Source organism: Phacochoerus africanus, chromosome 6, assembly GCF_016906955.1.
Source record: "Phacochoerus africanus isolate WHEZ1 chromosome 6, ROS_Pafr_v1, whole genome shotgun sequence".
NCBI lineage: Eukaryota > Metazoa > Chordata > Mammalia > Artiodactyla > Suidae > Phacochoerus > Phacochoerus africanus.
This window is the reverse complement of record NC_062549.1, coordinates 95,443,255-95,553,996: the sequence shown is the minus strand read 5'-3', so window position 1 is coordinate 95,553,996 and position 110,742 is coordinate 95,443,255. Positions and strand designations below refer to the sequence as shown.

Below are 110,742 nucleotides of genomic sequence, written 5' to 3'. Positions count from 1 at the left end.
GGCTAGGGGTCAAATTAGAGCTATAGCTGCTGGCCTACACCACAGCCACAGCTATGCCGGATCCTAAGCCACTGAGCAAGGCCAGGGATTCGAACCTGCGTCCTCGTGGATGCTAGTCAGATTCGTTTCCCCTGAGCCACAGGAACTCCGACACGGTATTTATCAGTTAACTTCACTGTCTTGTGTGGGAGCAGTTCATGGAGCCCCAGGACAATTATAACAGTAACATCAAACATCACAGGTCACCATAACAAATATTATAATAACAAATTTGAAGTACTGTGAGAATGACCAAAATGTGACACAGAGGAGGAGAGAGAATGCTATTGGAAGAAATGGTCTCTATAGGCTTACTCGCTGCGGGGTTGCCATAAACCTTCAATTTGTAAAAATCGAAGTATCTGTGAACTGCATTAAAGTGAAAAGCAATACTTCGAAGTATGGCTGTCAAGGTGCAGCAATCCAGAGCCACTCCAAGAGTTCTTTTGTGACACAGCGGGTTAAGGAGCTAGGGTTGTTACTGCAGTGGCTTGGGTGGCTGCTGTGGCGCAGGTTCAAACCCTGGCCCAGGAATTTCCACATGGGATGTGCATGGCAAAAAAAAAAAAAAAAAAAGCCATTCCAGAATTAGCCCTGGGTTGCTTTCTGGGCTACCCCTTACTCTGTGTCTGACCTAGTGTCCTTATCTGAAAAAACAAGGCTCTCACCTGGTTCACTGAGTTGTGGGGGATTAAAGTGACACAATGTAGCATGAAAAGCGTGTGTTTAGGTGCACACCTGGTGTGTAGCAAGAGCCTTTCATTACTTACATCTCGGCCTTTCACAGGGTCAGAATCCAACACTCAACAAACCAAATCCTGGGCTCCTGTAAACATGTGTTCAACCTGAATTCTGGAAACCATTACTCAATTGCTCTGGCCATGTGGGGGAGGAGAAAATTTCTCAAGGCAAACTTCCTTTTCTGTTAACACAGATGGGAAAAAATAAACACTTGTACCACCTGGTGGCAATTAATATAAATGTTCAGTGGAAATTAGGACTTTGATAGCAAAAGACTCAACACTATAGCCTTCTTCTAGAACCTCAGATGAATTTGCGTATTTTTTTTTTTAATTGTACGATTTGTTTTTGTTTGTCTCTTTAGGGCTGCACCTGCGGCATATGGAAGTTCCCAGGCTAGGGGTTGAAGCAGAGCTGTAGCCACCGGCCTATGCCACAGCCACAGCAACACAGGATCGGAGCCGCGTCTGCAACCTACACAGCTCATTGCAACACCAAGATCCTTAACCCGCTGAGCGAGGCCAGGGATCAAACCGGTGTCCTCATGGATGCTAGTCAGGTTCCTTAACCACTGAGCCACGATGGGAACTCCTATTTGCACATTACTAAGTAGTTGCTTCCAATGGGGTTCTCAGCCCTGGCTAGGTATCAAAATCACGTGGTAGAGGTTTTTAAAATATAGATTGAAAGGAGTTCCCTCTGGCAGAGTGGGTTAAGGATCTGGCATTGTCATTGCAGCAGCTTAGGTTGCTGCTATGGTGCAAGTTTGATCCCTGGCTTGGGAATTTCTGCATGCGTGGGGTGTGGCAAAAAAAAAAAAAAATTTCAAGCTTCACAACAGACTACAGCAGCGATAAATCCCATGGATGGACTGGGGGCAACTGTATGAGTAACAAACAAGGATAAAAACAAAAGTAAAGCCCCAACTCTGATGCCTGGTCAGGGACAAGGACAAATGTAACAACGGCCCACTCAGGAAGAAGATGGCCTGGGAAATGGAAGAGCAAACTTCAAATGTTTTATTTGGGAAGGAGGGCTCTAGAGGTGAACTGAAGGGAAAAAAAAAATATAAGGTCACGTCTGCTAGTTATGCTCAATTGCGGTTTGTTGACACAATTCACCAACTGATTGCGAATGAAACTTTTGACCCTTGCTGCTATAGCAGAAAAGTGTTTTTTATGAAGAAGTGCAATTTTCAAAACGAATTGACTCAAGCAGAAATACTGGGGTTTTTTTTGGAATAATGTTTATTTAAAGTTACATTTCAGAGTAAACCAACTTCAGGAAGGCGTGCAGCTTATATTGGCTACTGCAGTACATCCAGAAATGCTATAAAATCTTTCTGAATATATAAATTACTAGAGCACGACAGATAGATACCTGTATTACATACAATCTTCCAATATCTTCAGAAGCTAAAACTATGTATTGGTTGATATTTAAAATGTTAAGGCCCCCTGACAAAATAACTGAATGGTTAAGAGCTTGACAAAATGAGATGCCTGTCTCAACGATCTGTTGCTACCATCTTCATTAAAAAACAACTTCAGATTCTAAATGTCAAGATTCAGCCATAGTCCAGGGGCCTTGTGACGATGGTTGCATTGCGTTTCAAATCACCCTTTCCGCAGGAAAGGGCAGATTTCAAGATGGCAACTGCTGTGTCATCATTCCCGACCCCCTCCCCCCACAGGACGGTATCAAAAATCCTTTAGAAAACCCGGCCCTAAACGTGCTTTGTTTTTCCACTGTCATTTTCTTTATCTCCATTAGATGGCAGTAGCACACCATCATTTTCTTTCTATAGCCCTTAAGGAGGATAAATTCAGTTCCATTGCAGGCCAAGTCCAAGTTAATGGGGTACAAAAATTAGAGACAACAATAGAGAAGAGGGATGTGTAAGACCTAAATAGTGCTGGTTGTAGAAAAGAAGAGACAGCTGGCGAGTAAGAGACATCTGTGAAAGAAGTATCAAAGAAATTCTGCTACATGTTAAAAGGATGAGAGAAGGGAAGTATCCCCCCTAGACTGAAGGGAAAATGAGCCATTAACCTTTGACTAAAAAAGGACATTTTAATAGACTAGAACGGCTACTCTCATTTAAAAAGCAACCGAAAAATGTCTCAAATGCTCAGGTCTTCTGAATTAAGATTTACTCACTAACAATGGCCATTAACAGAGTCACGACATAGTGAAATGACCCAATTAATCAATTAGGACTAGTTTCCGCCTGTCTCCCAAACTTGTGGCTGTCCCTGTGGATGCTCTGTCCCCCTCCCTGCTCCTGTGGCAGAGGCCAATCAATGCGTAACACTTCAGGAAAGCATGCAGACTGGAAACAGCAAAGAATAAAGGCTCTTTTCATATATGCTTCTTAAGAAAGCACTCTGCATAACTAAAAGGGACACTTCCTGTCCCCAGTAGAGAGTAGGCACGTGAGTATTTCCCTTTTTGTACACATATTAACATTTCTCCATTGTTTTATTCATACTTATTTAACTACACAAACGCCAAACCCATCTGGAGAGAAATGGCAACGGGAGCAAAGTAGATAGAAGTGTCCCTTTACCCTCTGTTCTGAGGGGTCCACTAAAGAATCTCACCTTGTAACTGAGAACTGAGCCTTTTGAAAAAAGGAGGTGCGATAAAGGGGAAGGAACATGTGTCAGAAGCTCTGTGGGTGCTGAAGTTCAAGGCAGATGAGTGCAGTTTTGCTGGAGGACATTATCCTTTCCAGAAGGAATCAGAAAATATTCTGGGAGATGGAACGAACTCCCAAGAACGGAGACAACAGGAAAACACTTGTATCGTGACAAAATGACACAAAGCACAAGCATTCAGAGACGTGTCAGAGGGGAGACGTGTCAGAAGGCTTCAGATCAGCTGGCCCTGGAGGCTTAACAAGGAAGCCATTAGGGACACCCTGCTGGGCCGAATGGTTTTTAGAACATACTGTACTTTGTGCCATCACCCAGCTGTGAATTCCCTGGATTTGTCAGCTAGTGTCACAACCTTAAGAAGAAAATAGTAGCTTACACCCCGCCCCCCACAACTAAGTTACTGTATCCCTTCTTATTATAACCTCCAGTACAACTGTGAAGCAACCGGACTATATATAAACTCCACATCTCCACTTTTAATTACGTAAAGAAAACATCAGGATGGTCACAGAAAAACAGTATAGAGAAAGTACAATACTAAGCGTATGATAGAAGCTCAATAAATACTTAATGCATCAGGCCTGCTTTCAAAATGTCATGTCATTATTACATTCATCACAGTTGCTGGGTGTGGGCCAAAATCATTGAGTGCACAAAGAAAAATTTTACAAAGCATTTAGTGTTTATTAAAATTAGGATAACTATTGTATTTCCTCTGTAGAATAAGTTTAAGTAAAAAATAAAGTTTCATCTTTAGAATGTTGAACTAAAGATAAGTCTAACACAATGTATATGGAAGATAATAAATATTGAATTGCAATTATGGATGCTAAAAATTCAAAAAAAATTTTGTGCTAAAGATATAGTACATACAATACATTTAAAAAGTTTTATCGGGGAGCTCACTTCATGGCTCAGCAGTTAATGAACCTGACAAGGATCCATGAAGATGCAGGTTGCATCCCTGGCCTCGCTCAGGGGGTTAAGGATCCGGCGTTGCCATGAACTGTGGTGCAGGTCACAGACCTGGCTTGGATCCCTTATTGCTGTGGCCATGGTTCCGATTCACCTCCTAGCCTGAGGACTTCCATAGGTCGCAGGTGCCACCCAAAAGAAAAAAAAAGGCAAAAGTTTTATCAGTCCTTTTTTTTTTTTTTTTTGGACCAAGCCATGCCTGTAGCATGTGGAAGTTCTTGGGCCAGGGAGCAAACCCACGTCACAGCAGTGACCCAACCCAATGCAGTGACAATGTGGGACCGTTAACCCACTCTGCCACAAGAGAACTCCAGGACATTCATTACAAAAACCGTTGCGATCCAGTGAGAAAAAGTTTCTTTCAAATTTTTAAAATCAAAATCATGACCCTTTGGCTATGATCTTAATAAAGAAGCAAATATGTACTAATCTCTAATTATAACAGTAAATGATGACTGATAAATAGAAGGATATGTTTCCCTAAAAATTAACCCAAATCAACATTTTTTTTTTGTGCATTTAATATTAGTTACCAAAGTTAACTTTTTGGTGATGACAGGCAGCACATTTGTATCTAGACCAGTTTTAAGAACCAAATTACAAAGCCCAGAATACAGAAACATCTGCGCAGTTGTAATTATAGAGACCCTCACTGTAGCTTCTCACAGTACGCCATTCCCGCGGGTTTTTTTCACAGTAAGTACATTGGCGATATAAGTTCACGGTTAAGTCATAAAGATAACAATGCTATGAATATTATTTTAATATCTTTAAGCAACAGTAGTTAAAGAAGTCTTCAGTCTTTTGAAATATTTTTATGCAGTGCAAACTGGTCTGCTTTTGTACAGCATGAGAGAAACCTTGCGGGCTTTAGAGAATCAGTTCCCACAATCAGATCCCAGGGTTTTATAGAGAGTTTTTGTTTTTTTTAAGTTACTCTAAAAATACAAAGCAAATCCAATTTTAGGGATTAAAAATTAAAAATGGTTCCAATAACAACTAAAATGCACAAAAGAGGAAACAAAAGATTTGAGAAGTTCTGTAGAAGCATCCAATATAAAAATAAATGTGTAAATTTGTTTTGCAGACTTTCAGATTCGCTAAAAATCAAAAATGAAATCTTTGTTGTGTATTTTATCCTGTGATTCAGAAGAACAGTAACGCTGCCAATGCTAAATTATATTGGTGATTCTTAAATCGGGGCTATCTTCCTTCCTATTTATGCTTACATTACTCATTGGCTGAGAAATGATGAAAAAGTCCTCAGAGACTGAGAAAACACAAACTTTCTTAGAAGGCTGGCTGACAAAATAATCCTTTGGCCAGACCCTAACACTGTGAATTTTCATGCACTCCAGAGCTTAGCTAGGACCCTCGAGAGAAAAAGACAGCTTTCTCCAAAATGCCTACCACTTATTTTCCACTGTTCATGCTTTTCCCCGAGAAGGGCTCCTGTATTACCTGTTCTTTGAGCCCACATGATCATTGTTTTGTCTTATGTCAAAGCCAAGTGTATTTGTGTTGATTTGTTTGGAGACCAGGCATTCCAGGGAACAGCTGGCACATTCTTGGACAACCTTCCTATCTCTGGACTCTGGACTTACCTTTCCTGAGGGTCATGTCCCAAACAGAACACCCTACTCCAGAGAGTGGAGGCAACTGGTCCATGCTGGTTTCTTATTGTGGAACGACTGAGCAAGGAGAAAAGGGACCGGTCAGGAACCAAGTGTCACAGAATGGATTCAAGGTCAAAGATTTTTGGACTTCTAAATGAAGAGTCCCGCTTCCTCCCAAATACTGTGGTGCAGTTCAGCCCTGTCTCCTGAGATGCCGGTTGGGTGCGGATGCCCTCCGAGGTGCAAGAGGCCCCACCGGGGCTTTTGGTGGCTGAACCTTAGTGCAGCTTGCTGTGCACAGGGTAGAGTAAGGTCATGTGTTCTGCCCCCTTGAAAGGCAACTTCTCGTTGGAATAATAGTGTACCACTTCCGGGATGCTGTCGAAGACAGCGCTTGTCTGATTCAGGGTGTATTTGTTGTCTTTGGTCTGAGCCACGATGATGTGGACACAGCCTTGACTCGTCCTGGAACAAGACCAAAATCAAGGAGAAGATGTGAATGGGGGAACAGAGGGTCCCTTCCACTGAAAACAATCCTAGCCTGATTCACGGGCCAAAAGGTTCCCATCTATCCCCGGAACTGTTACGCACAAACAGGAAGGTATCCAGCGCCCCACTGGACGCTCCGAAGCTTCGCAGCCCTCAGCTAAATGGGTATCATCTGTGGGTTGTGGATCCTTGAGACACACAAGTTATCAGGCACTCAACCAAAGAAGAAAAAAAAAGCCCAGTCCCTTCTGCCTGCCCCCCCGCCCCACAACTGGCAAACTAGTGCTTAAGTCCCAGGATGAAACCACGACAGGGAGGTTTAAACTCACCCTGTGTGAAGGCTAAAAGGACATGTGTAAGATTTCCTCCTTTCCTCCCCAAAGAACACATTAAGAATAATAATAATAATAAAACTGTTTCCACCCCCCCCCCCCCAGTCTGGAAGGACTGTTCCTGGTTGTGTATAATGACAGCTGGCACCGAAGGCTCAAAGATCTAATCCACCCGTACCAGTTTCAGGAACACAGCAAAGCTATTCCTGGTATTGTGTATCTGGTGGCCTATCCCGTTTTCTGAGCCATGTTGCTCCCCTCCCCAACCTCTTTTCCCCTCCAGTCTGATTGTTTCAGCTGCAGGGGCTCAGCTTCCTCAGGAAGGAAATGCTGTTAGCGCGCTTGACAATGATCCTCCAATATAGCAGCACTGAACTTGCAGAGCAATGAGAATTTCCATGACACCAGCGCCACCAGGCCTGCCAGGCCAAAACGAATGTTCTGGGTGCAATGGGGCAGAGGAGTCATGGCAAGGCAGTGTCTCCTTCTTCGCCCGGAAGAAATGGGTACCAAAATTGCAGTTGGCATGTTGACAGTCAAGGGATCTGATCTATCCGAGTCCCAAACACTGGGGAATAAAAGAAGGACTGAACCACCCTGTTGGAAATTCTTTTTAAAAAAAATTTTCCAATTTGGTTTTTAAAAATTATAATTGATGTACAATGTTTCTTCAATTTCTGTTGTACAGCAAAGTGACCCAGTCACATATATATATGTACATGCTTTTTTTTTTTCATACTATCTTCCGTCATGTTCCAACCCAAGAGATGGGGACATAGTTTCCTGTGCTGCACAGTAGGACACTATATATCCAGAATCATATCCAGAAATTCTTCTTTTTATCAGGACTTATTGAAGTAGGTCTTCTCTTTTTTTTTTAATTTTTAAATTCTTTTTCTTATTTCTCAAGTATAGTTGATTTACAGTGTTGTGCCAATTTCTGCTGTACATCTGAGAGGACCTACTTTAGACCAGGTAATGTAAGGCAGAAACTGATTAATGGACAATGGTAATGAAATAGGACTCTTTTTATCCTAAGAGATATTGGTACATTCACCAAATATCAATTCTGCATTCTCATCAGTGCATGTCACATTCTGTCATTCAAGCAAAGGCATTTTATTTTCTGGCAATAAGTGCCCTCGTGAATCGGAGGTCCTGCCGTGGCTCAGTGGAATCGAATCTGACTAGCATCCATGAGGACACAGGCTCCATCCCTGGCCTCACTTAGTGGGTTAAGGATCCGGTGTTGCCGTGAGCTGTGGTGCAGGTCACAGATGTGGCTCGGATCTGATGTAGCTGTGGCTGTGGTGCAGGCTGGCAGCTACAGCTCTGATTCGACCCTTAGCCTGGGACCCTCCATATGCCTGGGTGTGGCCCTAAAAAGACAAAAAAAAAAAAAAAAGGCCCTGGTGAATCACCTTCAAAGTGTATCTTTTTTGCCTAGTCATCTCCCTATGATAGGAAAGCCTGCACTCCACTCCCACAACCAGTCAGGGGGAGCCCAGGAGGCTCCAGTACTTACTTTAGTGCAATGGAGTACCTACTGGTCCCTGACTCGCTGTTCCGAACCAAGTACCCAGCTTCTTTGCAGGGTTGTAGTCGACTCTCAGCCTCAGCACGGGTGATGGCACCATGATACCAACTAAAAAATGGGGTGGGGAGAGAACCAGGAGCATCAGGCTAGGCCTCCTTCCACAAAGCATTATCTGAAATGAACTTCTGGTGCAAGCTCAACGGCCTGGATTAGATGCTGCTTCCTATTCAGATCAGACAAAATGAGATGTGGGTAATCCCAGATCGCAAAACCTATCAGTCATCCAAGAGGGAGTTAACGGGGCTGGTGTCGTTCAAGTTTTCGCTCTATTCAGGGGAATGGAATTTGAAATCAGGTTCTTGGGATGCAGGGCACTTTCCACTCTGCACAAATGCAGGCTTTGCAAATGGGTTTTCATTCATGAGCCCCACCCAGACACGTATTCAGGAACCATGTAAACTGGGGCCAGTGTGTGTTACATGTGTCTGTGGGAGAGACTCACGGCTGCTTCTCCAGTGGCAGGGCTGGGTCCACTCTTTCCCCCTCACTGTGGTCAGAGAGGCTTGGCTTCAAGATCTTCTGGGTCCAGCTCTTCTGTCGGTGGTGCTGCCTCACGGACTCCTCCTTGATGGAAGGTCGCTCAGAGCCTTCAAACTGAACTGGAAGGAAGGCTCCATTTACCATCAGAGGCCACTGAGGAACGACCCATGTTCACTTCAATGCCTCATCTTGGGAAAGAAACTTTTTGCCCTCTTTCATTTGAGCTAAAATATACGTACGGCAAAGGAACCTGGGCGAGCTGAGCTCCTACTGTCTTTGATTGGCCAGCATCCACGTGCAGCCACTTTTTCTGCACGATATTCATTAGCGTAAAATGATTTTAGACTATGAGAGGAAACCATTTTAGCATATGTCAGCATATACTTAAAAAAAAAAACCCAACTCTTTGTTTTGGTATGTTGAGAAAAAAAAACTAAACATAATTATAGATAACGACTCTGTGCAAGAGTGTGTATCATTCTATGAAACTAAATGAAGGTTTTCACCGTGAAACAATAAAGAGACAGCTCAGAAACAAACTACTAACAGCGCCTTAAAGATGCTATGGCAACTATGCTGGATAGAAGAGAGAGATAAAATGAGTGGTATCTAGCACAATAGCCAGTGCCAAGAGAGATGTGTGGAAAACAATCTAAAACAAAACAAAAACAGACTCACATGTTTGCTATCAAATCTATTACCTTCTCTGGTCACCCTTTTACACTGACTGCTTTTAATCAAAAACTGGCTGTGGGTGGAGGCCAGCGGCTACAGTTCCGATTGGACCCCTAGCCTGAGAACCTCCATATGCAGCAGGTGCAGCCCTAAAAAGACAAAGAAATAAAATAAAATAAAAAACCAAACCCACAACACAGGTTTACTGTTGGAGGCAAAAGACATTCCTAACTTTTCAAATCAAATGCAAAAGAAATCAGGTGGTGAGCCAAGCAGAAGAACCATGTCCTTGGAGAAGCAGGAGGGAGAAATACACACACACACATTTGTCTTTTTGTCTTTTCTAGGGCTGCACCAAGGCGTATGGAGGTTCCCAGGCTAGGGGTCTAATCGGAGCTGTAGCCACTGGCCTACACCAGAGCCATAGCAACTCAGGATCTGAGCTGTGTCTGTGACCTACAACACAGCTCACAATGCCGGATCCTTAACCCACTGAGCGAGGCCAGGGATCAAACCTGCAACCTCATGATTCCTAGTCGGATTCATTAACCACTGAGCCATGACGGGAACTCCAGAAATATATTTAATATCCGTTGGCAATTTACTTATCAACTTCCTCTTAAGCTATTAAAATTAAAAATTCACACTAGCTTCCGCAAGCTTTCCAACCACCGCTGCCTGTCATGCATTTGATCCACTACTGCTATTTTATAAATAGGAATTTTAACAGGTTTGAGGAGTAGCACCAAGTAAGAGAAAAAGCTGCTCTCAATTTGATAGCTTTGGTGGTGATTAGATAGGGCTTTTCAGTAGTCACTGAAGGCATTTCTAAAACTGTCAGCACACTGAGAAGATAGGAATGATGCTCAGGAGACAAGCTACATGCAATACTAAGGGCTCTTCTTCAGTCCTCTCTTCCAACCCTGGCCAAATTCCCTCCATCAAATTCCTTGGGAAAAGACCTGCCCTCGAGGAACAGAAAGGAAAGTGCCTTGGCGACAAAGCCCTGGAGGGCGGGGTTTCCGGACCAACCTCACCTGACAGCGCCCGCACGATCTGCTCCTTCTTCCACTCCCAGGGCTGCTCGTACTCAGCCGCGGGCCTCTCGTCGTCCTGGGGCAGCCGGCTGTGGCCGTCCGGGGGCCGCGCCTTCCGCTCGGGGGCCTCGGCGCGCGGGCCGCCCTCGGCCGCAGGCTCGTAGGGCGTGTCGTACAGCTGCGGCGGTTTCCCGGCGAGCTCCTTGGAGCCCCGTCTCTTGGCCAGAGCCTCGGGCTTCAGGCCGTTCTCCCCGGGCTCGCAGGGGCTGTCGAGCAGCTGAAGAGCCTTCACCAGCGGGTCTTTGGAACCTCGTCGTCTGATTTCTGAAAAACACACACCGTACCCCACACCTTTGAAGAAAAGGTGCCATGGAAGCCCGGGGAAGAACCGATTCTCTCTTCACCGACCCTCCCCCCATCTGTCTGCTGGCCTGGTTGTCTCTGATGGGGCTGATGACCTCGGAGAGCTGGAGGAAGAAGCCTACAACCTCTTCCCGCTGGGGCCTGAGCCAGAGCATGGGATCACCCGGGAAGGCAGGCCCGCCTCTGGTGGCAGGAGCCAACTGAGAGAAGAGAAGAGGTCTCAGGGCAACCCCCCTCCACAGCTCCTGGAGCCCCTGTCTGGTCTATGAGTTTGGTTCACCTTCAGAGTGTTTACCTCTTGTTAGGAAGCTGAGATCAAAGTTTTTTTTTGTTTGTTTTTTGTCTTTTTGCCATTTCTTGGGCTGCTCTCGCAGCATATGGAGGTTCCCAGGCTAGGGGTCGAGTCGGAGCTGTAGCTGCTGGCCTACACCACAGCCACAGCAACTCGGGATCCGAGCTACATCTGCAGCCTACACCACAGCTCACGGCAACGCCGGATCCTTAACCCACTGAGCAAGGCCAGGGATCGAACCCGCAACCTCATGGTTCCTAGTCGGATTCGTTAACCACTGCGCCATGACTGGAACTCCCAAAGTATTTTAATAAAAATCCACTGAGTGTTTATACTGTATTCAAGCAATGGGCCACGTACACTGAGGGCAGTGTGACTTTTAGGTGGTTCCAAAGTAGTGACACGTCCACAAATAATACTTAACAGACGAATGACTGCAGAATAGATAAAAGTAAACAGGGAGTTATGGGGAAAAACAAAGATAATAACTCAAGAGCTAACATTTAGCATGGCGTACTACGCGGTACGCAGTTTTTTCAGTGTATTATGATTTTCACAACTGCACTGTGAAACGGGCACTGTTAGTTCCCCCTATCACAGAAGAGAAAACGGAAGCACAAAGAGTTTAAGGAAATTGCCCAAACCAGTAAGTGCAAAGCCTGGATTCAAAAGCAGGACGTTGGGCTCTAGAAGCCATACTCTTAACCACGGCACTTGGATGGACTCCAAGTGGACGAGAAATGGAAGATGCATGGACTTTGATAGAGAAGGTCATTTCCAGTGGCGGAAGCTGCGTGCGTGAAGATAGGGAGGTGGGAACCAGAAAGGGCCGGTTCCCATCAGGGGTAACTGGGAGCAAAGTTCAAAGGACAGAAGGCCAGGAGTGCAGACAGGTAGTGGAAGAAGCAGCTGGAAAATAGGCAGGACAGGAACCAAAGTGCAGAAGTTTTCAAAGCCAGAATTTAAAAGCTTAGATGGCTCTGTATGTGGTGGAGAACCACTACGAGCTTTTTTTTTTTTTTTTTTTGTCTTTTTAGGGCCGCACAGGTGGCACATGGAGGTTCCCAGGCTAGGGGTCATTTTGGAGCTGTAGCCTACGCCACAGCCACAGCAACGCCAGATCTGAGCCGCATCTGCAACCTATACCACAGCTCACGGCAATGCCGGATTCTTAACCCACTGAGTGAGGCCAGGGATCAAACCTGCGTCCTCATGGATGCTAGTCGGGTTCATTAACCACCGAGCCACGACGGAAACTTTTTTTTTTTCCTTTCGTTCCAAAGAGGAACAATTTTTGTTTTGCTGGAAGATAACCCAACACAGCATACAGGATAGAATACAGATATGGTTTGAGCTGAGGTATAGAAATGGATACAAAAAACCTGATGCAAATCAACCAACCACCAGATAACCAGCCAGCCAGCCAGCCTCAGTGGGAAGGAAGCAGCAGCGTCTGGGCACTGACCAGTTTGGGGCCCATACCCCCTGGCAGGTAGAGTCAGAGATGATTAGAGTCTGGACAACCATAGCTGGAGATCCAGGCCAACAGAAGCATCACGTCGTGTTTCCTCTAAACACCCATGAGGAAGCCTTCCATCTGTCCACTTGGTCACAGTGAAGGAGGACCTTTCTAAATGCAAACATCTCATCACTTAATAGTCCATAAGATCTCCACTGTCCACTTACAAAGTGCAAACTGCTCAGGGTGGCCTTCTGTGACCACACCACTGCCTCCCTCTCCAATTTCTTCTCTCAACATTGCCCTATCTCTGGCCCCCTGAAATCCAATTCTTTGTTCCAACCAGATGGAACTTCTGAAGTTCCCAGTGTACTGCACTGACTTATGCCCTCCAGTGTCCCAGTGATCTTCCGATTCCTTGACGTCTAGTCTAGCAACTCCTCTTTCCAGCCTACATTCTCCTCCAATGCCCCACTTTCCCCGAGATGCCACCACTTTCACCTTGCATTTCTCTCATTGAAGGGATTTATTTGCTGATGTGCTTGTGTTTCCAGTTTGGTGAAGACTGCCAGGGCAGGGACCACTAGTCTTGTTTGACTTTGTAGGATACACAGCTGTGCTAAAGAATGGATGGATGGGAGTTCCCGTCGTGGCTCAGTGGTTAACAAATCTGACTAGGAACCATGAGGTTGCAGGTTCGATCCCTGGCCTTGCTCAGTGGGTTAAGGATCTGGCGTTGCCCTGAGCTGTGGTGCGGGTCGCAGATGAGGCTCGGATCCCATGTGGCTGTGGCTGTGGCTGTGGCGTAGGCTTGGCAGCTACAGCTCTGATTCGACCCCTAGCCTGGGAACCTCCATATGCCGTGGGTGTGGCCCTAGAAAAAGGCAAAAAAAAAAAAAAGAATGGATGGATGGATGGGAGAAGAAAGGGAGGGAAAGGAGCTCTAGAGCTTCTCCAGGCAGGTGACAATGTGGATCTGAGCTCTGTGAGGAGACGAAGGTCAAGGTACACATCAAGGAGTGATGGATCACGGCTGGTGTTGTCAGAATGAAAGCCATCACCAGAGAAAAGGAGGCCAACTGAAAAGGAAAGGATGTGAGGCAAACTCTGGGACTTCTTTGCCAAAGAGCAGACAGGAGAAGAGGTGTCACCAAAAAAGACTGAGAAGGGGCGGTCAGGTAAGGGGGCAGAGGATTCGAGGATGTACAGTGCCGTAGAAGCAAGGGAAAGAAAACTCTACGGGTGACTTAAAACGGGTGACTGTGACACTCCACAGAGGAGAATCACTGACTCCATAAGACTTCTGTAACAAGGACCACCAACGAAACATTCTAGGGAATGTTATTAAAGTGAGGACATTCAAATCGAAGGGGCAACATTTATTTATAGTGTGTGGCTGTAATTTTGCTGGGCAGGGGCCCCTCACTGCAGCTGCCTCCAGTCCTCTGAAACTGCAGGTCTGGTGCATTAGAATCCCCTGGGGGAGCTTTGACACATACTCGGGCCTGGGTCCCATCACCACAGGTCCCGATTTAGCAGAGCTGGGACACGGCCCCAGAGTCAGAGGCGTGCGGAAGCTCTCTGAGGTGATTCCAATAAGAAGGGGAGCCTGAAGAAGCACCCCCACACTGCCTGGGTCCCCACAGTCCCCACCTCAGGGCCTCCTGCTCCCCAGGGCTTTTGCTGTCATTGTTGGCCCCAGCCCAAGAAGGGTCCACCTAGTATCTGAAACCTCCACGTCCGAATGGGAGAGCCACAAGGACCGTCCCCACCCCAGGGCCAGGAAGGTGCCTGGGGTTGTTTGAGGTCCCCCGCATCTCCGGTCCAAGCCTCTTGACTTTTCAATCGACAGCTTTTTTCCTTCACTGCTTATTCTAGATGGAGTTATGGAAAACAAGAAACAAAAACACACTCTGCTCCTGGTTCAATTAAGATAAGGCTGGGATTTTTGAAAATAACTTTTCTACAGAAATAAGACAAGGGACAGAGAAACCACAAAGGAATTCAAAGGATCAATTTAGAAAGTTTCTGATCCAAACTCAAGGTCCCCCTCAGTTTAGACTGGCACAGGCTGGAGAAACCTTTCCCTATGTTCTCACCTCAATTCTGTCTCAGTTGAACTGAAAAAGAGTTGACTCCAATCTTAAGATAGAAGGAGTCCTGCTCATGGTAAATTTCGATAAATCTGAGTTAAAATGGTGTAGAGTGAGTAGAATCTCGAATTTTTATTGCACATGTATTTGGGTTTTTGCTTCGGGGGTCAGGCCCTTGCATTCCTCCTGTTTTTGATAATTTATGCACACCTAGAGCTCTGGGAAAAACACTGGAAGCCGGCAATTGAGAATGTTCCCGCCCAGGATAGCCCTGGGATGGGGTGAAATCTGCAAAGTAGGAGCACCTTTTTAAAGGCTGTTTAATTAGGGGAAAAAAGGGCTTGAGCGCAGGGCCTGTCCACCCCTTCAAGGGGAGTTAACCTTCCAGTCCATTCCAGCACCTGGCTGCCCCCAACCTGAGGCGCCATAGAAACAGAAACAATCGTGGGGCTGCAAGGCGACCCTTCCTGCAGGGAGAATAGCCCCTGACGTGCGGAGCTGGCCTGGAGAGGAAACGAGCCTGAGAAGGAGGAAATGGCGAGAGGAAGCTACGCCCTGGCTCTGCCGATAGAGGCCATTTACCACGGCGGACAACAGAATGCAGCCACCGGGCCGCAGATAAACACCCATCTGCACCAAGGGCTGAAACGAAGCCTGACCTGCACTGGTTCACATCTGCAAACACGAGACGTAACATGGGCTGAAATGTGCCCTTTCTCAATTCCCACCTTGAGCTGTACCGAGTGATGCCACTGGTATTTGAACACACAGGCAGAAGACCAAGACTTGCTTAGACGGAATTAATTCTAGTTAGCAACTATGGCCTTGTACTTGTCCAGAATTCTCTTTGAAAATGGAATTCTCTCTCCAGAGTGTCAAAAGAATGGTGATACTTTTTGCGGATGCATGTACTAGGCATATTATCTGTACCTGCAGCTCAGTGACGCTTCACCGTAATGCAGCAAGAGACATGTTGGCCCACTTTCATAAGTGAATAAACTGAGGCCGCGCAGTAGTCAGCAGGGCAGCCATTTACTACTGCCTTCAGAGCCCATGCTTTCTCTATTACACTTTTTTTTTTTTTAAAGGGCCATACCCACAGCATATGGAGGTTCCCAGGCTAGGGGTCGAGTTGGAGCTAGAGCTGCAAGCCTATGTCAAAGCCACGGGATCCAAGCCACGTCTGCAACCTACACCACAGCTCATGGCAACACCAGATCCTTAACCCTCTGAGCAAGGCCAGGGATTGAATCCGCATCCTCGTGATTGCTGGTTTGGTTCGTTAACCACTGAGCCACGATCATATCTTTCTTTATGCCTCAGAGCTTTCATAGAGAAGGTTAATTATTTCTCTAATGCACTTAATCCATTTCATGTTTTCAATACATCAAACTTAGGGCCTCTCAAGGCTCTATTTTCCTCTTAGGATCAGAAATAGCATTGTTAGGTAACTTTTTTACTCACATTTTTTATCGGTGATAAGGCTTTTGATTTAAAATTAGTTTTGTCCTAGCAAACAAATCTACATACCTGAACAAAAGCAGATATAATTCAGAAGTCCTTGAAACTTAAGTTTAACAAGCAAAGTAAATCAGTCAAAAAGTCTTCTTTCTACATTTTTTCCATGATGGATGTTTCAGTTTTTTACAATGGAGACTGAAAAAATTAGGTTCTCCTTTAGAGTTGACTAATTACACCAACCAACAAAACCTATGGGAGGCAAAAATAAAAACCTATTTATTTTAATTTTTTTTGGCTGTGCCAGCGGCGTATGGAAGTGCCTGGGCTAGGGATCAAAACTGTGCCACAGCACTGACCCTGCCGGCTGTGCCACAAGAGAACTCCAAAATTAAAAATTTTAAAACAGTCCATGATTAGAGCTCAGTCACTAAAACCTAAGGGTGCTGGATGACTGATAGTCCCACTCTCCAGATGCCTAATTTGGACAAGTTATTGAAGCTTTCTGAAGCCGGGTTTCCACCACTGGTAAAACAGAGACTTCTAATACCCACTGCATAGGGTAGTGGCATTAAGTGAGGTCATCTGGCAACTTGGCGCCTTATAGATGCTCAACTTGTGTGATGCCAGCTGTAGAAGGAATTGTCATGCTGCATGCTGGCTCGTCTTAGGGAACTTCTGAAGACCTTCCTAATGCTAAAGTTTTAATTTCATGGCTAAAACTCATCATACTAAATTAAACAGAATGCTTCTGCTAATTACTTAGCTAAAGTAGGCTGCGAATTTAGCAGAACAACAGGTGTAAACTAATATAGCCTTATATTCAGAGTCATATCTTCATTTTTTTTTCTTTTTCTTTTTAGGGCTGCGCACGTGGCATATGGAAGTTCTCAGACTAGGGGTTCAGTCAGAGCTGGAGCTGCAGCTGCTGGCTTACGCCACAGCCACGTGGCATCTGAGCCGAGTCCCTGACTTACACCACAGCTCATAGCAATGCTGGATCCATGACCCACTGAGTGAGGCCAGGGATCAAACCTGCATCCTCATGGATACTAGTTGGATTTATTTCTGCTATGCCACAATGGGAACTCCCCAGAGTCATATCTTATGAACAATCCTTTTGCATAAATCTAAGTGAGAATTTATTCATAAACTTATAAATCTTTAGCTTTTAAAAGTTAAGAGCAAAGTTTTGGGCAGTGGGAAATCCAGGGAGCCTGGGTCCCACCCTTACTTGACCATAGGAAAATAAACACCTCTTAATTTCCACTCCTTCCTCTGTTCCATGAAGCGGACGGTGATTCTTATTTTCTACTTCTTGGCACTTTTCAGTGACATATTTTCTGCTCTGTTGGTGTTAGGTCTGTTTGGCCCTTGGGCTGTGAGGTCCATGCGGACAGGGGTCGGGGTGCATCATTTCCTGGATGCCCAGAGCCCAGCCTCGGGCCAGGTGCGTGGTCACAAAATTCCTAAGAAATGTTTGTCGGCTGTTACAAAATAACATCCTGAACAGTGTTCTAACTACCCAAGATGCTGTTGAAATCAGGCTTGTTACTCCTACTTCACAGGTTTCAAAGAGGCCTTACAGAAGCTGGGTGAATGGCATTCCTTAGTGCCCTCTCTGTCACCTGCAGAAACCCTGAAACCAACAATCCCTAACATTTCCGAAGAAATATGAGACTTTTCTGAACCTAGACTTGACAACCAAGTATAGGGAGCAAACCGAACAAAGAAAGTAATTGGTTAAAAAAAAAAAAAAAAAAAGCCCACCCAGCAGCAAATCTTTTATTTCCAGCTTCCGATAAACTTGTTTCCTGTTATTCTGTCCAGCTGTGCAACCTATGCGTAGAGTGAGAGGTATATTCTATGCATTGATTGAGAAGGTGCTTTGTGATATATATTTTAAATGAACAACCTTCTAAAGTTGACCAATAAAATATTTCTTAAAAGAGCAAAGGGAAAACTAGTCATTTTTAAAAGCTTGTATTTAAAAATTTTAATATGTTTTAATTTATTCTTCAATTGAATATACTAGCTTTGTGTTCCGAAGTCAATTTACTCACATAAACTGTTTAAAACAGAGCCTGGAACTTAACAAGTGCTCAAATATTAAATGCTAGCTACTGCTATTATTAATCATGTTGAACAGTTTTTTTTTTTTAAACCCGCCCACGGCATATGAAGTTCCCATACCACAGATGAGATCCAAACCCCAGCTGTGACCTACGCTGCCGCTGCGGCAATGCTAGATCCTTTAACCCACTGTGCCAAGCTGGGAATCGAATCTGCGTCCTGGTGCTGCAGAGATGCCAATCCCCATTGCACCACAGTGCGAACTCCTCATGTAGGGCATTTTAGACTTTTTTTTTTAAATTTATGAATTTTGTTTATTTATTTATTTGGGAAAAGCAATGTTACATACAGACTTTTGACTTTTTTTTCCCCTTGTATGGCTGCACCTGCGGCATATAGGAAGTTCCTGGGCTGGAGGAACACTGGCAACACTGGATCCGAGCTGAATTCGCGGATCGAACCCACATCCTTAGAGAGACAGCGTTGAGTTCTTAACGCTGAGCCACAAGGGGAACTTCACAAGCTTTCGATTTTTATTGTAATTTAATTAATTAATTTCCTGCTCTTTTTGTCTTTTTTAGGGCTGTACCTGAGGCATATGGAGGTTCCCAGACTAGGGGTCCAACTGGAGCTGCAGCTGCCGGCCTACGCCACAGCCACAATGACGCAGGATTTGAGCTGCGTCTTCGGCCTACACCACAGCTCATGGCAATGCCAGATCCTTAATCCACTGAGTGAGGCCAAGGATTGAACCCACGTCCTCATGGATGCTAGTCGGGTTCACTAACTGCTGAGCCACGACGGGAACTCCTCCACAAGCTTTTGACTTTTAAATACAACCCTCCTGTGAGTCTTTAGTAGAAAGATGTCTTACTTATGTATAAAGTGTAAAAGGCTTTTGCATACATCATTTCTAGTGTGTCCTGAGGCAGCTTGGTGTGGGAAGCAGCCCACCCAGTCTGAAGAGGGAAGGTCTGGGTTCTAATTTCTAATCCTTATCTTTTCTTTTTCCTTTTTGGTTGTGCCTGTGGCATGCAGGGGTTCCCAGGCCAGGGTTCAAACCTGCCCTACAGCAGTGAAAATGCCAGATCCTTAACCCACTGCACCACCAGGGAACTCCTCTGCTCTGTATTTCCTCCAGAGGAAAGTTGGAATCTCTTTGATCTTATTTTTTTATCCAGTAACAAGGGGGTAGTATTGGAACCCCCTAGTTTGCAGGCTTTTGTGGGGATGAAATGGGGGAAAAAACAGAGATTCAGTTTTAAAAACAGCACTTTCTCTGTTATCATTGTGGCTCCCCACAAAAAAAGAGCAAAACAAAAAAAATCCAACAACAACCAAACAAAAAAACACCTGGGATAATATAGATGATCTACTTACTCCAATTAAAGAGAAAGAAATAAAAACCAAAGGAGAAAGAAAGTTAATCATAACAAAGCATTAATTTTTTTCTTAAGAAAATCTTGTTCCTGAGTTTTACGTAAAAGAACATCTTTCCCCCCATTCCTTTCAAGCCTCTGATATTTTTTTAAAATTCTGACTAAGTTCATTTTCACTTCCTTTCATTCACAGATTTCATTAGAGGTCACCGTCCGGTGACCTTCAGGGTCACAGCCTGGCCAGGGTACACCCTCCCCAAATGCCATGCCTTATCTCTGTAAGCAGAGAGCAGGAAACAGAGCAGTGCTTTCCTGCTGCAGCTCGGCCTCATTCTGCAGCCTGTCTTGACCCTTCCAGGGTCCCGCGGTTCCCCTCCTGCTCAGCTCTTCTGAGACTATGCTTAGGGAGCCTGAGCTTGACAGCTTTTCAATCTGTCTTTAAACAGAAGAGACAAAGTCTTTAATGTGTGACCAATTATTCCTTTCCCAGGCATGAAACCCATGGCATTCAAACTAGGCTCCCTTGAGTCAGCACTTAGGAACTGCAGTTTTTTCATTATGGATTAAAGAGGAGAATAAATAATGTACTTTAAAATTTCACAAATACATCTAAATAATTCGTTTACATTATTTCAAAGTATTTTTTTACACCAACTTAAGAGAATCATGAATAAAAGGGAAAAGTCTTGATACCAAAAAAAAAAAGACCCACCAGAGCGACTGCGCAACTCACAAACTGGAATTATTATGACCTAAAAAGTTACCAGATTAGTCGGCTTGGGTTTTAGGAGGTTTGTCTTAAATAACGTGGCTCATGCCAGTGATTAGTAGTCAGTCCTTCGTATTTTGCTCCAACATTGTAGAGTTGGTTGAGGACTCAATCTTCCACTATAATATAGGGGATCACGTCACGCCTGCATCATTGAACAACTTAAAATCCTTTAAGCATGTGTCAGTCTCTTGGTACAGACTTATGACTCCCATTAGGGATGTCAAAGCTTTGAAAGTGGCCAAGAAGTGTTTTGAGATCGTCTTACAATTGGAGATCGCATTCTGAGCAGATGTGAAAACTCACAAGGCTCTTTTCACCTCACTCTCTCTCCCTAAGCAATAACACATTTGATGGTTAAAATTGCAGGGGTGGATGTCCATGCAAACTCATTTTGCTTAGAATTAGAAAAACTTTAAAGACCCTTGCAAATTCTAACACTGAAGGACAAAAACAAACAAACAAACAAACAATACCCCATAAAGGATGTTAACTAGAGATTCTGACTTTAGTTTGAGGTCTAATTTCTGTTTCTTCCAGTCAGCAGGATCTGGTAAAGTCCCTTCATCCCTCTTCCCCAGGTACATGTGGGAGATTGTTTTTCTACTACACTCCAAGGGAGTGTGAGATTTCAGTCTGTATAAAGCAGCTCCTGCTTACAAACCTGTTATCATTTGTTGTGCATCATAGGGTTCCATGTAACCGTCATTCTCTCCTACTCTCTCTGCATCCCTTTGACCTTTTGTCCGTTTAGCATCATAAGGGTCAGCATAGTCTTCTAAAATGATGACCTGCCAAAGAATCAGACAGGGGAGTTGCTAAGGATTATCATATGCCAGAGTGACAATGGTCTTAAAAAAGGCTACCGAAAATCTGCAGACCCCAAAAGAAGTCAAAATTTCCAACCAGTTCCAAAGAGCTTTTTTTTTTTTAAATTACTCAATGAATTTATTACATTTATAGTTGTACAAGGATCATCACAATCCAATTTTATAGGATTTCCATCCCACAACCCCAGCGCCCAAAGAGCTTTCATACTTGATCACATCCTTATTCACCCAGTTGGACAAACATCTGGTTTACTGTGGTAGTATAAATGACTGGCAATAATCCATCTAAACTTTTCTGCTAATCCCCAAGGCTCTTTCTACCTTCCTCCCTCTCTTCCCAAGCAATAAGGCATTTGATGGTTAAAGTGTGGCAGGGGTGGACGTTTATGGCTTTAGATCATAAAAACATGAACGGGTCTACCATCTTTTCCATGATTTTGTTTTTTTTTAAATGCCATCTAGTTGAGCAATATAGTCATAGTAAGTCAGCCCATCACCCATTGACAGTGAACATCCACCAGCACTGGCCAGGCATTGAGAGGGAATCAAAATAAGACCAAGACCTGCTTCTTGTCCTCGAGGAATCTGTAACTGCTCTAAAGAGACAGCCTTCATAATAAGAAGCCTAAGAAATAGGTCAGAACTAAACAGCATTGTGGGAGTTCTAGGCTCAATAATACATGGACAGACTGATTCTCAAAAACTATGATCAGAGAGTTTTGATCAGTGTGTCAGAAAGCATCCATCCCGGAGTTCCCGTTGTGGCTCGGTGGTAAGGAACCCAACTAGTATCCACGAGGACTTGGGCTTGATTCCTGGCCACGCTCAGTGGGTTAAGGATCAGGCGTTGCCCTGAGCTGTGGTGTAGGTCCAGACGTGGCTCAGATCCCGAGTTGCTGGGGCTGTGACATAGGCTGGCAGCTGCAGCTCCAGTTCGACCCCTAGCCTAGGAACTTCCATATGCCAGATTCAGTCCTAAAAGGACCAAAGGAAAAAAAAGAAAGCATCCATCCTTCCAAAAAATAGAAGGGTGCCTGGGAAGGTGGTGTGAGTGTAATATTTCTGTGCTGCAGCAGCTGGGTGGTGATGTGGGAAGTTAGGGAGCCTGAGCTTGACAGGCATTCCTCAGGGAGAAAGAGTTTCATGGGAAAACAAAAGATATACTCATTTTTACAAAGCACAGCACTTGCCCTCTCATCAGTGTGGCTCCCCACATAAACAGATGGGATAGTATAGACAAATGACTTATTCCAGTTAAAGAGAAAGAGAAGAATAAAAACCAAAGGTAAATCAAAATTAAGGGAGGAAGCCCCAGCTCTGATTACATGCTCCAAAGAGTTCACAGAGAAGTACCACTGGAGCTGGCCGAAAGATCCAGAGGAGTGAGGAGGAGGGGGATGGCCTGGGTGAGAGTCTCCCTGGGAGAAGATGGCCTGGGAAACCTCCCACATCGAGAAGAGACCAACGGACCATGAAAATCACCAGGCAATCACTGTGGAGGGCTGTGATGACCACTCCCTCCCTCCCTCCATGCTCCCTGCCTGCCCAAGAGGACTGCATTCCCAAGGTACAGCCAGGGACATGGAGCATGATACTCAGCACTTGGCTGCAAGGTGCTTGCGATCTAGTCAAACACACAGACCACTGACATGTCTAGATGAGCTGGCCATCTTTCTATGGTTCTCCCTGCAGTGCCTGGCATGGGGGTGGGCATGCTGTAAATATTCGTGGAAAGAATAAGTGGAGGAGGAGTTCCCATCGTGGCGCAGTGATTAACAAATCCGACTAGGGACCATGAGGTTGTGGGTTCGATCCCTGGCCTTGCTCAGTGGGTTAAGAATCTGGCGTTGCCATGAGCTGTGGTGTAGGTCAAGGACGTGGCTCGGATCCCGAGTTGCTGTGGCTCTGGCATAGGCCGGAGGCTACAGCTCCAATTGGACCCCTAGCCTAGGAACCTCCATATGCCGCAGGAAGGGGCCCTAGAAAAGGTAAAAAGACAAACAACAACAAAAAAAAGAGTAAGTGGAGGAATATACAGAGGTGCCAGTGCAGGCACACTGGTATGTCCTATCGGCTCCTGATTTGATATGGGTGGGCAGCATGTTTGAAGCCTGGGCAAGGGAAAATTAAAGTTCTCATGACAGGGAAGTGATCATCTGGGTTGGGGTCTGAAAGCTGGGCGTGAGTGCTTCTTGCTCTCCTTTTCACACAGAAGGGTGGATTTAAAAACAAACAGGGAGTTCCCCAGTGGTCTAGTGTTAGGACTAGGCACTTTCACAGTTGCAGCCCAGATTCAATCCCTGGTCTGGGGACTGAGGTCCCACATCAAGCCCCTGCATGGTGCTTAAAAAACCAACCAACCAAAACCCCAACTATCTCTGTAAGAATGGAATGGGTCTCTTTACATGTTCACACTCCTTTTCTTAACTGTCTTGCATAGGACAGACAGCACCCAGAAAACCTCCAGTGTGTAAGAAGCAGGAAACACCTCTCCTGATCCGTAATTTCCTTAAGGGCATTTCCTTGTCCTATTCTGTATCCTCCACAGCGCTCAGAGCCCTCTGCTCCTTATCCTGTATGGCTGCTGCATAGCAAATGTTCATGGGATGAATGAAAGGGCTATAATCTTGGGGTTCGAGGGAAACACAGAGAAACCCTTTACTGGGTGGAAGTGCAAAGAATGACGGAACATCCGAACTAGCAGAGAATGGGCACAGGGGCCAACTCACTCTGTGGAGCTTTGCAATCCATACTTAGCTCAGAGGTTACCATTCCTCATGCTCAAGCAGGATCAAAGTTAAAAACAAGTCTAGCTTTGCATTTCCCCTGGATTTCAAAGTTAAAATAAACTACATCTCCAGGGCGGTCAAATTTAACAAAGCACCTAATGTCTTAATTATTCTTCAAAACTGACAACAAAATTAAACGGAAATGACATTCCTGCCAAGTTCCCCACTGCTCGAACGAGGATTCTTCAGGATTTAAAAAAAAAAAAAATCGAATGATTTTTAAATGGTCATTTAGGAGTCGTCAAATGCTAGAGGAGGGTAAATACATCCTCACCTTCTCTGGGGTATAAAGAACCCTAGAGTTTAGTGGGTTCACGATGCTCCCTTCTCACTGTTTGGCTTCGGTAGGGGAGAAGTGGTCCAAAGGAGGCTGTGTTCTTACCGTGTCTTGCTGCTTAATAATCTTGCCCTTGTCCAGTTCGGGGCCCAGGGAGGAAGGGGAAGAGGACGCGGAGGAAGAGCTGCTGCTGCTACTGCTGCTGCTACTGCTGCTGCTGGGGTAGTTGGTCTTCCCATTCTTCTCCTGAGTGTCCACCTTGATGAGCCTGTTGATGTAGGTGCTGCAGCCTGTGCTCTTGGCAGCGCCCCGATGGGGCTCCTCCTCCGCGGCCCGGGAGTTCTTGCGCCCCTTGCCCGCGGCGGCCTGAATGAGACCCTGCAGGCTGTCCCGAGACAGCCGGCTGTCCTTGGGGGGACCGACCCCCGCCCGGCCGCTCCCCAGCTCGGCTGCCGAGTTCTTGCGGCCCTTGCCCGGGGCTGGCCCCGCGCCGCCCGCCTCCGAGTTCTTGCGCAGTTTGCCGCCTGCCCCGCCGCCGGGCTTGGCCCGCTCCGACACGGTCTTCAGGTTCAGGGGGAACTCCTTGAACCACTTGGCCGCCATGACGGGGGCCCGGCCGGCGCGGCTCAGGAGCGTCGTGGCCGCGGAACAGGCGAGCGAGGAGGCCCAGCCTAGGCACAGAGAGGCGCCAGGGGCCGGGGGCCACTGCATTCCCCGGGGCTGGGGCGCTGGAGGCCGCGGCGAGGCCCCGCGACGGCTGCTCCGCTCGTCCTCCGCCGGCCGTTGCCCACGCCCCGTAGGGTGGGGCCCCTACGGCCCGCGGTTGGGGGCTCGCGGCGCCGAGCCGGCGAGCGCAGGCCGCCGCTCCGGACACGGACGGCGACAGGCACGACGCACCGGGGCCCCGCCCGGGCTCGTCTTCAGGGGCTGCACGGCTGGGGGCTCCGCGGCTCTCCGGAGGCGGCGGGCGCCGGGGGCTTCCCCTGCTTTTTCCTCCTTAAGTGGGAGAGGCCCGGGCCCACGGAAGCCCCGGGACTGCCCTGCCCACACTCCGGGAGACCAGAGGGGATGGAGCGGAGGTGGCGGGAGTGTCCCCGGCGCCGCGACGGACAGTGGGCAGCCGGCGGCCGCCCACCCGCGCCCCTCCCCTTCGAGGCTGGCGCCTCCCCGCCCGCCACCTCCCGCCCAGATCCGGGGGCGCCGGGGTCAGCGCCTCTGCAGAGGCCGGTCCGGGGATGCGTATTCGGGAGAAGGTAGCAGCAGCTCTACGTGCTGACCCGTTGCTCCCGCGTGCTTAGACCCCTCAAGTTTTTGAGCAAGCAGCTCACCATCTGCAGGGAGCGGGTCTCTGCCGGACGCTGCCTTCAAACGCAGCCCGAGGGCGCGCCACGTGCATCTCTGCGACCCTGGATGGGAAACCTTCCAGTCCTCAAAGAGCTAGGCGCGCGCCACGGTCAGTCACTCCACTCTCTCTGCAAGCATATTTTGGGGGGGGGGGGAGGCGGTGTCTCTGTGTGTGTGTGTGTGTGTGTGTGTGTGTGTGTCGGGGGTTGGGGGAAGGGTGGCTACTAAAAGCTGGCAGAGACACCGCAGGCGCTGCTCTGGAGGCCAGGCAGCTGGAGTCCCCGAGAGCACCGCCAGCGCAGCGCCGGGAGCATCCCGGTCTTCCCGCCCGGCCCGGGCTGTAGCCGTCCGGGGATTGGCTGCGTAGGAGCGGCCCCGCCCCGCGCCCCGCGAGTCTCGGAGGGGCGGAGCGCTTAGGGAGAAGGCGCGAAGGCTCGGCGTTGCGGCTGCGGGCTGGACGCGCGTCTGGCGGGCGAAAGGTAAGGCTGTTGGTTCTCGGCGCAGCGTGGCGGGGTGGGGGGCACCCGAGCGTCGGGAGGCGTTTGTGTAAACTGCACTCCTCGTTTCCACTGCGGGGTGGTGGGGCGCGCGCTGTTAACGTCTGGGGCTTGTCGCGTACTCTCCCCAGGTGCGTCTGCAGAATTATTTTAGTGGGGACGGTGGTTGGAAGCGGCTAGCAGAGACTGAATCTGCAGATGGCGAGCATTTTGTGCAAAACTGGGGGGCACTTTAGGTTTAAAGATTCCTCTGCCATCTTCCTCCCCTTCGAAGCAATTTCAGAACTTTTTGGTTTAAAAAACTAAACGTGCTGTTGAGGCTAACGCCGCCATACGTTTTAAATCCAATCCAATACATGGGGAGTGAGTGACCCTAGCTGCTCATTGGCTTCATTTGTGTGGGCATTGGTTCTTGAGGCAGAATAAAAAAAGAAAAGCTTGCTCACACTAGCCATTCTTGAAAATGTGTCTTGACTTTAAAAAAACCCCACAGCTTTATTGAGATAAAATTGGCATACTATAAAATTCACCTGTTTTAGGCGTGGTATTTAGTATATTTACAGTGCAACCCTCACCACAATCTAGTTTTAGAACATTTCCATATTTAAAACATTTGAGGAGCCAAAAAGAAACCTTGTTAGCCATCAGGCCTCATTCCCCTGCCTTCCCCTTCCCTTGGCAGCCACTAATCTACTGTCTCTCTACAGATTTGTCTATTCTGAGCTTTTCATGTACACGGAAGCCTACAATATGTGGCCCTTTGTGTCAGGCTTCTTTCCTATAGCATCATGTTTTTGAGAGTCATCCTCATTGTAACATTTAGTTCTTTTATATTGCTAAATAATACTCTCTTCTGTGAGTATGAAACATTTTGCCTATCCAGTCATCTATCAATTGATGGTCATTTGAGTTGGGTTTTTTTTTTTTTATATATTATGAACAATGTTGCTGTGAACATCTGTGAACAAGTCTTTGTGTGGACATGGGTTTTAATTTATCTTAATTTATCAGGGGTGGAATTGCTGGCTCTTGTGGAATTCTCTGTTTAACTTTTTTGAGAAGTTGCCAGACTGTGTGCCCAACTGAACCACTTTACATTCCCACTGGCAATATAAGAGTACCCGTTTCTCCACATCCTCAACACTTAATGTCTTTTAAATTACAGCCCTCCTGGTGGATGTGACAGTATCTTTATGACTTTGATTTGCATTTCCTTAATGGTTAAAGATGTTGAGCATCTTTTCATGTGTTTATTGGACATTTATTTATCTTTGGAGAAATGTCTATCAGATGGTTTATCCACTTTTTAATTGCTTTACTTGTCTTCTTACTGAGTTGTAAGAGTTCTTAATATATTATTTGTATTTTAAAAAATACAAACAAATAAAAAATAAAATAACAAATACAAACAAGGGAGTTCCTGTTGTGGCTCAGCAGGTTAAAGATCCAATGTCTGTGAGGATGAGGGTTTGATCCCTGGCCTCCTTCAGCGGACTAAAGATCTGGGGTTTCTGTAAGCTGCAGGTCGGTTGCAGATATGGCTCAGATCCTGCGTTGCCAGTGGCTGTAGTGTAGACCTCAGCTGCAGCTCTGATTTGACCCCGGACCCAGGAATTTCCATATGCTGCAGGTGCGGCCATGGAAAGGGAAAAAATAAAAGAACCCACCGATAAAATACTTTTCGAGACCAAACAATGGAGTGGAAGCTCAAGACTTTGGCGTCATCATACAGTCTGGATTTAAACAACAACAATAACAACAACAACAGGGTTTTCCATTTATGAGCATAAATTAAGTGGTCTTAGACTCTAGACTCCATCTGTACCGTGGGGTAATAATGCCAAGTTCTGAGAGTTTCCATAAGGATTAAATGAGATAATGTGCATAAGCTGTTGAGTTAGCAGAGCACCTGGCAGGCCCTTACTGGCATCTTTGATTTATTCTGGGCCCTTCCTTGGGAGGTGTTGGTGCCTGCTCGGCTCTTAAAGCCCATATGCTTTTCCAGGTATTACCGGGAAATTGGGAATAACACCCACAGACTGATTCTGTCCATGAAATGGTTTTTATTCATAAATTCCTCAGTCTTTTAATTATCTTCACCACTTTTAGTTCTGTTGAAATTTAATTGCAGCTAAAGCTTCTACAGCTGGGAACAATTTCGAGGCGTTAACGACTTTTAAAATTTAATGTTTTGATTTGTTTTGTCTAAAGTAAAACAACAGCAACAAATAAAACCCTTTGACTTTGAGGAGTTCCCTGGTGGTTCCTCAGGTTAAGGATCTGAATCCCATGTTGTCATTGCAATGGCTTGGGTTATTGCTGTGGCTCGGGTTAGTTTCCTGGCAGGCAAAAAATAAATAAAATGACTCTGACAGCCTTCTTTTCCTGCAGGAAAAGAACCAAGGCTTTGGAGTCATAGACCTGAATTACCTCAGTATCTTTTTTTTTTTTGTCTTTTTGCCTTTTCTAGGGCTGCTCCCGCAGCATATGGAGGTTCCCAGGCTAGGGGTCTAATCGGAGCCATAGCCACCGGCCTACACCAGAGCCACAGCAACTCAGGATCCAAGCCGTGTCTGCAGCCTACACCACAGCTTACAGCAACGCTGGATCCTTAACCCACTGAGCAAGGCCGGGGATCGCAAACCTGCAACCTTATGGTTCTCAGTCGGATTCGTTAACCACTGCGCCACGACGGGAACTCCTATCTCAGTATCTTTTATAACCTTAATGAGATCATCAAATGCCCTTGAACTTTGATTTTCCCATCTGTGAAATGGAGCAGTAACACTCCACAGGGTCATAGAAAAGTGCCAGTGAAATCTATACAGATAAACACAGTGGTTGCCACTTACTGCATTCTTAATTGGCGGCAAGTGCTTTAAGTGCTGTATCTCACATCACCCTCGTGATCTATGGCACAGGAGTTTTGATTCCCATTTAACAGGGAAAACGTGCCCAACGTCTCTGGCGCACTCAGGATTGCACCCAACTCTAGAAGGCCCCGTTCCGTCCACAGCCACTGTGAAGAGGCAGCCATGGTTTTAAAGTTGCTCAGGGAAAGGACAAAAGCAAACAAACAAACTGGGAGTTCCCTTTGTGGCTCAGTGGTTAACAAATCCGACTAGGAACCATGAGGTTGTGGGTTCGATCCCTGCCCTTGCTCAGTGGGTTAACGATCCGGCGTTGCTGTGAGCTGTGGTGTAGGTTGCAGATGTGGCTCGGATCCCGAGTTACTCTGGCTCTGGCGTAGGCCGGTGGCTACAGCTCTGATTCGACCCCTAGCCTGGGAACCTCCATATGCCGTGGGAGCCACCCTAGAAAAGGCAAAAAGACAAAAAAAAAAAAAAAGTTGCTCAGGGTACCCCTATTGGTTTTCAGTTTGGTGCCGTAACAAATTACTACTTGTTCAGAGGCTTAAACAGCACACTATAACTCTGTAGGTCACAAGCCAGACACACATCTCGCTGGGCTAAAGTCAAGGTGTCATGGGTCTGTGTTCCTCAGGAGGCTCCGGGGGGGGGGGGCGGGGGGGAGAATCTGTTTTCTTGCATTTTCTAGCCTCTGGAGGCTGCCTGATGCAAGTGGTTGGGTTCTCAAATTGCGTTGCCTTTTTTTTTTTTTTTTTTTTTTTTAGGGCCGCACCCACAGCACATGGAGGTTCCCAGGCTAGGGGTCTAAGCAGAGCTACAGTTGCCAGCCTCCACCACAGCCACAGCAATGAGGGACCTGAGCCTGGTCTGAGACCTACACCACAGCTCACTGCAATGCCGGATCCTTAACCCACTGAGCTGGGGATTGAACCCGCAACCTCATGGTTCCTAGTCGGATTCGTTTCCCCTGCACCACAACGGGAACTCCATGCATTGCTTTATTTAATCGTTCTTCTTTAGTCACATCTCTGTCTCTCTGCCTCCCTCTTCCACTTTTAAGGACTCTCGTGATTACCTTAGGCCCATATGGATCGTCTATTTTAAGGTCAGCTGATTAGCAACCTTAATTTCCCTTTGCCATATAACCAAATATATTCATAGGTGTGATTTTGTGATTTATGATAAATAGACATTTCATCTTCATCTGATTTCTGGCACAGAGCTCCTAAAACCCTTGGAATTTTCTAAGTGGTGAGAGAAGTAAAGTTCTCTTTTGTTATGTGAATAAGGTAACCTTTGGAAAGCCCCAGGTAACCTAAGGATGGGGGCTGGGTGATTAAAGGGTTGAATTTGCAGCGTGATTTCCCCCCCCCCCCATCTCTGAGGGGAGAAGAAGGACTGGAGGTTGAATCTGTCACCAGTGGTCAGTGATTTAATCAATCATGCCTTTGCAGAAAAGCCTCCAGAAAACCCCCAAAGTGCGAATTCTGAGAGCTTCTGGGTGCGTGAACACACTAAAGATTTGGGGACAGTGGTGCACCTGGAGCACGTGGAAGCTTTGAGCCTTCTTCCATCTGGCTGCTCCCTGGTTAGATCCTTTTAAAATAAATGGCAAAATCTAGTAAGGAAAATCTTTCTTTGAGATGCGAGCCACCCCAGCATAGTTGTTGGAACCCAAGGTGGTGGTCGTGGGAACTTCTAGTCTATAGCCTGGAGGTGACAGCCTTGGCGGGCTGCTGGCAGCTGAAGCGGGTGGGGGCAGTCCAATGGAACTGAATCCTTAACCTCTGGAATCTCAGAAGTTCAGAATTGAGTTGAGTTGTGGGGTACCCAGCTAGTGTCCAAAGCATTGCTTGGTAGTGGAAAAACTGTTCCTCTTCATTGAAATTGGTGACTAGAACCCTTGTTAGGTTCTGGGGGTCAAGGTATGGACCACTTTGGGGGCATTATTCTGCCTGCCACAGTACCTATTCAGTAATACGATGGTAAATGAGCCTGGCATTCCACTAACTGTGGCTGGTTGGCTTTGCAGGAGATCCTGTTGGAAAGAAACTGCAGCATGTAAGTTGCTTCCTTTTGCTGATAAACAAGCCTCCTTTCACCCGCAGGCTTCTCTTCCTCCTGCCTCACCATGCCCAGAATTTGAGTCTACATTCCCCCCCCTCCGAAAAAAAAGAGTCAACCCCAGCATTTCTTGCCTAACCCTAAGTTTGCTTTAACAACGAGCACTTAAAATGGTCCACTGAAGGGCTTCCTGGCTTGGAACCCGAGTCTGGAAGGAGGAGGGGAACCCTCTGTCAGGAAGGGGGTGTGGAGGCTTGTGCAGGGCTCTGCTTCTTGTGCCCCAACTCCTTTTGTTGGAGTTTGGCCTTGGGAGCTACAGTGCTAAGACCTGTGTTTGACAGGTCCTGGAACAGCAGTCACTTCCGACCCTCTGCTCAACTATTTGAGAAGAATGGAGTGATGGAGGAGCAGAAAGCGCCAAGTGAGTTAGCCTGGGGTGGGGTGGGGCCGGGGGGGGGGGTTGGTCGGTGCTGGGAACCCTCAGTCCATAACCTGGATCCCAGTTAATCTACTTAGTTTCCATTTAAGCATGAAACATGGGATCCATATAATTCTGCCCTCGCTCCAGGCAGCCATCACGCTTCCTGTCACATGGCGGATGCGTCCCCCTGCCAGGCACAGGGCAGACCCTCAGTCAGTGTCACATTGGCTGTTGCTAAGCCCATACTTCTCTTTAATCTCTTCCTCCCTGCGTTTCACCCTACACCAGCTCCAAAGTGATCTCTAGCTGTGTGGATGTCACCTCTCTACTGAAACACTTCCACTACTTGTCACCTCCCAGTGGGCTCTGCTGAGACCGCAGGGGGCCATGGTCAGCGATTTCAGCATTCAGCCTGGCCTGTCTTGCCTCCCCTCTGCCCACTCACCTGCAGGCAGCGAGCTATCCCCCAACTCCACGCAGACTCCCCAGCAGGCCAGGCCTTTTTGCAGCTCTGTGCCTCTGCGTGTGCGGTGCCCTCTGCCTGGATTCCCCTTCTTCCCCCCCCTTGGCTGAACGTTAGCTCTGAAATTCTGCCCGCTTTGGCCCTGGAAAACTCTGAAATACCCCCCCCCCGGCCCCGAAAGCGCTGGATTCCTGGTGTACTGATGACTTGCTGTCCTCCCAGCCACTCGAAGGCAGTGACATCCATGGCCAGCCCTAAACAAGGACCACGTGTTAACCCACGAGACTGCTGACCAACTGAGTGCCCTGTGACCTTTCGTTCACAGAGCAGGAATGTTTGTAGGGCAGTGTGTGTGGATGTTTTAATATTAGGAAAACTTGTCACTTAGCACATGTTCTAACTCCTCTGTATTCTCTAACCCCACACCTGCTTTTTCTTTCTGGTCTTTTTTTGGGGACTTTTTAGGCACTTGCGGCATATGGAGGGTCCCAGGCTAGGGGTCGAATCAGAATTGCAGCTGCCGGCCTGCACCACAGCCACGCCAGATCCTAGCTGCATCTGCGACCCACAGCTCATGGCAACACCGAATCTTTAACCCACTGATACTAGTCAGATTCGTTTCTGCTGAGCCATGCTGGCAATGCCTCACACCTGCTTTTTCTAAATGCTCTTTTTCTTCTTAGGATTCAGGAAGAGAGAGACGGAGGTGTATGTCGGCAATCTCCCACTGGACATCTCTGAGGTAGGCTGCCGTCTTGGTGAACGCTTGCTCTGTGAATTCTGTGCTGGTACCAGTTTTAAAAGATCTCTTACAGCTGAGAATGTGTAAGCGGTCACTAGTTGGTGATGAGGCTGACCACCTCATCACAGTTTGCCTTGGATTTTCGCAGTTGAAGGGCTGAAAGTCCTGCATCCAACCTTCCGTGTAAAGATGGATGGGTGTCACCCTGCTTATGGATCTGGATGGAGGGGCCGCAGTGAGGCAGCTTTCCTTCCAGAAGGGGGCTTTGTGACAGTTCCATGGCCGATCTTTTGGTTCTAGGGAGCAGTGGGGGCTCAGCTGAAAAGCCACACTCATTTCACTTTGCGATGAACCAGTTCCATCAGCTGGCTGTGTATTTGGAGAGTAGAATGTAAACAACCGCATTTTTGACTCCAGAAATCATTCCTCTTTGGGGAGGCCTAATCACTAAATTGGAAGTGATTATGGAACTCCATAGGTGCTGAAAATCCCTCATAGTGCATTTAAAGTATAGATGAAAAGAGAACAAAATGTAAGTCTAATGATTTGAAGTACCCCTGGCTTTTTTTTTTTTGAGCATTTTAAATTTTGTGCATTATGCAAAATAATGTATCTGAGGCGCTCTCAGCCCGTTCAAGGTAAATAAGTTAGTCCTAGCCCCCAAGCTCAGTCTTAGATGAGGATGAGAGAAACTAACTTGTGGAACCCCCAGTGCATGTCAGACATTTTTCCGAAATGTTCTGGTCTCGTGCCCCCCTTGCCATCCAGCTAAACTCAATCTTCTCTGCCCAAGTTGTGCCTTACTTCTTTTACGCCACTTAACTATATTTTAATTAACAGGTATGCCCCAGGAAATAGGCTAAATGCTTTGTTAGTGTGGTTTTCTTTCTTTCTTTCTTTTTTTTTTTTTGCCATTTCTTGGGCCGCTCCCACGGCATATGGAGATTCCCAGGCTAGGGGTCCAATCGGAGCTGTAGCCACTGGCCTATGCCAGAGCCACAGCAACGCAGGGTCCGAGCCGCGTCTGCAACCTACACCACAGCTCACGGCAACGCCGGATCGTTAACCCACTGAGCAAGGGCAGGGACCGAACCCGCAACCTCATGGTTCCTAGTCGGATTCATTAACCACTGCGCCACGACGGGAACTCCTGGTTTTATTTATTTCTTATAGTAACTCTGGGTGGGGGGTAGTGTCTTCATCTTGGAGATGAGGCTGCCAAGGCTCGAAGAGGTACCCCTTAGCCAGCTATACAGACCTAGTGACTGGCCAGCCAAGAGTTGAATCCATATCCAGTTGCCGCCCAGACCAGACCACATAATTGATGAGACATGTGAGTAATTCACTATAAAAAAAAGAGGGACCTCTTATGTTTTTATCTGAAAAAGAGAGAAGGAAATTATATTGGAGCACCCAGAGGGAAGTACTTCATTTTGACTCAATGCGTTAACTCACATGGAGTCAAATGAGTGGGTTGGAGGATTCTTGGCATGGGATGGAAAAGATTCTCCTTCCCCTCTTTGTCAGGCTGGTCCAACCCTATACTTGACAGTGCAGTGGGGGCAGGAGCCCTGCAGGCAGGTCTGCAGTGGTCTGGGGGAGGTGAGGCACTGACTGGCTCAGCCACCTATCCCCACAGACCCTGTTTCACAGCCCAGCACCTGGTGCTTGCTTGACCGAGCTTTCCCCTGGCATGGTAGGGGGGGGCCTTTGATCCTTGTCCTCTTCACAGAAAAACAGCAGCCTCTCCAGCTTACAAACTGAGACTACCCTCATTAGAGAGGAAAGACTTGAACTAAAGAAGTCAGATTTTGGAGTTCCCATCGTGGCTCAGTGGAAACAGATCTGAATAGGAACCATGAGGTTGCAGGTTCAATCCCTGGCCTCGCTCAGTGGGTTAAGGATCCGGCATTGCTGTGAGCTGTGTGGCTCGGATCCCATGTTGCTATGGCTGTGGTGTAGGCTGGTGGCTGTAGCTCTGACTAGACCCCTGGCCTGGGAACCTCCATATGCTGCCAGTGCAGCCCTAAAATGCAAAAAAAAAAAAAAAGAAAAAAGAAAAGGTCAGATTTTAATAAGAAATTTCTGGTTATAACATTAATGCCTTGTTAGGAACTGTGAAGTTAGTGTCTAAGACTTTACCCTACTTGCCAACCAACAACTTGCTAATTTAGCCTGCAGCGGTTTCATTGCTGTTGGTAAAAGATGAATGTCTTGGATCAGCCATGAAAGATGATTTATTATACATAGCCATCACAGTAACAGTATTTTTTATTAACATTTTGTACTGAGCTATAAATTATGTACCATAAAATTCACTATTTTAAAGCATGAAGTTCAGTCATTTTTTGTATATTCACAAGGTTGTGTAGCCATCACCACTAATTCCAGAACATTTTCATCATCCCCAAATAAATCTCATACGCATTAGCAGTTCCTCCTCCTCTTCTCTTCCACCAGCCCCTGGCAACCACTAATCTACTTTCTATCTGTGTGGATTTGCCCATTCTAGATATCTCAAATGAATGAAATCATACAACACGTGACATTTTGTGTTTTCTTTCACTTAGTGTAATGTTGTCTGGGTTCATACATGTTATAGTACTTGTCAGTATTTCCTTCCTTTTTATGGCTAAAATATCTGTGGATATGCCACAGTTCATTCATCATGGGGCATTTGGGTTGTTTGCACTTTTTGGCTACTATGAACATTGCTGCTCTGAGCATTGGTATACAGGTTTTGGTGTAAACATGTTTCAGTTGTCTTGGGTATATACCTAGGAATGAAAGTATGGGGTCACATGGTAACTCTCTGCCAAATTGTTTTTCAAAATAGCTGTGCTGTTTTATATCCACAACAGCAATGTATGAGGATTCCAATTTCTCCACTTCCTCGTGCAAACTTGTTATTGTCTTTTTGATTATAGCCATCCAGTGGATGTGAAGTGATACCTCATTGTGGTTTTATTTGCATTTTCTCAATAATTAATCAGCATCTTTTCATGTGCTTTTGACCATGTGGATATCTTCTTTGGAGGAATGGCTGTTCAAGTCCTTTGCCCATTTTAAAATCGGTTTGTCTTTTTGAGTTGTAAGAGTTCTTTATATATTATATGGATCCAGTTCTATCAGATATATGATTTCGCAGATATTTTTCTCCCATCAGTTGGATTATTTTCTCTATAGTATCCTTTAATATACGAACATTTACTTTTGATGAATTCCAATTTTCTATTTTTTCTTTGGTTGGTTGTGCTTTAGGTGCCACATCTAAGACTCTATTGCATATTCCAAGATCACAAAGATTTATACTTAAGCATTCTCCTAAGATCTTTCTAGTTTTAGCTCTTATTATATTTAGGTCTATGGTCTTTTTTGAATTTGTTCTTTTGTATGGTGTGAGGTAGGGGTCAGTTTCTTTTGCATGTGGCCATTCAGTTGCCCTAGTGTCACTTGTTAAAAGGATTATTTTTTTCCCCATTGAATTATTTTGGTCCCCTTGTTGAAAATCAGTTGACCATAAATGTAGCAGTTTATTTCTGGGTCTCATTCTATTCCATTGATCTATACGTGTATCCTTACCCTTACTGCATTCGCTTACTATAGCTTCGTAGGGAGTTTTGAAATTGATCACACACTTACTCTTAAACCCATTAGTTTGCTTTCTATCCTAGTCAGTTTTCTGAAACTGGTGTTGCTGAGTATATAAGTACCTTTCTTGATGCCAAATGGATTTAAAACCTTCAAATGCCTCTTTCCATAATTAAGATAGACTGGATAAAACCTGAAAACCCTCTCAAGAAAATATTTGGAAATAGAGGCTAAAATATACATTTTTTTGGCCGCTCCTGTGGCATGTGGGAGTTTCTAGGCCAGAGATTGAACCCTCACCATAGCAGCGACCCAAGCTGTTGCAGTGAAAATGCTGAACCTTAACCCAATGAGCCACAAGGAAGCTCCTAAAATATACCTTTAAATACATAGCCGAGACCTAAGAAAATAAGGAAAGTTAAGAGGGCCCCAGGTAAGCAGTAAGTAAAGACCAGAAGAGTCTGGCTGATGCTCTGGGGTCTTTGCCTGCCTCAAAATCCAAAGAGTGGATTGGATTATAACAGGAGATGACCCCCTGGGCTTAGGTGAGGAGGGCAGTGGCAATCGACATTACTGCAAAAGCAGGGTCCTTGAAGGGCTGGAAAATGTCAACTACAGAACCTTTGCTTCTCGGCCCAGAGCAGTGGTGAGGAGGTTAATCTCTTCACCTGGGTCTGTGGCTGGTAGGACTAAGAACATAGAAGAGCAGGCCTGGTTTCATGTGAATTGGGGTTTAAATTCATATTACCTGCATAGTCTGGGAACCTTCAAGCTAAAGTCTAGCCTTTAATAAAGTTAGAAACCTAATTCATGAAAAAACATTAATACTGTGAACGGAAGGAACCTTCCAAAATCTGATAAAGAGTATCTACAAAAAAATAAATATACAGAAAACGTTATCATTTTGGAAAAAGAAATTTGTTTGTTTTTGCTTTTTAGGGCCAAATGTGGCACATGGAAGTTTCCCAGGCTAGGGTCAAATCTGAGCTACAGCTGCTGGCCTATTCCACAGCCACAGCAATGCCAGATCCGAATTGCATTTGTGACCTACACCACAGCTCATGGCAATGCTGGATCCTTAACCCACTAAGTGAGGCCAGGGATTAAACCTGTATCCTCATGGATGTTAATTGGGTTCATTACTGCTGAGCCACAGTAGGAACTCCCAAAGAAATATTTTAAAATCAAGAACAAATACCCCTATCACTTCTTCTAACATTTTATGGGGTTTCTTAGCCAGAGTAAGTGAGAAAAAAAAAAAAAGTAAGTTATAAGAATTGGAAAGGAAAAAACAAAACTGTCATTATTTGCAAATAAAGCTTAAAAGACTTGGGTGTGTTGTTAGAATCATTAAGAATTTAGCAGGATGGTTGAATATAAGATAAATATACAAAAGTCAATTGTGTTTCTATATAAGTGGAACAAAAACACAAAGAGCTAGAAATTAATAAAAGTTGTGTAAGACATATTTAGAAAATTATGAGCATTTACCAAAAGACATTAAGACTTAAATAAAGATATGGATAGGAAACATCCGTTTTATATCCTTACATTGATATATAGATTTAATGTGGTTGTGACAAAAATACTCAAAGAACTTGACAAGCTGATTGCAAAATTTATGTGAAACAGAGCAGTCCCGTGCATCAATGCACCTTTCCGAAGACGAATAAGGGGGACAGAGAGGAGAGCACATTTTCCACTGGTAACGGTGACCTTGATGTGGGTGCCTTGCTAATAGCTGACGTACAGAACAGCGTAGAAAGTCTGGAAATAGACCCTCGCATCTATGAAGGCTTGGTGTGTGTGGAACCACCAAGTGGCATTGCAGATCGGTTGGGAAAGAAGGGACTACTCAGTCAGCTGGTCCTGAGACATTGTTTTGCTCTTGCTGTTTCTGTCAACATTGTACTGGTGGGCTTGGTCAGTGAAGTTAAGGCAAGGAAAAAGGAAGACACAAGAATTAGAAAGTGTCATTGGGGCAGGTGATGTGATTTCAGTGCTAGAAAATCACGACCAGTTATCTGTGTGCCCAGCTTGTACCTTGCCTGTGACCTCTGAACTCGTATATTCAGTTGCCTGTACCTTATCTCTACTTGGGCAGCTAACAGGCCTTTCAAACTGCATGTGTCCAACCTGCTCCTCCCACGGTCTTCCCCAACTCAGTAAGTGGCCCCAAAGCTGAGAAATAGTCTCATTTCGCACCTCACATGTTTTTCACACTTCACATTCAGTCTGTCAGCAGGTATAAAAATAGACCTAGACTCAAACTATCCTTTGTATCCAAAAGGAGGTGGAGAATGGAATATCTCTTTAAATTTGCCAACATAAACAGTGGGAGGTTGAAAAGGGACTAAAGATGGTGACCTCCGGGGGAGGGAGGGAAAAGAGGGTGGGAGGGAGACGGAGGCACAACTTCTGAATTTACCTTGTGTTATTATTTGGACTTGAAAATATATAAATATTTTCATAATGAAGGAAATCAAATTTATGTATTAAAACACCCCCTAAAACCTGAAAACAAATTAGGGACATAACTAGTTTGGTGTCTGAGAAAAGAATTATTCAAATTGACCTCAGAATATGGTATTTTGACTGTATATCCTCAGTAGGTTCAAAAGAACTCCAAAGAAATCTTAAGCTTTACTCAATTTTGTTGTCTGTAATAATCCTGGTATTGTTACTTGAACCTGTTATGTATTTACAGTAACAGCAGGTGGAGTTCCCCGTTGTGGCTCAGTGGTTAACAGACCCGACTAACATCCATGGGACGTGGGTTTGATCCCTGGCCTCTCTCAGTGGGTTAAGGATCTGGCGTTGCCCGTGAGCTGTGGTGTAGGTCACAGACATGGCTTGGATCCCATGTTGCTATGGCTCTGGGGTAGGCTGGCACCTGCAGTTCCGATTGGACCCCTAGCTTGGGAACCTTCATATGCTGCGGGCACGGCCCTAAAAGATAAAAAGACAAAAAAATTTATATTAAAAAAGTAACAACAGGTAATTAATGTCGTTAGGAATAAATATATTTTGCATAAGAGAAAAGATGTAAAAATAAAAGAAACTAAGTAAAAACTTCTATAGCTTTTATATATGAGTTGGAATCATGATAACTGATTATTTTCCCTTTCAAAGATACTTTCTGGGCGTTCTCATTGTGGCTCAGTATGTTACGAAGCTGACTAGTGTCCATGAGGATGCAGGTTTGGTCCCTGGTCTCCCTCAATGAGTTAAGTTGCCATGAGCTGTGTAGTTTGCAGACTCGGATCAGATCTGGCGTCGCTGTGGCTGTGATGTACACTGGCAGCTGCAGCTCTGATTTGACCCCTTGCCTGGGACCTTCCATATGCTGCAGGTGCAGCCCTAAAAAGCAAAACAAACATTCCCTTTGTGGCTTAGTGGGTTAAGAATCCCACTGTAGCGGGAGGTAAGGGTTCACTCCTGGCCTGGAGCAGTGGGTTAAAGGATCTGGTGTTGCCACAGCTGCGGTATAGGTTGCAGCTGTGGCTCAGATTCCATCCTTGGCTTAGGAACTTAATATGCCACGGGTGCAGCCACTTAAAAAAGATACCTTCTAACTCTGTTCATTGAAAGACCTTGGCACTCTAACAACCCAGTGGCAATGAACTCCTAGCTCCTAGACTGTTCACTTTATTATTTATTTAGTCTTTTTAGAGCCACGCCTGTGGCATATGGAGGTGCCCAGGCTAGGGGTCGAATCAGAGCTGTAGCTGCCGGCCTACACCACAGCTACAGCAATGCCAGATCCTTAACCCACTGAATGAGACCAGGGATTGAACCTGCATCCTCATGGATACTGGTCAGATTCATTTCCACTGAACCACACGGAAATTCCTAGACTGTTCACTTTATTATTTATTTATTTATTTATTTATTTTGTATGGTAAGCAAGTAACATCCCCTTAAATAGACTGTTCACTTTAAATACCATTCCTTACTGAAAGGAACTAGGCTTTTTTTTTTTTTTTTTTCTTCTTGCTGCATCCAAGGCATGTGGAAGTTCCTGGGCCAGGGATCAAACCTGCATCACAGCAGTGACCTGAGCCATTGCAATGTAAGGAAATAACCAACTCCTGGTCTGGAGCTGTTATGCCAGAAAGCTAGAAAGCTCTCAAAGCCCATTAGGTTTGATTGAAAGGATGGGAGAGGTTGCAATGGTTGTAATTAGAGGAGAGATACTTGCTTCTTGGAGCTGTGTACTGAAATGTTTGCAGATGTAGTAAAGAGGTGTTTGAGATTTGTTTCAGGCCACCCTAGCGGCAGGGAGAGGTATAGATGAAACCAGGACGTCCACGAATTTTTGGGGGGGACTTGTGCTGCAGCATGAGGGAGCGAAAACCAGGCAGAGGTGCCCTTGCTTGCTCTCCCCCCACCTTTTTTTTTTTTTTTTTGAGTTGAGAATCATTAAGGCTGCATGATAGGTATGTAGGGATTTGGTGTACTATTTCCTATATATGTTTGAAAGTTTCCAAATAAAAAGAGCACGTGAAAAGGAGGTCATGGGTCAAAGATGGGACAATTTGTGCTTCAAAAATACTAATGACTATCTTTGATTAAAACTTACCAATGATAGGGAGTTCCTGTTGTGGCTCGGCAGTGATGAACCCGACTAGTATACACAAGGATGCCGGTTCAATCCCTGGCCTTGCTCAGTGGGTTAAGGATCCGGCATTGCCGTGAGCTGTGGTGTAGGTCACAGACTCAGATCCTGAGTTGCTGTGGTGTAGGCCCGCAGCTGCAGCTCTGATTCAACCCCTAGCCTGGGAACCTTCATATGCCATGGGTGCGGCTCTTAAAAAAAAAAAAGAAAAAGAAAAAACTTACCAATGATAAAAAGCAGTGATTTGTGGTAATACCTAAAGAAATAATAACTAAAAAAAACAAAATTCACTGGACACATTGAAGGTAGCAAGATAATAGTTTATTAACATAAAGCTTGGTAATGAAGGGGAAAGAATAACTGTTTATCTTGCTTTTGCAACGCCATTGCCATTTCAGGGCAACCCAAATGACCCTAGAGGATGAGAGGAAGTTCTTTACAGAGGAACTCTAGCTCATAAATGAAGAAGTCAGAAAAGTAATCATTTTGCAAACCGTAATAAAATACCTGTTTCAGACAGTGGATGTCAGAGCATGGTAAATTTATTAGGGAAAATATTGATGGGCAGTTTTTTTTGTTTTTTGTTTTTTTTTGTCTTTTTGCCTTTTCTAGGGCTGCACCCACAGCATATGGAGGCTCCCAGGCTAGGGGTCGAATCGGAACTGTAGCTGCCAAGCCTACACCAGAGCCACAGCAACAGGGGATCCGAGCCGCGTCTGCAACCTACACCACAGCTCATGGCAATGCCAGATCCTTAACCCACTGAGCAAGGCCAGGGATTGAACCTTCAACCTCATGGTTCCTAGTTGGATTCCTTAGCCACTGAGCCACGACAGGAACTCCTTGATGGGCAGTTTTACGATGGAGGGATCAGGCTGTTACTATCTGAATTTATTGATTAATTTAGCATTACTAAAAGGGAGACAAGCAGATATAAGCCTCCTTAGTGGTGCAATATTATTGAAGATCAGTACCATCTATAAAATATTCTAGCCAAAAGTTGTAAATAATAACCTGTATGTGAAAGCTCTGTGGCTAATTTCTAGTCTAAAGGAAATAGGGGGAGGGGGAGAGAAGATCAAGTTAAATGCTGCCGAAAAGAAGCAGTACTCTCGTCCACAGAGCAGATGACTATAACAAGTCAGCATCAAGGAAAAATCGAAAGTAGGGGACCTTGGCCTGGTCACTGCTGTGGTGCATGGGTTTGATCCCTGGCCCTAGGAACTTCCACATGCTGTGGGTGTGGCCAAAAAAAAAATGTGGGGATCTGAAGATGTAGAAAAATTTAGAAAAGACTTAAGGGAAGTGACAGCCAAATATAATGAATAGATCTTGCTCTCATCCTGATGGGGACAAGACAGCAAAAAAGGTGTTTTTGGGTTTTTTTTTGTCTTTTGTCTTCTCAGAGCCGCACCTGTGGCATATGGAGGTTCCCAGGCTAGGTGTCTAATCGGAGCTTAGCTGCCGGCCTACACCAGAGCCACAGGCCACGCCAGATCCAAGCCGTGTCTGCAACCTACACCACAGCTCACAGCAACGCTGGATCCTTAACCCACTGAGCAAGGCCAGAGATCGAACCTGCAAACTTGTGGTTCCTAGTCCGATTCATTTCCACTGCGCTATGACAGGAACTCTGCAAAAAGGTGTTTTTGAGACCACTGGAGACATTTTCCCATTAGTCCATAAACTATTGGTAATTTTTGTGGTTTGATAATGGTATTGTATCTACATAAGAAAACATCCTTTTTGGAGGTATAAAGTAATTAAGGGTGAAATGACATGATACCTGGAATTTGCTCTAAGACACTCTAGTAAATCAGAGGTGGAGAGGTAGGTGGAACAATTATGGCAGGATGTTGATTGATAGTCGTTGAAACTCGGTGATGGGTTTGTGGGGGTTCCTATACTTTCTACTTCTATGTACGTTTGGAATCTTTTATCACAAAAAGTTAAATGTGCCCTGAATCTGAGCTCTTCCCATTACGGCTCTCACCCTTATCCATGCCAGCATCGTCTCTCCTGGATCACTGCAGGATCACTCTTAGCTTGTGTCCCTCCGTCCTTGATCCCTTCAGTGTTGTCCTAACACTGCAGCTGGAGCAAGCCTATAAAAGAGCAGATCTTGGCATCCCTGTACTCGGAAGCCTCCAATGGCTTCCCTCTTATTTAGGAGAAGCCAGAGTCTCACGAGAGCTGGTCCCCTGTGGTCCTGTGCCTGTGTCTCCCGTGCCCTTTCCTTGCTCCGCTTCAGCCTCGCTGGCCTCCTTGCTAGACCCCAGCCTGCCTTCGGGTCTTGCACTTGCTGTTCCCTCTGTTAAAGCGGCCCTTCTTCCAAGCGTTGGCCTCCTTTGCTCAGCTGTCACCTTCTCCAAGGGCCTGCCTGGCAGCCCCGCCCCCAGATTATAGCTCCTCCTCCTGTCCCTCTCTGACTTTGTCTCTTTAATCCTTTTTTTTCCCCTTAATGCCTCTCAGCATTGAACATACCGTGCACGTTACTCATTCATTGTATTATCTCTCTTCCCCAAATAAGCTCAGCCCCAGGAAGGGAGAGGCTTTGGGGTCCTCTGTTGGCTTCACCTAAGGCATTTTGTAGCAGGAGGAGGCACTTGAAGTCGTTTGTTGAATGAATGAGAGGAAGGGAGGACAGTGAACACAGACAACTTTTCAAGGATTTTTGTAATAAAGGAGGGTAGGAGGTGGGGTGGGAGCAGGAGGGGGTTGTGAGGTCAAAGGTATTGTGTCTGTAAGTATTAAGATGGCAAATATTAGAGCTCATTTGTATGTTCATTTAGTGGGGAAGGGGGTTGCTGCAGGGGAGAGAGTAGATAATTCAACATCAAAGACCTTGAGAAGGTGTGGGGGGGTCTAGAGCAGCGACAGGTAATCTGCACAGAGGGGTGCACCCAGGGGTGCAGGGAGGTGCACTGAGCTGACAGCAGCAGAATGTGGGTGCCTCTCTCTTCTCAGTGAAATAAGAGTCAGGGTTATCAGCTGAGTAGAAGGAGGGTATAGAAGATTTGAGTGGAGAAGTAGCCTGCAGTCATTTTGTTTGGGAGACTGAGGATCTGACCATTAGGAATACGCAGTGGGGATGCCGTGAAGCCCTCTGCACAGGGAAAGATCACAGCCAGTGATGAACCAAGGCTTCTGTGCAGGGCGAATAGGAAGGCAAGGGCGAGGCGGGGTGGGGTGAGGCTGAGCAGAACAGAAGCAGCAGAGTTGAGACACTCAGGAGTTTGCAGGATGGTGATCAGAGAGTGGCGCTGAGGAACTACAGGTGTGAGCTGGAAAGGCAGTTAAAGAATGCAGCTTGAAATTGCCATTTGGCGGTCGGCACAGCCATTGGTAATGAGAGGGTCCAGGGTGTGTCCTGGGAGGAAGGGAGCTCAGGCGATGGGAGGCAACTGTTGGTCCCTGTTTTTTATCTGTGTGTATGTGGCTTTTATCATTTCATATATTTGAGACGTAACCGTGTTGGCACATGCATGCTTTGCCAATAGGCATTCAGATGCTTAGCTTGTACCATAGGAAATTGCTGGCATTCGGCCATTATTTTTATCTGCAAAAAATGTCTGTTCACATGGCTCAAACTAAAAAGTTTCCCAGTTTTGGAGTTCCCATTGTGGCTCACTGTGTTAAGAACCCAACATAGTATCTGTGAGGTTGTGGGTTCGATCCCTGGCCTCGCTCACTGGGTTAAGGATCTGACATTGCTGCAAGCTGTGGCATTCATTGCAGATTCGGCTCTAATCTGGTGTGCCTGTGGTGTGGTCCGCAGCTGTAGCTCCGATTCGACCCCTAGCCCGGGAATTTCAATTTGTTGCAGGTGCTACGCTTAAAAAGAGAAAAAGTTTTCCAGTTTTTGCTACTTTAAACAGAGCTTCAGTGAACTGGCTTGTACCCGTGTCCATGTGCACACGCATGAGTGTCTCTAAGACCTGTACCTGGGGGTGAAGTCAGGGCCACTTAGCGCACACAGCAGCATCAGCAATGCTTGGTGTTGTCCAGCTGCTAAATTGCTGCCTTCTGATGGGTGTGGAATTATTTAACACATAGGTAATTGCAGTAACCTTCCATCTGCCCGGCACAAAGTCAGGGGCCCATAAATGCTGGTGCCATAATTACGAGTAGGCTATAATCAATGTTTTGGTGATGATTGATTGGAAGGAATCTATTGTTAAGTGAAATAGGTGAAGCAGAGGGTACAGTGTGATCCCATAATCTCTGCATAGATGTGCAGTGCTTGTGTTTTGGTGGCAGGATTATGGGTGATACTGCTGTTTTGCTTATCTGTATTTTTTAAAGTTTTCTGTAATAAACAATTAATACTTTTGTAATGAAAAACCCTAAGAAGTTATTTTCATTATTTGAAATGAGATGTAAAAGATTCCCTAAGGGGAATGAGGCAATTTCAATTTAAAGGACCAAGTGTCCTGTCAAATCTATAGTCGACCAAAATTTTTTAAAATAAACAAATGGAACTCTTATGGGGCAGAAAAAAAGTAGCTTAGGGTTGCCTTCAGATTTTCGGAGTTCCTAATGATAACGTTATGTTCAACAGGAACAGCGTCTGCTGATGGGAGGACCTCACTGATAACAGTGATTGGCATCCCGTGGGTGAAAAGATGTCAGCAGATTTCTTTTGTATTTGGGGGGGGGGGTGTGAGAGAAAGGTGGTGGTGGTTCTTCTCTCTTCTCACGCTCAAGCACGTTGTCTGAAAATGAGTGCTTCCTGAATCTGCTTGATGCCATGGAACAGTAGTTTTTGACCTGCGCTACATATTAAAATCATCTTTAATATATTTATGTATATTTGGTGTTTTTAGGGCTGCACCCTCAGTGTATGGAGGTTCCCAGTCTAGGGGTCAAATTAGAGCTGTAGCTGCCGGCCTAGGCCACAGCCACAGCCATGTGGGATCCAAGCGGCATGGCAATGTGGATCCTTAACCCGTTGAGCGGGGCCAGGGATCAATCTGGCGTCCTCATGGATACTAGTCGGGTTTGTTAACCACTGAGCCACTATGGGAACTCCAAAAATCATCTTAAAAATATTGATAAAGATATTGCTTTAGCCTCAACCTCCGATTCTGGTTTCATTTATCTGGGGTGGGCCAGACATTGCATTGGTAGTTAAAAAAAAAAAAGTCACTTTCCAGCTGAATCTCATATGCAGTCAGAACTGAGAACCATTGCTATAGAAGAAGAGTTGGCAAACTTTTTCCTATAAAGGATCAGATAATAAATATTTCATGCCTTGCAGGCAGTGTTCCTCTGTCGCACATACTCAGCTCTGTCACTGTAGCATGAAAGCAGCCATAGACGGTAAATAAATGAATATGCGTGGCTGTGTTTCAGTAAAAGTTTACTTACAACAAGGATGGTGGTTTGGATTTGGCCCAGGGCCGTGGTTTCCTGACATCTGTCATCGAAGGTACAAAAGTATAAGAGTTGTCAAAATTTACCATAATTAAAATAGAAAAGAAAAAGAAGCTGTGGTTTTGCATGATATCATGAAGAGAATGTAGGATTTGAAGTTAGAGGCCCCGGGTTCAAATCCTGACTCTAAATTCACTTTGTCCTCTGAGGGCTGTCACGTAACCGTCTGGTCCTCACTTTATGCCTCTGAGAATGAAGCCAATAATAATGTACACGTCACAGGGTGGTTGAAAAGAGGAAATGAAATAAGGTTTGTGAAAGTGCTTTATAGACTGACAATGCTAAGCACATACTCCTTGTTCTCACACGTTGCCCGTTGCTCAGCATCTTGTAGATTCGTGTGTAATAAGCATTAAATATTTAAAAGTAAAAGCAAATTAGAAAATTTGAATTTAGATGTAATATAAACATGAAGATTGAGCAAAAAATGCGCTATACATTATGCATTTCTATTTTCCTAAGCCAGTAAAGTGACTTTAAGTCGGCGAAAGCTGCTTTTAACAGAAGGTGGTGTATAAATATACATTTTTCCAAAGTAGAAGTTTCTAGGGAAACATTGGTTTTGATCACAAGTGTGGACTGTACAGTGGTAACGTGCTGGGGGCTGGCGGGGGCGTGGGGGGAGGGGGCGGGGAGCTGAGGAAGTGGAGGGGCCCAGGTAGGAGCTGACACTGGCTCCCGATGCGGGCAGAGGAGCATGCATCTGTGACCTTCCAGAAAGCTTTTCAGTAGAGCTGAGTGGCAGCCAAAGGGCAGCTGGCAGGGAGTGGGTGGGGAGGAAACGGAGGCTTTAGGCAGACCCGGCTCTTTCTACACAGGGTTGGCAGAAAAGAGAAAAAGCGGGTGTCAGTTCAAGAGGGCATCAGGGTTGGGTCAGTGTTTCCGTAAAGGAGGGAGGCCGGTCTTGGTTGGAAGCGGAGGGGAAGGAGTAGGACCTGGGTCCACAGGAGAGGGAGGCAGCCTGAGCGCAGCAGGGGAAGCAGCTGAGAATGGGATGGAGAGGAGTTCCCGTCGTGGCGCAGCGGAAACAAATCCAGCTAGTATCCATGAGGTTGCGGGTTGGATCCCTGGCCTTGCTTAGTGGGTCTGGGATCCGGCGTTGCCGTGAGCCGTGGTGTAGGTCACAGACACGGCCCGCATCCCAAGTTGCCTGGGCTGTGGTATAGGCCGGCAGCTGCAGCCCTGATTCAACCCCTAGCCTGGAAACTTCCATATGTCGCAGGTGCAGCCCTAAAAAGCTTAAAAAAAAAAAATGGGGTGGAGAGGTGACCATGTCCCTGGGGCAGTGGAGGCCCAGCTGCAGGGGTAAAGTGGGGAGGGGAGACTTGCACAGAAGGTGTGGTGGATTTAAGAGCTGGGTCAGTGGCTCCCTAAGCGCACTGCCCCCCCCCCCCCGCGCCGGCTTTTAATCCCAGACTTCACTTTGCCCTGTCATTTAGATGGACCACGCCTGTGTATCCCCTCTAAACTATAAGCTCCTTGAGTGTAAGGCTTATGTCCAGCTCAAATCAGTATCTCCTGTAACACTCAGCACAAGGCTGGTATGTAGCCGCGGTTAAATGGGCAAGGAGAGAAATGAAGGAAGATTGCCATGACTACAGGACTGAGTCAGCAGGGGCAGTTGGCCTCGCACTGTAGGTTTGGTTAAAGCAAGCTTCCCCGCCTAGGTAGCGATGAAAGGGAGGTAGCCTAGATACCTAATAAATTAAAAGTCACTTCCTCCTGGGAGCCCACCCTGACCACTTCTTTTCTCTCCAAACCTGGGTGGGAGCCCCATACTGTGTGCTCCTGGGTGCGTCTCTACTTCCTCATCACGGACCTGAGCACCCTCTGCTGAAATGGTCATTTTACATGATTGTCTGGTTGGTGCCCCACACGTCTGTTGAGCTTCAACTGAAGGTGGGGCTTTCTTGCCTCTGTTTTGCATCCCTGTGCACAAAACCTGGCATACGGGGCACACAATAGGTTCTCATTAGGTATGTGTTCAGGTTGATTACAGATTAGCTGGTTGGGCATCTGACACCTGGCGAACTGATTGTAAGTTTTGAAGCCTTCTCTCTCTCTCTCTCTCTAAAACCCTGCCGTTATAGGAGGAAATTCGGTGCCTTCTGAAGGACTTCAACCCTCTTCACGTCCACAAAATCCAGAATGGCTGCAAATGGTAATGACCGTTCTTCCTTTGTTTTCTTTAGGAAGCAACTCCTTTCCTCTTTGTCCGTTTCGCTGCTGCGCTGGTGTCACAGACTAGCTCAGCAGCTCCCAACGCCACACCTACTGCCACTTGGCAGAGGGACTTTTGGGAAACCCCCTTTCCACATTTAAGGCTCTGACTCGGTAGCTCATACCGCCTTATCCATACAGCCGTGGTTTAAAAGTCCAGAGACGGGGGCTTACTTTTGATAATGTCCTTGCTCTGTTTTCTGACTCAAAGCAAGTTACTGGACCTCTCTTAGCTTTGGTTGACCCGCAAATCGACCTACTCATGTTTCCCCTTTCTTATTTTCAAGGCAATAAAAGGGCTTTGGACTTCTGTGGGGAGTGCTCTGAGGGCAGCCCAAAGCTGTGCCATATGGTGTGTCTGGCGACAGGGTCAGTGTGTCACCAGGGCAGGCTCTCCTACTGCCCATCCCAGCTCAAGTCTAGACACCAGTGTGGCCTCCTTCTGTCCCCACAGAGGGGAGAGGAGACTCTTCTAGGTGGGGGCTCGGTGCCCTGCTGCAGCTCTGTTCCTAGCTGGGCTCAGAGCTGCCCTCTCCTTCCTCTGTAGCTTCGCATTTGTGGATCTGGGCTCCATGCAGAAGGTGGCCCTTGCGATCCAGGAGCTGAATGGGAGGCTCTTCCATAAACGAAAACTGTACGTGAATTCAAACAGAAGATCTCCCAAGAAGTCCCCTGATGTGGCTGAGCAGCCCCAGGAGCTGCCGGTAGGTCCCTGGCTTCTCCACGCCCTGGGTCGCTCTGTGTTCACTCTTCAGAGCTTGGCCCATTTTGCTTTCTGTTTTCTCCTCCTTCTGTCCCGTCTTAGTGTGGATAAAGCAGGGGCTGGGATGAACTTAGGAAACTTTTATGACCTTTAACAGTCGAGAGGAAGGTTGGTACAGAAAACTTGGAACTTTTTTTTGGTCATTTTAGGGCCGCACCTGTGGCATGTGGAGGTTCCCAGGCTAGGGGTCTGACTGGAGCTGCAGCTGTCGGCCTACACCACAGCCACAGCAATGCCGGATCCTTAACCCACTGAGCGAGGCCAGGGGTTGATCCTGTGTCGTCAGGGATGCTCGTCAGATTCGTTTCCGCTGAGCCGTGGCAAGAACTCCGAAAACTTGGAATTTTGAAATGGAAGGAATGTTGTTTTCTTGGCAAGGACAAAAAGGGGTTACTATTAGGCAATTCATTCAGGGCTTTTTTTTTTTTTTTCCTCCTTAGTCTTTTATTTTAATTTTTATTTTTTCCATTACAGCTGGTTTACAGTGTTCTGTCAATTTTTTACTGCATAGCAGGGTGACCCAGTCACACATATATACATTCTTCTTTTCTCACATTATCATGCTTCATCGTAAGTGACTAGATATAGTTCCCAGTGCTACACAGCAGGATTTCATTGCATTCAGGGGCTTTTTCAACCTGGGTTATTGAAATGGAGGTTTTTACTTGTTTAATGTAGCAAACATTAATTGGGTATCTGTTGTTTGCACAGCCTTGTTCCGGTTGCTGGTGCGAGGGTCAGTAAGGTAAAAGGGAAATAAAATCTGGTCCTTCCTGGCAGGAAGATGAATAGGAGGTTTGGGAAGAGGGGGATTTAATGGTAGGGTAGTGCCAGGGCATAGGGTCCCACTTCAGAGCCTGAATTATTAGGGATGGACCTGGCTGCCTGGCGGAGGAAATCTGAATGACAGGGACTTAAATTACCTGTTTTTCTTTCCAGTAGAACCATGGAGGAGGTAGGGTGTCCAAGGTTGGGGCGGGAACTCGGTGACATTATGAGGGCTCCAGCCAAGAAGGGGGAGGCAGAGAGTAAAGAGCCTGCATCCTCTTAAAAGGTGCCTTCCCAGAATCCAGAGCACAGTTGTGCTTGTTGGGAACTGCAACTCCTGACCTTCCAGGCAAAGGAGGCTGGAAAATGTAGCTTTTCAAGTAGGCACATTGTTGCTAATCGCAGGCATCTGTTAGTAGGGAAAGGGGGACTTGCCTGTTGGCCTCGGGTTAACACGGTCCACAAGGTCAGCCTAACAAGATCAGCAGTGCTGGAGAAGTTGCGGACGGGAGCTGAGAGGTAGATTGGAATCACCACGACATTGTCAGAGGTGACTCCCCTTGCTAATGCCAAACTATTTTTTGTCCTTTCTCATTAAACTCTACCCCTTGGAAGGGTGGGCTGTCCCATTATACTCTGTACTGACCTTTTGTTTTGTTTTTGTTTTTTCAGGGCCGCACCCACGGCATATGGAGGTTCCCAGGCTAGGGGTCTAGTCGGAGCTACAGCCGCCAGCCTACACCACAGCCACAGCCATGCCAGATCCGAGCCACGTCTGCGACCTATGCCACAGTTCATGGCAACGCCGGATCCTTAACCCACTGATCGAGGTCAGGGATCGAACCCGCAACCTCATGGTTCCTAGTTGGATTTGTTTCCGCTGCACCATGATGGGAACTCCTGTACTGACCTTGGTTGCAGTCATCAGCCTCTTATTCCCACTGTCATGCCCCTTATTAACCTGTAACTTCAGCTTTTGACTCACTGTCTTTCTCTATTATCACTTAAAGTCAGTGTTCCTGTGGATGATCTGAGCATCTGGCCCCTTATTTCCTCCACTGCTCATCTTTAATGATCTTTCCTGCTCTCAGTCACAGTTTGCCATTCCCCTTGCTCGTAGCTGAGCATGGCCTAAGTGCCCATTTCGGGCATCCCCCTCTGCCCCTCCCCTTCTTTGCAGCTCTCTTGTTCCAGAAGAGCGGTTCTCAAACTTCAACAGCGTCAGAACCACTGAAGAGCTTGTAAAACAGCTTGCTGATCCCCACCGCAGAGGTGCGATTGAGTGTGTCTGGGGCCGGACCTGAGAATTTGCACATGTGCCAGGTTGGTGCTGGTGCTACTGGTCCTAGGACCCTATTTTGAGTTTAGCAAGGCTCTGAAGCCCCCGCTGTCTAACTATTAGACACACGAGGACCTGATATCCACTGCCCCCACCATTCCTTCTCTATTCAGCACCCTTTTTACCCGCTCGCCTTCCTTTTTTTTTTTTTTTTTGTCTTTTTGCCATTTCTTGGGCCGCTCAGGCTAGGGGTCTAATCGGAGCTGTAGCCACCGGCACAGCCACAGCAACGTGGGATCTGAGCCGTGTCTGCAACCTACACCACAGCTCACGGCAATGCCGGATCCTTAACCCACTGAGCAAGGCCAGGGATCGAATCCGCAACCTCATGGTTCCTAGTCGGATTCGTTAACCACTGAGCCACGACGGGAACTCCTCGCCTTCCTTCTTAGCTTAGATTCCATAGCTGTATAACTAGCTTGTTCAAATGTCCTTAATTTCCTTAGCTCACTGGGCCAGATCTTGCAAAATCCCTCTTCCAGTTGAACCCAGCCCTCTACCTCTTCTGAAGGAAGCTGCCCTCTGAGCCGCTAAAGACATTGACGCCAGGTTGCTAACTGCTCTCAGTGTAGCTATGGCCACAGCTCTCCTATTCTTCTGAACTGACCTGTTTTGGGAATTCTGATCTTTTCTGCTGTTATGTGCAATCTGCTATTAAGCCCGTCTAATACATTTTTCTTTTTAGATAGTGTAGTTTTCAACTTCCCTTTGGTTCTTTTTTCCCTCATTTCTCAGCTGAACTCTTCTCTTCACTGATTTTATCTTTTCTTCCAGGTTCTTTAATGTACTTACTGTAGCTGTAAAACCATCATCTTCTGCTAATTCCAACACCTAGGTCATTTGTGGCTCTGCTTCTATTCATATTTGCCTCCTTGCTTCTTACAAATATAGTACTTTTGGGGAGTTCCTGTTGTGGTGCTGCAGAAACGAATGTGACTAGTATCCATTAGGATATGGGTTCGATCCCTGCCCTTGCTCACTGGGTTAAGGATCTGGCATTGCCATGAGCTGTGGTGTAGGTCGCAGACGTGGCTTGGATCCCATGGCTTTGACATAGGCTTGCAGCTCTAGCTCCAACTCGACCCGTAGCCTGGGAACTTCAAGGTACCGCAGGTGCAGCCCAAAAAGCAAAAATAAATAAACAAATACTTTTTTTTTTTTTTGGCCCGCCCATAGCATTAGGGAAGTTCCCAGGCCAGGAACTGAAATGGAGCCACAGCAGCAGCCTGAGCCATTGCAGTGACAGCACTGGATCCTTACCCCACTGTGCCACAAGAGAACTCCCAAATATAGTACTTTTTATCGTGTGTTGGATATTGCAGTTGTTGATTGTAGAGACTCTATATTATGTTCTTTGTATACTGTTGATTCTTTTTTTTCTAGCAAAAATGAAATCGCTAGCTGGTTTTTTCGATCTTGCTAGGGTTGGTTTTCTTTGTTGGGATTGGTATACTTGAGTATGAGCCTTGGTTCTTGGGCACCATCCTTTTCCTAAGACCTGGCCTTCTAGGGTGAGGGTCTCAGGGCGCTTCCCAGGTTCTCTGCACTCTGGCTGGGTCACAGCGCCGTTGTTTTCCCAGCACCATGAGACCTTTGATACCTGCCTTCCTCTCTTAGCTCCCTCTCCCGTGCCTCCTGTAGCGGCTCTTCTCTTCAAGGCCTCCCAGAGCTTGCCTTGCATGTGGGCAGCCTAGGATTCAGCCAAGGACCCAGGCTCAGCCCCTAGATTTCTGGGGCCTTTCTGAGGCTCCTTCCTGTCTGGTACCCTGTCTCGCAAATTCCGGACATGCACACTCTGTTTCTTCTGCCCAGGGAGTCTGCCCCTGACCTCCCAAGCTCTGCTTGCTTTTGCTGTGGTTTGGGAAAATGCCCTCAGGCAAGAGGCCAGAGTAAATGTGGACTTACTGCCTGTGCTTTCCTTTTCTCAGGCAAATTGCCCTCTGCTATCCGCTATTATTAGCCTGTGCCAGAAATGGTTAGTTCATGTATTTTGTCCAGATTTGGGCTTGTTAGGGATGAGCGTGTACTTTCATGCCAGAACCAGATACTAGGAAAGAGTGTTCAGGGGCTCTCCTTCTTCCTTTTGGGATGGATAGGGATTCTCAGGAAAATCCCTAATGCTTTTACATCGGAAATAAGTCACCAAAAGATGAACCCTAATCCCCATACATGTGGAAATTTAAAAACGCATTCCTAAGTAAACAACACAAGTGTCAAAGAAGAAAGAAATTTAAAAGTACTTAGAGCTGAACAGTAAGGAAAATTCCCTCATCAGAAGTAGTGGGGGAGTTCCCACTATAGTGCGATGGGTTAAGGATCTGGCATTGTGTTTCTGGAGCAGCTTGATCCCCCCTGCCGCTGTGCAGTGGGTTAAGCATCCAAGTTGCTACAGCTGTGGCACAGATCACAGCTGTGGCTCAGATTCAGTCCTTGGCCTGAGACCTTCCATATGCCACATGTGTGTGTGCCCCCTCCCCCAAAAAAGTTGTAGGTGCAGCGAAAGCAATACTTACAAGGAAGTGTGTAATGTTGAACACTTAAATGAGCAAAGAAGATAGAGTGAAAATTAATGAGCTTAAGAGTTGATTGAATAAGTAGATAAAAAAATAAAAGGAGTTAGCACAGTGGCACCACAGTGTGGGTCTGCAGCCCAGCAGTGCCATGTCACGGGTTCAACCCCTGGCCTGGTGCAGTGGGTTAAAGGATCGACATAGGCGCAGCTGCCATTTAGGTTGCAGCTGCAGCTCAGATCTGATCTCTGGCCAGGGAGCTCCATATGCTGTGGAGTGGCCAAAAAAGAAAAAAGGACTGCTGAGAGCCACACGGGAAGTCCAACAGTATGGAGGTACCTCAGGAAACTAAGTATAGAGCTACCATATGATCCGGCAGTTCCACTGCTGGGCATGTATCTGGACAAAACTTTCATTGAAAAAGACACATGCACCCTTGTGTTCATAGCAGCACTATTCATAATAGCGAAGACATGGAAACAACCTAAATGTCCATTGACAGATGAATGAATTACGATGTGGTACATGGAGTTCCCGTCATGGCACAGTGGAAACAAATCCGACTAGGAACCATGAGGTTGCGAGTTTGATCCCTGGCCTCGCTCAGTGGGTTAAGGATCCGGCATTGCCATGAGCCATGGTGTAGGTCACTGTCTCGGCTCGGATCCTGCATTGCTGTGTCTGTGGTGTAGGGCGGTGGCAACAGCTCTGATTCGACCCCTAGCCTTGGAACCTCCGTATACTGCGGGTGTGGCCCTGATGTGGTACATATATACAATGGAATATTACTCATCCATAAAAAAGGACAAACTAATGCCATTTGTAGCAACATGGATGGAACTAGAGATTCTCATGCTAAGTGAAGTAAGTCGGAAAGAGAAGGATACATACCATATGATATCACTTACTTGTGGAATCTAAAATGTGGAACAGATAATCCTATCTAAAAATAAGCAAACAAAAAAACAGAAACAGAGCATGGCCAAGAAGAGCAGATTTGGGGTTCCTGGGGGGAAAGGGGAGGGAGTGGGAGGAATGGGCGTTTTGGGGTTTGGGGGATGCACACTGTTACATTTGGACCGGATGGGCAATGGGATTCTTCTGTACAGCACAGGGAAAAATGAGTGCGATTGGGTCACTTTGTTGTGCAATAGAACTTGACGAAACATTGCAAATCAACTACACTTTAATAACAATTAAAAAAAGAAAAAAAACCCAAGTAAGAAACAGACAACACAGACAGAACAGACTTGTGGTTGCCAAGGGGAAGGAGGGAGGAAGTGGGGTGGACTGGGAGTTTGGGGTTAGTAGATACAAACTATCGCATTTACATTTAAACCTCACATTTATCAGCAGTGAGGTCCTGCTGTACAGCACAGGGAGCTACATCCAGTCACTCGTGCTAGAACATGATGGGAAATAGTATGAGAAAAAGAATATATATGTATGACTAGGTCACTTTGCTGTATAGCAGAAATTGACAGAACATTGTAAATCTACTATAATAAAATTTTAGGAGTTCCCGTCGTGGCTCAATGGTTAATGAATCCGACTGGGAACCATGAGGTTTCGGGTTCGATCCCTGGCCTTGCTCAGTGGGTTAAGGATCTGGCGTTGCCGTGAGCTGTGGTGTAGGTGGTAGATGTGGCTTGGATCCCACATTGCTGTGGCTCTGGCGAAGGCCGGTGGCTACAGCTCTGATTCGACCCCTAGCCTGGCAACCTCTATATGCTGTGGGTGCGGCCCTAGAAAGACAAAAAAAAAAATTTTTTTTTTAAGGAACAGACAAAAATTTTAAAACAAGTTTTTTTTTTTTTTAGGACTTCATCTGCGGCATTTGGAAATTCCCAGGCTAGGAGTCTAATCAGAGCTACAGCTGCCAGCCTACACCACAGCCACAGCAACATGGGATCCAACGCAGTTCACGGCAACGCCAGATCCTTAACCCACTGAGCGAGGCCAGGCATTGAACCTGCATCCTCATGGATCCTAGTCAGGTTCGTTAACCGCTCAGCCACGAAGGGAACTCCAAAACAAAGCTTTTTAAAATTTAAGATTTTGTAGATAAATCTATAGTTACATGTCAGTTCTATCTCAGTAAAGCTGGAGAGGAAACAAGAAGCATAAAAACAAAGCTGCAGTAGAAGGGATAGTAAAGTCAAAACGTCATTCTTTAAAGAGATTAATGAAATAGAAAAGCCTTTGGAATGATTAAAAAGGCATAAATCAACATTAGTTATAAAAAATATCGTTAACTATAGATGAAACATATTAAAATATAAGCTAATGTGGTAATAATAAATTTGAAAACTTAGAGGAAATGGACATACTACTTTTTTTTTTTTTGTCTCTTTAGGGCTACACTCTTGGCACACGGAGGTTCCCAGGCTAGGGGTTGAATCAGAGCTGTAGCTTCCAGCCTATACCACAGCCACAGCAATGCTGGATCCAAGCCGTGTCTGCGACCTACACCACAGCTAATGGCATGGACACACTTCTTAAAGTATATCATTTTCAAAACTAATATAAGACTCTGGTAGTCCTATAACTGTAAAGCAGTTGAATCAAAGTTTAGAATCTTCTTATAAAGAAAACACCAAGCCCAGATTGTTTTATAGACAAATTTTACCGAATTCTCAAGGAACAGAAAACTCCACTATTACATAAATTATTCTAAAGAGTAAGAGAGATACTCTCTAGTTCTTTGTATGAAGCCAGTGTAACCCTGATATTCTGAGATTAGACAGGAGAGCCTAAGAGAGGAAAATTGCAGGCTGGTTTCAGTCATGAATATACATGCAGTGTTTCTGTACAAAATATTGGCAAAATTAAATCCATGTTGGCTAATGAAGGAAGTATGTCATGAGAAGTTGCTTTTTTTTCCCAAAAATGCAAAAGTTCTTTAATATTAGAAAAATAATAAATCTTTTATTACATTAGCAGATTAAAGAATGAAAACCATATGATCATCTTAAATAGACAGCAAAAGCATTTGATAAAATTGAGCACTAATTTATAATTTAAAAATAGAGATTCTCAGCATTTAGAAATAGAAGGTTATTCTTACCAAACTCTATAGAAAATACTATTTTAAATTTTTTTTCTTTTTAGGGCTGTACCTGCAGCATATGGAAGTTCCCCGGCTAGGGGTTGAATTGCAGCTGCTTCTGCTGACCCACACCACAGCCACAACAATGCCAGGTCCCAGCCTCATCTGTGACCTATGCCATAGATTGTGGCAGCACTGGATCCTCAACCCACTGAGTAGAGCCAGGGATTGAACCCCCATCCTCATAGATACTAGTTGGATTCTAACCCTTTGAGCCACAATGGGAACTCAGAAAAATACTATTTTAGTAGAAAAACATAAGCATTCTCTTTAAAAATAGGAACAAGAGAGTTCGTGTTGTGGCTCAGCAGTAGCCTGGGAACTGACTGCCATGTGTTGCAGGTGCAGCCCTAAAAAAAAAAATAAATAAGAACAAGACAAGGATATACCTGTTCCAGTTTTGTCTATTAAGACAAGGAAATTTAAGTCACAGGCATAAATATTGGAACAGGAAAAACAAAATTGTCATTATTTATAGATGAGGTTTCTCTACATGGAAAAACTTAATATATAAATTATTAGAAATAGTTTATTTAACAAGGTAGCTGGATATATATATCAGGTATATAAGAAATCAGTTTTATTTATATTTTCTGTGAATAAACAACAAAAATAATAATAAGAGCATCACCTGCCTGGAGGAAATAATTGAGCTTTATTGAAAGTCTGGGAATTCTCTGGTGGCTCAGTAGGTTAAGGATCCAACATTGTCACTGCTGTGGCATGGATTTGACTGCTAGTCCTGGAACAGGCATGCCCCAGGTGCAGCTGAGGAAAGCACCCCCTCACCAAAAAACAACCCCAAAAAACCTCCAAAACAAAAAAGGAAGTCTGTAAGGATTTTTTTTTTTTTTTGACTTCACCTACAGCGTGCAAAGTTCCTGGGCCGGGGATCGAACCCACACCACAGCAACAGCCTGAACCACCGCAGTGGACAAGGCTAGATCCTTAACCTGCTGAAACACCAGGGGACTCCTTTAGTCTTAAATAGGAAAAGTTTCATATTCATGGACAAGAAGACAGAATAAGAGCTATCTAAGAGTCATTCTCTCCAAATTGATCTATTGATTCTGGATAATTCCAATAAAAATTCCCACAGGTTTTTCAGGAATGAGGCAGGCTGATCCTAAAATTTATATGGAAGACCAAAAGGCAATAAATATTTAAGGCATTTCTTCCTGAAAATAAAGATGGGAGACCTTGCCCTACAAGGAGATGTTGTAGTATTGACCTAGGAGAAGACGGTTTGACCAGTAAAATACATTAGGGAGCCCCCCAAAGAGGCTCATGCAGATGCAGAACTACTGGCTCTTCTGGTGGAGTTGTACATCTCTGGTGAAAGGATGGACACTTCAGTTATTGAATCTGGACCATTGCTTATTCATGTAGTAAAATGTGAAATCGTATCCCTGTCTTGTCTCATGCCCAAATATAAACTCTAGGTAGACCAGACTAAAATGGGAAAGACAAAACTTTAAAACTTGTAGGAGAAAATTTAGAATATCTTTATGACCTCAGAGTCAGATAAGATTTGTTAAGGCATAAAGAGTTAACTGAGGGGGAAAAAAAAAAAAGGGACGGGTGGATGAATTAAAATTATGAACTTATTTTCTTTGAAAGAGAATATAAAGGAAGCTAAATTCAAGCCAAAAACTGGGAGAAGAGCTATAACTTACATAAGTGCAATAATACAACTAACCAGGAAGGGGGTCAGTGAACTTTGGTCAGTGGCTCTCTGCCTGCTTTTATGCGACTGGTGAGATGAAAACTTTTTTTTCGTTCAGTTAAACTTTTCTTTTTGAGATAATTACAGATTCACATGCATTCCGTCAGAAACAAAGCAAAAGGAAAAAAGCAAAACAGAGATCCCCTGTACCCTTTACCCAGTTCCCTGCAGTGGTAACAATTTCCCAACCAGGATATTGATATTGATACAGTCAAGATGCATGGCATTTCCATCAGGGCCACAAATATCCTGTTGCCTTTTTGTAGCCATATCACTACACCCACCTCCCTCCCATCCTCATCCCCACCTTAATCCCTGGAATAACGAATCTGTTCTCTATTTCTTTAATTTCAAGATTATTATATAAATGGGATAACATAGTACGTAACCTTTGGGGATTGGCTTTCTTTCACTCCATGTGATTTTTTTGGAGATTGATCCAGGTGTTGTTGCACATGCCAGTAGTTGATTCCCCCTTTTTTTTTGTCTTTTTGCTATTTCTTGGGCCGCCCCTGCGGCATATGGAGGTTCCCAGGCTAGGGGTTGAATCAGAGCCATAGCCATTGGCCTACACCAGAGCCACAGCAACGCGGGATCCGAGCCGCGTCTGCAACCTACACCACAGCTCACGGCAACGCCGGATTGTTAACCCACTGAGCAACTGCAAGGACCGAACCCAAAACCTCATGGTTCCTAGTCGGATTCGTTAACCACTGTGCCACGATGAGAACTCCTGATTTCCTTTTTAATTCTGAGTCGTATTCTGGGTTGTACATGTACTACAAGTTTGCTTAACCATTTATTCATTGAAGGAAATCTACATTGTCTCTAGTTTCAGATTATCATAAAGTTGCTGTAAACATTTGTGTACTGTGTATGTGTATTTCTCTGGGATAAATGCCCAAATTAAAATTGCTGAGTAGTATAGTCATTGCATGTTTACCTCTCTAAGAAATAGCCACTGTTTTCAGAGTGGTTTTACCGTTTTACATGCCTCCCAGGGATGTGTGAGGCGTTCTCTGCATCCCCTCTAGGATTTGGTATTGTCACTTTTCTGTCTTGGCCTTCCGATATAATACTATCTTATTAGGATTTTAATTTGCACTCTCCTAATGTTAATGATGTTGAATATCTTTTCATGTACTTATTTATCATTTGTATATCCTCTTTGGTGAAATATCTTTCTTTTGCCCATTTTCTTTTTTCTTTTCTTTTCTTTTCTTTTTAGGGCCATACCCACAGCATATGGAGATTCCCAAGCTAGAGGTCCACTTGGAGCTGTTGCTGCCAGCTACATCAGAGCCACAGCAACACCAGGTCTGAGCCTCATCTGCAACCCACACCACAGCTCACGGCAACACCTGATCCTTAACCCCCTGAACAAGGCCAGGGATTGAACCTGCAACCTCATGGTTCCTAGTCAGATTCTTTTCCATTGCACCATGATGGGAACTCCCTGTTTTGCCCATTATCTAATTGGATTGTTTGATATTTTTGTTGTTGTTGTTGAGTTTTGAGAGTTCTTTATGGATTCTGGGTACTAACTAATCTTTTGTTGGATATGTGATTTGCAAATATTTTCTCCTACTCTGTAGTTCATTTTTTTCATGCTCTTAACAGGGTTTTGTTTTGTTTCTGTTTTGGTAGAACATGTTTTAAATTTCAGTGAAGTCCAGTTTATCAGTTTTTCCTATTTTTCCTTTTATGGATGGTGTTTTTGTTGTCAAGTCTTAAGAACTTTTTGGCCAGCCCTTGGTCTCAAAGATTTTATCATACTTTTTTTTTAAGTTATAAATTTTACATTTTAAAGTCCATGTTCCATTTTGAGTTAATTTTTGTGGAAACTCTGAAACTTAGATTGAGTTTTATTTTTTCTATAGATGTTCAGTTTCTCTAGCACCAGTTGTTGAAAAGGTTATATTTCCACTCTTAAATTGCTTTTGCAGTTTTATCAAAACTGGGCATATATGTGGGTTCGTTTCTGGATTCTCAGTACTGTTGATCTGCATATCTGTACCTCCTCCAATTACCACAGCCTTAGTTACTGGAGCTATAAGAAGTATTGAAATTGGGTAGACTGATTCCTCCTACTTTTTGGTTTTTCAGTGTTGTTGTAGCTGTTTGAGTTATTTTGCCTTTGTATATAGATTTTAGAATGATTTTATCTATACTTACAAAATTGTGACTAGAATTTTATAGCAATTGCATAAGATCTGTATGTCAGTTTGAAGAAAATTGATATGTTTATATGTTGGCTCGTCCAATCCATGGACACAGTATGTATTTCCATATATTTAGGTCTTTGGTTTCTTTTTTTTTTTTGTCTTTTGTTATTGTTGTTGTTGTTGTTGTTGTTGCTATTTCTTGGGCCGCTCCCGCGGCATATGGAGGTTCCCAGGCTAGGGGTTGAATCGGAGCTGTAGCCACTGGCCTACGCGGGATCCGAGCCACGTCTGCAACCTACACCACAGCTCACGGCAACGCCGGATCGTTAACCCACTGAGCAAGGGCAGGGACCAAACCCGCAACCTCATGGTTCCTAGTCAGATTCGTTAACCACTGCGCCACGACGGGAACTCCAGGTCTTTGGTTTCTTTAATCAGCCTTGTACAGTTTTCAGCATACAAGTCCTAATAATATTTTTTTAGATTTACATGTAAATATTTCATTTTCTTTGAGTGATTATTTATTTATTATTATTAATTGTTTGTCTTTTTAGGGCCGCGCCTGCGACATATGGAGGTTCCCGGGCTAGGGGTCAAATCGGAGCTGTAGCTGCCGGCCTACACCACAGCCACAGCAATGTCAGATCCAAGCTGTGTCTTTGACCTACACTGCAACCCATAGCAACACTGAATCTTTAAGCCACTGAGCAAGGCCAAGGATCTAGAGCTACATCCTTATGGATACTAGTCAGGTTCGTACCGCTGGGCCACAACGGGAACTCCGTAATTCTTTAAATGTTTGGTAGAATTCTCCAGTGAAAGCATCTGGACTCGAAGGTGTTCTTTTTAATTAAGAGTTCAGTGTCTCCAGAAGTAATGGGCTATTCAAATCAGCTCTTTCAGCTTGGGTGAGTTTTGATAGTTTATGTTTTTTGAGGAAGTGGTACATTTTGTCTAAGTTGTGAAACGTCGTATTTGGGAGTTCCCATCGTGGCTCAGTGGTTAACGAATCCGACTAGGAACCATGAGGTTGCAGGTTCGATCCCTGGCCTCACTCAGTGGGTTAAGGATCCAGCTTTGCCATGAGCTGTGGTGTAGGTCACAGACACGGTTCAGATCTGGCATTGGTGTGGCTGTGGCGTAGGCTGGCAGCTACAGCTCCAATTAGACCTCTAGCCTGGGAACCTCCATGTGCCATGAGTGCAGCCCTAGAAAAGACAAAAACAGACAACCAAAAAACTTCATGTTTGACATTCACGTTTGTAGAATTGTTCTTAGTATTTCCTTGTTATTCTTTTGATGTCTGCAGGGTCTGTAGTGACATCCTGTTTTGTTCCTGATATTGGTAATTTGTGTCCTCTCTTTTTTCAGTCTTGCTGGATGTTTATTAGTTCTGCTGATCCTTTCAAAGAACCAGCTCTTTGTTTTATTGATTTTCTCTAGTTTTTTTTTTTTTTCAATGTCGTTAATTTCTGCACTTGGTTCCTTTTCATTGTTTTCTTGTGGTTTAATTAGCTTCTGTCCCCCCTTAGGGTCAAAGCTGAGGTCATTCATTTATAACCTTTTTTATTTCCTAATGTCTCTTAATGCTATAAATTTCTCTTTGACACTTTACCTGCATTCCATAAATTTGGGTATTTTTCATTTTCATTTTTGGTATGTTTTCATTCAGTTCAAAGTATTTTCTGATTTTCCTTTTGATTTCTTCGTTTTATAGGTGTTTTTTGAAGTGTGTAATTTGGTTTCCAGATATTTGGCTGTTTCCACATATTTTCTATTGTTGGTTTTTTGATTTAATTCTTTTATGGTTAGTAGCATACTTCATATTATTTGAAATCTTTTACACGTATTGAGACTTATTTCATGGCCCAGGATGTATATATAGCCTGTCTTGGTATATACTCCATGGGCGCTTGTCAAGATGTGTATTCTGCTGTTGGGCGGGATGTCCTGTACATGTCGATTGGATCCTATTGGTTGCTGGTGGTGGTAAGTTCCTTGCTGATTTTCTGCGTAGCTGTTTTATCAGTTGTTGAGAGGGGTGTTGAAGTCTCTAGTTATAATTGTGGATTTGTGTAGTTCTCCTTTCAATTCTATTAGTTTTTGCATTATGTATTTTGCGGCTCTCATGTTTAATGGGTATACATTTATGGTTACTATGTATTCTTGGTGGAATGATGTTTTTATAATTACATAATATTCCTGTCTGTGATTTCGTCTTAGTGATTTTCTTTACTCTGAGGTTTATTTTATCTGATATTAATATAGCCATGTCTACTTTGCTTTGATTAATGTTTGCAAGCTTCTTATCTTTATACTTTAAACCTGACTATATCATTGTGCGTGTGTGTGTGTGGGGGGTGTTCTTTTAAGGCCGTACCCACGGCATGTGGAGGTTCCCAGGCTAGGGGTCCAATTGGCACTATACCAACTGCCGGCCTACCCCACAGCCACAGCAACATGGGATCCGAGCTGCGACTACAACCTACGCCACAGCTCATAGCAATGTTAGATCCCTAACCCACTGAGGGAAGCCAGGGATTGAACCCGAAGCCTCATGGTTCCTAGTTGGAGTAGTTTCTGGCCGTGCCAATGATAGGGAACTCCTATCATTATATTTTTTTAATTTTTTAAAGATTTGTATTTTTTCTATCATAGTTGATTTACAGTGTTCTGTCGATTTCTGCTGTATATCATTATATTTGAAGTTAACTTTTTGTAGACAGCATATAGTTGGGTCATATTTTTGATCTACACTGCCAATCTGTGTTTTTAAATGACGAATTTTATTTATTTAGCCTTTTTTTTTTTTTTAAGGGCGCACCCACATGTGGAAGTTCTCAGGCTAGGGGTCTAATCGGAACTAAAGCTGCAGGCCTCCACCACAGCCACAGCGATGCCTGATCCAAGCCAAGTCTGCGACCAACACCACAGCTCATAGCAACACCAGATCCTGAACCCAGTGAGTGAGGCCAGGGATTGAAGCTGAGTCCTCATGGATACTAGTTGGGTTTGTTCCTGCTGAGCCACGATGGGCACTCCCCATATTCTTTCTTTCTTTCTGATGTTTCCAGGTTCCAGGAAAGTCAACCACCCTTGAAGCTACTAGTTTTCTCAGCTTTGCTCACCCTGGTAGAACAAAGGAGCCAAGAGGTGGGGAGTGGAAGAAGCTCCATGCTGAAAAAAACTTCTGTCTCCAATTGTTCTTATCTAAGGGCCTGTAGTTTGTTGTTTTTTTGGACACTGTCGTTTTGTTGTATGCTTCTGGTCAATTTCCAGAATCCTGAAATGGTTGTTTTTGACAGTTTTGTCAAATATCATAATAGTTTTTTGGGGAGAGAATTTATCAGTTGAAATATTTTGTAGAAGAATTGTTATAGAGAAAAGATAAAATTACAGTCTCAGCTTCAGTGGTACAATATGAACATGCAGGGAGAATTCAAGTGAGCATGAGGGTGAAAGTATCAAATGATAGGGCAGAATTTCCGAGGAGGGAAGGATATGAGTTTTTAGCTTGAAAGTGACCAGTGAGTGCTCAGGATAATGAATGAGAAAATAAAAACCGACATCAGGAAACGTTATAGAAGTATTCTAGAATATTCAGTAATGCTTCAGAAAGAGAGGCCCACATCGAAGGGTATAGGATTGGATGCTATCATTGAATTTTGCAGAAAGATAATGCCCAACCCCAAATCTCTTCTTAATTCAATTACTCTAGAATGAGGGTACAATAAGAACTTGTTTGAGAATGTAGGGTCTCAGAAACCTTCTGTGTCCCATGTACCTGTTCTCAGAAAGCCATGGAAGAATGTGCGCCAATAAAATGAAGCAATAAGCCAAAAAATGAGGGGATCTGGGAACAAGAGATCCAGCCCAGGGAGGGGACCCGAGACTTTCCCGATGATGACAAAAGGGTAAAACATTCATTGTGTAGCGCCCAGGACACACGCAGGACAGTGTGGGACTCCAGGGTGACATCTGTGTGGAGAAAAGTGTACAATTGATTGGAGAGGTGTTAGGAAGAGCCATTGGAGGGTGTGGGGAAACTCAGTGAGATTTAAGGAAATCCAACTAAATGAAAGGGGCAAAAAGGCAACAGCTAACTCCTGGAGAAGGTTGTATAAGGATTAAAACAATCATAATACATACATTTTTTAGTATTAAAATTAAAACTTTTTTTTCTTAGGAGTTCCTGCCATGGCATAATGGGATCAGTGGTGTCTCTGGAGCTCAGGGATACAGGCTCAATCCCTGGCCTGGCATGGTGGGTTAAGGATCTGGCATTGCCACAGCTGTGGTGTAGGTCACAACTGCAGCTCGGATCTGACCCCAGCCCAGGGACACCTTATGCTGAGGGGTGGCCAAAAGAAGAAAAAAATTTTTTTTTCTTAATAATTTGATTTAGCAGCAGCTGCTATTTACTTTTTATTTTATTTTTGTCTTTTCAGGTCCGCACACGTGGCATGTGGAGGTTCCCAGGCTCGGGGTCCAATCGGAGCTGTAGCTGCCGCCCTATGCCAGAGCCACAGCAATGCCGGATCCTTAACCCACTGAGCAAGGCCAGGGATCGAACCTGCAACCTCATGGTTCCTAGTTGGATTCGTTAACTACTGTGCCATGACGGGAACTCCTGCTCTCCATTACTTTAGATGAGATTTGTCCTTTTTAGAGTTGGGGTGTCAGTGGACCCTGCCATCTCCACTTCTTTGTGTCTGACTTCTTTCACTCTGCAGCATGTTGTTGAGATTCATCCATGTGCTCACACCATCAGCGATTCTTTTTTTATTGGTGACTGGTATTCTGTCGAATGGATGTCCCACCACTGATTCCTCCATTCACCTAGATTAAAGTCCTTTTTTTTTTTTTTTTTTTGTCTTTTTAGGGCCACACCTGTGGCATATGGAGCTTCCCAGGCTAGGGTCCAATTGGAGCTGTAGCCACTGGCCTACACCACAGCCCCAGCAATGTGGGATCCTAGCCATGTCTGCACCTCCACCACAGCTCATGGCCGGATCCTTAACCCACTGAGAGAGGCCAGGGATCAAACCTGCATCCTCATGGATGCTAGTCAGAGTCGTTTCCACTGAGCTAGACGGGAACTCCACCTAGATTTAAGTCTTTTTTTTTTTTTTGTCTTTTTGCTATTTCTTGGGCCGCCCCTGCGGCATATGGAGGTTTCCAGGCTAGGGGTTGAATCAGAGCCATAGCCATTGGCCTACACCAGAGCCACAGCAACGCGGGATCCGAGCCGCGTCTGCAACCTACACCACAGCTCACGGCAATGCCGGATCGTTAACCCACTGAGCAAGGGCAAGGACCGAACCCGCAACCTGATGGTTCCTAGTCAGATTCGTTAATCACTGCGCCACAACGGGAACTCCTAGATTTAAGTCTTAAAGAGACCCCTGTGGAATAGATATCAGGGGTCAGAGTGGAAGCAGGAAGACGCATCTCAGGTGGTCCAGGAAAAAGATGCCAGCCCCAGTGCCGTTGCCCAGACATGTCCCCACCTTAGGGCCTCAGGTGTTCTCAGCCCGCAGGGTCATCTCCCAGGTGTCTGTGGGTTTGCCTTCTCACCTCATTCAGGCTTCTGTTCAAGCACCCCCCCACCCCCACCCCACCACTTCTTGTGCCCTCTCCTTGCTTTGTGCCCCTTCTTTGCCCTTATGGTCACCAACCTTATACCCCTCTGTGTACGTCTTGTCTGCTGCTCCCACCAAGGTGTGAGCTTCGTGGTAGCGGTGTCGGGGACATACACATTTTATCAAAATGTGTGGAGTGACTCAGTGTGGCTCCCCGAGACCAAGGTCTGTGTCTGTCATCTTGGTCTCTCTGTCACATTGGAGTGCAAGGCGTGGTACTGGGTGACAGGCAAGCAGTCGAGGGTTAAAGCTGCACGTATTAAATTTCTACCAGGACCTGCCCTTCAGGTGGCTCCAGGTGTGGTTCCCTGTGTGGAGACAGGGGCCTTCAATGTGATGGCCTGGGGTGACCGTAGTGGACCAGGAGCGTGGCAGGGCGTGGTCTCAGGGAGGCCACCACTACTCTGAGCACCTGTGCCCCCCCCACAACTGGTTGGAGAGCTTCTCCGTGGTGTGTAGGGCAAATGGATGGGCTTCCCATCCCTGCCCGGAAAAGCCTTCTTGCCACCTTGGGTGCCTAGGGGAGCTCACCAGCGTAGTTCGGGAGAAGACCACCACTTAGAGCTCTTGACCAGCTGGTAGAAATGCCCCAGAACAAAGTAAGGAGCTCGTCGACAGCTGTTGACTGATGTGTGTAGAGCTCCTGAGCCTGTAGCAACAAGAGAACTTAATTAAAATTGGCTGGCTTGGCAGCTCCTGAGATGCCGCCTTGATCTCTGCAGCTTCCAGGTGGCCACTTCTGTGTTACTGACACCCTGAAATTTGAGGTTCGTTTTGGGGTGACATGCCTGCCGTGGTGGTTGGATGATGACTGTTTAGATTTTCCTCTGGAGCGGAATTTAATAAAACTACCGAGACAGGCTAGTTGTATTTCTCTCTTAAATCATTAGGGAATCATAATTAGACCCAAAATGGCTTTAAATATTTCTATATTAATGATAATTTTTAGCGTGAAATTACTGCTGGTAATTGGCTCTTGGAATTGGTCTGTGGAGTGTCTGAGGAGATTCCACATAAAAAGGCACCTTCCGGAAGTTCCCTTGTGGCCCAGCGGGTTAAGGACCTCGCTTCGTCACAGCTGTGGCACAGGTCACAACTTGGTGCGGGTTTGCTCCCTGGCCCGGGACCTTCCACGAGCTGTGGATGTGGCCAGACAAAGCAGCACCTTCTGTATTTGGCTAGGGAACCGTTTTTACATTGCAACATTGCGTTGTTGTAGATAAATGGCCGGCGTAGCCCGGCTCAGCGTGGAGTTTTGATCTGGGCCTCCTCGGTTGGCCCTGGGAGTCAGGCTTCATGGAGGGCTCAGTCTGCAGGCTCTGTTCTGCCCGCTTTGCTGTATGAACCTGTTCAGCTACGGCAGTCGGTGCCGCGCCTCTCCCATCCTGCAGACAAGGACGCCAAGTCACCAGTGGGTTCTGGAACCAGGACTGGAGCCCAGACGGTCTGACTCCAGAACCTGCACTTTTATTTTTTAAAATGAGAAGATCCAGTCTTTACACATGACAAGAGAATTGCCACTGAAGAGTTAGATCTTCTGCCAGATTAGTAAAGATAATTTTTTTTTATTTTTAGTGATTTTGATTTTTTCCATTATAGTTGGTTTACAGGGTTCTGTCAGTTTTCTACTGTACAGCAGAGTGACCCAGTCTCGCATGTATGTATGTGTGTGTGTATGTGTATATATAAATACATATACACATACACACACACATACACATTCTTTTTCTCACATTTTCCTCCATCACAAGTGACTAGATATATAGTTCCCTGTGCTATACAGCAGGAGCTCATTGCTTATCCACTCCAGATGCAACAGTTGGCTCCCAGTCCATCCCACTCCCTCCCCCCTGGCAACCATAGTGTGTTCTCCAAGTCCATGAGTTTCTTTTCTGTGGAAAGGTGTATTTGGGCCGTATATTAGATCCAGATATAAGTGATATCATGTGGTATTTGTCTTTCTCTTTCTGACTTACCCCATTTCGTATGAGAGTCTCTAGTTCCCACCATGTTGCTGCAAATGGCATTATTTTGTTCTTGTTTATGGCTGAGGCGCGTTCCATTGTGTATATATACCACATCCTCTTGATCCATTCGTCTGTCGATAGAACCTGCACTTTTAACTTCTCTTACAGCACTTCCAGTCATTAAGCACCTACTGAGGTCATGTGCTGAACAGGTACTGGCCCAGCAAAATCCTCTCATCAGATGGGATTCGTGGTATCGATGGGAAAACCATGGCTTAGATTAAGAATTTGCCCCAGTTCATTTCTCCTCCCTTCCTCCCTAGTTTTTCTTTTTCTTCTGTGTCTCTTTTTTTTTCTTTGACATCTATTCCCTAAGAACTTTATATGTATCGGCACTATTCTTGGCCCTGGTGTTCGCTCAGCAGTGAGGATAATCGTTAAATGATAGATGCAGTTCTCATTCTCGTGATGCTTAAATTCCAGTGGAAAGACACAGTGAACTAGTAGTTAAATGAATATATAAGAAAATGACCTTCCAAAAAAAAAAAAAAAAAGAAAAAGACGCTGCCAGAGCATACGTACCAGACAGAGGATTAAAAATAAGGTGATATGTAATTCCCGTGGTGGCGCTGTGGGATCCATGGCCTCTCTGCAGCACCAGAACACAGGTTCCATCCCCAGCCCAGCACAGTGGGTTAAAGGATCCAGTGTCGCCACAGCTGTGGTGTGGATTGCAGCTGTGGCTCAGACCTGATCCCTGGTCTGGGAACTCCATATGCTGTGGGATGGCCCAAAAAGAAAAAAAAATAAATAAGGTCAGGTTATGCAGAGAGAGGGATCCCTTAGATGGTTCTTAGGGAGGCTCCTTTGAGAGGAAGTGATGTTTCAGCTGAGATCTGGATGACAAGTCAGAGCTGACCAGGAGGAGAGCATTCCAGACAGAGGGGCCCCCTACAGATGTCTCTGGGTGTAACATGGGGGGAAAGAGGGTGAGGGGGCCGAGGGGAGGTCAATGGGAAGGAGGGTCGGTCATGGCTTTGTTGAGCTCGAGTGGAGACCCGGGGTTCTCTTTGTAAGCACCATGGGAAAGTGCTGGAAGGTCGGATAATCAGGTGAGTGATGTGATCTGAGTTTTGTTTGTAAGAGCTTGTGGTGCAGTGATTGGATCGTGGGACCAGTGCGGCAACAGGGAGCTCTTTGGATGCGGTTGCTATGGTGCTGGTAAGAGGTGGTGATAGCAAGTGTCGGGGTGGTGGATGTAGAGAGAGAGGAGGTCATGAATTCAGGTGTGTCTGGAGAAAGAGATGGCTTGACTTGCTGAGAATTTGATCTAGGGAGCTAGAGAGAGAGGGGAATTTAGCCCAGGCCACTAGGCAGATAATCAGTTTACTAAGATGGAGAAAGATGAGGTGAAGCAGCACCGGAAGGGTCTGTTTCAGACATGCTGAGCTTTTATTCTTCTTGGTTGGCCTGCAAGAGGCATCTCCATGTTGGAGCTGAATTCCACAGTCATCAGGGCCAAAGACGTGGGTTGGGAGTCCGTGATCTGTAGTTGACACCTGAAACCATGGAACTGGAGATGACCTTGGAGAGAAGGGAGGTGGAGGAGAGGACCAAGTCCTGGCATGTGCCAGTGTTTATTGGTTGACCTAGAAAGGGCCAGCAAGTGAAAGAGAAGGAAAACCCGATGTGCGCATGTCAGGGAAGCCAAGAGGAGAGATGTTTCCGAGAAGAGGGGGCGCGGCTTCTGCCAGTACAGTCAGAGCGGAGGACACGGAGGATTGGGCGACACGAAGGCCACCGCAGAGCCCAGGCAGGCCTGACTAGAAGGAGCTGGAGATTCGATGTTAGGTGTCCAAGGAGACAGGGCTCTAGACGACACTTTCAGTGAAGGGAGCGGAGAAGAGGAGTTGCCAGTGGGGTGTGGGGCAGGTCAGGGTCTTTTCAAACATGGATAATCGAACGTGTTTGCTTCCTGGTGGGAGGTGTCCACGGGGAGGGAGGGAGCAGCGGAGGAGAAAGGGCGTGGCTGCAGGGGTGCTGTCCTTGGGCAGGGGGGCAGGTGCCAGCCCCAGAGCCAGAGCCTTCTGAGCAGCCAGGGTGATGGAGGGAGGGCGGAGAGGGTGCTGGGTGGGTTGGAGGGGCGGTCAGAGGATGCGGGACCTCCCATCCCGTTGCTTCCAGTTTTCTGATGAAGGGCAGGTTCGGCAGGGACGTGTGGAGGCTTTGAGGAGAGGTGAGGGTGAGGTGTAGTCCATTTGGAGGGAAGGGAGGTTAACTCGCCAGGGGCCTGCGGTGGGCTTGTAGCGTCGTGTTCAGTTGAGAGAGAGGAACATGGCTTGAGCCGCTAGGTAGATGATGGCGCAGTTTCCTGAAATTGAGAACAGTGGCTGTGTGTGTGTCCGTGGGCCTCGGGGGAGGCAGGGAAGCAGCAGGCAGGCAGATCCGTGGTGGAACCAGGGCTGGAGGTTTTCCAGGGGAGGGCAGTGGAGAGAGGCCAGCCCGCCTGGGGTGGGGGCTGCAGGGTTGCAGACTTTCTGTGTCCACCCAGCCCTGCTGCCAGGGTAACCATTTCCACCTCTTTTTCCCCTTCCTCCCCCCAGAAGTGCCCGCGGGAGCAGCCCTGGCTAAGCAGTATGGCGCTTCTGTGACTGTAGGTCCCGATGAGACCCTCTGCCAGTACCTCCCTCCCCATCCCTTCCCGTTTCGAAATGTTTTGTCTTTGGTTGACTCAGGATCCCTGTGAGAAAGGAGAAAGCGGGGGAGCCCCAAAAGTCAGCTGAAGCAAGCCGGGGGCTGTTGATGCTCTGTCTCCAAATCTCCTTGGAAAGATTCAGCATAAGAACCACTGAAATGAATACTGCCATGCCTGAGTGATCCCTTTTCTTTTCTCCCTAGGTTTTGGAGAAGGCCTCTGGTCAAGGATTTGCCAGAACCACTGGTGAGATGCTGAGCTGCCATCTGTTCCTAGGATGGGTCTTTGCAGCTCCTGATCGTCTTCTCCCAGCCTCCCTTCCAGCTTTGTCCCACGCCGACCCCTTAGTATAGGAAGTACCCCTTTTTTATTCCTCTAGGATGCTTTCTTAATTAAAGATATCATCCAGCAGATCCTCCCCACCCAGCTGAGGATCTGGAAGCTGAGACCTGGGAGGATGTGGCTTCTCCACCCAACTCATCCTGCTGCTGAGGGCGGGGCCAGGGCTTCTTGGGGGGTGGGGGGTGCAGTCCTTTCCAGACAGCCCTGGTGCCTCCAGGGCTCAATCTCCTGCCTTCTAGCTTGTGCACAGTTCACTCCTAAAGCTTCTGGTGATGCCTGTGTGCCAGAGAAGCCAAGGACAAGCGTCTTTGCGGTTCCCATGGAAATGAGGTGAGCCGAGGTGGGGAGAGGTGCCCGCCAAATGGCGACTGCAAACATTGCTCTGTCTTTGTGGGGTGGGGGATAAAGTTCTCAGGAGCTCCTTCCTGTGTCAGACCCAGGCTCTAAGGTAGTGACCCACAGTGACTTAAAAAAAAAAACTGTCTCTGGAGTTCCCATTGTGGCTCATCAGGTTAAGAACCTAACTAGTATCCCTTAGGATGTGGGTTCGATCCCTGGCCTCATTCAGTGGGTTAAGGATCCCACGTAGGCTGGCAGCTGCAGCTGCGATTCAACCCCTAGCCTGGAAACTTCTATATGCTACAGGTGTGGCCCTAAAAAGACAAAAAAAAAAAAAATTTGTCTTGGAGTTCCCATCATGGAGCAGCAGAAACAAATCTGACTAGTAACCGCAAGGTTGTGGGTTTGATCCCTGGCCTTGCTCAGTGGGTTAAGGATCTGGCGTTGCTGTGAGCTGTGGTGTAAGTTGCAGCCTCGGCTCGGATCTGGCGTTGCTGTGGCTGTGGCGTAGGCTGGCAGCTGTAGCTCCAGTTAGACCCCTAGCCTGGGAACTTCCATATTGCCATGGATGCAGCCCTAAAAAAGCCAAAAAAAAAAAAAAAAACAAACCAAAACTGTCTCCATTTCTGTACAGTAATGGCCTGTGGACCCCCCCCCCCCCCCACCTACCCATTCAGGATGCTGTAAGATCAGCATGTGCACCACATCTTCTGCTTTAACAGCAGACGCCTTTAACGTTAGGGATGCCGGAGCTCTATCTGACTTGAAATGCCGTAGGATGGGTGGTTTTTATTTTGTTTTTCTAAAGCAGCAGATTTGCCTTGCTAATAACGACGCATGGCTTGGGTGATAAAAGTTACTGGAGTGTCAGGATAAAGTGTGGCTTGTGCTTAAACTCAGGCAGGCGTGATGTGGGCGTGGCCTGCGCCGTGGACAGGCCGCAGGTGCATCGCTTGAGGTGCAGGAATCGCTCACAGGCCCAGGGTCAGCCCAGCGAGGGCTTTTGCCCGTGTCTTTCCCTCCACTGAGTTCCTGGTGTCTTTGTTTTCCCGCCTCCTCTCTGGGACCTCCCCAGCCTCTCCAACCCCTGAGCCCCCAGCGGGTACTTCCTTTGTGTTAGGATTACTTGGGCATTCGTCCCCGCTCTGGGGGGCACCCGGCCCCCAGTCAGGGTGGCTGTCCTGCCGGGCATCCTCCAGGACAGGCTTTGGTGGAATCGCTCCTGTGTTCACCTGCTTCCCGCTCTTCCCGCAGAGGCTCCTTCTTGGTGCTGCTCCTGAGGGAGTGCTTCCGAGACCTGGGCTGGCTGGCCACCATCCACGGCATCGGCGGGGAAGTGGGCTTGCTGGTGACCAGTATCGTCCCTCAGACCCCCTTCTTCTGGGCCATGCATGTCACCGAGGTATGGGCTTGCTGTGGCCCTGTTGGGCCCCCTGGCGACGGGGGGCGCGTCAGAGGTACTCATCCAGAGTGGCCACAGTCTTGGTCGCAGTCTCATTCTCGCCCTTCGTGCCTTCCGTTCCCTTGGGGTAGCTCAGCAGTGCTGATGGGATAGGTGACCTCTGCAGGAACAGACGTGGTTCGCGAGGCAGACAGTGAGGCCCATGGGGCTTGTACCGTCCACAGACTCTGCACCAGAACATGCAGGCGCTGTTCGGTGCCCTGGCCGAGGCGGAGGAGCAGCAGCCCTACCTGCACGACTTGGCTGTGCGGCGCGGGACCCGCTGTCTGGCCGAGTACCACCTGGGCGAGTACGGCCGGGCCTGGAACAGGTGCGTGCCCGGGCGGGGCCGGAGGCGGGGAGGCCCGTGGACAGAGCGCGCCTGCCCTTCCTCGCCTCTCCCTCCTGCGGACTCTCATTTCTTTGTTGCTGCTTCCTCTCTCAGGATCATGTCTCCTCTGGATCGTCTCCTGGTCTGGGGAGAAGACAGAGGGAACCCTGCTCCTCTTAGTCCAGCCCCTGAAGCCCTCCCTCTGTGCTGTGTGTGGCTCCCGGTGCCATGACCTGCTTCTCCTTCCCTCTGGCCAGGTGCTGGGTGCTGGACCGCGTGGACTCCTGGGCTGTGGTCATGTTCATTGATTTTGGCCGGTCGGCCACCATCCCTGTGCAGTCCCTGCGCAGCCTGGACAGTGACAACTTCTGGACCATACCCCCTCTGACTCAGCCGTTCATGCTGGAGAAAGGTAGGCACCCTTCACCCTCCTCCTGAGGACCTGGGGACCAGAGATGCTCTGCCCGCCTCCGGACCCTCAGCAGGATGGCAGCTGAGGCCCTCAGGATATCTGTCTGTCAGCCTCTGTTCTTCTGATCTCCCCCCAGGTTGCTGAATCTGCCCCTTGCAAAGCTGCGTCTTGAGTATTGGTTTGCATACATGGTCTCTGTGAGCAGGAAGATCCCCAAAGGGACCGCAGGTGCTGCCCAAAGGCAGAGTTCTCTGGGGAGGTGGAGAGGAGGGCAGCGTCCCACCCTCACTTCTGCCAGAGCCGCTCAGCTGCCATGTATTTCATGTGCATTGAGTTTTGCTTAAGATTTCTTTAGAGAAGGATTCTTTGTAGAAAAAACTAGAATTTGAAGACCATTGATAGGGGTTTTGAGTGCTGGACTCAGGGTCTTTCCCTGATGTGCTGTTTGTCCCTTAGTGGTTTTTTTTGTTTTTTGTTTTTTCTCTTTTAAAATTGAAGTCTAGTTGATTTGCAGTATTGTGTTGGTTGCAGGTCTACAGCAGAGTGATTCGGATATATATGTGCTTTTTTTTTCCAGATTCTTTTCCATTGTAGGTAGTTTTAAGATATTGGATATAGTTCCCTGTACTATACAGTAAATCCTTATTTATCTATTTTATACATAATGGTGTGTATCTGATAATCCCAAACTCCTAGTATATTCCTCCCTTCCCCCTTCCCCTTTGCTAACCATTATGTTGTCTTCTGTGTCTGAGTCTGTTTCTGTTTTGTAAAGAAGTTCATTTGTATTACTTTTCAGATTTCACATATAAGTGATATCATATTTGTCTTCACTTAGTATGGTAATCTTTAGGTCCATCCATGTTGCTACAAATGGCAGTATTTCGTTTTTTATGGCTGAGTAATATTATATATATGTACCACATCTTTTTTTTTTTTTTTTTTTTTTCCGTTTAATGGCCACACCCGTGACATGTGGAAGTTCCCAGGTTAGGGGTCGAATCAGAGCTGCAGTTGAGGCCTACACCACAGCCACAGCAGCGCCACATTTGTGACCCATACCGCATGTGTGACCTGCCTAGTAAGAGGTCCTATTTGTGGCAACACTGGATCCTTAACCCACTGAATGAGGCCAGAGATTGAACCCATATCGTCCTGGACACTGTGTCAGGTTCTTGACCTCCTGAGCCACAAAGGAACTTCCCCCATTTTCTTTATCTGTTCATCTCTCGATGGACATTTAGGTGGCTTCTGTGTCTTTGCTGTTGTAAATAGTGCTGCTGTGAACATTGGGGTGCATGTATCTTTTTTTTCTTTTTCTTTTTTTTTGTCTTTTAGGGCCGCATCAGTGGCATATGGAGGTTCCCTGGTTAGGGGTCGAATCGCAGCAGAACCACAGCATTGCAGGATCTGAGCCATGTCTGTGACGTACACCACAGCTCATGGCAACGCCAGATCCTTAACCCACTGATCGAGGCCAGGGATCGAACCCGCATCCTCATGGATGCTAGTCAAGTTCGTTAACCACTGAGTCATGACTGGAACTCCGCATCTTTTGAATTGGGGTTTTCATCTTTTCCAGAGGTATGTATGCCCAGGAATGGGATTGCTGGATCCTATGGCAACTCTGGTTTTAGTTCTTTAAGGAACCTCTATATTGTTTTCCAATTTACATTCCCACAAACAATGTAGGAAGGTTCCCTTTTCGCCAGACCCTCTCCAGCGTCTATTATTTGTAGACTTGGTGATGATGGCTGGTGTGAGGTGATGTCTCGTTGTAGTTGTGATTTGCATTCCTCTCATGATTAGCAGTGTTGAGCATCTTTTCATGTGCACGTTGATCATATATGTCTTCTTTGGAGAAATGTCTACTTAGGTCTTCTGCCCATTTTTGACTGGGTGGTTTGTTTTTTGATAATTGAGCTACATTAGCTGTTTGTATACTTTGGAAATTAACCCCTTGTTGGTTGCATCATTTGCAAATATTTTCTCCCGGTCTGTAGGTGGTCTTTCCATTTGTTTATGGATTCCTTTGCTGTGCAAGAGCTTTTATGTTTAATTAGGTCCTGTTTGTTTGTTTTTGCTTTTATTTCTTTTGCCTTGGGAGACTGAACCTAAGAAGATACTGCTGTGATTTATGTCAGAAGATGTTTTGCCTATGTTCTCTTGTAGTTTTATGGTGTCATGTCTTATATGTAAGTATTTAACCATTTTTAGTTTATTTTTGTAGATAGTATATGAGGTGTTTGTTGCTTTAGAGCCAGACAGTCTTGAACTGGAGAGGCCCCTTCTCGAGACTGGGGTTTAGGTGAGACATGAAAGGGTGAAAGACTGCTGTGAGGGATCAGGAGGAGATGTGGACGTGAAGAAACACACACACGCAAAGTAAGATGGAAAACCGCCTCCCAGGAGAGCTGGACCAAGCCTCCCTGTGAGGCTGATGGGCTTTTGCCCAGTGGTCAGGAGGCTCCACCCAGAGGTCATCTTGGGTCATTGCATGAAGAGGGAGGCCCAGCCCGGGGAGTGAAGCCAGCAGACAGGGCTTCTTTGCTCAGAGCTTCCTTCTGGTAGACTGAACCTGACTGCTTGGGGGTTGGAGGGTGGTCCAGAGTAAGGAGCCCCCTGCCCCACGGAGCAGCTCCCAGCCTGTCAGAGTGGCCAGTGTTTACAGCCCAGATACGGGGGTGCTCAGCTTTGAAACAGCCCCTGAGGCCAAGCGACAGGTGTACAGTTTTTCTATGGATGAGGAAAGTAAGGCTCAGAAAAGTGAAAGGGACTTCATGTTTCATAGCAAGAAAATGGCATAGCTGGGTGTGGAACTGAGGCCTGACCCTTGCTATGAGCTGCTTTCATACACTCAGTCCCAGAGTTTGGGGGTGGGTGGGCAGGAGCTAAGTAAGGGCAGACGTTGTCGTCGTGGAAAAAGGCGAGTGTCACACCAGCGCCCTACCCTGCCTTGTCCCAGCAGGTGGGATGCTCCCTGGTTCTGATGAAGGGGCTTCTCTGTCTTTTAACCGCTATCTCTTCAGACAAGACTCTGAGAGCAGAGTTGAGTGAAGGCAATTTTCTGTCCCCCGAATTTCCCATTAGGGAATGTCAAACCCCAGATCTCTGTAATTATTTTAACGACAATAATGCTTCCTTTTACATGCTCTTTGCTTTGCTCTCCCCCTCTCTTCCCTCCCCAGCGTTTATTATCTCGTGTTATCCTGGCAGCAGGGAGTGAGCACTAAACTAGCAGAGACTTGTCTGCAGGAGCTGGTCTGCAGCCAGAGCACTTTCCTGGAGCCCCGGCCTCTCACTTCCCTCCTGGGCTCCTCCTGCATGACCAAGGGCCACTAAGGTTTTGTTGTGCTTTGTTTTGCAGGTGTTTTGAGTTCGTACCAGGTTATTCATCACATCCTCAAAGGGAAAATCACCGGTGCCTTGAACTTGGAGGTAACCGCCCTGTATCTGCTGTTCTCCTCCCTGCCCAGCCCAGGGTCTCAGCGACAGGCCCAACCCCTGCCTGGAGGCCACGCGGAAGCAATCCGAAGTTGTCTGAGGGTTGGGTGGACCGGCTGGGGGCCATCCTTCCTTCCCTCTCAAATTTTCTTTCTCTTCCAGTCTCACATCCTTAAGTTTGAAGAGTTTAAATAACGTGGCTACAGCTGGCATGTTCCCTCTCCTGCCATCACTCTCAAGGCCTTGGGGAAGACAGAGGCCACACTGGCCTTTCCCAAGCTCACCTCTCAGTTCATCCTGTCTCTGCAGCCCCCCCCCCCCCAGCTCAGAGTGAACATATGAACCAAACACGGTTCCATGAGGTCAACAGGTGGAGGTAGCCGGTGTATTCTTTCCCGTGTCTCCCCTTTGTGCCCCCAGAGCATGATGTAAGTTGCCCTGACAGATTCTGGAGAATGGAGGGGCCCCGCTGCTTAATTTTCCTGGCATTCCGTTGTAGAATCAGGTAGGGAACATTTAAACATTGAGCTGTCACCTTGGTGAATAAATGTTGGCATGCTTCACATTTGGGGTGAATGATCCCTTTGTGTAGCCACCAGTCCCCAGCCCTGCCCTGTAAAACCCAAGCAGTGGAACTAGGAAGCGGCTGTGTGCCTCCTGCACGTACCCGCGGCGTCCGAGGGCCCTGCACACCATCTGGGATGTAGATACACGCTTGCATAAGGTCAAAGCTTGTTTTCTCACCTTCTTAGTGGATAGAAGAACATTGGTTCGGGATGTCATGGTCTTGAGTCTTTCTTTTTTTCAATGCTGTGAGACTTTATGAGAAACCTCAGGTAAGTCATAAAAGGGAGTGTTAGGTTTGACCAGAAAGGGGGAGGGTTTTCTTAGAGTTGATGTTGATTCACGCAGAGGAGTTGGTGCTTCCCTTTACAGCAGGTGAAGTGGACCCTGTTATTTCTTTAAATGATTTGATTGGAGCCAAACTATTTAAATAATTTTATTTGCTTCATCCTTTGGTAGATGAGAAAGATACATTACAAAATACATTGTACAGAGAACAGCTCACAGTACACATCACTGAAAACGCAATCTGCCTTCCAGCCGGGGCTGGTGATTAGTTCAGAAGAAAGCCACAGGGGCCCGATTTCAACTCTGTGAGTTTACCCCGGTCCCCTCTTTTATCTCCACCTCAGCACGGGTGAGCGCCCTGTGTCAGGCAGGTGCGGTAGCGTGGGAGCGGTGAGCTCTCCATCCCCCTGAAGCAGCAGGACATTACAGTCCCTTAAAAGGGGAAAATGACCAGTGTGAAAACGGCTGTGTCAAACCAGGCATCCCAGAGCTCTGGCATCCTACAGTTTCCCAGATGGCTGCTGTCCTGTGTCTGGGCTTAGCCAGCCCTGGCCTCTGGTGTCTGTCACCATCCTGTCTGTAGGCAGAGTCAGTCCTCAGAGGATTTGAGTTTGTCTGCCTCAAAGCAGACTCACCAAGACCCGGAGAGAGCAGCAGCTGGTGCCACACGCGCAAGTCACGCCCGCACCTCTAAACCACAGGAACAGGCTTGGCCCTGGGCACTGCCCATTCAGCTCAGTGGACTCCCTTCCCCAGCGCTTCCCAGGGCCTGAGGCGAGGATGCAGGCAGACAGAGCAGTCTCCTTAAAGCTGACCCTTTCGGGTAGGACCCACCTCAAGGGAGTGCCCTGAAAGAACCCACCATCTCCAAGCCACACAACTCACTTCAGAGCTCTGTCGGCCACTCTCGGACAAGACAGGATGAAGTGAGAGACGGGAGGCAGGAGCAAGGGAGCTACCAGCTGTCACCCTTGAGTGCTAGTTAGAAGCCACTTCCTGGGAAGGAAGGGAACCAGTGACACAGGAGTGGTAGCTACACGGTTTGTTGCCAAGTGCTCGTGACTGCCCCCATCCCCACTCAGTTCATTTAAAAGCGTTTCTCTGAAACAGCCTTTTTCTTCTTAGAACTTCGAAAACATCTGTGACTAGAAGCGAAAAGTAGTCCTAAGAGTTCATTAAGGTCATCACTTCAGCCTCCCACACTGGTTCAGCAAAACAGGCTCTGCCTCCAGGGGGTACAAGTACTGGGCACTCCAGGGCCCCCAGGAGGAGGCTGGGCGCTTTCAGCCCTGTCTCTCTGGCTGGAGCAGCCCCTCATTTATACCAAAGCCACAGTGGACTTGGCACCCCTCAAGTAGTTCAGGGGATGGGGGTGGGGAATTTAAAAAAAAGATGAGTCAAGACCAGCGTCTTCAAATTAACAAACTGTAATTGTTTTCCCAAAGATACATTTTTTTTCATACACATCCATCATACACTGTAACCAAAAAAAGCAGTGTACATGAAATAAGAGAAAATAAATTAAAAATCCATAGCATAGGTAAGGAGGCTCTAGTCTGGAGCACAGCTGAGTTTCCAGCAATATAAGGAGGCTCGAAAGTTTCTTTTATAAGAATGCCTGCTAGCAAGGGTTCCAGCCAGGTGGTTGGTTGGTCTGTAAGTCAGTCTTGAGTACTTGAAACAGTTCTGTGTTTTTTTTGTTTTTTTTTTTTGTTTTTTTTTCCTTAGCGTTTAGAATAGCCATCATTGTCCTGCAATAGGCAGAGCTATCACGTCCAGGAAAAATGAGGGAGGGAACCACAGAGGCAGCGTGAGATCCAAATACAGCATTCAAAGGTAATTGGTCCAGTGGTGCCTGGGGAAGGAGGAAGGGGACCGCTCTCCAGGGTTAGCCATCTTCCTTCGGGGGTGTGTACCAGCCTGCAGAGAGACCCAAGAAAACAGTGAGGCAGAGGCTGATGTGCACCTTCGGCTCCGGGTCACTGAAGGTGTCTCCAGGGTCAAAGGTGAAAAGGTCCTAGAACAGCTTCCTGGTGTGGGGAGGACAGGTACATGGGAAGGTGAGAACCAGCCTACCTGGAGACTGTAAGGACAGGGAGAATGATGCGCCCAACCCGAGAGGACAGCAGCGTGAGATGAGCTTTCCTAAAGGGTGCTGGGGAAGAGGGGCAGCGGCGAGCGCCCATGTGCTATGACTGCCGTGCTTTACTGGAGGAGGGGTGGCAAAGCAAGGGTGGCAGGCATCACCTCCACTCGCTCACTTCGCAGAACAGGGGCAGGCGCTGTGTTAATGGGCAGGAAAGGCTCAGAAACCAAAAGGGGTTCTTGCTGTTTTGGTGAAAGTGAAAATCTCAGGCTTGCAAAGGTCTAAATCTCAAGTCGTGGCTCCAGCCTCACCGTTTTTTTCGTGGATCTGCACCAAGGACTTGTAGGACTGCTGTGCTCTTGTCAGACTGTATTGAGACTGGGGAGAGGAAGCCACCAAATCAGGCCATGGCCTTCTTGCTACCCAGAGACGCAGGAGTCCCAGCTCCCAGCACTGTGCTGTGCTGAGTCGCTACCCAGACCCTCCCTCAGGCCAAGGCCCTGCTCCTGTTCCCACCGTGGGCCTCCCTAGCCCACTGCCCATGCTGCCAGCCCAGAGGCTTCCTCGGCCTCCTTGTGGTCCAGCCAGTCCCCACCCCTTACTTTGTTGGCTCCGAACTGTACTCGTGCTTTTCCCTTCACCAGTGTGGCACTGATCTGCATGATCACTGACTCTATTGAGTAGGCACTGCTCCAGCCCTAGGAAACAGTGGGGGTGAAGCGAACAGGTCTCAAGAGCTTGTTCTCCAGAGAGCAGCTGTACCTACTGAAGGGCCCCTGCTCTTCACTCCCAGAACAGCCATCTGTTTGCCCAGGTCAGTGGGTGCAGGGCCTGCCCGGCAGAATGAAAAGGCCACCTTATGTAGGGAGCTGTGTGGGTAAAGCTCAACCTGGCCCTGCCCAGGCCAGCAGGCTCACCTGCTTGGTGAGAAGTTCCATGCAGATGGCACCTCCGCCCAGAACATACCTGCAGAAGAAAGGTTAGTCAGGCATGCCTGGCGAGAGGTCCCCGCCCTTCCTCACCCTCTGCCCTGGCTGGGCCACTCACCCTCCGGAGAGGACTGGAGACACAACCCTGACAAATGGCGGGTCAAAGGGAAAGTTATCCTGAGGGAGAGACAGGCGATGATCAGAGAAAGCAGGCCAGCGTCCTCGGGGGACTCTAAGGTGGAGGTGGAGCATAGGCTGAGGAGGGGGAGGGAGGTTCTAGAAAAGAAGGCCTTACTTTAAAAGAAAAGTTAAGTAGGATGAAGTCGGCTCCTTCTTTCTCTTTGAGGATCTGGAGATCATTGTGCAAAGCGCTGTCCTGGTCAACTCTAGAAAGCAATGAGTCTGGGCTCAGCTCCCAGTCCGGCGCAGGAGCCTGGTGGCCCCAACTCCCCCTCACCAGCGAGCAGCGGAGGACCAAGCCCCTGGCCACACCCACTCCTGAGACACCCCCCCCACCCCACCCCCCGTGGCTCCACTCACTCCTCACCCTCCTTTCCAGTCCCGCAGCCCCCACTCACTTGAGGAGTTTGACATTCCAATCATACAGACTGTCATTCACAAGTTCGACTGCATAGTTTCCTGGAAGGAGGGAAGACAGGTGTTATTAGCATGATCCAAGGGGTGAGTGATGCTCGATGCACGTCCTTCTCTCAGGCTGAGAAAAAAAGGTCAAAGGCTCCAGGTTCCCTCCAGATGGACGTACATCCAATCTAAGCCACTGGCCTGGAGTGTTCATAAGCACCCTTACATCCCAAACCTCCTGGGGCCTACTGCCACCATCATGCCCCTCATGAGAAGCTCATGTTCAGACCCCTCTGTGAGGCAAACTCACCACCTTTGAAACTCTGTGATCGGTATATATCCCTGAGCTCCTTCATCAGCCGGTCAGTAGCCTGCACCGAGCCAGACACCGCACCCTGCGAGGGAGAGAGACGAGAGAACGCCTCATGGTCATGTGCTCGGAAACACTGCACTAGACCTTAGGGGCAGCCTGGCAGCAGGCCCAGGGTTCAGGCAAGGATGAGGCACACGCATAACCCACCCAGAAGAGGATCCTGGTCCCCAGACTGATACTTGATGGCCTAACACCTCCCAGCCAGGACCCACCCACTCCTTGGCCCAGCTTCTCCCTAGAGGGCACGTACATTTAAGTAATCTTGCCTCTGGTTCTTTTTAATTTTCTCCAGTATGGCCAAGTTTTCTTTGCCGATGCCATCATCTTCAGATTTCTTGCCCTCGGCTGGCTCCTCTTCTTTCATTTCATAGTGATCTAGGTCTTCTGTGTCCTAGAGGAGGTGTAGGGTGGGAGTAGGATAGAGGAGGAAAGAAACCAACACATGCTGTGGAGAGGGGCTGTCCCCTTCCCTGTCCCACCTGAGCTAGAGCAGTGAGTTAAGGAACAGTAGTCTGCGTGGCAGGCCAGTGAGGACGCCAGCCTACCCACTGCTGGAGAACTCCCAGCCTCATTCCCTCCACAACCCAAAGGATGAGGCCGGTCTCTCCTATTCAGTTCTCAAGCTGCAGAGCTATGTAAGGGCCTAGGGAAAGGAGGAGAGACTCGGCCCTCTTGTTTCCCTGACTGAGCCTCCTTCAACCCTCCCTCAAGCTCTCCTTTGGCAGCAAAAACTCTTAATTCCTAGAATGACTTGGGCCTGACACAATGACTCAAAAGCTCATGTTTCATTAGATGCCTTTTGTACCCAGGAGTTCCCAGGATTCCAAGTCCAAAGGAGAAACCTGGATCAGAAATCTCCTGCCTTCCCAAGTGCAGGGCCGGGATCAGGCATGGAGGGGCACCCACTGTCAAGACAGATATGAGGAAGGAGGTCCAAAAAGGCAGATGGTAGAGGTCAAGAACAGGAGCAGCCCTCTGCCCTGCCCTGAGGGAGGAAGCAGTTCACTGCATGGGGGGGGACACTGCACCCAGGATCCAGCCCCCTCTCCGTCAGCCTGTGGAGACTGCCCAGCCAGAGAATGTCTCCTGGATCCCCAACCCCTTAGTGGGTCTTAAGACTCTGACAAAGTTACGGAAATCGCAGAACCTGGGCTCTTAGCTCAGTGCTGAGAAAGTGGCTAGAATGATTTCCTCACTCTGGCAGGACATAATACTAACCTAATAATTACATTAATTGCTAATATCTACTGACTAAAATTATGTCAGGTGCCATACTAGATACTATATACACATTAGCTCATGTAGTTCTTATAACCACCAGGCCATTATTCTATCATTACCCCCTTTTTACAAATGAGGAAGCTGAGGTTCAGGTGAGGTTAATAATCATATGCCCAAAGTTATGTAACTCTTAATAGGCCCAAGATGTGAATCAAATCCTGTCTGGCTCTGAAGTTCAAATTTTTAACTGTTACATTTCACAAAAGTATATCTTCAGAGAATGCATCAAATAAATTATTTAGCATTGTACGTGCAACGCCTCATTTAATCTTAAAATCAGATGTGATAGATAGTATGATCCATTTTATAAAGAAACTGCAGCTTAGTGAGAGCAGGTAAAATTCCCCAATTGAGATAGCTAGGAGAGACAGGATGCAAGCTCAGGTGTGACTACAAAGTCATCTGAGATTAAGTTCTTGACTATTTAGTGTAAACAGACCTGCGCTGAACTGTCTTCTGTGGTTGGATGTGGGTGCCCTACCTCTATGACACTGCTGTCCCTCCACAGCAGTGAATCTGTCTTTATTCCTTTGTTGTCCCAGTTCTAGACTGGAGCTCTGCATATAGCAGGTGCTCAATGCTGTGACTGAAAGAGCTTCCTCCAGTGCCACCTTGGGTGGAAGCTTACCTCAGGCATCTCTTCATCTTCGTCTTCCGAAGACACGTCCTCCTGTGTACACTGCAGTGGGGAGAGCAAAGACAGGGATCAGACCCTGGTGGCTTCCTAGAATGCAGCCTCTGACCTACTCCCCTGAGCCCCTGGGTCTGGAAGCTGCGTGCCTGCCCATAATGCTGCCACGGCCAGAACTGAGTGGAAGCAAGAGCCATGGCAATGGCTTCACTACCAGCCCATTCTTCTACCATAAGCCAGAGAATAAAAGAGTAGCACAATGGCTGTTTCTGTTACCTAACTCACACACCCATTTAATTTCCCCAAGAACCCCTGCTTTATTCAGTCATTTCTAGACTGATATTTGCATTCTGGGATCTGGACAAGGGGGTCTCAGTCCCCAGTAGCCATCCCCTGCAAATGGTAAAAAAAAAAAAACCCAACAACAAAACCACCCCCTTCCTCTCAGTATAAGGACTAATCTTGCCCAGGAGGGTGTTTTGATAGGAGAGGGGAAGCTACCAGTGCCCCATTTAGCTGGGTTCCCATTTAGAGAAAGAGGCCAAGAATCATGACATGCGTAGGTGATTGGAGTGGGTAGGAGAAACGAATGCAGGTTCATTTCAACATGTTACTTATCGAGTGCTGTCTGTGGAGCAACTCTGCATGACAGAGTTCAAAGGCCCTCAGTTGCTCACCTGTTCTGCTGGCAAGGGCTGATCCAGCATCTCCACATCTGGATGCTGAGGGAGGTTATAGAGTTTACACAGGTCGGAGATGATCCTCTTCAGATGCTGCAATAGCTGGGGGTAGGGACCACACGACATCAAATACTCCTTCCTCACCCCAATCTGGGCACGCTCTTATCTCAGAACCCAAATTGGTACCTAGTTCTCTAAAACTCACAAGCCATGGGGCCGTGGGGAGGAGTTTATTGGAGGAGCCCTGGGACTGAGGCAGGGCTCTCCCTGTGGCCTCAGGAAGCAACTCCCCTAAGGTGTCTGCCTCCAAATGTTCAGGCTATACTACACCATCCACTTTCCACATGTATCTTTCACAGGATGTTTTCAGGACATGGGTCCCACAGGAAGAAAACACACCCCCACCTCAACACCCTGGACCCCTCACCAGAGTATTCCCTTTCTTTATGTCCACCAGCCTCTCCAAGACAGCAGCCAAGTTAGGGTCATCAGACTCCACCGACCAGATGGGGGGCACAGCAGGGTATGATTCCTGAGGGCAAAAGAGCAGGGAGAACAATCAAGATGGGAGACTCCAGAGGGAAAAGCTAGATTTGGCCTGCTTTACACTCCCCAGGACTTCTAGTCCCTTTGCTCTTCACCAATGCCACCCGCCACCCACCCAGCTCAGCAGGTTCCAAAGAAATCCCAGACCAGGAGAAAAAGTCCCTGGGAGGACCCTTTCCAAGAAGCCAGGTCCCCTTCTTTTCTTCTTCAAGAGTAAACGTCAGAAAAAAGCAGCGCAGCAAACTCTCCTAACAGGGAGGGAGGTCTCCTCTCTCCTGTGCTGCCCATACACACTCCAGACTGGGGGTTCTCCCGCCCCCAACACACGGTCCTCCGACCTTCTGTTTCTGAAACTCCATAATCAGTTGAGGACAGGACCACCTCATCACCATCACACTGATGTGAAAAAAGCAGAAACCACAGATCACTTTCATTTTAGATGGGGAGGGAGGCATTAAAAACTAGATTAGTTCTCCAGAATCTAAAAGTAAAAGAGGAGCAGGAAGAATCTTCCCACCCCGTTCCCAACAGAACCTCTCAAAGGCCGGTTCTCCCCACCTCTCCCTTGGGAACCTGCCACCCTCTCAGTCCAGGCGTAGGCTGTAGGGCTCCACATGGCAGGCTGGGAGAAAGAAGCCTACGCTGCTAACATTCCCAGCATTCCTGAGCCCCGGTGCCAAATGCAGCCTGACCAGACTCCCCCTCTGCCCAAACCAAGGGGGCCAGTTCAGGCCAAAGTCTCCTATATGGGGGCCACAAGAAGTCCGACTGAGAACCTTCTCAACGAAGCCCTTCCAGGCAGAGAGACAGTGGGTGGCTTCTGGTAACTGGGAGGGCAGACAGAAGGGGGCAAACCTATCCTTAAGGAAGTGGAAGCATAACTCAGGCACAAAATTAACTCCTGAAGTTTCCACACATGCCAAGGAAACCTTATCCACTCCTCCCCGGGCTCTTAGCTCTGCCATGGCTACACTCTTCAATGCTGAAGGAAAACAAATTATCAAAGATGCTCAAGTCTTCAGCTCACTGAGCCACACCTAGTCCTTCAACCTTAATTTCTCAGCAGGAAAAAGGAGAGGGACATGAAACACAGTTTGGTGGGGCATCATCCAACCCAAGCGGAGGCTGGCCTCACCACACCTTGACCTGGTTTGATAGAAAAAAGGGATAAGAAACAAAAGCCATGTAAACTGAATTCAGACCCCCAAGCGCCACGCAATTCACAAGTCTGCCTTTCCCCAAGCTGCTCCCAATTGCAGTCTGCCTGCCTGGATTAAAGCACTGTCCCCTGGCTCGCTAGCCAGTGCTGCCAGCAGGGCAAACACTATCACACCAGGTGGTATCAACCACTGTAAGTGCTACACCATGCAGCATCAGGCATTCCCAGATTATCAGAGGCCAAACCTCTTCACAGGATGTTTGAGGGTATAGCCTAGGACATGTAAGGTGCCTCCTACTCTAGCGCACCTAGGATGGTATGATGTTCACTAGGAAAAAAGAAGGAACTGTCAGTATAAACGGGATAGCCCCCAAACGTCACCATCATTACCAGGAAAGGCAAGAACCCAAGACAACGAGAGATACCCACAGGGACCAGGAGGGGAGTGGCAACTACCAGCTGGGGCAAGAGGAGAGTTAGAGGTTATACCAGAATAAAAGGGAATCCAAAAAGAGGAGTCGCTGAACTGCAAACTATCACTTAATAAAACTGAAAGAGGAAAGAGGGGCTAAATAAGAGCTGCCTGGGCAGGGATCCCACAGGTGGGAACGTCCTAAATCAAAGGTGCTACTGAAAAGGGGGCATCACTGAAATCTGCAGAGTTCCAAGGGAGGTCCTTCCAGCTCAAGTCAGTGCAGCAGCCTGGAACCTTGAGGTGATAGTGGGGGGATGAGAGGGGCATTCCTGGGTGGCAAGGTAAAGTTGCTTAGTAGCCAAAATCATGAACCCCGGGATGTGGGTGGGTTAGTGGAAAGGGGTAGTTGAGGCGCCATATGTCGGGTGTCCCTCACTATGAAGGGCAGAGATTCTTTCCAGGTGCACGACAGAACCTCAAACGGCACAAACAAGTGTAACCTGGAGAAAAGGAGCCTAGCCCCGAGAGGGGGATTCGGCCTCCCAGGTCTTTGGAGAGCAAAAAGCCGTGTGGGGTAATCCCGAGTCCCAGACAAGAGGTCCCCAGAGACGCGCACGCGAAGGGGTCCTCACCGTGATGTTGCAGTGGATGCGGACAGGATCCCCAGGCACCGACCCCCGTGGGGGGAGATGCGGTCCGGGCGCGGCCCCCGCCCCGGCCCCTCCGGCCCCAGCCAGCAGGAACTCGCAGCTCAGCTCGTCTAGGCAGGCGCTGGCAATGCGGAAGCGCTCGTGGCCGCGGTGGAAGATGGACTCGAGCAGCTTCAGCTCCCGCCTCAGGCAGGGCCCCGGCCCCGGGCCCCCCCCCGGGCCGCCCCCGGCCCCCGGCGCCGCCCCCTGGCCCCCCAGCTGCTGCCCCGGCCCCGGCTGCTGCTGCCCCTGCGGCTGCGGCTGCTGCATCCTCCGCTCCGCTCCGCTCCGGGGCCGGCGGGCCGGGAGCCTCCGGCCTCCGCTCCGGGCTCCGCCGCCGCCGCCGCCGCCGCCGCCGCGGTCCGCACTTCCTGATCCCCCCTTCGCCAAGATGGCGCCGCCGCCACCTCCGGGACAGGGCCCCCCCCGCTCCGCTCCCTGGCCCCCCCCACAGCCGCCGGAAGCCGCGCGCCCCTCCTCCTCCTTCTCGGAGACTCCGCCTCCGTCCCCTCTCACGTGACTTCGCTGTTCTGACCTCCTTCACGTGACACCTCTCTTCTTCCCGCCCCCTTGTTCTCCGCTGCCACCCTCCACATGTGACCCAGGGCTTCAGCTCGCGGCTTGCAGAGCCTCAGTGCGTGTTTACGTACGGCGGGTGTGCGTGCGTGCGTGCGTGCGACGGCCCTCGCCGGCTCTCCCCTCTCACGTGACCCGGCGCCGCGTGCTCCCAGGGGCTACTCGTGCGGGACTCTGTTTCCTGCTCTGGGCCCTTTTACGCCGAGCACCGGTGAACGTGCCGGGCGCTCGGTGGTCGGAAGAAAGACCACCTGTTGGGCTGCCGTCGCCAGTTTGCTTTGTCCTGCGCACCCACGCTTGTCCTCGGCGCAGGGTGCCCGAGCCTCTGTCCCCTTGGGCACACACTGAATGAGGGACATGGGATTGGGGAATGAGCCGGATTGGCAGGGCCAGGACCCTCTGTGACCTTGGGTTAATTACCTTCCCTCATTTCTCTCATCTGTGCAATGACTGATGAGGATAGTAATGCTTGCTTTGCCTCCCTCCGAGGATTGGAATTGAGATCACGAAGTGATTGCTGGTCGATTATGTACGAAGAGTAGCCAATAAGCTAACCTTTCACGGCTATCAGACTCTCGGGGTCTGGACGACGTTTGGGGTGGGACGGCACGGGTTTCCTCTGCGGTGTTATGGAAGCAGTGCATGACTAGTTTACACCATTAACCCGGCAGTAAGATGGAAGGACGCAAGCCTGGGCGGACCACTTTCCCAGTCTCAAGTCGTAAGCGCTAATACCTTGTCGCAGTGGTCCCGGCATTGCCGGGGATAGGCAGCAGTGCCTCCGGAGCCTCGCTAGGTGGCACTATCACAAAGGACAAAGCTGGCAGAGGTTCCAGAGACCCATAGTTGGCGTTCCTTTGCCAAGGGCAGGTGTTAGCCTGTGGTAAGGCCCGGTGGATTCTACCAGGATGCCTCGGGGCTTGAGAACCTGGCCAGATCGCCTCTTTCTCCTCTCACTTGGCTTAAAGTGAGTTAACATTTATTTGAAGTTGACCTCGGTGCTTCCTGTTGGGCTACTCATTTATGTCGTCAGTGGTGGTTGATTAAAAGTCTTCTTTGCCTAAGTTGGGCTCTTGGTATTTAAAGATGATTGAGGTGTAGAACTAGCCCTAGGGCTGTTTTATCTCCTTTGAGGAGACTGAAGAGTTTGCTGCATGTCACCTCTGTCTGAATGTGCAAGTTGGGAGCATAAAAGGTTGTGGTAAGAACTCCCATTTATTGATCTATATTCAAATCTTGTAATAACTTGTAATGGAAAATACTCTGAAATATTATTTCAGAATATATATGTGAATCACTTTGCCATACACCTGAAACAGAGTATTGCAGATCAAGTATACCTCTTTAAAAAAAAATTCCTGTTTACTGAATACTTCTTGAGTCAGGGGATCCAGCAAATATTTCTAATTACCCAACAACATTGCCAGGGCAGCTTTTTATCTATTTTACAAGTAGGGAAAAGGAGTGACTGCCCAAGGATTTACAGCTAGTAAGCAGAGTTCCTGGGCATGTCTGCAAAGTCCATGCCCTAACCCACTCTCTGCCTTCCTCTGATGCTCTCTCAAGAAGTTTTCACCGGAGCTCCCATTGTGGCGCAGCGGGAACAAATCTGACTAGGAACCATGAGATTGCGGGTTCGATCCCTGGCCTTGCTCAGTGGGTTAAGGATCCAGCGTGGCCATGAGCTGTGGTGTGTGTTGCAGACACAGCTAGGATCCTGTGTTGCTGTGGCTGTGGCGTAGGCCAGCAGCTGTAGCTCCGATTAGACCCGCAGCCTTGGAACCTCCATATGCCACAAGTGCGGCCCTAAAAAGGAAAAAAAAAAAAAAAAAGTTTTCACATGTCCATTGACTCTAGCCCTCACCCAAGAAAACCACAAATGAAGCCATTCAAAAGATCCAGAATTCCATATTTTATAATGAGTTTTCATTAGACGATAACAACATGATGAGAAGGTCTCACAATGTTGCTCAGACTCCAAGGTCCCCAAGGAGGAAACTCAAGTCAAGTTCACTGGGATGACGTCTGTCACTTCCTCTGCTGGTCTGGTCAGCAATTCCGCTCCCTGGCTCTGGAATCTAGAAGCCCAGTGGGGAGTCATAGCTGGTGTTCTGCTGAGATGTGTAGGGCAGGGGCCTTAGAAATAGGAAGGAGTTCCCGTGGTGGCGCAGTGGTTAACAAATCCGACTAGGAACCATGAGGTTGCGGGTTCGGTCCCTGCCCTTGCTCAGTGGGTTAATGATCCGGCGTTGCCGTGAGCTGTGGTGTAGGTTGCAGACACGGCTCTGATCCTGCGTTGCTGTGCCTCTGGCATAGGCTGGTGGCTATAGCTCCGATTAGACCCCTAGCCTGGGAACCTCCATATGCCGCGGGAGCGGCCCAAGAAATGCCAAAAAAAAAAAAAAAGAAATAGAAAGGAAGTTATGGATATATTCATTTAATGATTGTTTGGGTGCTAGAGAACCAGGAGTGAATAAAACAAAACAAAACAAAAAATCCCTGCTCTCGGAGCTTACATTCTGTTGGGAGAAACAGACATGATAAAGATGGAGTTGACCAAGCAAACTCATTAGATGTGAGAGAAGAACAAATGTGTACTGAGCTCCTACAACATGTGACACAGCTGGGGATGTGGCATTGAACGAGGCAGACCCAGTCTTCACCTTTTTCATGCCTTCAGCCTGGTAGAAAATCAGATACTTCAGGAATTGTTACACATCCAACCACTTAATTGCAGTTACAGTAAGTGCCTCAGAGAAGAACAAGCCTGGAGATCTGGAAGGCCTCCTTGAACAAATGATGCGCTAGATTCTGAAGGATATGTAGAATGACCTAAGGGAAGAGGAAAGGCTGGACGCTGAGGCAGAAGGGACAGCATGTGCAAAGGTACTGGGGTAGGACCATGGCCAATTAGAGAAATGGAAAGAAGGCCTATGTCTAGAGTGAGGAAGAGAGAGTGATGCAGGTGAGGCAGTTAGGGGTTAAATTTTGGCAAATGGTCAAAACCATGTTTAGGAATTTGGGCTCTATTTTAAGATTGAGGATGATCAAAATATCACTAGAATTTTGAGAGGCCCTGGATGCCTGGGTAACTAATAGTAGCGTGAACGGAGAGTAAGATTTCTCAAAGGAGAGCTGAGTTTTGTGGGAAAGGTGGAGAGTTGGGTTGTAAACACATTGAGGGTCTGGAGGGAGGGGGTGTGGGACAATCGCCTGGACATTCAGTGGGGTTTGGTTCTGAGTTTGGGAGAGAAGCAGAGCCATCGATGTTAACTGGAGCATCAGCTACAGCTAATTTTGAATTAGACCATAAAGGGCACAGCACAGCTGAGTGGAAAGAGCACCGATGTGGGGGGTCAGAATTGGGTTTAGATTTGAGCTCCTCGGCTTTGGTAGTTTTGTGATCCTGGGCGAGTTATTTAATTTCTGTGAAGCTCAGTTTCCTTATCTGTAAAATGAGTGTGATACTCTGCCTCGCAGTGCGGGGCACTGTGCCTGTTTAGAGGAAATGGATATGGAAGATGATTAACACAGGGTTGGGCAGGCACATAGTCCATTGCTCAGCAAATGCTCACCCCTGCAACTGCTATGATTACTCTTACTGCGACAGAGTCGAGGGACTCACCAGTCAGTAAACATTTATGGAGAAGGAGTTCCCTTGTGATGCAGCGGATTAAGGATCTGGCATTGTCACTGAAATGGCTTGAGTTGCTGCAATGGTGCAGGTTTGATTACTGGCCTGGCAACTTCTACATGCTTCAGGGGTGGCCAAAAACAAAACAAAACAAAACTCACAAAAAACCCCAAACATTTGGGGAGTTCCCGTTGTGGCTCAGCAGAAACAAATCTGACTAGCATCCATGAGGACACAGGTTCGATCCCTGGCTTCGCTCAGTGGGTTACAGATCCGGTGTTGCTGTGAGCTGTGGTGTAGGTCACAGATGTGGCTGGGATTTGGCGTGGCTGTGGCTGTGGCCGTGGCCAGCAGCTATAGCTCCAATCTGACCTCTAGCGTGGGAATCTCCATATGCTGCAGGTGCAGCCCTAAAAAGACAAAAAAAGAAAAAACAAACATTTATGGAGCTTTGTCATGTGTCAGACACTGGTTGAGGTATGAATATATGGCACTAGACAGACAATATACCAGCTCTTGTGGCACTTACATTCTGAGCGCAAGGAGTCAGACAATAAATGAATAAAATAAACAGAGGAATATCCAACTGCTACGTGAATGCAAAAAATTAAAGTAGGGTCACATGGGAGAGAATGCCTGTGGGTTATTCTAAGTCCAGTCACCAGTGGCTGTCTCCCTTGGAAGGTGGGGTTTGTCCCGAGATCTAAGGAAGAGAAGGCAAGCCTGGGAGGGACTGGCCAAGAGCGTGCCAGCAGAGAAAGCCCCAATCCCCAACCCCCTGAGAACAAAGGTGGTGTGATCTAGAAGGAGGAAGCTCATGATACACTGGCTGAGGGTTCAAGCTTGGAACCCCAGCTCTGCCTCTGCGAATGGTGTGACCTTGGACAAGACTGCCGTGTTTCATGTCCAGCATCCCTCACATGGAAACCATAATAGTAACTACCTAATAAAATTGTTGGGATGATTAAGGGAGATAACACATGAAAATCTCAGTTCAGTGTACATAGTAAGAGCTCATTTTTCTTTTTCTTCTTTGGTCACCCCATAGCGTACAGAGTTCCCCTGCCAGGGATTAGATCTGAGCCACAGTTACACCTACACTGCAGCTGCAGCAACACTGGATCCTTAACCCACTGCACCCTACCAGGGATCAAACCTGTGCCACTGCAGAGACATGGTCCATCCCATTGCATCACAGAGGGAACTCCAAGAACTCTTTTTTTTAAAATAGAGGATCAGTATACCTTGAGTCTTGCGAAAGAAGAGAGAACAGAGTAGGAGATGAGGCCAGTGAAGAAAGAGCGGTTGGCTTAGAGAGACCACAGTAGGTGGTTTGGGTTTTATTCACAGTGCAGTGGGAAGCCACTGAGAGATTTGAAGCAGGGGGTGGCAAGATCTGATTTAAAAATGTAAAAAGATCACACTGGCTGCTGCTCTATGAAACATGAATTGAGAAAGTTTTTTGGTTTTTTTTTTTCCTCCAAAGGTCATGTATTATCCGAGTGAACAGATATGCTTGTTTGGGGCAAAATGAGCAGCCTTCTCCTTTGACTTGCTCCCAGAAGCACTGCATTCTGTCACTGACTCAACAAATATGTCCTGAGCACACTTGCACTTTGCCAGGAGCTGTAGTGCGCGCTGGGGACGCAGAGACAAATAAGCTATGGTTGTTGTGGGGAGAGCCTTGCTTGATCCCTGGCACAGAAGAGAGGCTCTTACATGACAACTGTGACTCATTTTATCTTTTTTTTTTTTTTTTTTAGGGCTGAACCTGTGGCATTTGGAAGTTCCCATGCTGTGGGTCAAATCAGAGCTGCAGCTGCCAGCCTATACCACAGCTCACGGCAATGCCAGATCCTCAACCTACTGAGCAAGGCCATGGATCGAACCCGCATCTTCATGGATACTAGTTGGGTTCGTTTCCACTGTATCACAATGGGAACTCCCCATTTTATCATGTTTGTTATATTTGTTACTCCTGCTCTTAGGAGCACATGGTGATGGATGAACTGGAGCCGGATATAATCAACTGCAATACAGTGTGCCCAGTGCAGTAACAGGGATGAAGGAGAGTAAGGGCCTTGAAGAGTGAGAGTCAAGGTTAACTTCCAAGAAGGAATGTGGAAGCAGAAGTAATTTGAACAGAAATGGGGGGTGTTTTGAAAGAATTGGCCCTAAAGCATAATGAGGTTGGGAAGAAAGGCCTAAGACGAAGGAGGAATGACTTCGAAAGAGGGAAAGAGGGGAAGGAAAAGGCTCAGCACAGGTAAGATTGTAGAGGTGTTGGCCATTGGTGCTTTAGCCCAAGGCCCCAGGGTAACCCTAATAGTGTCAATCCTTTTGGATGTCAATTTAGAAACGAATTATTAAATAATCACCTTTGACTCAGCAATTTCACCTGGAAATTATTAAAGTTATGTGCAGACATTTACCTACAATGGAATACTATGCAGCTGTTAAAAAGAGTTATCAAAGAATACTTATTGGTATAGAGAAATGTTTGAGACGTAGTACATGAAACCTTCCTTTTTTGAAGGTTACAAAGCTATTTTACAGTGTGCTTCTTTTTTAAAAAATAAAATACATAATTTGTACCCCAAGAACATGAACAAGAATGTCCACAGTGGTATTAATAGTCCAAAATAGAAAAGAACCCAACTATCTATCAATGGTGGAATGGATAAACAATGGTATTTTTATGTGTTTACCGTACATATGGTATATTTATCTTTATTACAGCAATTGAAATGTCACAGCAATGAAAATGAATGAACTACAACTACATTCAGTGACACTCTTGATTCTCACTGATATAATGTAAAAAAAAGAAACCCACAAAAATTATGATTCCACTTATATAAAATTCAGCCAGCGAAATTGATCTTTGCTGTTAAAAGTCAGAGTAATGTTTACTTTTGTGGGTCATTTCTAAAAAGTGTGGGAAATACCCGTAACATCTACCATTCTAACCGTTTTAAAGCATACAATTCAGTGAGATGCTACACATTCACACAGTTGTGTAACCATGATCTCTCTGTGTTTCCAGAACTTTAAGTGTCGAGGTTAAACAGTCACTCCTTATTTCTCTCTCCCCGCACAATGTTATTTGCAAAGAGGAGGGAATAATGCATGGGAGGGAGCATGATGGGGGGATTTCTGGATTCCAGTAACATTCTCTTTTTTTTAAAAAAAATCTGGGTGGTGGGAGTTACATGTCTGTGTTCATGTTGTGAAAACTTATCTAGCTGTACAGTTATAATTGATACTTTTTACATGTGCATTATATCTAAGTACACAGATAAATTTGGAGGTACACATATATATTTCTAAATATATGACATCATATATATATATATATATATATATGAAATACTGATGGTGATTTTTTGTTTCTAGGAGGTAAAATTATGAATCTAGTTTTTGTGTTTTGCTAATTTGTGTGTTCCAAGTGGTCTTCGTGAGTCTTTTATGCTGGTAATAAAGTTTGAAATTTAAAATATCTTAAAGAAAAATAACATTGTAGGAGTGGTTAACGAATCCGACTAGGAACGATGAGGTTGCGGGTTCGATCCCTGGCCTTGCTCAGTGGGTTGAGGATCCAGCGTTGCCATGAGCTGTGGTGTAGGTTGCAGACATGGCTCGGATCCCGCGTTGCTGTGGCTCTGGCGTAGGCCGGTGGCTGCAGCTCCGATTCGACCCCTAGCCTGGGAACCTCCATATGCCGCGGGAGCAGCCCAAGAAATGGCAAAAAAAAAAGACAAAAAAAGAAAAAAAAATAACATTGTAATGCCTTTCAAGAGAAAATGTTCCTTTACCATGACAGACAATGGGAGTGTCCCACCAAAACTTTGCCTGGTCACTATTTTGCCTCAGGGCTGATACTCCTGTATGCATCAGTCACCCTGTGTGGTTCTGGACCTGTCCTCTGTTCCCCATGGATATAGAGAGGTGATATGAGGGAGGGAGAGGGGGTGTCCCAGCTCTCCTCCGCTACTGGGTGGTGGTGCTCAGAGGATTCACTCCCTGCTGACCGGAATTAAACCTGAAGTAAAAGCTGGGGCAGGTGAAAAGAAAAGGGTAAAGGCCAAGGTGAACAGGCTGCCTGGACAGACCTGAAAAGAGCATCCGGGAGCAACCAAGAGCTTCAAGCAAACAAATGACTTTCCAGTCTGTCAAATCAGAGACCAGCAGGAGTTCCTGCTGTGGTTCAGCCCGTTAAGAACCCAACACGGTGTCTGTGGGGACATGGATTCAACCCCTGGCCTCACTCAGTGGGCTAAGGATCTGGTGTTGCCATGAGCTGCAGCGTAGGCCAGCAGCTGCAGCCCTGACCCCTCGCCCGGGAACTTCGATTTGTTGTAAGTATGGCCAAAAAAAAAAAAAAAAACCCACTTTGTCTATATCTCTATTAGAGCAGCCATCACATGGAATAACAAGTCTTTGCTGCCAAACAGTGATCTTAATAGTGGGAGTAGGTTTTTTTGTTTGTTTGTTTTTGCTTTTTGCTTTTTTAGGGCCGTATTCATGGCATATGGAAGTTCCCAGGCTAGGGGTCAAATTGGAGCTACAGCTGCTGGCCTACGCCACAGCCACAGCAACATAGGATCTGTGCTGCATCGGTGACGTACACCACAGCTCTGAGCAATGCCAAATCCTTAACCCACTGAGCAAGGCCAGGGATCAAACCCGAATCCTCATGGATGCTGGTTGGATTCGTTTCCATGGAGCCACCACCGGAATTGCCGGGACTAGGTCTTTTTGATCACTGCATCCTCAACACCTATATAATAATACCCCAAAAATGTGGTTCTAAATTTTTGAAGGGAGGGTCTTCTTCCCACTTTGAACCCTCTTCCCAGGTGGAGTGACTTCACACATTCCTTCCCTTTTCCTTAAGGCTTTTATTCTCTGCTTCTTTCATTGGTTCTACGACTTCTTGAATTCTTAAGAGATTATCACATGTTATGCACGCATGTGCTCTGGAGCTTGTGGCTACTTCCTCATGCACCATGGGGTCCCTACTCATCCCGTCATCTCCAGTCCTTTGCTGATCCTCGTCTTGCTTTTCCTTCTCAATTCCAGAAGCTAAGTACATATTAAATATGTGGCTTTTAGATGAGCTTTTAGAGAGGAATTCTCCTCTACATGTTAAAAGACATCTGTCCAGTACCAGTCCTTTTTCCTAATTTGTGGAGTCCTCACAATATGCCAGGCACTGCGCTGCTCGTTCATGATCTAGCAGGAGAGACGGCTATCACCTTAGACTGATTTGTTCACTCATTGAACATCCTCTAGAAACATAGATCAGGGCACCTGACCTAATCTTTGGTCGGGCACAACTTCCCAGAGGAACTGATATTTCTGCCAGATGTTCAGAGCTAAGTAGAAGGTGGCAGAGGGAAAACAGGTGATAAAAGGATCAAGGGAACTACATGTTTAAAAGGCCCTTAGGTGTGGAGGATAGGAGGATCTTAAAGACGTTGCCAATAGGAGGATGGGGCTGGGGGTAGTGGCCCAGAGGAGGTGGAAGAAATAGGCAGAGCTGGAATGAGACAGAGCCTTGATGTATGATAAGACTGCTTTAGTCAGGAATCTTTTGGTTGAAAGTGACAAAATCTACCTAGGATAAAAAGGAAGCCTTTATTGGCTCAGAAGCTAAAAGTTCAGGGCTTTCAAGATCAAAGATGTCATTGAGTTTTGACACCTCTCTCTGTCTCTGTCTCATCTTTGCTCTCCTTTGTGTTAGCCTCATTCTTGGGCTGGCCTCTGTGAAATCATTCTCTGATCCCCCTTGTCATACAGAAGCCAAAGACTGGAGAGGAAGGGAATGCGGTGAAAAAGGCTAATTGATAAGGGCCACTTACCCTTCCATTCTTGAAGGTCGCCTTCTTTTCAGGCAGTGTCCACAGGGCCCACCTTAGATCCCCTGCGGGAGGGCAGAAAGCTTGGCCTTTTAGGAAGATTATGGGGGCAGAGAAGGGAACAGGTGAGGGGATCCTGTTTCCAGACACCAAAATTGTTTGCTTTCTTAAAACAGCAAATCTACACCCCTCTATCTCTTTCTTTGGGGGCCTAAAATGCATTTTCTTGGCTGCATCCTCAGCCTTCCCAGGAAGCAAGATCATTTGAGAAAAAATGATCTTGAGAGAGAAAAGAGGAAAAAGAAAAGGGGAGTACCCCAGAAATTCCTGCCTCCTCATTCTGGCCCTCGATCCCCGGTGCTTAGAGGGTCCTGGCCTATTTGTCTTACTCGCTCTTTCCTCCAGAAGCTTTTCAGACCCCTCCAGGTCTGGCTCCAACTTTGGGGCTTCAAAACTCCTCCGCCATCCCATGAATCTTCCGTCTTCCGCCTCACGCACACCCTAACCAAGCAGGACCAACAGGAGAATACCCCACGCAGAGACCCCTTTTATTCTGAGCTCAGGCGCTTCCGCCTCCGGGGCGGAGACTCCTCCCCCTCCCCCCCCCCCCCCACCCAATTGTATTCGGAGGAAGAGCAGCCGGAAAAGCCTCCGCCTGCTCAGCCCAGGATAAGGGAGAAGCTAGTTGCTTCACGCAGCCCGCTCGTTGAGCCCCAGGAACCTCCGTGACGGCCGGCACGGCAGCACCCAAGGCCGCAAGCACAACCTGGGCTCAGCTCCAGCTGGGGGCGGGCGGGGCGGGGCGGGGCGGGATCGGCTTCAGCACCACGGACAGCGCTCAGCCCGCGGCCCTCCAGCCTGCGGCGCGCTCCCACCACTTTAGGCGAGCCGGCGAGCTATGCCAGAGGCATGGCCTGGCACTCTGGCCCCATGGCGCTGCTCCTCAGCATCGGCCTCCTCGGGCTGTGCTCAGGTAAGGACAAGTTTCCGCGCCCTGTCTCACCCGGGTCAGGCTCGAAGGTGGAAGGGAGGGATCCCTAAAGCGGGGAGTCTGCTGGGGATTATAGGAGAGAACCTCTGGACTGCAGGGAGTACCTGGGAAACTGAACTGGGAGGAGGACAAACCCAAGTGATGCTGGGAAGAGACGGCAACCTGGGCAGTGATGGTGGGGAGGGGGTGAACAGAGAGAGGAAGGAGGGAGGCGTGCCGTCGTTCCCCCCCTCCCCCCGCTTTCTGGGGTGGCAGGAAGGGGAGACTCTGTAGCTGAGATGCCATTTGGCTTCTTGTGAAACATTATATCAAGAAAATGTACCTGGTTCAGCACCGTCCCTTGGCTCCCCATCATTTCCTGTCCTTCACGTTGGACTCCTGATCTTGCTCACTCCACAGAGGCAAGGCGGGAAGGGGAGAGAAGGACTTCTCAACTCCCTTGTAGGGTGGACAGGAGACTCGGAAGGGAAGAAGCTTTGCCAGGCTGAGAGCCAGGGAGGAGTCTCTGAGGGGTGGGATGCATTCGTGCAGAGTTGCAGAAGGCGATAGAGTGGGGAAGGAGAGGGCTTTCCATACCTGCCTGCAGTCTCATGAGAGGTGGGCTCCTTATGCATGGAACTGGGGACTAAATATATGCCCTGAACCATGGCTCTGGTAGCCAGTACCTTTGGGGGGAGAGGGGTGTCACAGCCACAGTCACATGTAGAGGCACATAGTGTTGCTTGCACACGTAGATGGGCACTGACTGAGGAAAGAGGCTGTGTGATGGGACATGAATAACTGTTCCCCTTTCACCATCCTCCAAAGCCTTCCTTGAACTATACGTATCTTCCAGGAGAAGCCATGGAGACAGAAAACTCAAGGCTTTTGAAACCATCCTCTGAGACCTTGCAGAAAGAGCTGGTCTCCACTAAACCTTGCAGAATGAGTTATTTTATTTTTTAAATTATTACTATTTTTTTTCGCCATGCCTAGGGCATGGGGAAGTTCCTGGGCCAGGGATCAAACCTGCACCATGGCAGTGACCCAGGCCACTACAGTGACAACACTGGATCCTTAACTTGCTGAGATACCAGGGAATTCCCAGGATGGGTTCTTAGTCTGGAGACGTGTGTGGAGGTGCTGTCTGGGCTCCTTGGTCGGTGGTCTTAGAGAGGGACGTCTCTGTGAGGGGCTTCCATGGGGTAACCTCAGCATTTTGCTGTATCCTTAGGGATGGAGCACTGGGAAGCTATAGCCTCCTGTCTGGGTCTGGGTTGTCATACTTACCTAAGGAGAGTGGGATCCTGGGTGGGCCTACATACTTACCTCCTGCCCTCTTCCCCCCAACGCCCAGGAGTCTGGGGTACAGACACAGAGGAGCGGCTGGTGGAGCATCTCCTGGATCCTTCCCGCTACAACAAGCTTATCCGCCCAGCCACCAATGGCTCTGAGTTGGTGACAGTACAGCTCATGGTATCATTAGCCCAGCTCATCAGTGTGGTGAGTTGGGGGTCCTAAACTTTCTGCCCAGTTACTGACATCAGCAGAGTCAGACTGTGTTTGTGCTTATTCTTCTGGAGGTCCCAAGGCTTGAGGAAGTGTGGGAGGGAGCATGGGTGCTGTAGGGGGCCCACAGGCTTGTGGGGGTGGAGGAGGGTTCTCAGCAGCTTCTCTTCTTTCCTGCAGCATGAGCGAGAGCAGATCATGACCACTAATGTCTGGCTGACTCAGGTTAGTGCTCTTTCCGCCCAAACTCCTGGGCTTCTCTTTCTTCCTTTTTTTCTTTTTCCCCTTCCTTCCTTCCTTTTCTCTCTCTCTTCCTTCCTTCTTTTCTTTCTGTATTTTCTATCTCTCTCTCATTTTTTTTTTTAATATATGTGTTTCTCCCTCTTTCAGTCTCCCAAGGGAGGTAGAAATGTGTAGACTTTGGAGTCTTAAATAACTGGATTTGAAGCTTGGTTCTTTCACTCACCAGCTCTGTAACTTTGAATACATGAAACTCTGCAAGATTCATTTTCTCATTTGTAAAATGTTGATTCTAATATCTTGGCTCAGCTGTGCAAATTAAATGAGAAAGCTGTATTTGCTGGGCAGAGACGTCACTGTGGGAAGGCAATAGCTTTTAAAAAACTTCCTCGAGCCAGAGAGGCGTCCTCTTGTCCTTGCCCTTGACCTTGAGGCCTTCCCAGGTCAGAGGTTGGTGCTACTTCCCTCTCTTTTTCCCAGGAGTGGGAGGATTATCGCCTCACCTGGAAGCCTGAGGAATTTGACAACATGAAGAAAGTTCGGCTCCCTTCCAAACACATCTGGCTCCCAGATGTGGTCTTGTACAACAAGTAGGTGGAGGAAGGGGAGGCTGGGAGACCCCGGGAGTGCTCAGGTCTTGGGGAAAATAAATCAGTTCATACTGGGGGGAGAGAAGAGACTTTTCACTAGCGAAGACCAGTCACAGCCCAGATGGACAGACCCAAACCAGTGAAGTATAATATGGGCAGCCCCCTCCCAGCCAATTAGGAGCTCCAGTGTTTGGAGCTGCAGTGGGATATAAACAAGGACTGACAGCCCCCAGTGCCTAAACTAACTGAAGAATAGGCTTTCCTGGAGGATTGGGCAGGATCAAAGAACTTGGGAGGTCCCAGTTTCTCCTCCAGCTTCTAGCCCCTCTCCTGTAAAAATCCCTCTTAATTCCAAGATCCAAGGCCACTGATAGGACCATCTCCTGCTCCCACCTGCCCCTGTCCCCCTCCATTGCTTGGGGCACCTCCCTCTGGCCTCCCTGGCTCCCCCCACTACACCACCTTCATGTGGAACCACCAGCTTACACAATGCATGACAAGGAGCAGACATGTCTCCCCCTCTCCATCCACCCTCTTCTGTCTTTGAGGCATCCCTCAGGTACACCTGCTTTCCCCACCCACCCCGATCCCCTTCTTGCTCAATTCCTGCTCCTCCTCCCTCTATTCCCAGATGGTTACCTCTTCCCATATCTCCCCTTGGCTTTTGTCTCTTCCCACTCAGGGCTGGGCTGATGGGTGGGGTGAAGGAATGCTTCGGCCACGGCTGACTGTGCTCATCCCTTGGCAGCGCTGATGGCATGTATGAGGTGTCCTTCTATTCCAATGCCGTGGTCTCCTATGATGGAAGCATCTTCTGGCTGCCACCCGCCATCTACAAGAGCGCCTGCAAGATCGAAGTAAAGCACTTCCCCTTTGACCAGCAGAACTGCACCATGAAGTTCCGCTCGTGGACCTATGACCGCACGGAGATCGACCTGGTGCTCAAGAGTGACGTGGCCAGCCTGGATGACTTCACACCCAGTGGCGAGTGGGACATCGTGGCACTGCCCGGCCGCCGCAACGAGAACCCCGACGACTCCACTTATGTGGACATCACATACGACTTCATCATCCGCCGCAAGCCCCTCTTCTACACCATCAACCTCATCATCCCCTGTGTGCTTATCACCTCACTAGCCATCCTTGTCTTCTACCTGCCATCCGACTGCGGTGAAAAGATGACGCTCTGCATCTCCGTGCTCCTGGCGCTCACCGTCTTCTTGCTGCTCATCTCCAAGATCGTGCCACCCACGTCCCTTGACGTGCCACTTGTGGGCAAGTACCTCATGTTCACCATGGTGCTTGTCACCTTCTCCATCGTCACAAGTGTGTGCGTGCTCAATGTGCACCACCGCTCACCCACCACGCACACCATGGCGCCCTGGGTCAAGGTTGTCTTCCTGGAGAAGCTGCCCACGCTGCTCTTCATGCAGCAGCCCCGCCACCGCTGTGCCCGCCAGCGCCTGCGCCTGCGGCGGCGCCAGCGTGAGCGCGAGGGAGCCGGCGCCCTCTTCTTCCGAGAAGCCCTGGGCGCCGATGCCTGCACCTGCTATGTCAACCATGCGTCGGTGCAGGGCTTGGCTGGGGCCTTCGGCGCTGACCCGGCGCCGCCGGCAGCAGGCCCAGGGCGCTCCGGGGGGCCTTGTGGCTGCGGCCTCCGGGAGGCGGTGGATGGCGTGCGCTTCATTGCGGACCACATGCGGAGTGAGGACGAGGATCAGAGCGTGAGTGCGGCAAAGGGACTTGGGCGTGGGATGCTGGGATGAGGGGATGCAGGGCTCTCGGGATCTGCGCAGACACGAAGAGCTAATCGGAGTGCTGGATGCGGCAGATGCTAGTCCAGCCTGGGTGCTGCGGACCTGGGTGCTGGCGTGGGCTGGTGTGGGCTCGTCCTTGGCTCCTGGGAGGCCACGCTGCCTAAGTTGGAGTCGATACAGAATGACCTTGAGGCTTCCTGAGGACTAGTATCTAAAGTGAAATACAACCGGGGCACCATTAGTGTTGTTTGCATCCGGAGGGCTGCCAGGAAGGGGAGGATGCCCTTCTGCCGGTGCAGCTGCCCTGCGGCTGTGACCCCCAGAGGACCCCTCCCCCCTTTGCTGCTTGTATTCCCAAGCCCACGCTGTTAAGCAACAGCTCTTGGCACAGATAGAGATGGGTCCTTTGTGTGCCCCATGTAGGGGGCAAAATTGAGGGCAGTAGAAAGTGTGTATGGGAGGGGTGAGGGATGGTTAAGAGGTTCCAGGAGCCCCCGGGAGAAGACAGAGGCCCAAATCAATAATCTTTTCCTGCTCTTCTGGGTCTCCAGGGGACTGGCCTCATGAAATATTTATAGGGGTGGAGGCAAGGACTTCCTAGAGCTTTCTGCATACCCAGAAGGGGACTCCTTGAGCACCAAGCCAGGGGATGGAGGAAGCAGTCCCCACCCCCACTTTGGTGTATGCTGGCCCCATCCAGCAGTCAGTCTTTGGGCACCTGGCTGCTTCCAGGCTGTGGCTCAGCTGTTGCCGTGGTGACTGGTTCTGTTTCCACTGGGATGCAGCCATTCTGGCTTGGGGGGTGAGGAAGGGTAGGCTCCTGCACTACCATTTTGGGGAATGGAATACCTGATGTTTCTATTCCTTGGGAGGTCAGGATATGGGGCCGGAGCTGAGGCTTGATCCAGGGAGCAGGTTATGGTCCTGCTGGAAGAAGAGGGGGACCAAGGCATGAGAGGATGGGTGGGAGCCTCGAAGGTAGCTGAGGTCAAGTGGGAGATGCTGGTGGTGCAGGGGCTCTGCCAGCTGCATCACTGCCTCTGCTTCCCTTGCTGCAGTCCACTCATGTAATGTGCACTTGCTGAGCTAGGTGATGAGGATGCGATGACCTACTTGGATGCTTCACAGGCATTTCGAACTAAACTTGTCCAAAGCTGAGTGCTTGGTCTGCATCACCACCACCAACTTGCTCCTCCTCCAATCACCCCATCTTTTAGTAAATGACATCACCATCCACCCAGTGGTTTAGACCAAAGACCTGAGCGATCCTTGACTTCTCTCTTTCTCTCTTATCTCCCTCACCATCCAAATCATCAGAAGTCTTATCCTGTGCCCAACTTCCAAAATAATTCTCAGCTTCATCCTTTATTCACCATCTCCATGCTACCTCCCTGGCTGAGGACCTTCATCAGCTCTTGCCTGGACCAAGGCAGAGGATCCTAATGGCCTCCCTGATTCAGCTCTTGGGCTTCTTTATTCAGTCAGTGTCTCCTTCCTCATGCTTGGGTCACTAGCTTATCTGCTCCACTGTTGTAAGCAAGCTAAACCTTTTCCTGCTTCAGAACCTTTGCACATATTCACCCCTCTGCTCGAACTGCCTTTTTCTTTTTTCCTTTTTTTTTTTCTTTTTAGGGCCACACTGGAGGTCTAGGGAGGTTCCCAGGCTAGGGTACAAGTCAGAGCCACAGCAATGCAGGATCCGAGCTGCATCTTTGACCTGCACCACAGTTCACAGCAACACCAGATCCTTAACCCGCTGAGCAAGGCCAGGGATGGAACCCATGACTTCATTGTTCCTAGTTGGATTTGTTTCTGCTGTGCCACGATGGGAACTCATTGAACTGCCCTTCTTTTTTCCCTTTAAAAAATTACTATTCCTATTATTAACTTTTGCTTTACTATTTGAGACTGAGTTGTGGCCATAGTGATCTTTTATCGCAAATACTTCAGCTTGTCTCTCCTGCGAACAGAGGTACTGTCTAGCATAACCCAGGCTCAGTGATCAAATTCAGGAAATTTAGCATCAGTGCAATATCTCTATCTGATATAAAGTCCATACTAAAATTTTCTCAATAATCTCAGTAATGTCCTTTGTAGCATCCCCTCCACCCTGATCCAGAATTTTGCTCTTTTTTTTTGTCTTTTTTTTTTTTTTGACATTTCTTGGGCTGCTCCCGCGGCATATGGAGGTTCCCAGGCTAGGGGTCCAATCGGAGCTGTAGCCACCAGCCTACGCCAGAGCCATAGCAACGCGGGATCCGAGCCGCATCTGCAACCTACACCACAGCTCAGGGCAACGCCGGATCCTTAACCCACTGAGCAAGGCCACGGATCGAACCTGCCACCTCATGGTTCCTAGTCAGATTCATTAACCACTGAGGCATGACGGGAACTCCATGATCCAGAATTTTGAATTGCATTTAGTTGTTCTGTCTCTTTAGTGTCCTTCAATCTGGAATGGTTGCCTTTCATAGCATAAAGATTTTTGAAGGCTACAGGCCAATCGAAGATCCCTCGTTTGCATTTATCTGATTGTTTCTATCTTCAATTTATTCTTTCCTTCTCGATTATCAGATTTTTTTTTTTGGCTTTTTAGGGCCGCCCCTGTGGCATATGGAGGTTCCCAGGCTAGGGGTCCAATCAGGGCTACAGCTGCCAGCCTACACCATAGCTCATGGCAATGCCAGATCCTTAACCCACTGAGCGAGGCCAGGGATCACACCCGCAACCTCATGGTTCCTAGCCAGATTCGTTTCCATTGCACCACAACAGGAACTCCCTCACTTATCAGATCTTAACTTAAATGTCACTTCCTCAAAGAGTCCTCGCCAGATCACACCCTTGAATCTTCCACTCCACTTCTCTGTCTCACACCTTTGTTTCCACATAAGCACCCACCGGTTTTTAATTATTTAATTTTTACTTATTTTGTGTCCATCTCCCTCAGTAGGCTCTGCACATGCCAGTACCCAGCATGGCGCCAGGTACATAGTGGGCACAAGTGTGACACAAATGAGTCATCATCAGATGCCGACTAAAGGCAGGTGCGCAGTTGTCTCCTCCCCGTCCCCCCGCTGGCCTGACTACAGATGGACACGTGCACAAAAGTCCAGACTCGGGCTGGAGTGGAGTGGCTCTGAGTGGAGGCCAGTCCTTGTTCAGCTCCTGTGATTGGGACCCAGGTCTCATCCTCTGGGGCTGTTAGATGCTATTAGATGGGGCTCCTCTAGCCGTCATATAAGAAATGAGGCTGGCAGAAGCACCCATGCATTCACTTATTCAACAACCATTTACTGGAACTCTGTGTTGGCGATGCTGAGATTACAGAGATTAATCAGATCGGGTGCATGTAATTTAGGGGCTCCAAGCGTCAGTGTGTGTGTAGGGGGTGGGGACAGGCATACAAACAGAAATGATAATACAGCACAGTAAAAATACCGTGATAGAGATATGAACCGAGTGCTGAGGGAACCCAGAGGAAACAGGGGTTCATTCTGATCAGGGAAGCCCTCATAGAGGAGGTGACATTTGACTTGGGCTTTGAAGGATGAGTAGGAGTTCACAGGAAGTGATTGGGAGGACTGGAATTGTCGACAGAAAGGAAATCCAAAGGCACAGAGACCTGCGAGGACAGACCAGAGTTTGCTAAGGCTGGGACAGAGGGTGTGAGAAAATAGAGCTTAGCTCGTATTTGTGGTGGGTGGGTCTTGATTCTGGACCTAGGAGTTTGGGGGTTTTTTGGCCATGCCCGCAGCTGGTGAAAGTTCCTGGGCCAGGGATAGAACCCACACCATGGCAGTGACCCAAGCCGCTGCAGTGACAATGCCGGATCCTTACCCTGCCTCGTCACAAGAGAACTCCTAGACTTGGGAGTCTGGATGGCTGCTGAAGGCAGTGAGGCCACTGGAGGCTTTGAAGTGGGCGAGATTGGAGCTGTGCCTTGGAAAGGTCACCCTGGGGTCATGGAGGGAGAGAAGTGATGTGTGCTGGGAACTGCTTCTGCCCAATCCACTCGCATCCTGTGTCATGTGAGTGATACCTGGGTCTCTTCCCTCTCCTCCGTCTAGGTCAGTGAGGACTGGAAGTATGTCGCCATGGTGATCGACCGCCTGTTCCTCTGGATCTTTGTCTTCGTCTGTGTCTTTGGCACCATCGGCATGTTCCTGCAGCCTCTCTTCCAGAACTACGCCACCGCCACCTTCCTCCACACAGACCACTCGGCTCCCAGCTCCAAGTGAGGCCGTCCCCAGCTCCATGCTCCTTCACCCCTCTGCCCTCTGTCTTACGATAGTTTCAGGTGGACGAGGGACACGCAAGCTCCCAGGAAGAGGGGCGCTGCCCCCACAGGCCCGGTACCTCGAGTCCCTCCCCCCTCCCTTCCCCCACACCCAGCCCAGGCCGACCTGGAGGCTGGACCGGCTGCTCTATCCTCTTGTACTGACCCAGGCAGTAGTGTTGCTGCTGGAGGATGAAGGCTGAGAACTGGAGGATGGAGACGTCGGAGCCTTCCACCCCGAGGAAAGTGGGATGGGGAAGGGGCCGAGACGTGGGCAGAGTCTCTGCTGCCTCCACATCCCAGGAGAAGGGGTGTGTGGGAGGAGGTGCTGGGCTGGCCCGATGCCACGGCAGCTCAGAAGGGAGGAGCAAGAGGAGAGAGGCTTGGGTGTGAGCTGATGTCTGCCCCTGCTTAAGCGGACAGCAGCTCATCGGCTGGGCCTCATGGTGGGCAGCGGACCCCCCGTCAGGAAGTTAGCCTGGCTCTGTGGTCAGCGTCCCGGGGGAGGCTTCCAGCCCAGCCCCACAGCCCCTTGCTTCAAAGGGATCCAGAGCTCAGCCCCAGGTTCCCTTCTCCCAGTGAGTAATTCTCTGTACCCCTAGATTTCCCTTCCCTTCCTTCCTTGCTCAGGCCAGGGCAGTGAGGGGCAGGGCTGGGTAATAGGAGAGCCTCTGAGTTCTGAGTCTTTGGGAGACCTGCTTGGAGCTTGAGGGCCAAATTCTTGAACTTGGGTGAATTGAAGCTCACGGCTGCTTCCCCCGCCCCACACTTCCTCCCCGCCCCCCATCCCCACTCCCACCCCTAGTGCCACCAATTTGAATAGACTAGTTGTTGAGTAGGTAAACTAAGGATGTTAGCTTTAAGCAGGCCCAGCCCTTTCGCTCGAGGCAGAGCAGGCTGGGCAGGACAGGGCTGGCTGTGGAGGCTGGCCAAGCAGGGTGTGAAGGGCTAGGACTCTGCCACATCAGCACAGCTCCTGTCCCGTCCTTCTGCTTCTGTTCCTGGCTCCAAACTCCCTGCTCTGGCCCCTCCCCTGCCCCCTCCCAACCAAACCTGAGCAGGGTTGAAGCAGAACTTCAGAAGGATGGGTCTCCTGCTGCCTGTCCGCGCAGAGGGCACAGCCTTAGGCTTCCTGTCCTGTGGGTCCCTGGAGGCTGTATCCTGACGCTGCTCCCAGGGGTCGGCTGGAGGCCAGCTGGTCTGTTCACCCAGGAAACAGACCTCTTAAGGGATCTCCTTGACCCCATGACTGGCTCTGATGTGATCCCAGCCTGAGCTCAGCGCCAGGCCAGGGGGTGATGGGTCACAGAGGGTCCATCTGCCAAGGGAACCCAAGGGGCCTGCCCGACACAGACCTGTGCTGTCCTCTGGAGCCCGATGGACGCCTGCTTCTTCTTTGGGCACAGCAGAGCTGGACAGGGACCAGAACCCGGATTCAGGCCCTGACTCTGCCTCTTACTCAGCCACCTCGCCCAAGTCTCTTTGCCGTGCGAGGCCTCGCTTCCTCATCTATAAAACGGGGATAGTAAGGCCCCCTTCGTGGGGCAGCTGCGAGGAAGGAGTGACATTTGGGAAAAGGCCCTGGGGCTGTACCTGGCACAGAGTAGATGCTTCGAGAACGTCCTGAACATTGAGTCTGGTCAGAGCTCAAGGGCACAGCCCACCTACCTGTCATGTCAGTCCCCCTCCCAGACCCAACGTTGCCCTTGAGCAATCAGCCTCCCGAAACTGGGCCTGGGTCTGGGGGAGCTGGCGCTGGAGAGGGAATGCTGGTGGGTCACCACGGGGCTGCCCGCTGGAGTAGCACACTTGGTTCCCGGGCTGAGCTCCAGCTTGGTCCTTCTACTCTTGGGTCCTCCAGCTCTGGCCTCCCTTCTAGATCGGCTCTCCCTGACCCCAGCGAGTGCTCGGGGCGGGCAGGTGATCTGACTCCATCCTGGCTGTGGGAGAACGTCACTGGGACACGAAGCCTGATATAAGATGAGTCCCAGTGCATCTGCCACCTGCCAGAATGGGCTGGTGGACCTCTCTCTGGGGGTGAGTGTCTTGGCACCGTGGAGGCACCCCTCTTCTAGAACAGCACATGGAGAGTTGCCTGAATTAAGCCTGGACCCACCTTGAACTTGTTGCCCTGAGGAAACGTCCCAGAACTGAAACAGCTAGGGGAAAGGAGCCCGTCCTCTGAAGGGTAGGTGGTGGCCCAGGGATCTCCCGGGCTCCTCACCAGGGCCTGGGCTGCTGGGGAGGCCCCGGCAGCTGCCACTTTTAGTACTTCCCACAAGTGGCTGTTGTCCAAGGAAGTCACCAGACCGTGCCAGGGGGGCTGCTGGAGAGCAGCTTGTCCAGTTCCTTGCCCTGACCCGCCTGACACACAGGAGGCCTGGGGATGGCTGCCTGACCTCATATAAGCACGTCCCTCTGAACTTACTCGTCCTCTGTGACATGGGGCTGACGGAGCCGGCTGAGGGTTGCAGCGAGGAAGAGAGGGCTCAATGTATAAAGAGAAGGTTAACTGGGCAGGGTCCCTGGGGCCGTGCCATCCCCTCCATCACGGGGTGCAGCCCCCTGGGGACCGCGCCAGCGCCAGTGGGGAGGAGGAGAGATCAGAGGGGGAGCAAAGCGCTCAGGCAAGGAGTTACCACGCATGTCACTACAGAGTTGGAACCCTTGGGGCGTTGGGAAGCTTTGGCGAACCAGCCTCTTCCACTCTTGGGTCCTCGGGGCCCTCTTCTCTTGGTGTGGTCAGGGCAGGGGGCGGTCTCTGGAGAGAACTGGGCGCCCAGCTCAGTGCAGGGCGGGACTGGAGGCCCCAGATCTGAAGGCGGAGGGAGATCCTGGCTGGAAACCTGAGCAAGGCGGGCTTGAGAGAGGCCACTGAGGAAACGGTTGGGATTGTCTTCATTCAGAGGCAGGAAGGCCACAGGCCATCTGAGACCCATGTTTGGTTTTTGGTTTTGTTTGAAAAGAGGGCACAAAAGGCTCTGCTTTGGACGGCTGGCACTGTGGCGGGAGGAAGGTGGGCTTCTGGCTGTGAGAGATCGAGCACTGGCCCAGCTGGCACCAAGTTACTGCAGATTTAAAAGCCAATAAGACGCAGGCCAGCCCCCGCTGGCGGTTTTTTTTTTTTGGGGGGGGGGGGAAGGTCCCTGCAGGAAGGGGCAAGGTGGTTTCCTTCCAAGGCAACAGGGAGGAAGGGGGGCTTTGAGTCCTGTTCTGCGGCTCCTCCCAGCCCCAGCGTTGGCTGCTGTGTGCCAGCGGCTGCCCTGGGCCAACTACTTCACACACGCTGTGTTTATGCCTGGCCACAGTCCAGCAGGGAAGGGGCCCCTGTTAACCAGAAGAAAACAAGGCTCAGAGACACCAAGAGGGAGCTGGTGAGTAGCGCTGGGCCTGAAACCCAGCCCTGACCCCAGAGGCCAGGCTC

The 110,742-nt window shown here is 47.9% G+C and overlaps 4 protein-coding genes across 9 annotated transcripts; 2 read left to right on the top strand and 2 right to left on the bottom strand.

The window, feature by feature from the left end:
• Nucleotides 1-4,650: 4,650 nt before the first annotated feature.
• SHE (Src homology 2 domain containing E) lies at nt 4,651-25,734 on the bottom strand. The gene is made up of 6 exons (XM_047784457.1): nt 24,529-25,734; nt 21,192-21,318; nt 10,642-10,965; nt 8,892-9,048; nt 8,378-8,497; nt 4,651-6,496 (listed from the first exon to the last, which is right to left on the bottom strand). Exons 1-6 carry the CDS (start codon nt 25,132-25,134, stop codon nt 6,310-6,312), a joined length of 1,521 nt encoding a protein of 506 aa, XP_047640413.1. The 5' UTR covers nt 25,135-25,734; the 3' UTR covers nt 4,651-6,309.
• On the top strand, nt 24,623-78,245 carry TDRD10 (tudor domain containing 10). 5 transcript variants are annotated; one of them, XM_047784461.1, is made up of 14 exons: nt 25,602-25,876; nt 26,017-26,246; nt 31,167-31,195; nt 31,540-31,619; nt 32,766-32,824; nt 48,560-48,630; nt 49,237-49,393; nt 71,577-71,619; nt 71,955-72,045; nt 73,309-73,456; nt 73,681-73,826; nt 74,084-74,238; nt 77,606-77,676; nt 77,845-78,245. In XM_047784461.1, coding segments are annotated over exons 3-14 (1,056 nt in total). In that variant the 5' UTR covers nt 25,602-25,876; nt 26,017-26,246; nt 31,167-31,193; the 3' UTR covers nt 77,878-78,245. The 5 variants fall into 5 exon arrangements, with proteins under 5 accessions (XP_047640420.1, XP_047640417.1, XP_047640416.1 ...); XM_047784464.1 differs by lacking the exons at nt 25,602-25,876; nt 26,017-26,246 and adding an exon at nt 24,623-24,699; XM_047784460.1 differs by lacking the exon at nt 26,017-26,246.
• Nucleotides 78,246-79,945: 1,700 nt separating this feature from the next.
• UBE2Q1 (ubiquitin conjugating enzyme E2 Q1) lies at nt 79,946-88,244 on the bottom strand. 2 transcript variants are annotated; one of them, XM_047784458.1, is made up of 13 exons: nt 87,849-88,244; nt 85,524-85,628; nt 85,094-85,198; nt 84,414-84,464; nt 82,755-82,895; nt 82,442-82,526; nt 82,128-82,188; nt 81,845-81,935; nt 81,668-81,726; nt 81,538-81,586; nt 81,223-81,318; nt 80,932-80,998; nt 79,946-80,454 (listed from the first exon to the last, which is right to left on the bottom strand). In XM_047784458.1, the coding sequence occupies exons 1-13, from the start codon at nt 88,173-88,175 to the stop codon at nt 80,423-80,425; spliced, it is 1,269 nt and encodes a 422-aa protein (XP_047640414.1). In that variant the 5' UTR covers nt 88,176-88,244; the 3' UTR covers nt 79,946-80,422. The 2 variants fall into 2 exon arrangements, with proteins under 2 accessions (XP_047640414.1, XP_047640415.1); XM_047784459.1 differs by having other exon boundaries at nt 82,445-82,526; nt 87,849-88,218.
• A 10,390-nt stretch (nt 88,245-98,634) lies between these two features.
• On the top strand, nt 98,635-107,931 carry CHRNB2 (cholinergic receptor nicotinic beta 2 subunit). The gene is made up of 6 exons (XM_047783028.1): nt 98,635-98,949; nt 100,304-100,449; nt 100,636-100,680; nt 101,176-101,285; nt 102,034-103,009; nt 107,110-107,931. Exons 1-6 carry the CDS (start codon nt 98,886-98,888, stop codon nt 107,278-107,280), a joined length of 1,512 nt encoding a protein of 503 aa, XP_047638984.1. The 5' UTR covers nt 98,635-98,885; the 3' UTR covers nt 107,281-107,931.
• Nucleotides 107,932-110,742: the final 2,811 nt, after the last annotated feature.

Bases quoted from the DNA above. Each gene is read 5' to 3' on its own strand.
- SHE (XM_047784457.1), bottom strand. From the start codon at position 25,134: ATGCAGTGGCCCCCGGCCCCTGGCGCCTCTCTGTGCCTAGGCTGGGCC. The intron at 21,319-24,528 runs GTAAGAACACAG...ATTCTTTGGCAG, and splicing joins TTATTAAGCAGCAAGACACG to GTCATCATTTTAGAAGACTA. The intron at 6,497-8,377 runs GTAAGTACTGGA...GTCTTGTTCCAG, and splicing joins AGGTACTCCATTGCACTAAA to GACGAGTCAAGGCTGTGTCC.
- TDRD10 (XM_047784464.1), top strand. The intron at 31,620-32,765 runs GTGAGTTAGCCT...TTTTCTTCTTAG, and splicing joins GGAGGAGCAGAAAGCGCCAA to GATTCAGGAAGAGAGAGACG. The intron at 71,620-71,954 runs GTGAGATGCTGA...CCTGCCTTCTAG, and splicing joins AGGATTTGCCAGAACCACTG to CTTGTGCACAGTTCACTCCT.
- UBE2Q1 (XM_047784458.1), bottom strand. From the start codon at position 88,175: ATGCAGCAGCCGCAGCCGCAGGGGCAGCAGCAGCCGGGGCCGGGGCAG. The intron at 82,896-84,413 runs GTAAGCTTCCAC...CACCTCCTCTAG, and splicing joins AAGATGAAGAGATGCCTGAG to GACACAGAAGACCTAGATCA. The intron at 82,189-82,441 runs GTGAGTTTGCCT...CCCTCCTTCCAG, and splicing joins ATCACAGAGTTTCAAAGGTG to GAAACTATGCAGTCGAACTT.
- CHRNB2 (XM_047783028.1), top strand. From the start codon at position 98,886: ATGGCCTGGCACTCTGGCCCCATGGCGCTGCTCCTCAGCATCGGCCTC. The intron at 98,950-100,303 runs GTAAGGACAAGT...CCCAACGCCCAG, and splicing joins CCTCCTCGGGCTGTGCTCAG to GAGTCTGGGGTACAGACACA. The intron at 101,286-102,033 runs GTAGGTGGAGGA...ATCCCTTGGCAG, and splicing joins GATGTGGTCTTGTACAACAA to CGCTGATGGCATGTATGAGG.